Here is a 144,179-nt window from a genome sequence, read left to right as displayed (position 1 = left end):
GTGCACCTGGGCCACTTCCTAAATGTGGTGAGTTAAAACTCTACTAATTTGGAGACCTCTATCTCATATATTTCATATAGGTAGCAGCACAAAAACACAACTATATAGAAGTGCAAGAAGTGGCTTTAGACACACGTACCTTTAATAAATGCCTTTTTTTCTTTCGACAACTGCAGCAAACATCCCGCAAAACTTTGGTACAACTTTAGAAATGACTCCTTAAAGCTGGCCATAGACGCAAAGATCTGATCGTACGAATCGAGAATTTGTACGATTTTCGGACTGTGAGTGGAGAGCCCCGACATTTTTCGTGCGGCGGAGATCGGTCGTTTGGTCGATCGGACAGGTTAAAAGATTTCTGTCGGCTGCGGTTAATATCTCTGCATGTATTGCCGATCGTACGATTTTCAGAGGGAGACTGTCATTAGCTTTGGTCGGACATAACTTTTGTACGATTGCTGTCATGGGCAGAACATCGGCTGATCTGTTCTTTTACTACTTTATTTGATCGGAATGGTTAGTGGCAGGTCGGGAGATTTACAAGTCCGATATTTTATATAGAACCAGCACAGTAAAGGTTTGCCTGTATGCCAAGTCCATAATAAGTGTACCTGCATGTATGCTATGTATGATTTTAAGTTGCATAAGGAGCCGTGGGTACACTCAGATGCAAAGGGTCAAGGCAGGTTGCAGAAATCAAAGTCAATAATCAGGCAGGAGTAAAAAAACAGAAATTCAATCACAGTATAAACGCGTCAGCAGTATCCATAAACAGAAGCCAGCTTGGGCTCTGTCAAAATGGAGAATTGGCTTTTTAAAGAGGATTTGGCGCCAAAATCCGGCGCCAAAACATGACGCCATGACACTCTGCGTCAAAACGCAAGCGTCACAGTGCTCATCGTCAAGCGCTGACGAAATGACACCAGTGTCATTTGCCCCTAGCCGAGGAACCACGGAAGTGCGCGCCTGCGCACCAGAAGACGTAGAGAGACGCGCCGGGAGGTAAGAGACTGGGGTAGTCTCACGGCACATCTCATAATTGGAAATAGTGTTGGCAACTTGCCAATGACAAGCACACCAATAAAAATAACTTGTGTGCAGTGATGTTTAGAATTGTGTGAGATAAGATCTGGATGAAATCCATAATGTTTTTAATCTGCCAATATTGAAAATAATAACAGACCAGAACCATAATTTGAATATTCAAAATACAAATTGCTCTTATTTGGCCATATCCTAGATCCAATGCACCCTACATGGAAAAGGATGATAAAACATAGCAAAAGAGCTATCATTACAGATTTAATAATAATATTTTGAAATACACTATAATAATAGGCATCCCAATGTGAAGAAAAGGGCACACTCAATAGTATTGCGCAGTACGTCCTTTTTTTCTTGGCTCTCCAGCAGTAGCTATGGCCTTTCTTATAGCAGTTTCTATGACAGAACAGCAACATGTATACACATCAGTAGTATGTATGTTCTGATAGCATGCCGGTATAAACAAGGTTCATTATTGCCAGGCAGCTTTGCTAGAGAATACAAGAATGTCTCTCACTGACAGCTGAAGCTGAAAAGAAGCTAAATAATGGTATGCAAACAGCTATGTCTTTGGCACACAACTCTTTTAAGTTTGAAAAGAAATACAGTACTACTGCGTACTTGGCGTGAAATTGGCACTGCATTTTACATTTTAAAACATCAATAATTTTAGAACAATATGGTGCATTAACTATTGTTTACTCCAAAAACATTGAGCAATCTCTGCTGAGCTTTCTGTCACTGAAACAGTTTGATATGACTGAAATACAACAATCTGTCTGAAAAATATTCCATAATTGGTGAAGGCAAAAGGTAAGTAATGGGATTGGAAGGACAAGTGGATATACTGCAGTACAGGGGTAGATGGAAATCCTACTGAAATTGGTTGATGCTTTATGCCTGTACTCCTTATTCTGCAACCCCACGTGGGGGACAAAACAAAAAGTCCACAAGCAACATCATCATACAGCTGGTCATCTAAGACCCATGGCGCACTCCAGTACCAGCATTCTGTAATTCCTACCTGCAACCCGTTAAGGGGATGTTTACTAAACTGCAACTTGGACTTTTTGTCACCAAAAAAATCCAGAAAAAGAAGTTAAAAAAGTGTAACTTTTCGGAGATTTATTATGTGACAAAAATGTGACAATTCTGAATCCCAAAATACTCCAGCTAAAATCTATCAAAATCATGTAGAAGTCAATGGCAGATGTCTCTTTTACAACTAGAAGAGCTTTCTTTGCTCTGTGGTTTTGCAGTGTTTTTTTAATGCTGGCTTTTGTGAGACAATAAGAAAAAGTCAGTTATCACGCAAACAAGTCAAAAAAGTTGCTATTTCTGCAACTTTTCCATTTTGGATCTTTTGATAAATGACTGACATTCGGGTTTTAAAATTGAGAAAAACTCAAGTTTTACTAAAGTACCCCCTAAGTATCCAACAAAATACAGTACTTTACCTTAAAGGACTATACATTTATAAGGTCTCTAGAAATGGAGAAATCATTGTAGATGTCTGATCAATATGAACATAAACTCCGGTGCCATTACATGTTGATTGTTTCCTGCAATCTCCGTGATGCTGTGTGGATTGAAGCCAATGTAGTGCAACACCAGTGCCATTCCTTGAATTACATCTAATTAACCAGTAAGCCACATTTATACATTACCAAGTAATTGTAGAAACTGCCTAGATACAGTTGCCTCTCTAAACTGAATTCCCAGGCTCAGAGCAGTCACTATAAAGATTAAAGAAAAAATAAATAAATGAATAGTCAGAAATAAAGAAGTCACATGTTGTGCTTTATATTTTTAATATAGTATTTGGTGCAATACAATGTTAGTTCCTTGAGCTATTATCATGTACACAATTTATTTCATTAACATAAACAATTCTGATTGCAATTATTTTAACTATAAATTCAATTAACGATACATTACTTAAAGAACAATGCTCATTTAAATATTGTTAGTAAGCTAGAACACTTGTTTGAAGGAAACTATGATTAAGGGGCAGATTTATCAAGGGTCGAATTTCGAAGTTGAAAATACTTTGAATATCGAAGTCAAAGTTTTTTTTCATCGAATTTGGCCATTTGCGGTCAAAGTAAAATCGTTCGATCGAACGATGAAATCGAAGTTCGATTCGAAGGATTTCAGCAATCGGTCGAATGATTTTTCTTCGACTTCAAAAAACGTATAAAACTGTTCTAGATGGTCCGGATAGGCTAACATAGCACTTCGGCAGGTTTAATTTGGCAAAGTATTGAAGTCAAAGGGACAGTACTTCGATTATCGAATATTCGAACTATTTTACTTCGAATCGAATTCAAAGTCGTAGTATCCTATTCGATGGTTGAAGTATCCAAAAAATTACTTTGAATTTCGAATTTTTTTACTTTGAAAATTCCCTTGAATTCACTTCGACCCTTGATAAATGTCAGTTTTACTGTTATAAATTATATATTATAGTGAGAAATATGGTTTCATGTTTTTAACATCTACTTTTTCATGTTCTTGGAGAATTTTAAAGGGCATTAAAAACACTGAACCTATCAAAGCATCACCCTTTATAGATACAGAGTTCCAAGAAGGTGAGCATTATAACCAACACTATGCTGGGTTGTAAATATTCCTCCCAATTTAATAAAGTGCAAGTCACACATCAGTGATAAATATGTCAGTGACTGGACTTCCACTTGTATAAATAGAAACTGAAGAGTGAAACCACAAGGCTTGCAAATAAAATAAAAAAAGCAGCTAGGCATATCACGAATGTCTACTCAGACTATGCAAGTTTCTTCAATATGTTCCGATACTGGTGTTACGACTCACCCTGGTGGTCTAGGGGTTCGTGGGGGTCGGCGGGGACGCCCACCGCTCCTCTTCGTGTAACGCGCCGGTTCCCTAGGGCCACCCTTCATGTAGCTCCTCTCTTATTAAGACCTGGCGGCATCCAATTAGCCGAGGGCTCCTCCCGAGATGAAAGGCGGCTGATAAAGGCGGAAGCAAGAGCCGAGACCAGGGAGCCTAGCATTGGTTCTGGATTCTGGGTGCCAATCGTGACAACTAGTTTGTATTATTAAAAAATGAATAAATAAAAAAATTACACCTTAACTCTCTATTAAATTAAAACATTTTTTATACTGGTATAAGTTTCTGCTAGCGCGGTTTCTATAAAACAGCAGCCCCTACATGGCAAGGTTTCTATATACTATTATGGAAGACATTGAGGCCTCATTTACAATGGCCCACATAGTGTACAAAGTGCAAAAGAAAGACTGCAATCTGCCATTATTTTGCACTTTGCAGAACAACGTCAGGTCTCTGCGGTTCATTTCAGAGCTAGAGATTATATATATATATATATATATATATATTTGGGTACCTAAAAAAGTCCTAAATGGCAATCATTTGTAAGTCCAGACGTAATTATATTAAGAACCAGTTAGACCTTGTTTGTAACAGGACAGTGGTCAACAGTACTCTGACCAGTAATATGTAGAATTCACTAGGGCATAATTATGAAAAGTAGGTTTAATTTAATAAATGGTCTTAAAGTTGCTGCTACCCATAGCAACCAATCAGTAGGCAGCATTTACTGGCTATGGGTTACTATATGTGGGCAAATTTAAGACTTTTTATTATATTTCCACAATAGGTTCTAAATAGCAAGATGCTGTTTCCTGTTAACAATATTTTTACAATATTTTTCTTTATAGTTGTGTATATTTTTACAAAAAGGCAATTCCTAAAAAGAAACAAAATATTTACCAGAAAGCAAGAAGAAATTAAAACACTCTTTCCTATATTACTCACATTTTTTTATGACTTCCCTTTAACTCAGTCTCTCACTTCTCTTAGAATATATCAGTGGAACAAAGCCATGTCAAATGTACAAAACATCATGCACTACAACTTTTTTGAACATATATAGGAATGGCCTTTTTTGCAGTCTTTAGCATGCCATTTGCCTCTCTTTTGTGCCAAAACACAATTCTTCCCTTTGTGTGAAGATCGAGGAGGGCCTCTTTTTCAGTTGGTGAAGGTGACCATTTCGCCTTTGCTCCACTCCCACTTTCCATTATGTACTCTATCATTGAGGCTTTTAAAAAATGAAGGCATTTTAAATGCAAGAGAAATATGAGCAATTTAATAAATGGAAACATCCTTTTTGTAAGTAATAAAGCATGCAGTATACCAGATTTAACAATATATAAACACAGTAATTGGGAAAATGTTCCATAATTTGTTTTCTTATGGTGTATATAGAGTAATTGATTTATGTGATGGTTATTTCTATTTTGCAAAATGACTAACAGGGGATTTTGCACTGTTGCATTTATGCACTGGTGTTGGTAAATGACTCCTCCTAAATTTGTTATAGTTCAGCATTACTCCATTAATATACTCTGAAAGTCACAATAGGAATATTAAAACATCCCTATCCAAAAGGATTTTCTGCCACTGAAATTCCAAAGCCATTCCATTTGTTTATTGCTGAATACATCTACCAAAGTACTATAATGCCTATATCATTGAAAAATAAAACGATTAAACATATTGTTGTAGACTGTGCTGGGGAAAATATAAATGCCATCACCAGTGAGGCCTACAAAAGTAATATTTCAATAAGTCTTCGGAAAACATAGCAAACAGATACAGATCCATTTCTTTTAGAAAAGATATCTTATTTGTGTAAAACCTGTTAATTGCAATAGTCCTTCAAAAAAACATATAATATAATAGCTGCTGGGGACCTTCCATGTTACAAGCTGAAGTGCAAAAATGTATGCAAATTTTCATCTATCAAAATGGTATTCCCATAGGTACTTGCATCTACACATGCATATATGTACTGTACCTTCCACTTAAATGGCACACGCACAACATATTTTATTATTGCTCAAAAATGCGAATACAAATTTAAGGCAGGTCATAGTTCTCTTGGTGTGTAACGTCCTGCACCCAGATGCCCTAAGAGGCAAAAATCTGCCTGTTTTTATGCACTTTGCATGCTGGGCTACTGTCAGTAAATGAGCCTTAAGAAGCATTACAGAAAACATTCAAGTGGCTATCTACATGCAAGGCAGAATTTGCATGCAGATTACATAATTTAATAAATTATCTGCAAAAGGAACATAATTATGCATGAATCCCTTAATATTTATTTTATATATAAAATTTGCTTTTGTGTACCTTAAATTAAAGCATTCTGGTGACATGAAAGAAAAAAACATACTTACTGTTCTCTGCATGCTCTGGCTGCTGTTATCCAAGTGGCTTTTTGATCATTATATAGCAGTAGCCATCATGGTTAGTCTAGCCAAATGGGCACTTTGCTGCTTTAGTATCCTGTAGTTTTAAATATTGGCAACAAAACAGTTTAGAGACATCACTCTGAGCAGATAAACTGTATATACCATCAATCTGAACAATAATGTTGGTTCTGTGCTTCTCATGTTTCACCAGAGAACTTTACTGCAAATGCAGAATACTTAAACCCATTTGATTTCATCAAGTCCTGAACTTGACAAGGTCAGTTTCCCAGTCATGTGACTTGTGTTCTGATAAACTTCAGTCACTCTTTACTGCTGACTGCAAATTGGAGTGATATCACCCCCTCCCCCCAGCAGCCCATCAGCAGAACAATAAGAAGGTAACTAGATAACAGCTCCATGGTAGATATAAGCCAATATTACAACTACAAATAATACACTTGGGTTAGGACTGCAGTTTTACATGATAGAGTGAATTGTTTGCAGTGTAAACAATGTAATTTAGAAATACAAACTACACTATGAAAATCATGACAAAATCCATTTAATGTAAATAAAGAAATGTGGTAATTTAAGGCCCTGACAATTGTGTTTTTACTGTCCCCTTTATGGCACTAAACTGATATGCCAATTCTCCTGTAGGTCCTCTGTCTTATTTAATAAGAGCTTCTGGACACAGAAAACATCACAATCCCCATAAAATTAGGGATTAAAATAATACAATATTTCCTAGTTTAGTTGACTTAGTTGAAATTGACTGCATATTAAATTATGACTGTTTTCTGCAAGGCTTGACTGGGACCTAAGCTAACTGAATACAATTGCGGGCAGCTAGAGGAATGGGGTCTTATTTTGCATCTACAGCCAGTAAACCAAGAAATAAGCCATTTTGGTTTGTAACATGACTTAAATCTTACCCTCCAATGGAATTTAGGACAGAGCTATCATGTAAAAGCCATTTGCAAAGCAAATGAAGAAACTTGTTTTTCATTATTTCCAAATCAGTATATGTAGAGAAGAAGTGTAGTGGGGGTAGTGTAGTTCATGTAATGGGGGTAATATACTAAATATGGCAAAGTATTGTCTAAAATAAATAACCCATAACAAACAGATACCTTGTTGATTAGGTTACTAGAACTGCTGCAAATTTATCATCTATTCTTACATTACCTGAATTAAGCAATGTCCTTATAGAGTATATTCAATATAATTCCTTCCTATAAAGCTATGGGTTTATGTAAAGTGATGTGTTGATGCATCGTTTGATTTCTCCTTTAACTATAATTTTAGACAGAAAACATACAATCTTTCTGTAAAAAAGACAGTGGGAATATATGGTTGCTGTGTGTGCAGCCCTTGTTCCCTGTACATTTTCTAGAAAGAGGTCAAAAGAACCTTAGCAGAGATCCAAGGATTCCATGATATGCCGTCACACTGGAACAATCTCTGTACTGTGTCCTCAAAATGAAAATCATGACAGAATCCCTTCAATGTAAATAAAGAAATGTGATAATTTAAGGCCCTGACAATTATGTTATTTGTCCTTTTAGACTTGGTATGCATCGCTTAGGAAAAGATCTTGTGTTAACCTATGAATAAATGTTATTTGTGGACATATCAATAGCTGTAAAAATGGATCTTAAAATGTTATTACAATATACAGTTGCTTCATTATAATGACATAAACAAGATAATTATATTCTGCTTTTTTTGTGCCAGATGTTTCTAATGCTGAAACATCAAACTCAAATCTCGTTATATAATTACAGAACATTAGCATATGATAAAAGTGATGTAAAACTACTTATAGAAATAATAGTAATGATATAATTATTCTTTATTAATTCAAGGAAGTGAATAAACATTTTCTTGTCCTTCCTATGCCTCATTTACACAGCAAGATTCACATCCGATTTAAACAACATAAAAACTGTCTCTGGCTAATCACACCTTGTACTTGCATGTGACTTTAAAGGAACAGTAGCACCAAAAAATTAAAATGTACCTTACAATATAATGTCCTGTTGCCCTGCACTGGTAAAAGCTTTGTGTTTGCTTCAGAAACTTTACTATAGTTTATATAAACAGGCTGCTATGTAACCGCGGTGGCATCCATTCAAGCTGGAGAAAAGGCACAGGTCACATAGCAGATAATAGATAAGCCCCGTAGAATACAATGGTGTTTTATTTGTTATCTGCTATGTATCGTGTGCTCTTTTTCCAGTTTGAGTAGCTGTTCCTATGATAACACAGCAGAATGTTTATATAAACTATAGTGGTGTTTCTGAAGCAAACACATAACTTTTACCAGTGCAGGGCAACAGTACATTATATTTTAATTACTTTAAAACACTTTCATTTTTCGGTGTTACAGTACCTTTAACAATACTCAGTATAATCAGGTTTTTATAGGAAATAAATCCTACAATTTATTTGCTATTTGTATTAAATTGTAGAAATTACATACTGGTATGTATCCATTGCCAGACTCAGGCAGGTAGTGATGTCACACCAAGCTAATATTGCAGCTGCTATCCTAAACAAACAGAGAGAGATTCTAGAACTGTTTACTCAGGTATGGTAAAGCTTTCTACAGAATAAATATAGCGTTCTAGCTTGCACTATTGTGGTTAATCTGTTGGCAATAAACTGCCTCGGTAGCTTTCCTTTTCCTTTAAAACCTAGGTTAGTCTTGGATGCATAGGCTTATGTGGGTTTCTAATTTTCTAAGCATACTTATTTTATACCAGTTTTGCTTAATTCCACTAGATTTGTATGAAATTATCTTTCCATATTTAGCCAAAAGTAAAGTGATTTCTCTCCAAATTTAAATCATTCCCATGCCACAGATATTTCATCCTGCCACCCCAAGGGGGGTATTTACTAAAAGTTGACTTTTTCTCACTATAATTGAAACAATATTTAACCAAACTTCCAAACCCGAATCCCTTTAATCTACCAATAAATCTACAAATCGGTGTGGGAAAAGGTATCAAACAAATTCAACAATTCAAATCATGCAACTTTTAAGAATTTTCTCCTGGAAACTGGACTTTATCTCATTGTTGCCTCAATAACTGGAATTTATCAGATTATTGAGCGAAAACCAGCCCAAACGATCGAGAGCCATGAATGCACAAAACATGTTTCAATTGTTAAAAGCTGAGAAAGAAACACTGGGCATCTGGGTGCAGGGCTAACCCTAGCCGTTTTATTAATGCAGAAGTGTTTCAGGGTGAAGCCCCTTTATCAAGCATTCAGAAACCATTGTGCAAACAGTATATTAAAATGGTGACCAATCAAAAAAATTTGCATTCATAATTGGTTAACGAAACAACCCCCCCCCCCCCCAATGTAAAGTGCAGAGAATGGCATTGTCCTGGTGTTAAATCACTAACAGAAGTCCATGTAGAATCAGGTTATGTAATACCTGGAAGGAAACAACCAAGAAATTCACAATGTAGCAAACTAACCCTACTTAAAAAAGGACAGGGTGGCCTAACTTGAATTCTAACTGCACTTTCCCATGTAGGAATTGTGGGCATTGTAACTGCATCATCCCGATAATATGGTATCACACTCACAGCAGAGCTTAAAGCATATGATCAAAGGCTTTTTCACATGTGACAGTAGTGACGTGGTGTATTGCATTACATGCCTATGTGGTCTGGCATACGTAGGCCAAACTACCAGGCCTATAAAAATGAGGCTAAATGAGCACAAATGCACGATATGAAATAATATGCCGTCATCAGCAACATTGAACCCCTTGTCCAATAAAGAAAAAGGGGGGTAAAAATGGGTAAGACAAAAAGGTAAACTTTATTAGCCAAACATTTTGTAACACAAGGCTACCAGGTGGCACAACTTCGGTGGCAGATTTTGAAAACAAGTGACAGCCAAACAAGGCCAGGACAAAAAGCGTTTGCTTCTCCAGAGACAATGTTTCTGGTTTTGGTTACTTTATTCCAGGTGCCCCAAGGGCCTTAATGAGGAGTATAATTTATCTTGCTTTTTATAAATTATTTTTTCCGATGTGCTAACTATACCTCCCCTTCTTCTACAGATAAGAAAACTACATTTATTACAATCCAGGGACAGGTAATTTCCCCTTTTTTAAGTAGGGTTAGTTTGCTACTTTGTAACTTTTTAATCTGATACTTTTTTTGTATATATGTAACAGGTTTTGGCCTGTCTATTTTATATTCATTTCTTGATTATTTCCTTCCAGCTATTACTTAACCTGATGCTACACAGACTTTTGACTGATTTGACACCTGGACAATGCCATTTAAATTCTTCCACATTGGACTGTTTCTGCATAGGACTCTGCACTTTACATTGGGGGGTGGGTTGTTTCATTAAACCAATTATGAATGCTAATTTTCTTGATTGGTCACCCTTTATATACTGTCTGCACAATGGTTTCTGTATGCGTGATAAAGGGGCTTTGCCCTGAAACGTTGCACTTCCGCATTAATAAAATGGCTAGGGTTAGCCCTGCAACCAGATGCCATTTGTGCCAGTGTTTCCTTTTCACTGACTAAATTGGAGGTTGGCGAATCCTCTTACACCGAGTACTAGGCTACTCAGCAGAGGGTGTGATAATGTGTGCGTAAGCTTCATCTGTTCGAGTCCAGTTGTTAAAAGGACCATCTGCGATTGACTTCTGCATGATTTTGACACATTTTAGCTGAAGTATTTTTTCATTCTTGTTTTTAGCAGATTCAGAGTATAATAAATCTCAAAAAAAAAAATTCCTATGGAGTTTTTCCCCTTTCAAACTAGACCAGAGAAATTCGAGGCTTTAAAAATAGGCCCCCAAATGTCAGTAACACACAACATGCCACAGATCATAGAGAACCAATGGAAGAACCATAGCTCAAAATAAATAGCTGTCTTGAATAGCTGCAGTATAGGCAAACACCTGAGATTTTACACCTTGTTAACTTGGTCCCAGTGTATCTTTAAACAGCTAAAGTGCATGCTGTTCCAGTTTGCTGAACTGGAAATATGAATGGTCATTTTCACTGATTTATTTATTATATTATTAAGATATTTATTTATGATTTCTTTATGAACCCTGCTCTGATGTACAATAACTTTGCCCGGGGAGGCAGGATTTGTTTCCTGTTCTGTACAAAGATAAATAAGATTCCCTAAGAACATTGGTTTGTCACAGGAAACAGCAGATGTTGCATTAATTAGTCTAAGTGCTTTTTTATGGAATTAGCTACTCTCCTATCTGTGTATCTGTATAACGTACTCATTTAAACAGGAGCAGCTCTCATGTTAATGATAGTTATTTATTATTTATGTATACGATGAAGGTGAAAAAGAAACGTATTCTTACTTGATAAATAATGTCTGTTTCATTCCTAAATACTGATGATGGTTTAATCTGGAAATTGCAAGAAAAAAAAAAACACTGGTTGTCAGTAGTCAAGCTTGAGAGAAGATGCTCTGAACTCCATATCTTCAACCTCCAATAAAACTTTCAGACTATTATAGTTGAACAACGGTTGGAGTGGCCTTGCTGCATGAACCTGGACATGTTTTTAAATGATTAGATTATGTAATAAAAGCCACTAAGTTTGCAGTAAACAATAGCAACCAATCAGCAGGCAGAATTTAACAATCTCCTGTTTTAAAGCAAACATCTTATTGTTTGCTATGAGTTACTGCTCCTGGGCAAACATAGTGAGTGCCACCTCTTGGGAGAAACTGCATCAATCAAAACCTTCTTCCCTTCATACATAGGGGAAGAATCATGTCACCATGTAGTGACTATCTCTCAGGAACACTGACCTCCACCTTGATTTTGACCCCCTACTGTAACCAAGCTATACAGAAAAATAATTGTTTCTTCTTTATTTTATTGAGGTTATCGGCTCAATGACCCGCTACCAATATAACCCAATATGAAGGCAACCAGCAGAGGCTACGGGAGTTAAATGACAAGGTAAGGCTAATTCATAGGATGGCACCATGGCCTGGAAATATTTCTATAGAAGTGCGTCAGCATCATTATGCTTGGTTTTTCCATTGATAGTATTAGGCTTGCACAATAAACTAAAACAAGAAAATATATGTGTAGCACACATGCACATATCTAAGCCTACACATATGATAACTGGAAAGAACAGCAAGGAAGAGATGGGAAAAAAACCTCCCTTGACCTGTAGGACCGTTTAATGCTACAACCCATAAAATTAATATTTAGCGCATGTCATGGGGCAGCAACTTTAATAGGGTAATGTAAAACGTGTTTGAACAAGTCGAGTAACTCATGGCAGCCAAATGGATGTGTGTTTTCAAACACTTGACCAATAAATGCTATTGGTTGAGTTCTTGCTATGGAGTAATAGGCCACTATCAATCTTTAGATTGTTTATTGCATTAATATAATAATATCCTTAAACATACCCCCCAAATATTATAAATTGCAAAAGTGTTCAACAGAGGACTTTCAATACATATTCACAAAGCAAACATTATATACCCTTTCTTATACTACTTTTAAAACATTCAGGTATGCAGAATTCTTACTGTTTTTCTGTTCCCTGTGAGCCTTCTTCCTTGGATATTATACTTCCTCTTGTACATCTTCCCTGACCTTATCTGTAGTGGCTTTAAAACTACAAACAGCACAAGGTTTGTGCAAAGGTGTTACAGTACAGTTTAGTAAGCCTGTCCCAGTTGTTTTCATCTTGCTGACTTTGGAAGAACTACAGCCACCTAAAAGAAGAATAACATGATATTACTCATACGCGTGATTACGTGTGGAGACACAAAACGTGTAAGATGTTCTGTTACCTAATGTGAAATAAAGCTTTTCTTTTACTCTACACCGCGTCCGAGGAGTTCCTGGAGTGCGCATGATATTACTGTCATTTCTATTCATACTAATAACTTCAGGAACAAAAGTACAGAGCCTGTACTCCTTTTCTTCTTGACTTCAAAAAAAAAAAAAACCTTTTTTTTTGAGGCTGAAATGTGCTGGGAAATGTTTTTATTACAACTTTTCTTTTTGTATATCAGACTTTGTTCTGATATTTTTTTTTTAAATCTCTTACAGTTGCATCCTTCTTTGCTTTTGATTGGATGCCAGTGTTACCTCTTCCCAATTTTTATTTCAGCTGTATTCATCATATACTCTGTGTATCCATTTGATCTGTTTTACTTATTCATTTTACAAAGCTTACAAACTTGACTTATAGAAAATTCTTTAAAATAACTGTTAGGTAAAAACACTTCATATTAATAATGTTCAGTTACTTACAGGACTGCAAATCCTTTAATATAAGCCAATTTAGTGATAAATGCAATTTAAACTAGCTGTATGGCAATTTTGAATAACACCAATACACGCCAGTGGTGGCATTTACTTATTGAAAGAGTTTTATTTCCGATAAGGATGCTCCAGACTGTAAGATGGAGATCAAAAAGCATACCTCCTCTGGGGTCCACAATTTTCACTACAGCTCTTGTCTTAGTGCCAACAAACAGCATTCACCGGAGAACTCAGAACTACTTCAAAGACCTCGTCATCTTCTTCTAATCCATCCTGGATAATTACTATATTCCAAATCTTGGTTGACACTCCTACAACAAGTAAACATTTCAATTACTCCTTTAATTACCATTTCAAACAACCTGGTGATAGAGAAATATATTAATTAGCATGTCTGATGTTAGACTGGAAGAGCTGATGGATGCTATTGTGCCCTCAAAATTCTGATTGCCCTCCTGCTGTTCTCTCAAATCACGGAACACGTCTACAAAAGATCACTGGACAATTTTGTTTAATCCTACCCTAATGTAAAGAAAAACCATAGGGTTACATGTGAATGGAAATGTATATGCCGTTGCCAAATATATACTGGGGAATAAGAGCTATATTTAGGGAGTCCCAAGGAGTGGAGGGATTGTTTATGGACCTGCAGGTAGAAAGGAGGAGGACACTCATTCATGCATATTAAATTAATCCCCTGACTGCGCAAACCATGCAGAACTCCTATATCCATAATGCTAATAGTCCTTCTGAAGTAACCAAGTCTGCAGTTATGGTAGAACAACTTGGCAACAACAATACTTGTTTCAGCAACTCCCAATACCCAGCCTAGAACTGCCAGGGGGTACCTGATATTTTAGTACAACAACTGAAAAGTCATAGGTTTGGAAACCTTTCATTATATGAATAATACTCCCTCAAAGTTTGTTTATTTTCAGGGCCCTACCAGCACTAGTAAATCCAGTTAAAATGTGTATCCCTTCAAAGAACCCAGAGAATCTTCTTTATACTATTAGCAGAAACAGCACTAGGCACAAAAAGCTCTTGGGCCTAGTCTCAGTGTATTTTTGTACATAGCATCAATCCACCAGATGCATTTCCATGACTAAGGCTAAGTGCAGATTGTGCTAAGGCACATGGAAGTTCTTACTTTTCAGCAGATCCCTGAGCATCCTGCATCCACTTGCACTTGTGAATGGCACAAATTTAAGGAGGTGTATCAGTCCAAAGCCCTGCCCTGTGGTGTCCATATAAAGTTGGCTACGTGTATGCCATCTACAATTTTGCTGTAAATTGCTGCAGGCTCAATCATACTTGAATTCTTGAAAAAAATGCATAGTGGCCAATGTTCTTACACCTCCAAAACGTGTGGATTTAGCGTCTAAAACAATCTTTTGTTGTATCAAAATTTATATGCTCTTAATTCTATAACATCCTAATAGGTGCAGTTTATACCAAGGGACAGAAGTGTGAAATTTTAGCTCAGCACAGAAATCTAACTCACTTTCTCTTCATTATTATGGATTCAAGTGTATTTATCAAGTTAGAGTTCACAATTTGATAAATACACTTTGAAAATCCAACTGGACTTAATAGAAAGTGGGTGAGTTTTCCTGTGGTGAGCTCAAATCTCACATTTTAATAAATCTGCTCAGAGATCCAATTCTAGAGTCTTGGCAGAAAACAAAATATATTGAATCCATTTCATAACATGGTGAGTCCTTGAAGCCTGACATACTATTATTATTCCTGGTTGTATGCCTGTACCATAAAACAACATCCTCTGCTTCTTCAGTCTGGTGATCCAGAATGATCCACCACTGATCATTCAGTGCTCATGTGATGCTTTTCGTCAGTGCTCATGTGATGCTTTACTGATAGAGCATCTGTCGGGGGCAAGTCTATGCTACTTTTAAAGGGCACATTGCTAGACAGCAAGAAATAAAAAAAGATATGCTGAAAGATAGCATGTATGTAAGGTATTCATTTTAATTCAAGAGCAACATAGACTTTTAGTGATAATATTCTTTTAAGCCAATCTTAAGCATAACCTTAAAACACTATCGTAAATGTTCATGGCTATTATATGACTTAATATATCTAACAGAATATGCTCATTTTTTTTTAATGATGGCAGAGATTAAAATACTCTAGCTCCCCAGCCGTTATATTGGCACATAGTAAAGTCAAGCTAATGTAAGACTGGCACTCTCTCAACCAATGTTTGACAAAGCACTTCCTATATGATTAAACATTTGGCACAAGGTTGCTGTTCATATCATCCTTGCTGCGGGTTGTTATCTGGTGTTTCTTAAAGATACGTATGTGTTCTTTCCAGTATGCGTAGTAACAGAATGCTTTGTACATGTCTTTTACATCACACAGAGCACTGGCACTGCAATTATGTTACTAAGCCTGCAATCTTCCTAAGTAGAGCTATGGCATATACAGTTTTCGTGTTATGAATGTCTGTTGTTACATTGTAGAAAATTGTCAGGGTAATAACAAGGTTTTCATCTCCCCCCGAGCATATTATTTGAGAGTTAAGTGTCTTAAAGTACAGGTGTGAGACGTAATGGCATTTCTGCTGAATACAAAGTGAATCATTTTTGTCAAAGTCAAACTGGCTCCAGCCAAAGTGCCATTCTTACAGCAAATTTAAGTTATAAATCATTTATAAATTTCCAGCATATTCTGCGTCGAAGCATATAGAAGTGTGAATACGTTAAACACATGTATGTTTCTCTATAAAAAGGAGATTGATTAAAGGCAGAGAGATTGGGAGAGCGTGGAAGGGAATTCCAGAAGGTTTGTAGTTCCAGTGAAGCCATGAATGCGTTTATGTGAAGAGGTGATGAGTGAGGTATTGAGGAGGAGATTGTTAGAAGAACATGCTAAGCAGTTGGTGAGTACTTGGAGATAAGTTCAGAGATATGGCAGGGCTGTGAGTTGAATGTCAGGGTCAGTCATTTTAATTTTATCTGCAAAGGTAGTGGAAGCTAGTATAGTGCTATGTACAGTATGCTTAAAATTCAATGTATGCATATATGTGTGTATAATAACCTTTTATTTGTCTGTCTATTCATACATAAGTAACAGGAAACTTTTATGAGTGGTCTACATTTTATTCTTCATTGCATCGAAACATATTTAACTATAAAACCCTTCTTATTCTGAAAACAAAAGGACAAAAACACAGTAGCTCATTTTCTGTTTTCTGCACTCTATTGCCAAAGACTCCAGGGAAAAGAGTATTAACACAAGGGTGCAATCCTCTATGTTATTTGGCACACTTGCACAAATTACTACAGGTCCAAATCAAATCAAATGAATATTGGTATAGTGGGAGTCGAGGGGCTGCAAGTGCATGCTGGGCCCCTCCAAATCCAAAGAATATTGTGCTGCATTAGTTAGGCCCTATAGCATGTGGTAAAGACAGGGCTGGCCTGCAGAAATGCTCTCTGCATAAGCACTAAGGAGTGTGCTCTTTTGTTTCTGTCCAGGGTCTTCGTAATTGCCCTCTATGGTGTTAGGATATCAGCTGCTTGCAGCAGCCATAAAAACATGGCCACTGCCCCCCTTTTATTTATTCATAATAAATGAAATAGAAATGAGTGAGACATGGCCTGGGGAGTGGAATTCAGGACTTGAAAATGTGCAAAAGTCATAGTTACAAAACAGTGCCTTTCCTCCATGCGTTAAGTTGAGAAATTTGCCTCAGGCAGCACTTCTGATTTTTTTTTGGGGTGGGGGCAGTTTATGAGGGGGGCCAGATCACTGGGACTGCTGTATGGTAGCTTCACCTTCCCAACTGCTCTAAACTTTGCCTCCCACTCACTTGTTTGCTGCAGGTGGCGGTATGGCGAGAATCGAGGGCCTGCAAGTGCTCCCTGGACTCCTGCAATATTTTTTGCAAATGGGTGTGACTCGTTGAATGTACGGCACTGATTTTATTATTCATTTCTTTTAACTATACTGAATATGTTTGCAAACACGGAGCACCAGTGAGTTAAAAACAGAGGCGATAAAAAATCGGCTATTGCCAAACATATTATAGAATGTCATGGTGGAGTCTCAGATATTACTTTTCAGATTATTGATAGTCCAAGATTTAACATTAGAAGAGGTGATAAGGATAAGACCCTGTCTAGGTTAGGTTCAGACTTATTGGATTTTTGAGTTGAGGACCATAAATACTTATGGAGGACTCAATCGAGATTGGGAATTAACTTGCTTTTTTTGATTTCATTCCTCCTCCCATGTTTTGACTGCCTATGGATTTCGGACAACGTTTGGCTTGTTGATGAATTTATAAATTAATTTTTGTTGGTCATTTATTCATGTTTGATTTACATTTAATTAATTATATACAATATATAAATATATTAATGTTGGTATTTTTTAGTTAATGGAATCTCATTCTGTTAAATTAAGTCAGTTTTGGTTGTAATTATAATTATAAGATATACTGTCCGTCTAATATGTAATATGCAATATCTATTTAATTGTTTATTGGTTAATATGCATGTCAGTGGCACACTTCCTTTGTTTCTGCATTAGATCGTGTGGTTTTACCCACGATAGGGTTAATGTTTTTAGAAGGGGTGTGGTATTGTGCTTTTAAATACTCACATGAGCTGATACAATTTACTTCTTGAGGAAGTGGGTTATGCACGAAATGCGTCAAAGCTGTTGAGCTCACTACGCTCTGTTCTTATATTTTAAATGCATTTCTAATAAATGGATGTTATAAACTCGCTGGTGCTCCGTGTTTGCAAAGATTTTGTTGGAGGTTACACGCATCGGGAGCGTTCTTCACGTGCAGCACAGTGGACATACATCAACGGGTCTGTGAGTGCTCCCCTTTTTTCCTTTGTTTGACTGCCTATACTGAATATGTAAATGGATTAATAATTGGGCATATGTAAATGAACAATGAATGATTAAAAAAATTAATGAATGAATAGTAATTGATTGATTTTTTTTCTGTGGTGAGCTTTAATCTCACATTGTGATAATGTTCTAGAGAAATTAAAATGTATTTCCCTAGTTGTGCAGACAGCAACTATGATGGCACATATTCCTTTATATATCCCATATTTCAATCAATAACACAGACACAAGTGAGATGGTGACTAGAGCAGCCATGAGTAATTACTGAAAAGACAGCCATATTGACATCATTAGCACCTTAACACCAGCAGAGACCTTTGATTGGGAATATTGCTACTTGTGTATTCCGAAAAATCAACAAAATACAAACAGCTCAGTCTGGCCATAGGTCTGTGCTATTAATGGCAGCCTTCCGAGGATATTATGGGGCGTATATTATGCCAGTTCCTTGGAGGGCAAAAAAACATTACAGATTACACACATTTAATTTTACCTCCCCTCCCAGCGAAAAATAGAAAATTGCAAAACATAATATTTGAATCAAGTTTTTATCCATTAACTAAGTCAAATTTTTTTTGTGTAGTGTTACTTTTAAATTCTTTTGCATGTTAATTAGCACATCAACTGTTGACTCACTCATAAAGATGATATCGTTTTTCGTGAAGAAAAAAAAAATTGCAAGGTGTCTCCTATGTAGAATGGTTTGTCTATATTATAGCCATAATGATTATTTTTCCTCCTAAAGTGAGCACAAAGTCATTCTTTTGGCAGCTGTATGCAAGGGCTCACTACTTGCAAGGTCTGGGAAATAGAAAAACATGCCAAATTCTGTCTGCAAATAGCTGTGTTTTACTACTAATTAATTAAGTATAATGTAAGTAAGATAACGCTTTGTTACAGTACATTAATCACCTGCTGTTTAACAAACAACGGTTCCAACATGATTTTTCAGGCTTAAACATAAATATATTATATTCTGTAGAAAGAATTACAGCATTATTTTCCAATACAGATTTTACCTGTGAAGGTTTTTTTTAACAAAATGTCTCCTTTTGTAGGCGCTGAAATCCTGCAGGCAATACATAGGAATGTTAGCTGCTCTGTGTTGCCTTTTTCGACTGTACATTAACATACCCCCCCAGTGTATTGGGCTTTCTTTTTGTCCTTTAAAAGACAAATAATGATAAGAGATTTTGTACTCTTTTTTTTGATTTGACCAAAGTGTTTTTATTTTTCAGTGCACAATGCCAGCATGTATAATGTGGTACATACAGTATTTAAGTATTTAGTCTTGTTATATATGTTGTCTAATGACAGTGGCACACAAGGTTGCTGGATTATTATAGCTTTTTTTACGGAAATCAAAAAAGCAAGGTGCTCACTTGAGCTCAAGCTGTGCACAAGTAAAAAGCAAAAGCAAGAGTAAATAAAAAAGAAAAAGTATGGAGCAGGCCCGGACTTGCAATCTGTGGGTTCTGGCAAATGCCAGAAGGGCTGCTGTAAGTTCCCATAGACAGTCACTATTTACTGGGCTGGTGGGAGGCTGCTTGGGCCTCTGTGTACTTGGAATGCCAGGGCCTATTTTGATTCCCAGTCCGGACCTGGTATGGAGTCCGAATACAGTGAGCACACAAAAGACTGGCTTGCAGTTAAAGTCTTTCAGGCATTGAAACCCTTAGCACAAACTAACTAACACTAATGGAGGAAAAATGATATTACATCAGGAAAGTCTATTTTATATCCTTACACGTCCAGCAATAACAAAAAAATTCTAAACGTAATACTTGCAGTTAGGGTTGCCACCTTTTCCGGAAAAAAATACCGGCCTTCCTATATATTTATTTTTTTCCCTATTAATAACATTGGGATCAACCATAATTTTTTCCGGCCAGGTGACAACCCTACTTGCAGTGTATGCCCATTGTATGAAAAACATAAGATCTATTTGCCTAGGTTATCCATAGCTTTAACGTTATAATTTTGTATTGTTAAATGAATCATTCTTTATTTTCTCCATTTAGGCTGAGTTTCACTGTTGTTCATGGCACACAGGGCATTTACTCCACTAGCAATTAAAAACCAGCAATCCTTATCCACTGTGCTGCCTGTGCTCTCAGCTAGCAGCAAATTATTATTGAATTATTAAAGAGGAATCTTTAACATTGAAATCTCAGTGTTTTCAAATAACTAACACCATTAATGAAACATGTTTGCACGTGTTGAAACCAACCTGCACCATGAGTTCAATTTAAGTCGCCTTACACCAACATCTGACGAATAGTCTGCATGGTTATATTTATAGGGATTTACCTGGATCAAACTAGATACGTCTGAAAGGAGTCATGGAAATGTCTTTCCCAACACAGCACTTATTTCATTCACCTACAAGAAAAGGGAAATAAAACAATAAAAACAATAAAACAATAGCAATGATAATGGGTCAGCTAAACACAAGTGACGTCAGTTAAGGGCTGTATAGTGATGTATGAGGAATATCCAGGTTACTAAAGTAAATACGAAAGCAACAATTGCAGTTGTTAACAAAGTGCATCTTATTTTCTGTACTTAAGTTTTTTATTCTCTGTTTCACCCAGATTGTAAAGTAGGATAATAGGAATCCTTAAAAAAACAGATATTGCGCTGAGGGCCATTGTTCATTTACTGACAACACAAGTTTCTAATCATGCCCAAATATACAAAGCTCATCTAAGCAGTGATAGGCATCCCAAATGTACTAAGGATTATAAATACAGCCAATGCTCTACAGTCAGCTGAGTAAATAAGGCTTGTTTATCTACCTAACCACCAAGTACATATACACTCTATACAATAATACACTAGGCAAAGAGATATTGCAATTTCGTCCAGCCATATACTGGCTGTTTAGCTGATCTCTGAAGGATGTTTTCTGAAGATAAATTGGCACCAGTTGCTTTGTCCTAGAACTGCTCGACTTTTTGCATGATTTGATCAAGCTACCCAAATAATAAATAATTTAAGCATAACCCAGTCCATCTCCGGATTTCTAGTTGACAGTCTCCCTGCTTCCATGTCACTGTGTAAAGCTCATTTTTCTGATTCAAATCTCCACCGAAATCTCCGGTAACCTATTATCCAGAAAGCTCCAAATTACGGAAAGGCTGTCTCCCATAGACTCAATTGAATCCAAATTTTCAAAAATAATTTCATTTTTCTCTGTAATAATAAAAGAGTACATTGTACTTGATCCAAACGAAGATATAATTAATCCTTATTGGAAGAAAAAACAGCCTATTGGGTTTATTTAATGTTTAAATGATTTTCTAGTAGACTTAAGGTATGAAGATCCAAATTACGGAAAGATCCCTTATCCGGAAAACCCCAGGTCCCGAGCATCCTGGATAATGGATCCCATGCCTGTATTTGCAAAGTGGGGATGCCATTAGTACCTGCAATGAGCATTTTTTTTAATAACAGCATTAGCACATGATATTCTTGCTGCTAGACAGTTGCAGCTATTGACATGTTCAGGGGAGCAGTAATTCCAGGGTTCCTATGTGTCAAAGCGGGAGCTTATGCTTTACTCATCAAAGTAGGTGCGTTGTCATTTCCCACAAGTACATGGAAATGCAAGGAGTATATTGTACCATTTTTGAAAGGTGTCTATACACTAACAACTTTGTACTCATTCTAGTGTGCTGCATTTATGATGGTGGTTGTAAATAAGCCATTTAATCTGTACTTGAAGTCCTGCTCCTGTAGTTCTGACTAGGTGGGGCTGCTTTGTCTTTCACATAGAGTAATTATCTGCATATAAACAAATGCTGTATTGGTTAGAGAAAGTCATTAAATACTGAATGAAAATAGATTTTTTTCAGTGTGTCTGTAAATATGTTTCATTTAGGAAAAGCAGTTTTACTTATAATATCTACAGCAGTACAACACAATTTTTTGCAGTGAGTTAAATGTACTACTCCTTCAGTTTAAAAAAAAATATATTTCATATTTTAATATTACAAAAGATAAATGCGTGACTTCCTCAGTAAAAAGCTGACACGGCACAAAGTTAAACTTCTACTTGTTTCATATACGATTCAGTTCACGGGGGTGCTACCTTGAGTGAAACAAATGCAGACTCCAGGGGGTAACCTCTTCTTGTCATCTTCAAAGGCTCAACTGCCTCGGTTTCACACACCTCATACATGCCTGGGAGCAATTCAACGCGACTCCATTTCAGCTCTAAGCTGCAGAAAATAAAATAAAAAACAGACTAAATCATTTCAAGGCACATTCAATTACATCTTGGTTAATGCACTGATCTTGGTATAGTTTCAAAAGATATACACACCCCGGGCAGCCACTGTGTCCCCAGGCATGAGTAACTATAGCACAAACTGGAATTACAGGAAGACCATCTCCTATAGACTCCATTTTTAAAACGTATGCTCTTTTTCTCTGTAATCAAAACAGTACCTTCTACTTGATTCAAACTAAGATCAAATGAACCCTTATCAGTGACAAAACAAGCCTTTTGGGTTTAATTAACATTTAATTATTATTTTCCTAGACATAAGATATGGAGATCCAAATTATAGAGAGATGCCTTATCCGAACATTCTGCTTAACAGGTCTCATACCTGTACTGCTGAGCCTTTGGTTTGCAGTTCTGCAGGTTGGTGGGTTTGCTCTGCAGTGTTGGAATACTGTGAGCTGTGCAAAGGGATAAAGGTAATGGGAGCAAGCCCTTCTAATTACTGGCAGCTGGCTACTTTCCCTGAATAGATTACTGCATAACATATAACTATTGAAAATATTTGCTTGCGTTGTATGTATTGTGTACAGGTATGGGACCTTTTATCCAGAATGCTCAGAACCCTGGGTTTTCTGCATAACAGCTCTTTCTGTAATTTGGTTCACCATGCCTTAAGTCTACTAAAATATGATTTAAACATTAAATAAACCCAATAGGTTTGTTTTGCCTCCAATAAGGATTAATTATAGCTTAGTACAGTTTTATTATTACAGAAAAAAAGAAAATAATTTTAAAAATGTTAATTATTTAGATAAAATGGAGCCTGTGGAAGACAGGCTTCCAGTAATCCTGAACTCTCTGGATAATGGGTTTCTGGATTAGAGATCCATACCTGTAATAATTATTAAAGAATAGTATGTCGAATTTTGCAAGGCTATCAAAATCACCAATTTTTTAAAGGGAAAAGTAACACCAAAAAAATAAAAGTGTTTTATAGCAATGAAAATATAATGTAGTGTTTTGCTGCACTGGTAAAACTGATGTGTTTGCTTCAGAAAGACTACTATAGTATATATAAAGAAGATGGGGGAAGCCATTCAAGCTGTAAATAGGCGAAAAGTACAGAATACCCACATAACAGATAAGCTCTGTAGTATACAATGGAATTCTTCAGAACGTATCTGTTATCTACTCTGTATCATGTGCTTGAATGGCTGCCCCCATGGTTACACATCAGCTTGTTTATATAAACTATAGTAGTGTTTCTGAAGCACACACACCAGTTTTACCAAGGCAACACTACATTATATTGTCATTCATTAAAAATGCTTTCATTTTTTTGGTGTTGCTATTCCTTTAAGTCATTCTCATAGGAGCAATGGCCCAGTATGTAATGTTGTCTGGTTAATTACTTTCAAATGCTGTCAGCTATGGAATTTCATCATAGATTTATAGTGGTTTTGATATTTAAGCAATTGGCAAATTAAAAAAGGCAGTATATCACTGGGTTTATTCTTGCAATGCCTAATCCAGCTGTTCCCCTGTTTTTAAATGCACAGATGTTGAAAGCTATGGCAAGAGAGACATCTTCTGGTGAAATGAAAGATTACACCTCTCTGGGAACTTGTTTTGAGTCAAGGATGTGCAAACTACAGCATTTCAGCTGTTTCTCAACTACACATTGAAGATCACACAACTGCAGATGATGGTATCTCTCCATAGAAGCTTAACCTAAAAATATTGTCCCTGCTATAGGCGCTTTCATTTACAGCCTATTTTAGTTGTCTGTTTCCAAATAATGCCACACCGTGCCCTTTTCTGGCGTTAGAAGGGGATTGTAACATTATAGTAAGTTAATATTATAGAAGGTTATATCCTGGCCCTTAGCAACCTGAGCCAGGAACACATTTGTGAGTTACTGGGGGTGGAGGTGAAACATTTATTTATATCATTAAATGGATATCACCCTTTCCTCCCCACCCCTAGTAAACAATTTCATTAGACATATTGCAAGAGAAACAATGAAAAATTAAATGATGGTTGTATTTTAATAAGATGATGTGAATGAAATGTATGTTCATTCCATAAAATGTGTTCCTTGTTGATTTGGAGTTGATTTACATTTGTGGTAAAGCTCTGTTTCCAACAGGATCTGCAACTTCAAACTCAATGGTGTCATGAAAAACATCCGCTGATGGATTTATTAGGTACAGCACTGATTTGCTGTTCAGATCCCTTTGCGTGAATCTTTCTCTTATAAACCTGCCTAATGAATAAAACAGAAAATAAGCAGCATTAGTTACAGAAGAGATTAATTAAAATGTATACACTAATAAAATAAAAAAATAAAGCTTAAAATAAATCTGTGTAAAATTTTGCAATTTATATTAGTTATTTTTTTCCTTTTCAGAGCTATTTAATTTTTTTATTAGCTGGTTATATAATGAATTTTGTAACAATAGTGCCACCTGTTGGTCAGTTCCTGTAACTGTTCAAAGAGATACACCTTCAGAAGGAAAACAGAGAAGTGTTCTCTATCATTCCAGAGGCCAGGGTGGTGGCATAACAGCAGGGAGGAAGGAGGTCAACCTATACAGGAGGCTTCTGTTTGGAGAGGCCCATGCATAAGGAAACAACCCCTAGGATTGAAGAAAAGTACTCAAGGGAGCACTCTCTGCACAATGTTCGTTCAGATTTTTTAGTAAATTAAGCCAAATCGTGGTTGAGAGTTTGGTCGATGTTTTATTTTTAATATAATGAGAAAAATTAGAGTTTTTATAATACCTCACCCGTATCTTTAATTTGATTTCCATTTAATGGCAATATATAATCTAAACTAAAAGCATTTTAGCCAAACCAAATAAACACTTTTGGCAGATAAAACAGAGGAGACCTACTGTATCTGTTGTAACATTCTCTAAATAGCCATAGTTGTGTTCCAAACCCAAGCCTATCTGTATACCAACTGTACACAATGAATACAAAGGGACCTAAAAAAAAAGGCAACAGAATTCCCTGCACATTGCAATGCATTGTTGTGAAAAAACAGCATACTTATTAAGTTTTTATACTGATTTTTGGCAACAGTGTACCTCTGCTTACAAATCCAGTGTATCTGTAAGCAGCTGCTTCAAAATGCTTTTTTACACGGTTTTTCCTAGACCAACTTCCACTGACACTATGGGGGTTATTTATCAAGGTCCGAATTTATCCTCGTATTGGCTGCTACAAACTCCGATCTAAGCCGCTCAGGTTTTTAACGCTTATTTATTATTACATTTTCCCGAAAATTACCTTTGCTGGAAAATCTCAGATTTTCACGATTTTTTCGTGAATTTTCCCCGAAATCAACATTTCAATCACTCCACTCAAGGAGTACAAAACTGCTATTACAAATCTTTTTAACCTACAGCATACTTAAGTTTTTATACTGATTTTATACTGATTTTTATACTGAAATCTCCGAATTTTTCTGTGTTTTCCCCCGAAAGCTCCGAAAACATTGTGAAATTGCCCAAAACCCCCGACACAACCAAAAATCAATGGGACTGTTCCCATTGACTTTTATGCAACCTCGACAGGTTTGAGATGCTGTGTTTTTTATTCCGGCTTTTTAGCCCTCTGGGTTTAATAAATTCTGAAAAATTTGTGATTTTTTTAAAAGCCTATTATAACACAAAAAATCATGGATTTTTCGGATTTCGGGGAATTTCGGGTTTTTACATCGATTTTTAATGCGAGATTTACACACAGCATAATAAATAGACCCCAAAAATTCTCACATAAGAAATTATTTTTTTTCTCTGCCCCCAATAATTGGGAACATGTTGTATAGTTTGTGAAATATTGAACAATGCTAAAGATTTTTTAAGGTTCTGGCAATAATGGGTTTCCACAAGTTGTTCCACTTCTACCTCCCTCCAGTGGTTGTGCCGAGAGAGAGAGAGAGAGAGAGAGATAATAGATAGATAGATAGATAGATAGATAGATAATAGATAGATAGATAGATAGATAGATAGATAATAGATAGATAGATAGATAGATAGATAGATAGATAGATAGATAGATAGATTAAACAGGATAGAGTATCATACTCATCAGGATTACGTACATGCAAAAACAATGTATTACAAAAATCAATTTCAATCAACATTTCAATCACTCTACTCAAGGAATACAAAACTGCTCTTACAAATCTTTTTAACCTGTTTTCATATAGTTTGTGAAATATTGAACAATGCTAAAGATTTTTTAAGGTTCTGGCAATAATGGGTTTCCACAAGTTGTTCCACTTCTACCTCCCTCCAGTGGTTGTGCCGAGAGAGAGAGAGAGAGAGAGAGATAATAGATAGATAGATAGATAGATAATAGATAGATAGATAGATAGATAGATAATAGATAGATAGATAGATAGATAGATAGATAGATAGATAGATTAAACAGGATAGAGTATCATACTCATCAGGATTACGTACATGCAAAAACAATGTATTACAAAAATCAATTTCAATCAACATTTCAATCACTCTACTCAAGGAATACAAAACTGCTCTTACAAATCTTTTTAACCTGTTTTCATATAGTTTTCATATAGTACACCTGAACTGAGCATATAATGGATTTTACTTTTTGCTTTGAGAAACAGAGAAACCAAAGAGATGGGCTAAAAGGAGCCAAAATTTACAATGCAAGACATGCAATGTAAAGCTTTATGAAAACTGAAGGTATTTACATGCCTCATGCTACACACCTAGCCCTGCCATTATACCATTAATGTTATTTTTTAATTCTCACATAAGGGGTAGATATATCAAAGAGTGAAGTTAGAGATCCCCACAGTCCGCAGAGCGAAATACCACCTCTCTCCATTCACTTATATGGGATTTTTAAAGGTGTATACATCAAATGGTGAACTTTCACTATCACCCTTTGATAAAAACGCCTTTAAAAATCCCATAGAAATGAATGGAGAGAAGCGGTATTTCACTCTGCAGACTGTAGAGATCTCTAACTTCACTCTTTGATATATCAGTTGCATTTTTGGCTAAATATATGAATAAAAATAAATATATATCAGGCAGACTACTACTAATTAGTGCAGTGAACCACATTTCCTGGGCCCCTATTTCATGACTCACACATTAGATGCATTAATGTATAAGAGATGAGGGACAAAGTGGTTGATTAACATTTGTGCAAAATTGCACCACAAGTCACCCAATGCAGTTTCCTGCCTAAAACTATTCCTCACATTGCAAAAGCAATGAAAATTCATTGGATTATTCAAACATATTTAAGAAAATCATTACTCTCATATATGAAGAAGCCTTGAAAAGTGGTTTAGGGAAGGCACATTAAAGTGTTAACTTCACCTACTCGGCAGTTGGACAGTATGAAATAAACAGTAACAGAATGATTGGAATTTTATCCTTAATTTCCTCCTTCATGCAATTTACTTGGTGCAATAAACATACCAACGAAACCTGCTTCCAGTCAACGAGCTGAGATAGAGAAAGGAGGACAACATTTCATCAGAATATATGATTAGAAATCAGGGAAGAGGAAACTTGGAAAGTGAAGATAGACAAAAAAAAGCCTGAGAAGGAAGCTAATCTGTTTAATTACTTGGACATAGCTGAGGCTGTTTTGTTCAGCCAAAGAACATCACCATGGCAGCAGAATCCACATATTATCACTGATTTAAAAATAACACAGAAAATGTTTTGGACAGCAGCGATTTTTAACCTATGGATTGGGACCAAACTTGGGTCCTCATGCAAGTAAAATGGTTAACAATATTATTACTAGATATTATATGAAATGATCATATATTTATGTATTCTTTAGCATAAGGAGACACAGGTGATCCCTGCGTGGATCCCTGTGTTCCAAAGGTGAGGGAAAACATTTTGCATGCAGTGATTCCAATGGATGTGGGAGTTTTTTTTGGCCAGGGTTGAGTACATTTCCCAAACGTATGCATACACTTGAATGTTATTATTAATGCCAATTACTTGTATGTCTACGCAGCAAGGCTCTTGGATCCAGATGGAACCAGGAACATTTCTGGGTTAGCTAACACATGAGGTAGCAGATTCTATGCTACTTCCCCATCCCACCTCTCCCTACACAAATGCACTTGTTATACTAAAAGAGACAGACATCTGGTCAAGGATAACAGAAAATTGACTCCTACAGTTACCTGGGATGGCTTTATGCTACCATACACAGATTTCATATCAGGGAAAAGAGTGCTATGTGGTAAGAGACATAGTGGGAAGGAGGTTCCTGCCCCATAGAGCTTACAGTCTAATTGGATGGAAGGCTAAAGTACAGGCACAAATTGGACATGAAAAAGTGCACAAGGTAAGGCATAGTCCAATAGGTACAGGACTAGGCTAATGTTCTATTCCCCAAAAGATAGAACCTTAGTATTTTCATGAAGAGATTGATACCAAGAGAGAGCTAGTTTTTCAAATAAGGCAGTTTAGTAAAATCTTATCAGTTGCAATCTAGGCCCCTGCTGCCATGAAGCAAGATGAGAAGCTTGCAGTGTTCAGCAGGTTACCAAGGTAGCCAAAATGTGCCCCAGAAACAACCCTGAGTGCAACATTCTGCATCTCATGCTGAAGTTCTACACGCTGATAGGTTTATGCTTCAGTTAGAAAAAAAGGCATTTTATGGAGCTGGACATTGAGTATGTTATGTCCCATTTTCTATCCAGTGTTCAGACTGTAAAGCAGAAACAATTTTCTTATCTACGTCAATGAAATTATTCCCATTATCAACTGAATCTTGCCACAATTTGAAGCCTTTGCTGCCAGCTTCCTCACAAAAAAGTACCAACAAAAAGAACCACCAGCAAACATACCTGAAAGCTTCTCATGTAACTAGCACAAATCTATACCAATACCAAACTGGTTGACAAGATTTAGTGGGCCCCAGCCAACTTTTCAGTGTTACCGCACAATCTTGTGATTTTTCATATAAACTGTAAGAAAACTTGTCCCCAAATGGCTAAGAAAAGCAGCTCCAGAGGGCAGCTATCAAAACTGGGATGCCACTCAACTTCCCTTGTTATAATAAACATGTGCTCACTGCAAGGCAGGGGGAAGTGACATCAGCTTCCTTGTGACATAAGACATGATAAGTAATCATGAGGGAATCTGTTAAATGCAATTATATCATATCTAGTCATGTGTTTGGTATGTGAAAGATCACTGCAGTCTCCCTGTGTGACATCACAGAGCATCATAGAGATTTGTGACGCATAAATGTTCATTACTTAAAGGAAATCTAAACCCCAAAAATAAGTTAGTGTAAATTTATTCAGAGTGGTCTTCTGATCACTTTTGATATGTACAATCTTTTTAAGTGGTTTCTGAGATATTGGCAGTTTTACACCACTAGGCAGGCTTCAGTTCAACAGCTTTCTGACAGCCCTAAGTGTCAGCAACTGTCTATGCTTTTCTTGGATTCAGTTAACCCTTGGGTTGCTGACTTTCAGTTGAGCTAACAGCCTGCTGCTAGCATCCTAAATGCAAATATCTCAGAAAACACTAAAAATTAATAAAGGAATGTAAATTTCTAAAGTACCTAGAAAATACATATGGTTTAATTAATTTCTTGGGTTTAGACCACCTTTACCTTCCAGTTGGGCTTCCCCATGGTTTAAATACAATGTGATTTTCTGTTGTAGCCTTTCTCGCACAGAATCCTATCTGCTTCACAAAGCTGGTGTCCTATAGCTTTTTTTTAAAGAAAGTAAATACCAGATGGTAGCCATGTATGCATCTGTTTTTTTTAACCACATGTTATGAATCATACCTTTTTTGAATTGTAAATTAGTTAAGATGTATGACATAACACACTTAGCCAAACATGTTATATATGTATTATTTGATATGATGCCAGCCTGTGTTTTAAATATATGTCAACCAGGTGCAACTCAACAATTTGGTCCAATCCAACAATAAAATACTACTTCATAAAGGGTTGCTGTCATCATATAATTAATCCTTTAATATTAATAATGTAATTTCATTTTTAACACATATACACAAGTGTTTCATTTACATTATTTATAAGTTTAATGCATCCATTTAACTGGCCTCAGTTAAACATACTTATCTTTTTAATCCTTGTTTTTACATTAACCACAGGCATTTCCAACAGCAGTGTAGTAAATGTAAAAGGGGTAGTTCACCTTTATCTTAACTTTTAGTATGATGTAGTGATATTCTGAGACATTTTGCAGCTGGTCTTCATTCTTTATTTTCTCTGTATTTCAATTATTTAGCTTTTATTTGGCTGCACTGTAGTTGGGAATTTTAACAGTAGTCTGGTTGAAAAAGTCCAATTTACCCTAGCAACCAGGCAGTGGTGTGAATAACAGACTTGAAGATAAAAGAATGGAAAAAGTAATAATACATTTGGAGTCTCACAGATCAAAAGTTTTGTTGGGTGATGGGGTTAGTGACCGTATTTCAAAATGGCAGATGAAGAAACCAAACAAATAAAAAACGAAGGCCAACTAAAAAGCTGTTAAAGATAGGTCAATCTACTGTATAACATACTAAAAATTAACTGAAAGGTGAACCAACATTTAGTCTTGTGTGTTGGTCCTGCTTTTATTTGAGAGAAACATGCTCTGAGTGAATGTATGCTTCCATACGAGCATAAAATACATACTACAGTATGTTCGGTTGAAAAAAGACACACGTCCATCAAGTTTGACCTTTTAACACACCTGACTGGTAGTTGATCCAGAGGAAGGCAAAAAAAAACCCATTTGAAGCCTCTTCAATTTGCCTCAGAGGGGGAAAAATTCCTTCCTGGCTCCAAAATGCACCCTAATGTTTTAACAGTAAAGTAAAACCTATTTTCCAAAAGCACGACTTTACACAGTGAGATATATATATATATATATATATATATATATATATATATATATATATATATATATATATATATATATATATATATATATATATATATATATATATATATATATATGCCCGGCTGTGCTAAGCTACCTTAAAGTTTGTATTGACTTTCAATGGTTGAAGATTAAATTTCACCAAACCCACTAGGGTGTAGATAGATAGATAGATAGATAGATAGATAGATAGATTATAGATAGATTATAGATAGATAGATAGATAGATAGATAGATAGATAGATAGATAGATAGATGATACTGCCATTTAATCAATAAAAAAGTATTTATTATATGAAGACCTAGGAGTGTGTATATATGGAGAAGTGGAGCTGAGTTGTTGTGTGAAGAAAAAAAATAGCTGTTTTGTACCCCTCAAATATTTCAAAACAACATATTTTTAAATAAAAGGTTAAAAAAAAGTCGAGGAACATTGAATCCTACCAATATAACAATCTCAGAGTACTTATTAAGGGTTGATTACATTAAGTCCCACAATGTTCCCTCCAATGCTAGGCTGCAAGGGAACAGGCACTTCTAGTCTGAATAATGTTCAGTTCATGTAAAAGTAGAAACATTTATAAAAATAAAAGCACTGCAATGCTGTTGATTAGTGATTTTAAGCATGGGAAGCATAAGGCTGCTCCTTGATTAAATTGACTGTTATCCCAACTGCCTATCTGGTCACAGCTCTCATTCTGCTGAATTGTGATTACTGTAATGTTCAGCCACACATACCAATCACTGCATTCTTCTTACATTAATACAAGGCTATAGCATCTCCTGGAATCACTGGGAGTCTATTGTTTTTCTGTGGGAACATGTGCTTGTGTCACATAGGAGTAAGTACTGCATCATCATTTTCCTAATTTAAACCATGGACTAAGCCTACCCACAGATCTCATTCATTCATTTGGACTATGACAGTTTAGCCTAGAAATACTACATTTATACTTGCCTGTATTGTGAATGGAACTGGGTCCATCTGAATCTTTCCATTAATGTTAAATCCTTGATTTGCTTTGTCTGTAACAGTAAACACAAACCTATCTATTTGAGCATCCTGCTCGCATGCTTGTAGGCAACGTTTAGGTTGTCAATATCTCTTTGGGTGAAGTGATCTTGCTGCAGTGGAAAGCTTCTGAAGTATAGTTTTCCATATTGAGGGAGAGAAAAGTAATGTTCTGAGATGGTGTGTCAGGGTATAGTGCCTGTAGGGTGGCTGGAGAAATAAACTCCATGGACCATTTCACTTGTCTTAGACCAACATCCCTGAATAGTGTTGGAAGAGTTTGATCTACAGTTTCCAGTGTGATGTTCATGATCCCATGCTTTGTTTTCAGCCCATTGCTGAAAAGGAATCTGGCAAAAAGACAAAGGAGCCTTCAGCATTGGTTCTTGTTTCCCCATCTACACAAAAGAAATGACAACACACCTTTACTCAAAGACTTCTCCTTGGGTGTGTCCTAGCAAGCTGCTGCCTCTGCTATACATAATGATCGGTAATATCCTAGGACTAGTATAAGGTTTGGAAAGTTGTCAAAATTTTGCCCCCACCACTATAAAAAGATGTTGAGATATACAGTCATATGAAAATTTTGGGAACCCCTCTCAGCCTGCATAATAATTTACTCCACTTTCAACAAAAAAGATAACAGTGGTATGTCTTAATTTTCCAGAAACATCTGAGTACTGGGGTTTTTTCTGAACAAAGATTTTTAGTGAAGCAGTATTCAGTTGTATGAAATAAAATGTGAAAAACTGGCTGTGCAAAAAAATTGAATGCATGCAACTGCTCAATACTGATCACTGGCAACACCAAATTGATTGGATTAACTCGTTAAGCCTTGAACTTCATAGGCCGGTGTGTCCAATCATGAGAAAATTAATTTAAGGTGACCAATTGCAAGTTGTGCCTCTGTTTGACTCTCCTCTGAAGAGTGACAGCATGGGATCCTCAAAGCAACTCTCAAAAGATCTGAAAACAAAGATTTTTCAGTATCATCGTTTAGGGGAATCTATCTCAGAGGAATGTAAGGAATGTAATCAGGAAATGGAAAGTGACAGGCACAGTTGCTGTAAAATCCAGGTCTGGCAGGCAAAAAAAAAAATTTATTTTTTGTTCTATTTCTCTAAAACTTTAAGATTTACAGTATTAAGTGTAAAAAACCATGAAAAATCTGAATAGAAAGATTCACCAAATAAAAGTTGTTGAGGTCCTATAAAAGTCAATGGGAGCTGCACTGATCCTATTGGACTTTTTTAAAAGGACTTTTAGAGGTTTTCAGATTTTTTTCACTAGATATTATCTGAAAAACTGTAACAATTTTTTAGAGGTTTTAGAAGTATTAATATTTGTTTTGGATGGTTCAGTGCTTTTTGTGTTTGTGCTTTTTAAATTTGGATCTTTTAATAAATTTCATTGATGGTTTTAAAGAAAATTAGTCCATTTGTAATCCTCTAAAACCACTAAAATAAGAATTTGCTAAATCTGCCCCTAAAAGAATAAAATGTTGTACAGTCTAAACTCTGTGTTGACAAATTGGTCTAGGCGTTATCCTTGAAAATCCCACTTTTATTTTGTAAAGCCTTGTTTGTATCTTTGTTTGAGATTAACACAGTTTTAAAACAATAATTTATGAGAAATAAACAGATAACAGATAAACATAATATATTTATGTGGTGCCACACAGGGCCTGAATGGTGCCCAGGGAAACTGTACTATTTGAGGCTTAAAATGATTGGAAATATATGGAATCATCATGACAGTTTTTGGCTCTGTTGCATAGAGCTATAGACGGTTCTACACTTGAATTACCAAGTCCTTTCCCAGAGAAGTAGACAATATGCATTGATACTCCAGCTGTAAGCAACCAACATGACAACAGTTTCTAAACAAACACCACAATGGGAAAATGAGATGCTCTGAAACGGTTAAAATGTTGAGAGAAAGTCCTTGGTGCTCAGCAGGAGCCTCATCTTCAATTGAACATTACAGATCCTCTGTGTTGCCTGCAGCTCCATGGTGATGGAACTGGCTACAGAGGCTGCCATCTGTCATGGAATTTGAAAAGATAAAAAGAGAAAAAATTGCAGGAGCAGTAAATAGTGCCAATTCAATGGAGAATCAAGCCAGCGTGTCAAAATGGAGGACATTTGCGTCTGTACTTGGCACTCTCCTGTCGGCACCTGATGTCAGGGGTTGCTAATCACTTGGTGTCATCTGTCCAAATAAGAAGTGTCACATTCTTCTTCTAAGCCAGAGGCATCAGACAATACACAATCATATTTCTGACTCATACAAAATGCAGTAGTGGAACATAAAAACGGATCATTCAGACACACATGATTAAATGATTAAATTTAAATGATCCCGCCTTTGTCTTACAGTTTCTAAATTATATTTTAATTTTAAAAGGGCCTGCAAAAAAAGAGGAATTTTATAATCCTAAATTGGACCAGTGACAATCCCCTCTGAGATAACTCTGCAACACCAGGTGCACTGGTGTTACTAGCAGCTGTAAGGACTACTGGAGTCACTCATTAGTACTCGGGATTTAAGTGTCCAATTTCTGCTTATTAATTATTTAAAGGACTATCGACACTAGACCTCTATGCTCAATATTGCTCTCCTGTTAAATTTTATTGCTGCCATAAATATGCCATTACTTTATTTGTTGGCAAATAGAAGAGATGACATTCAGTATCATAATTCATTACATTACAACAATCATAAATAGTGTTGTAAGTGAAGGCTGAATACTGCTGTAACTGAAGGCAATACTCTTAATAATTGTCACTTTATGATGATATTCAATCTTACAGTCTTAGGGGCAAATTCACCAAGGGTCGAATATCGAGGGTTAATTAAAATCCTTCGACTTTGAATATCGAACGATTCAAAGGATTTTAATCCAACGATCGAAGGATTACCCTTCGACCAAAAAAACTTTTTCCTTCCCCATAGGCTAACATTGGGTTCGGTAGGTTTTAGATGGCGAACTAGGGGGTCGAAGTTTTTTCTTAAAGAGACAGTACTTCGACTATCGAATGGTCGAATAGTCGAACGATTTTTAGTTCGAATCCTTCGATTCGAAGTCGTAGTCGAAGGTCGAAGTAGCCCATTCGATGGTCGAAGTAGCCCAAAAAACACTTTGAAATTCGAGGTTTTTTTACTTTGAATCCTTCACTCGAGCTTGGTGAATTGGCCCCAAAATAAATACATTCTGGTCACATATTCACTTTTAGGGACAGATTTATCAAGGATCAAAAAGTAAATTCAAATTCACACGTTCAAATTTTAATCCCCCCATTCCAATGTAAATTCGAATGTGAGTTTTATCACACCTTGACCATGAAAACAGTCCTAGTTAGAATATTCGCCACCTAAAACCTGCCAAGTTAATTTACAAGTCAATGCAGAGGTCCCTTGAGCCATTTGAAGATGTTACAGCCTTCCTGACATTCAAGGTTTTTTTGGGAGAAAAACTCGATTCATATGAATTAGATCGTATATTAGACCTTCAAATGTTTTTAAATAACATTCTTAGAATAGGGAATGTTTTTTTTTTTTTTTAAAAATTCACATGAATTCGAAATTCGACCTTTGATAAATGGACCTCTTAGTGTAATGACCTACAGCCTGTTACCAAACAATATGTTTTTAGCCTGTGTGTGGATGTGATCAGGGGTAGATGGAGTTCCAGAACGGCAGCAGATGTGTAACAGTAAATATTACTTTTAGAGGCCCCAGCTACCATTGCAATTGGTCATGTTTCACTGGCTTATCTATTTGTATGAAAGTGTTAGCTGTTAGGGGGCTGCTTTGTGTAGGGATAGACACAGGTAATGATCCCACAAGCTGTGCACCCAATCAGAGGTTTTTATATAAGGTAGATTTTTATTCCAGCTGCTTGCGTTTATAAACAAAGGTCCGGGTCAAATGGTATTCATTGCAGTGTACTTAACAAGCATAGCTCTGTGATTGCCGAACCTCTTTACTTAATTTTTCAGGATTTATTGAGGTTTGGCATGGTACAGAGAGACTGGCGAATTGCTAATGTAGTGCTGGCTATTCAAAAAGGGATCCCGTTCTCATCCTCAAAACTATAAGCCAGTTAGTCTGACGTCAGTGGTAGGAAAGCTTTTCGAAGGGTTAATAAAGGATAAGATATTGGACTTAATAGCAAATAATACTATGAGTCTGTGCCAGCATGGGTTTATGTGTAATAGATCTTGCCAGACTAACTTAATTTCTTTGGAGAAATGAAACAACCGCTAGCAGAGAGAGGAATGTGACTTCCGGTTCCTGATGCAACCCTCTATGCCAGTCCGGTACGGCAAAACAGCAGTCATAGCAAGCACTTCACGTGGGAGGTGGGTGGCATCCGGAAGGATATCAAAAACGGTGGGGCCAGATAGTTGGATAAAAATTGATAAACTTTAATTGAATCATTAAAACAGTATGTACAAGCGGGCAGGGAGAGTGTAGCTTGATGCGTTTCGTGACCAATACGTCACTTCATCAGAAGCTCAAGCACCTCCCCTCAGAACAACAGCTTTATAGACAACACCAATAAAAGAATAAATGTACCAATTAAAAAGTCACGATAATACGTATTAGCTCAATCTAACATGATATAAATGAAAATAAATGTTGTTTCAGGGGGTAAAAAGGGCATTTAGGTCATTCAAACAATTTAATTCATTTATTCTAATTTAAATCAGTGCAATAGGAGTAAGCACATCAAATAGTAAACAAATAGCAACATTGCGAAATACATAATAAATGGAATTCTCCTAATGAGAAACAAAGTATATATATATACGTGAATGTTGCAATCCTCTAAGAGTTGCAAGTATCTTATCAACTGCTTGTAACAAAATTGTAACGAAATTAGAAGTCAGATCAGATAAGCAGAGATTAGTAGTAGAACAGATGAGCAGATGTAGGCCAGCACAAGGGATGTGTAAATACATACACGGTTAGGTCCTCATAAATATGAAACTAAGCGGGAATAAGTCAGCGGGTACTCTATGTTAGAGAACCCAATATGTAATATATTGTATTGAGGAGCAAAAATTGGCAAAAGTAATAATTAGAAACAAATAAATACATGACTAGTTAGTAGCAATCAAAGCAAACAAATCAGTACACGGTCACAGGTGTAAGGACCACATATCCTATAGAGGACAACCAAACAAATGAAACAAAAAGAAATAATTCAGTCTACAAAACAATTGAGTTCCCACTCTCTATTTAATCCTTTTGGTACAACCGTGCACAACTTGTAGATCCAGAAAGCTTCCTTCCTAAGGAGGGAAGTCTCAGTATCCCCCTTACGGGCCCCAGGAACTACCCTATCTATAACTTGAAAAGATAGGCATAATTTGCCATTATGATGGTAGACTGTTAAGATTGGGGTTGTTTTCTCTGGAAAAAAAAGGCTCTTGCGAGGGGACATGATTACACTTTACAAGTACATTAGAGGACATTATAGACAAATGGCAGGGGACATTTTTACCCATAAAGTGGATCACCGTACCAGAGGCCACCCCTTTAGACTAGAAGAAAAGAACTTTCATTTGAAGCAACGTAGAGGGTTCTTCACAGTCAGGACAGTGAGGTTGTGGAATGCACTGCCGGGTGATGTTGTGATGGCTGATTCAGTTAATGCCTTTAAGAATGGCTTGGATGATTTTTTGGACAGACATAATATCAAAGGCTATTGTGATACTAAACTCTATTGTTAGTAAAGATATGGGTATATAGAATTTATGTGAAAGTATGGAGGGGTGTGTGTATGGATGCTGGGTTTTCATTTGGAGGGGTTGAACTTGATGGACTTTGTCTTTTTTCAACCCGATTAAACTATATAATTATAAAGGTGTCTGCACACCATATGTCCTTCTCTGATGCACTGACTTATACCTATGCGAATGGACAATCAGTTAAGCAACTCAATTTAAGGCTTCTATTGATTGAAATGGTTGCTTTCATTTGCTATTTCCTGGTTTAAGTCATGTTTGTGTGGAATAGCTATAAGTGGGGGCTGAAACATTGCAGAAGACTTTCACTTATGGGGACAAATGACTGTGTAAATGAGTGCTGAGTAAATGTGCTACAGTGCCCACTATCCCCTGAGGACCTTTTGCTGTGGAAGCTGTAGTGAAACAATAGCTTGGTTAGATGGTCCTGTCTTAGATACTAAATGAACAGTACATAAATTAATATTCTGCATTTGAACATTTCTTGTTCTAAGGTCATTGTGACCAAGGATTAATAACTACTCTGCCAAACACTAAGAGCCACATTTATCAAGGGTCGAATTTCGAATTCATGTGAGTTTTTAAAAACTCCCCTAAACTCCCATAAATTTGAAATTTGACCAATCGAAATTTATTAATAAAATTGAATATTTAAAACTCGGATGAATTGATTGATCGATTTTTAAAAAAAACTTGAATCAAATTTGAATAACTCCCTAGTCAAATTTGACAGTTTTGACCGTAAAAAAATTGAAAATATGAATTTTGAATTTGAATTTTCAAATCAACCCTTGATAAATCTGCCCCTAAGAAGCCTATTTACTAAAACTCAAATTTTTCTTTACCAAACTTCCAAACCCGAATTCCCTTAATTTACCAAAAATTATTCTTAAAAAAATCGGTGTAAGAAAAAGTCAAGAATAAATCAAGCGTCATCCAAGTGTCTCAAGTGAATGAATTTTTTCTTATCTTAATTTATTGTAATTTATCGGATTATAGAACAAAAGCCAGCGCAAACAGCCCAAAACTATTGAGACTCCTGAAGGTAAAAAACATTATTAAAGGGACCATCTGCCATTGACTTCTACATGATTTCAACACGGTTTAACTGTGGTATTTTCGCATTCTAATTTTTAGCAGCTTCAGAGCATAATAAATATCGAAAAATCTGTGTGTTTTTTTCCTCTAAAAATCCATATTTTTCGCCTATAAAAACTCAACCAGGAAAATTTGATGTTTAACAAATAGGCCCCTAAATCTGTTGGCTGGGGGTGCACATATTGGTACAGTCTTTGCCATTTCCTATTAGTTGGACCAAAGCAACCCACCCACATGCAATTCCACGAACAAAGAATTTTCCAAATAAAACAATTTAGAAACTGACAGTTAATGGGCCAAACCTAATATACATATGTCATAAAGACGTAGGATAAATAATGAAATTCTGCACTAGCGCTAGCGGGTGTGAGATACCAGCAAGCCATTCAGGGAGATTAGTCGCCTCAAAGACGCAGCGATTTGTCGCCAGGCGACCAATCTCCCTGAAATCTTCCCGTGTGGCCTAGCCCTTAGGGTGGGCTCACGTCTAGGGCATCAGAGGATCTCTTTTGTCTTTATTTTGCTTCCATTTGTAATGGTGGCCACTTCAAGCATTTGCACCAAAATCTCTAATAAAGACATCTATATGACCTATATGTACCCGCCCTATTCAAATTGACCTAAGTGTAAGAGTACTAAAGAAATTTCGCTAGACAGAATCGAACCATATCAAAAGTTCTCTATGACGAATTAATGCTAGCAAACTTTGTCAGCGTTCGGCTGCTGAGACTCAACTTTGCATTTAAGTGAATTGGCGTAGTGATAGCAAATTTGCGCCTGAAGAAGTGGCGCAAAGTGTGGCGATTCATTCACTGGCAAAAATTCGGCCCTTTAGTGAATTGAATCCCATAAAAGTGATTGGAAAGCTCTGGAATTACCCTGTACTGAATAATGACAAGCTATATTTCGACTTTTGATAAATATGCACTGCAATAAGTAGATTGCAATTTGGTTTGCTTTAAAAAAAAATAGAGAGTTACTACTTATTAATAAGGTAAAAGTTGCATTTTAAATAAAGAAAAGGCACAGTTCGCTCCTATAATACAAAACAAGATTGGCCTCAGATAGCATCTCCCTGGCTGGCTAACAGAAGCTGACATGTATATAAGTCTGGGTGTGCTTTTTCCCATTTTATTGCAAAACAAAAGCAAATTCTGTGTCCAAGTGTTGTGTAGAGAACCATAAAGAAATGTTGTTTCATAGCATATGGTAAAGTGTTTTTGTCCCCAAGGTGTGATATATGTTTTACCTTTTAAAAAAAATAGACAATGAGCTGAACAGCAAAGAACAGATTCTATATCCACAGCACAGAAGAACGACTGTGGCAGGGCCACTTAATAGGAATGCATATTTGTCACAGAGGAGCAACTTGTGTTTCAGCTGAGGCTTCACTGTAACAGGCATAATGTTATGTTGATTACCAGTCTGGAGCTTACTTGGTTAGCTCAGGCTTTTCATCATTAACTGCAATTACATTCACAAAAATGGTTCTCCTGACTTCTTGCTTTCCATCACACAGCTGGATAGTGAAGCTGTCAGCAAGATTTTCGGAGTCATCGTGCATCTATATCACCTTCATTCCTACAACAGAGTAGCAACGTGTGAATTGTCATTTGAAAATCTAACCCCCACCCCAAAATACATCAGTGCATTATATTTTCAATTTAGGGAATCACCTACCCCCACCATCAGAATCTGGCCCTGGGTTATTCAACATTAATTGGTTATCCTCTGCAAAGTTAAGCTTTAACTATATAAATGTTTTGGAGTTTTTTCTATTTGGTCATTTTTTTTTTAAAACTCTACATCAGAAAATATACTATATAACTCATGCATTCCATTATATTCCTGTCACAAAAGTTGCCTAATTAAAGTTAGGAACTGCAAAATGTGCTAGAATCAAAATAACTGGAAGCAATAATTGTATGTATATATTTTAGCTTAACGAAGTCTGACAAATGCCATGCTGCAAAAGGAGTGTCACTAGGAAAAAAAAGTCTGCTAATTGTCTTTTAGTGCAGCTCCTTTTAAAGGGAACCCCCCCCCCCCTTTTTGACATGACATCATTAAGCTGAGCTTATGTAAAAAAAAAGGTGCACGAGTATCAACTTCCAAAAATAATGTATAAAAGTATTTTTTAAATTCTCCTGCTATTTAATATTCAAAAGTTGGAAGGTATGCATTTCCATGGCAAAGGGAAAATACTCCCCCTCCCCCTTTTTGACATGAGCTCAATCAGTTGGACTTATATAGAAAAGATGCATAAATACAAAATGGCAAATTTTTTGCAAAACGCATGGGCGTTTTTTACACGTGACAATTTTTTACATGCACAGCAATTTTTCTCACTCCAAATGCATTAAAGTCAATGGGGGTTTTTTCTTATGGCGACTTTTTTTGTCCTAAAGCATTAAAGTTAATGGGCGTTTTTTCTTATGGCGACTTTTTTTGTCCTAATGCATTAAAGTTAATGGGCGTTTTTTCTTATGGCGACTTTTTTTGTCCTAATGCATTAAAGTCAATGGGCGTTTTTCTTATGGGTGTTTTTTCTGGTCTAATTTTTCCGCAGCACATTTTTGCCACAGTTTGGAGAAAAAACTTGCAAGTGGCGAAAATTCAGAATTTCTCCGCGAATCCATGGTTGCCGAATAAATTCACTCATCACTAATTATCACAGCTAACTGTTTGGACAGCTCAAAAAAACAAGCTGCACCTTAGTCCATTTGTTGTGCATGTAGTTTAATGTGCAGCACTGACTGTAGCAGGCAATGAATAAATTGATTTTTTCCAAGTGATAAGCATGTATCATTAGGGCAAAGCTCCTGAATTGTTCTATAGCATGTGCCTCTGGTGACCTCTGCAGGTGTGAAAGCTGGAGGGCAGAAACCAAAGGGGCCCTTGTGCTATTTTTGTTAGCGTATCCAGTCCTGGCCTATAAACACATTGGCAGTGTTTGTCTATACAACACTCTTGTGAGATAAATGAGCAGTGTACTGTGTATATATATATATATATATATATATATATATATATATATATATATATATATATATATATATATATATATATATATCCTGGAGCATTGTAGAAGTGCACCAAATTATATTTGAAATACTGTAGTTGCTTACTGTTATGTTTCTGGCTAAGAATTCCGGAACCTCGCCATTTGTCGGATTGATTTCTTCTCAACAGAACGCAGTTTGCCATCAGTGTCATAGAGTGTAAACTGATCAGTGGTTGGTTCAATCCTTTGATGGCGATACTGAACATAATTGATGTTTAGAGATCGAATATCCTTGAGTAGAAATGCAGCTAGGTAAAAGAATATCAGAAATATACTTATTCATAGAGAAATTAATTTATTTCTAAAGACTTTAGGCATTGACATACGAGATTCTTTGAAAAGGGTATTTACTTCATTGTATCTATATCAACATTACTGGCATATTGTGCTAACAAAATATACAACCTATTGTTTGTGGAAGTACAACAACCTGCACATACATAGATTAAAGGCCTTTGCTGCATATAAATGAGAAAAGATGACCAAGTGTGTGCGACCCCCCCAGGCAAGTCACCTTATCTCACTCTAGTTTAGGTCCTAAACAAATAGACTGCAAGCTATTCTGCCTTTCTGTTTCCATACCATCTGCTCTGTATATCTCACACTCTTCTTATCAGAACTCCCATAAAATAAAAAATGTAGCCTCCAACACTTCAGTTTTGACAGATATTTGCATAATGCAAATGTGTTTTAGAAGGTGGGAGCATTTCTGGAAAGATAACAAAAATTCATTGTAGAAGCAAAGTCTTATAAATGATTGCCATATGTCAAGGCAATCACAGATGCATAGCATCTATTCTAAAAACAAAAAGATACGAACCAGGCAAATTCCTCTAAATGAAATCCATGCTCGAAGGATGATCTACTCTCATTTGCTGTGTTTACGCCTCTTATCAGCTTTGCAAGCTTTACCCCTTTGCCTGCTGAAGCCCGTGCTATGAATATTTACTTACCAATACTTATACCCATGTTACTTTTCTCAAATCCAGGAGAAGGGAGGACATTTTCAATGTAACCATAATGAGGAGGAGAAACCAATATGAATTCCAGTTTGTTACTTTCTGTGTCAGGGTCCATGGCACTTAAATGATCTGCTCTGAGTGCAGCTGATTTGCCCTCATCTACTACAAACATTTCACCTGCAATTCAACAGAAATGCACAAAAATGTTTATGTTTTAGTTAAAAGCATTTTAGATTTTGTCTTTATTTCTACAGTAATATGAACAAGTTTGTTAACCCCTCTTAATTATTTGGAGCTTTGTTTATCATTGGCTGAGCTTTTATAGTAGCAACTTCCTTTTAATATATAACATGCCTTATGGAAACAGTATTATTTCAGCAGTGACATAATGTTTATTGGATTAACAGAAAATATGTAATATGCATCATAACAAAATTAGACAGGTGCATAAATGTGCCACCCCAACAGAGATATTACATCAATACTTAGCTGAGCCTCCTTTTGCAAATGTAACAGCCTCTAGACGCCTCCTACACATCATATATTGATGAGTGTCTGGATTCTGGATGGTGGTATTTTTGACCATTCGTCCATACAAAATCTCTCCAGTTCAGTTAAATTTGATGGCTGCTGAGCATGGACAGTCTGCTTCAAATTATCCCAAAGATTTTCGAAGATATTCAAGTTGGGGGGACTGTGACGGCCATTCCATAATATTGTACTTCTCCCTCTGCATAAATGTCTTTGTAGATTTTAAGTGTGTTTAGGGTCATTGTCTTGTTGGAATATCCAACCCCTGTGTAACTTCAACTTTGTAACTGATGCTTGAACATTATCCTGAAGAATTTGTTGATATTGGGTTAAATTCATCCGACCCTCGACTTTAACAAGGGCCCCAGTCCCTGAACTAGCCGCACAGCCCCACAGCATGATGGAACCTCCACCAAATTTGACAGTAGGTAGCAGGTGTTTTACTTGGAATGTGGTGTTCTTCTTCAGCCATGCAAAGCGATTTTTGTTATGACCAAATAACTACATTTTTGTCTCATCAGTCCTAAGCACTTTGTTCCAAAATGACTGTGACTTGTCTAAATGAGCTTTTGCATACAACAAGCGACTGTTTGTGGTGTGAGTGCAGAAAGGGCTTCTTTCTCATCCCCCTGCCATACAGATGTTCTTTGTGCAAATTGAGCTGAATTGTTAAACGATGTACAGATACATCATCTGCAGCAAGATGTTCTTGTTTGTCTTTGGAGGTGATTTTAATGCTGTCTGCAATCATTCTCACAATCCTCCGCATATGCCGCTCCTGTATTTTTCTTTGCCTGCCTGACCTGGGTTTTACAGCAACTGTGCCTTTACATTTCCTGATTAGGGATGGGCGAATTTTTTCACCTTGTTTAACCTCAAAAATGTCGCTCGTAGATTTGTATGGCGTCGTGTGTCAAAAAAAAAAGATACGAGTCAAAAAAATGTCGCCGTGTGACAAAATTTTTTGACGCCCATAGACTGGGCTTCGGCAACATTTCGCCGGCACTGAATTTTTGGCAGAATGAAACGGGTCAAATTCGCCCATCCCTATTCCTGATTACATTCCTTACAGTTGAAACTGACAGTTTAAACCTCTGATAGCTTTTTGTAGCCTTCCCCTAAACCATGATACTGAACAATCTTTGTTTTCAGATCTTTTGAGAGTTGTTTTGAGGATTCTATGCTGCCACTCTTCAGAGGAGAGTCAAACAGAAACACAACTTGCAATTGGCCACCTTAAATACCTTTTCTCATGATTGGACACACCTGCCTATGAAGTTCAAGGCTTAACAAACTAATCCAACCAATTTGGTGTTGCCAGTAATCAGTATTGAGCAGTTACATGCATTCAAATTAGCAAAATTACAAGGGTACCCAAATTTTTGTACAGCCAGTTTTTCACATTTGATTTAATTTCATACAATTTCAACTGAATACTGCTTCACTAAAAATCTTTGTTCAGAAAACACCCTAGTACTCAGATGTTCCTGGGAAATGAAAGATATACCACTGTTATCTTTTTTGTTGAAAGTGGAGTAAATTATAATGAGGACTGAGAGGGGCTCCCAAACCTTTTCATATGCCTGTATATAGAAAATATCTTATAAAGAAATAGCAGTTAGGATTACAATGCATGCCATAATCTTGCCAATGATAACTGATGGAGTTTGGTTGTCCACAGGAAGAATTGTGATATTGAGATCATATACAGCAAAAGAATCATGGTCTGGCAATAACGGCAGACGAGGCCTATTGTTGCAGCAGCTTGTTTGCTGTTTATCTGCTTCAACATCCGAAACCACCAGTGTCATGATATCAACACAGATCTGCAGGCCAATATCACCACCTAGAACTTTTTAAATGGTCAAGTTGTTACAAGATATATATGTTCCTAGGAGTATAGTCCCACAGATGCTGAATTCAGTTGTTTCCTTATTAATGTAGTGATAACAGATTTTTGGCATAGAGATGAGGAAGGGGGAACCCAGTATTAACAGCTTTTTGTTAATCAAAGGATGGGTGGATGTTAAATGACAGATCTTTGGCAGATGACCTGTGTTATAGAAATAAAAAAACACTCCATTTACCTGCCTAATGGTTCCCATATACAAATAGTATGTGGCACTGTGGTAATTATCAGGTTATTTAATAAAAAGCACAAAGTATGATACTTGTCTAGTAATTTATAGCAATCAATATGTAGCATTTACTGATCATCTATTTGAAAACAAATCTCTGATTGGTCACTCTGGGTTACTACATCTTGGAAAACTTTCGCACTTTTTTGTATATTGCCATTTGTGTGCAGCAATTTCTCATGTCTTTTACAGCACCAGGTGTGTGTGAGTCAAAGAAGCTATAGACTTAGTCAGCCTTTTTGTCTTGCAGCCAGAATTAAAGGATGACCAAGAACTCTCATAAAGATTAAATACAAGTCAGTGCTATTCCATTATTTAATTGTATGTCGATAATGTACCAATCCTTCAAGAACATCTCTCTGGGTTAATCGATCAATGATAGTTCCAGACTTCAGCAAAATACCATAACGAGGTTGACGAGCTATCATAAATATCGGCTTCATGTCATCACTATCTACATCAGTAGCTGAGATATATTCAGCCGATATGACTACTTCTGCCCCCTCTTTGCAAATAAGGGTGGAAATTAGGTTCTCTTTGATAACCGGAGGTTCATCATTAATAGGAGAAACCTGCAAAAAATGAAAAAGAATACTATTTTTATAAACAAAATACAGGTATGGGATCTCTTACCCGGAAAATCATTATCCAGAAAGGTCCAAATTACGGGAAGGCCATCTCCCATAGACTCCATATTAATCAAATAATTCCTATTTTTAGAAATGATTTTCATTTTCTTTATAATAATCGTACAGAACCTTGTATTTGATCTTAAATATGATTTAATAAATCCTTATTGGAGGCAAAACAATTCTATATAGTTTATGTATTTTTTAAATGATTTTAGCAGACATTTAGGGGCAGATTTACTAAGGGTTGAAATAGGGTAAATTTGAATGTTTGAAATTTTTTCAGAAAAATTCAAATTTAAAACTACCATTTGAATTCGAATGTGAGATTTATAACTCCTCGACCCTGGAAACAGTTCTAATTCTACTATTCTCCACCTAAAACTTGCGAAGTTCATGTGCCAGTCAATGGCAGAGGTCTCTTGAAATATTTGAAGATGTTAAAAGTAGTAATGAGCCGATTTTTTGCCAAGTTTCACTTAGAAAATTACGCCCCATAGACTCCAAAGGGATACAAATAAATTTGACACACAGAAGTCACCTTTGTTTTTTGGAGGAAAACTCGATTCAAATTCAAATCAAATTTTCTGGTCAGGACTATTCGATCGAATTTTAGAAGTTCGAATTTTTTCATACCATTCGAATTGTGAATAAAATCGAATTTATTAGAGTTTTTGAAAATACACATTGGTTTAAAATAACTAGGAATGCACCGAATCCAGGATTCGGTTCGGGATTTGGCCAGGATTCAGGCTTTTTCAGCAGGATTCGGATTTGGCAGAATCCTTCTTCCTGGCCGAACCAAATCCGAATCCTAATTTGCATATGCAAACATCCTAATTTATCCTCTCATCCCTGGCACCTATAACTCTAAAAATGTTGCCCTCATACCTCCCCAAAAACATTTACAGCAACAAACCTCTCCATCTAAAGAAGCATATTTTCTTCTGAAGATCTAATAAAATACTTCATGCCACAAAAATAACATATCCGGTGGCAGGAGCATTGTATTTTAAATTATGAGTGTGTACTTACCAAACCAGTTATTAAAGAAATTGGATTAAGTCAAACTGACCTGTACTTTTAAAATTGATTCCATCTGTTGCAATAACTGATAATTTCATCTTGCAGGGTCTCTGAGCCATCAAATAGAATCTATTGAAACGATTTTAGCTGCAGTTACCACCAGTTTTATTGCTCAAAATTTTAGTATTACAGGCGTAGGAAAAGAAAAATGTAAAACACTTTTAGCATATTGATTTTTACTATTCCCTAGTGTTCTGTATATTTGACTGCATTCCTCACACACACACCTACAGTATTACCACATTTATGCATGTATAATTCTCGCACAGATTTAGGGGCAGATTTACTGAGGTTCGAGTGAATTTTCGAAGTATAAAAAGTGTGAATTTCAAAGTAATTTTTGGATACTTCGACCATCGAATAGGATACTACAACTTCAAATTTACTTCGACTTCGATTCAAAGTAAAAATCGTTCGAATATTCGACCATTCCATAGTCGAAGTACTGTCTCTTTAAAAAAACTTCGACTTCAATACTTCGCCAACTTAAACCTGCCGAAGTGCTATATTACTTAGTAGAAAAAACAGCATCCACAATGTAACCAAAATGTATGAGCTAGGCTGTTCTGCAAGGTTGTATATAAAGTAACAATATTAAATAGAAACATTAGGGTTGGAGCCGTGCACCCAGCTGGTTTTCCAAGTACATCATGCCCCGCCCCTCTGCAAGTTTTCCAAGTACATCATGCCCCGCCCCTCTCAGGGGGTGCACTGCTCCAACCCTAATGTTTCTATTTAATAGAAGTGCTATATTAGCCTATGGGGACCTGCCAGAGAATATTCCTAAGTTGTTGGGTATCGAAGGAAAATCGTATGATAAAATCGTTCGAATCGTATGATTCAAAGTACGATCGGAGTACGATCGTACGATGATTGGAATACGATCGTACGATGTATGAAATCCTCCGACTTCGAATTCGAATGTCAAGGATTCTATTCGATGGTCGAATTTCGAAGTATTTTCCACTTCAAAATTCGACCCTTGATAAATCTGCCCCTTAATGTCAAATTTAAATTGCCTCTTTAGGTCTTCATGCACCCTAGTGCAAAACAAAGATATGATTGATGGGCACATCATACATGCACAAGTATATATTTAATCATTTGTGGGCCTTGTATTTCCTATGAATGTATTGTTGTCTGGCCTTGTAAAGAAGAACGTGAATTTTAGGTGAAATGTCAAAATAATTAATAAATAATAAACAAGTACAACAATCCTAACCTAACAGGTTGGGTCACCTTTGAACTATACCCTGCAGTGGAGCCTTCTGAAAAATGACTTTAATATGTTCTTGTCTGGTGTCCTTGTCTGTGAATGTTACTTGCCGTAATTTGACTGAAACCTGCCATCTTTGACTTTTAAGTCGTAGGAAAACACCTAAACATTTTTAAAGTTAGCAATGTACATATCATCTTAATTATTAAGTTCAATATGCTGAACAGTACTAAAATCCAACAGTTAAACAGTATTTGCAATGTATTTATTGTTTAAACTAGAGCAAATGAGATTAAATAATTTGATAAAAAGCAAACCAGTAAATATTCAGGGTTCTATTCACTTGGTCATGTGACACTAACCACAATGTTTAAATACTGTAAACGATAAACAGAGAATATTGGCATATGGTATAATGTAGAATCCAGTGAACCTGTTTTCTCTATATTTACCTTAATCCTTATGAGCAGGATCTTTGCTTACGCATGTTCTAAAATAGAATCCTCTTCAGGCTCTTGCGCCGGTCTGTCTTAGGGCGCACGCAGCCTCAAGATGTCATCACGTAGTGGCGCGGAATTTAAAGGTATTTAAAGGTGATTTTTTTTAAACAATATATTGTATATATATCCACCTAATGGAAAAATGATTTAGGGAAATAAATTAATAAAAAAAAAAAAATACTTCCATCTATAGGTAGGTGGATTTCTGTCTTAGTGCAAGTGCATAGGGTAACAAATATATTTCTTTATTTGTGCCTTGATATAAGACAGATTTGTAAAGTGTTGGACTAGTCATGATGCAGGATAGTGATGGGCGAATTTGGGCTGTTGGACTATTTGGACGCCGGCGACATTTTTTTTCGATGTTGGCAAATTTTCGCCCGTTTCGCGAATTTATTCGCCGGCGGCGAATCACGCAAATTCACAGCGAATTCGCGCCTGGCGAATAAATTCGCCCATTACTAATGCAGGACTATTTTACTGCAAATTGAGTTTTCATTAGACTCACTTGTACAAAATCCTGCATACTAAAATGTTACTTATGCCTGAATTACCATTAAAACTTGGCATTACATGTAGAGTGACATCCAAAAAGGCAGAGTGGCCCCTGTGTAAATAAGTTCTCTATCAGGTGACTCTGGGACTATGTAATGCAGCTGTTTCTTTGTTTTATAAACAACCTTATTCTCCTTTACGATTAAATGTCGTACTGTTCCAGGTGCCTCTATGGGTAGCTGGTCATCCGCAAGGCTTTAATGTATGATTACTGCCTAAAATCACAAAATGCATCCAATATATATTGATGCATAATTAGCAAACAATTTCATAAAAACTGAAATACAATAGCCATAGGAAATGCAATACTGTGCAAATATAATTTAAATGATAAGGACTGAGAAAAAAAATCCAAAGAAGTTGATGTCCTGGGGTTTGCCAGTTCTTCTAAAATAAGACTTTTTTTATTATAAGAATCCCAGATTTAAAGGAACAGTAACATCAAAAAATTAAAATGGTTTAAAAGAATGGCAGCATAACATACTGTTGCACTGCACTACTATAGTTTATATAAACAAGCTGCTGTGTGGCCATGGAGGCAGCCATTCAAGCACAGGATACACAGTAGATAACAGATATGTTTTGAAGAATTCCACTGTATACTACAGAGCTTATCTGTTATCTGCTATGTAACCTGTACCTTTTTTCCTTTTTCAGCTGTGAATGGCTGCCCACATGGCTACACAGCAGATTATTTATAAAAATTATTGTAGAGTTTCTGAAGCAAACACACCAGTTATACCAGTGCAGCACAGTACATTACTGTATATTTTCATTACTTAATAAGATTTACATTTTTTGGTGTTACTGTTTCTTTAAGGGGGTTTGGATTTTCATGGCCATAAAATCTAAAATCTCTTTCCTACCTTAACTCAAAAAACATCTTCAACCCCACTTTTTACAATGTGCATGTACTTTAGGTATCTACTGCAGAAAAGATTGGGCTTGCTTAAATCTTTTGAGGCATTTTCATGTCCCTAAAAACTACTTGGTAGAATAATACAGTCAAAAATGCAGAAGCTGAATAACTGTGTTTATTAAAGTCAAAGATTCGATATAAACAATCATGGCAAATAACCCCACAAAGAAGCAGTCACACAAAACAATATTTCTCATTAATTCAGTATTGAATATACTTAGTCCAGGGAAAATATTTTGCATATACTAATGTTTAAATGGTCACGCACTGGTCAGTTGTTGGCCGATTTGGGCAATATCAATCAAACTTCTGTGATACCGATCCATGTGTGACCCTTAAACAAGCCTACATTACAATCAGAAGCTGCTGAGAACCAGAAGGATTTTGGCTCTATATGAAGTTAAATGTGTTCACCCAATAAAAGCATCCCCTTGTACAGTATATAGGGTTCAACAACCTATTTTCATCTTCTACTGTTGCAGGGTTAAATTTAAAAAGCCAAAGCTGTCATTTTCCAAAAGAAATATTTTCTAATAAATTAAATCTGGCACAAGAAAGAACCTATTCAGCCTCAAAATCCTGGACACCTAACTTATCAGTACCAAACAGCTAGCTATTCAATCAGTGCCGGTACTGATTTTGCAGCTGCTTCTTGAGCCTGGAATACTTATGCCTAGAGGCAATTACAGGCCTGCAGGCTCTGTTTCCAAACCTCTGATAGCCAAATGGCACATGAAGACGGTGATGGAAAACAATGGCGCCATGCCATAGGCAGCATTGAACAGTCTGATAAGTCCTGCAGCAAAAGATTTAAAATTATAATGATAAGGTAAGAGATCTCCTAAAGAGTTTTCTTCTCGCTAACATTTCTGGTGAGGGAAGATGTGAATTCGTAAAATATTTTATAAAGTCCTGACTCCCATGGATCTAGGAGTTAATGCTTCTCACAAATGCCTTTCCCTTGTACAGTAAAACAACATGGCACATAAACTACATGGTAACATAGAAACATAGTCAATTAGGTCGAAAAAAGACACACATCCATCAAGTTGAACTTTAAGGGGCAGATTTATCAAGGGTCGAAGTGAATTTGAGGGAATTTTCAAAGTAAAAAAATTCGAAATTCTAAGTAATTTTTTGGATACTTCGACCATTGGATAATCGAAGTAAAAAAAACTTCAACTTCAATACTTCGCCAAATTAAACCTGCCAAATTGCTATGTTAGCCTATGGGGACCATCTACAAACTTTTTCCAAGTCTTTACACATTGAATTGAAATCCTTCAATCGATCGCTGAAATCGTTCGATCAAACGATTTTACTTCGACTGCAAAACGGTCAAATTCAGTAAAAAAATAACTTCGACTTCGATATTCGAAGTTGAAGTATAGCCATTCAATGGTCGAATTTCGAAGTATATTTCGCTTAAAAATTCAACCTTTGATAAATCTGCCCCTAAGTCTATATATAACCTGCCTTACTGCCAGTTGATCCAGAGGAAGGCAAAAAAAACATCTGAAGCCTCTGTAATTTGCCTCAGAGGGAAAAACATTCCTTCCTGACTCAAAGATGGCAATCGGACTAGTCCCTGGATCTACTTGTACTATGAGCTATCTTCCATAGCGATTTATTTTCTCCCTTGCTAATGTATCAGCCTGTACAACTGATTTAGGGAACTAAATAAATACCCCACTTCTTTGGGGACAACTACTTTTATTTTGGCCTAGCAAACTAAAAAAGGTTTTCAGGCATTGACATTTATGAAGACATATTTTACCCCCTGTTAACACACATTTCATTTTATACCACATTTCCTTTGTTATTTTTCACAAAATCAGTAAATCTCCCTATTTCACTGTGTCAATCTTTACTCAATCCTAACTATTCTTTGTGAACTCACACAGCTTTGCCATCCAGTTATGTTAGTCTTTCAGTTGAAGCAAGTCAGACATATTTGTTCTAAGACCGAGTCGAATAAACTCATTTCTCCTAATGTCTTAATTTTTCAGTTCAATGGCGTGTTTCAGCCCTCTGGAAAATCAATTTATTCTGAATTTATAAGGGTAAATTATTTGGTATGTTCGTCAGTCTGACATCTCTGTGAATTTACAAGCGTGCTATGTAGGGTTTAAACAGAATTAACCAATGTAAACTGTAAACACTTAAGTAATGCTCAATGGCACTTTATATTTTGTCTAATGTTAAAAGTTGTAATCAGTGCCATTCTCTGTCTAGCACTTTAGGTGAGTGTGAAAAACATGGCATTTAAGATGAAGGACATTTACATTTTTTAACATGAAGAACTCTTGATAATGGGTTTCCTGATAATATTTCCCTTAACTACAGAAAGAAAATGTATAGTATTGACACAAGGTTTTATCGGTGATAATATTTTTTTAAGATTCGTTTTTTAAGGGGCACATTTACTTAGCTCGAGTGAAAGATTAGAATGAAAAATACTTCGAATTTCGATGTTTTTTTTGGCTACTTCGACCATCGAATTGGCTACTTCGACTACGACTTCGACTTCGAATCGAACGATTCGAACTAAAAATCATTCGACTATTCGACCATTCGATAGTCAAAGTACTGTCTCTTTAAAAAAAAACTTTGACTAGCTACTTCGCCAGCTAAAACCTACCGAGCACCAATGTTAGCCTATGGGGACCTTCCACATAGGCACATTTTCATTTACCAGTATGGACTATTTTTTGTTTACTGCCTTCCCAAAGGTTATGAACTGTTATGTTAGTGCTTAAGTTGCTGTGTTAAATAAATGCACACGTAAAGATCAGCTGGAAACCCGTGTACTGGTCTCTATCTGTGTGAAAGGAGCTGCTGCTGCTACTACCTTAGGAGCGTTCCCCACAATGTATATATACAGTCATTTGAAAAAGTTTGGGATCCCCTCTTAATTCTTTGGAGTTTTGTTTATCATTGGCTGAGCTTTCAAAGTAGCTACTTGTTTAATATATAACATGCCTTATGGAAAGTGTAGTATTGCCGCAGTGACATAAAGTTTATTGGATTAACAGAAAATATGCAATATGCATCAAAACAAAATTAGACAGATGCATAAATGTGGGCACCCCAACAGAGATATTACATCAATACTTAGTAGAGCCTCCTTTTGCAAATGTAACAACCTCTAGACACCTCCTATAGCCTTATATGAGTGTCTGGATTCTGGATGGTGGTATTTTTGACCGTTTTTCCATATAAAATCTCTCCAGTTCAGTTTTTGATGGCTGCAGAGCATGGACAGCCTGCTTCAAATCATCCTATAGATTTTCCATGATATTCAAGTCGAGGGACAGTCACGGTCATTCCAGAATATTGTACTTCTGCATAAATGTCTTTGTAGATTTGTAGTGTGTTTAAGGTCATTGTATTGTTGGAATATCCAAACCTGCGTAACTTCAACTTTGTGACTGATGCTTGAACATTATCCTGAAGAATTTGTTGATATTGGCTTGAATTCATTCTACCCTCGACTTTAACAAGGGCCCCAGTCCCTGAACTAGCCACAAAGCCCCACAGCATGATGGAACCTCCACCAAATTTGACAGTAGGTAACAGGTGTTTTTCTTTTCAAGTTAAAATTCCTGTACCTGTCTGAAATGTTAATAAAGGTTAAATTCAGATATAAATCTGTCTGATGTTTCTACCATGCTGTCTAGGTTGTAAACCCATTTATAACAAAATATTCCACCTCAGTTTGCAATGTTATGAAAAGTTGTAACAAAATATATAATAGCTTTAATACTGAAAAAGTATTTTGAACAGTGACATGTCAGTATCATGTTAACATATACTAAAGCTGCTTGAGATGATATGCTTGTTTTATAAATTAAATAAATTAATTAAATCTGAACTTCTAAAATACTCCTTTTGCCCTCTACATAAAAAAAAAACACATAACATTTTCGGAACCTCTCCAATGAAATTGTGGCTGATCCACAACCTGCGCAAAATTGCTCTGTTTCTCTGGACCCCTTCCATGGTCAGTCCATCCAATAGTTACACAACTGCCATTACTTTTTCCAAAAATAAATATTTTTTTCATAGTAAAATATATCTAAGCAACTCTTCAGTCTATGAACTTTAAATGATTTTAAAGTTATCTGTAAATGGAACTGCAACCAAAAGGAGTTTGTTTTGCTAGAGTTTGCTAGACTACAGCATCAGTATATCAGAAATAAGCTCCCTAAAATTCTTGAAATGAAATAATAACTTGTTCCGTGCTTCTCATATAGATTCCCTCAGCCTACTAGCAGCAGTTTAAGGCTTCATCAATGTACACTGTCAGGCCAAACACAACTGTCTGTCTGTACTACTACACTTCAAATGAAACATATGTGATCACTTAGTGCTAGGCATGTTTTCTAATCTTAAAGTATCGGGATGAGCTTCTTATATGATATGCTAGCCCTGCATGTCATGGTCAGTCATAAGCTTCTATGGTACCCACTTCTGCATGGTTGCTGCATTGCCATTAAGTAGAATCACGTACTTAATCCATGAAAGAAGCTGTGAGGCTGATCTCCAGGTGGTTCTTTTTTTACAGGATCTCCAGTCACAAGCTGACCACGTGCAGGAAGGAAAGATTCAGAAGATGATAGTCTGATGGTACATTCAAGGTTTATTCTTCTTTCATAGTCAAAGCTTAGAATGTTCTTATTCAGAAAGACCATAAAACTCTGGAACGTCAAGCTTTTTAGGCCCCAGCTGTATGATGTTACAGTCAGGCTCTATTAACTTCACCCTCAGGAGGAAGGTTTCAGTAAAAATGTAACGGTCAGCACCCAACACCAGAACAAATGCCAAGCACGCTGGTCTCGGCTCTTGCTTCACCTGTAGTGTGACCGCCTTTGGCCTCAGGAGGAGCCCTCAGCTACTTGGATGCCACCAGGACTTAAACGAGAGGTTCAAGGCTAGAGGTTCTGGATAGGCAGAGGGGCACGACTGTAATAAAGTCTGCAAAATGTAAAGGTACAAGTCGTTAGGCAATAGAGTAGTCAGATCAGGCCGGGGCAAGCAGAGAATAATCGTAGTCAGGCAGGCAAGGGTCAAACCAGGAAGTCAATCAGAGGGTTAAGCAGAATTGAAGTCAGTAATCAGGCAAGGGGTCAGGATACAGAATGCAGAATCGTCAAAAGCCAGGCAGGGGTCAAAACAGGTAATCAGAATCAGGTTCAAACAGAATAGCAACAGCTAACAGCACCAAGAAACAAATCCTATAGCGGGCAATGATCTGCAAGCACAAATCCCTTTTGTAGCGTTTGAATTTTGTGCCATTGCGCGCCTCTTCGAACTGACGTCATCACACCAGCGCGTCTGCGTCTATAAAGAAGACGAGACGCGGGCGCGCGCACCCTAAGGAGCAACAACAGAGCAGGAAGAAGAGCGCCGTGGCGGGCGTCCCCGCCGCACCCCAAGACCACCAGGGTGAGTTGTAACAAAAAGTTTTAGTTTCTGTAAACCTGAAAGGGAAATCAGTAAAAAGAGGATTTAGAACAGAAAAAAATAGATAACTGTTGCACAAAATAGGATTTTTCCACATTTAGAAACCATTGAATATTAAATATATGTGAAATGCACATTTTATAATATTGTATCAACCTGTTCAGTACAAGAAGTAAACATTTGAACTTAACCTTAAAGTTGCAGCTCCTTTCTCTTACAGTCAACAGAACATACTATACCCCCGATAAATGTAGGTCTTTATAAAAGTATATTGCATAAAGCAGCCCATATGTAAAGCCCCGATTCATCTCAATTAACCATTTTCATCATAATATATGTTTTAAGTAGTATGTGCCATTGGGTAATCCTAAACAGAAAATCTCCATTTTAATTACTAAGGGCTACAACTGGGATCCTACAATTCACTGTGCACACAACAGACCAAGGACACACGTTAGGTCACATCAATTACTTTCACTGTCACTGGACTGCCCATATTCTTTGTGTAGCCAGTAAAAGGACATGGGTATCAGGTCCTTTATTCCGCATAAGCACATTTTTGGCATGATGCAAAGCTTGCCTTAATAACAGTGTCCACAAAATGGCGCCTACCTGCTTTCTGTGATTGTGAATTCCAAGACTAAAATAAACTAGTATTAAAGTATTTTTTAAAGAGACAGTACTTCGACTATCGAATGGTCGAATAGTCGAACGATTTTTAGTTCGAATCGAAGTCGAAGGTTGAAGTAGTCCATTCAATGGTTGAAGTAGCCAAAAAAACATTCGAAATTCAAAGTTTTTTTCCTCTATTCCTCTACTCTATTTTTCCTCTATTCCTTCACTCGAGCTAAGTAAATGGGCCCACAATGTTGCTGCTATAGGTTCTGCTCCTACAGTATATAGACTTCTGTTCACTAACCCGCAAATTCTGAGCATGGCTTCATCTTCATCCAAGAGAGGGCAGCCATTGTGAGTGAACTGAACTTCATTGGCTAGGAAATGGCAGTCAAACACCTATGAGAAACACAACATATTAAACACTTTTTTCAGTTCAGTTGTTTTTAGATTGGTCCCCAGAAATAAAGACTTTTTTCAATTACTTTCCATTATTTATTTTTTACTGGTTTTTCCAAAATCTAAGTTTAAAGTTGAATGTTCGTGTCTCTGGTGTTTGAGTCTGGCAGCTCAGTAATTCAGGCGCAGACTCTAAACTGTTAGAATTTTGCAACAATTAGTTGATACAAAGAAAAGAAATGTAGTGACAAAGAAAAGAAATGAATCAACTAAATGTATCAATTTAGAACAGTTTACAGGGTCGGCGACCCCCCTCCCCAGAGCTGCTTTAGAAGGTGAAAAAAGACCGTTTACACTTCAATATTAGAAAAACAGCGACATGTAGAAAAAAAGAAAGTAGTTGGAAAAAGTTATTTCCGGTGATCTATCAGAAAACAACTAGTTGTTTGAAGGTGAACAACCCCTTTAATCAACATTTTTAAATAATTATTTCTTTTTTAAAAATCATTAAGCATTCATTAAAAATCGTTTAGGGAATATATGTACCACAAGCATTATATAAGGGTATATTTGCCAATGCGCTATGTAAATAGCTCTTATTGCTAATCTCCCACCCAGGACCAGTGCTCCGTCTTCTAAAATCACAATGATCTTAGGTACTTTTGTGAGGAGTTCACCAGAGCCATCTTATTCCATGTTTAGAAGCTTATTGGCACATCTACAGTACACAGCATTTTAATAGATTACTGTGATAAACATACTCTTGACTGTGCACATGAGATGCTTGAAACTTTGGAACAAGATGTCAGCTGCCAGCACAAATGTACCCAGATCCAGTGTGCACAAGGGGCATGCATAAGGTATACTGGTGACCAACCATGTGCCACTCACATGTACACCCCTTACATGGCAAGCTTAAGTTCTACCTGACGGCAATGAATTCACTGTTTAATGCTCTTTGTGCTGTATACCAATAGAGCCTGACTGTGCTAGGAAATACAAAGGTGGGGTATGGTAAAAAAAAAAAAGCCATCCCTTCATATAGTAACATTGAAGAAATATAATGTGTATACATATCTATTTAATGGAAAACAAGAGATAACTTGCTGTAAGAACTAACGGGGAGTTTACATTTGTCTTGAAGATAGGATATAAATTCAGATTAATAAACCATGAGCACATGATTTTTTCTTGAGCTACCGGTGTTTTTAACTTTCCAACTTTCTGTGCAATATGTTCATTAACAATGACTTCCACTTTGCAGGCATCCTTCTCTTTCTGGATGGAAAACTGGAGGTCACTTTCTGACAAGATTTCACTCTGTCCTTTCGTAACTTTCATCCCATGGTTGACTTTGATAAAGGAAGTGCATAGGCCCCTACAAGCAACACCGACCGCAAAACTGGGTATAGAAAAGAGGAGGTTTTTTCCTTCTTGTGATTTTTAGCAGACCATCCAGAAGCAGGAATACATCAGTCACCAGTTCAGTAACACCCACAGCTGTCCCTCCTTGTATCTAATGAGCAGAACAAGCTCTTTCAGGAAGCTGCAGAGAATTAATAAAACTCGTTGAGCATTCATGACATCACAAAAATTTTATGCAATTCTTGAAGGCTTTGTAATCCTGAGAAATGAGGAGATGACAAAAATGTTAATTCAGTATAGAAGCATTGCCTTGATGGCACAGCCTAATGTGTAAATGAGGGGCCTTTCATCCTGCACACAATTAAAGAATTAATAGTAAGTTGACTTTTATACACAGCTTGTGGTGCACCCATACTGATTTGCACCTGTACAAAGAGGCATTGCCTCTATTTTCATTATAAGCAGAAGCACTGGAATTGGTACAAAGAGGTCTAAAGTCTTTTTACTCCAAACAATTGTCTCATTTGCCTCCTATCCTTTCTAAGTGTGTAGTTGGTACATCAAAATGGGTATTTGCCCCAAGTTTCCTTATTATTCTGCAATAAAAAATACTAGCAATAAAAAAGACAGTCAAATGCTGCTAAACTACAGTTGTTTATAGTTGGCCACTTAAGGTACTTTATCGGCTGAATTTAAACTGTAGAGACCTTATGAGATATTTACTAACTAGCACAGATAAGTGTGTTTGCCCATAGCAAATAATCAGGTTTTTACTATTATGATCCACCTAATTGTTGATTGCCACCAGGCCCGGACTGGCAATCAGTGGGTTCTGGCAAATGCCAGAGGCGCTGCTATAAGGTGCCATAGAAAGTCAGTATTTAGTGGGCTGGTGGGGGCTGTTTGGGCCTCTGTGTACTTGAAATACCAGGTGCAAAAAGTTCCTTTATCCAAAGATAACTGTCCCGAGGCTTTTTTCAGTGAAAAAAATATATTTTTATTTAAGTTATCGTTAAAACTCAGATACATACTGACCCCACCAGGCCCACCTTACGCGTTTCGCACCCTCCTTCATAGGTGTATCTTGAAATACCAGGGCCTATTTTAATTCTCAGTCCGGACCTGATTGCCACCTATTGGCAACTGCACCTGTGCAATTTAACGTCTATGTCCATAAAGTCTAAAATTCAGTAGTAATCGAGTTAAGAATAGTTCTCCTAATTGACTGATATCTAGCAATATATTTTTCAATTAAAGTGATTCTGAGACTTAAAAAACGACGCTTCATTGATGTGCATTAAAGGAGACATTTTGTGTGGAAAACAAGTATATACCAATGTATTATACTCTTTTAAATATAGAAGGAATGTGCTTAAAAAGTAGTGTTTCAGGATGATTTATTGAATATTTCTGCAAAAACCCTACTAATTCCACCCATAACTTTCACGCTTCTGTCAGTGACTGTAAGGACACACTCCCACCCCTCATTTTTGAATATAATAGGCTAACATTGAACCTCAGTAGGTTTAAACTGGCGAAGTATGTAGTCTAAGTTTTTTTTAAAGAGACAGTACTTCGACTATCGAATGGTCGAATAGTCGACCGATTTTTACTTTTCGAATCGAAGTCGAAGGTCGTGGTAGCCTATTCGATGGTTGAAGTACCCAAAAAAATACTTTGAAATTCAAAGTTTTTTTTCATTCGAATCCTTCACTCGAGCTTAGTAAATGTGCCCCCTAGAATTAGGGAGGATTTAAACCCTGCTTGGGGACCTCCTTCATCGTATAATTGGCTCCAACATGGGAAAGATTATGAACTGTTGGTCAAATCTATTTAATTTGAATGAATTGTATTGCACTGCACTTTATGAATGAATTTGATCCATTGCACTGCACTTTATAATACATAATTCAACTTATTAGAGATTGTTCCAATTAGTAGACAATCAGGGGTATCTCACTAGGGTGTATACACTTAATTTAATTAGGGATTAAAGAGAGTAATAATAATACATATATTGTGACTGCTTTAGGCTAATTGATTAAGCGGGGTACTTTTCTTTTTCTTCATTTTTCTTGAAATCATTAAGTACTGATTGAGGTCAGACCTCTGTCTTAATCATTAGGATAATATCTGTATAGCCAACAAGGAGATCTTAGGTGTGATTTTGTTTAGTATACCTGAATATGTGAAGAGTTACCATACAGTAAGAATCAATTCAAGACTCTGGTACAAATTGTAAATTGCCAAGCCTTCTTCCCATAAGTTTGCCATGTGTGTATACAGATCTCTTTTTAATGCCTGCCCACAATGAGACAGCTTTACACAGCTTTTTATTAAAATCAGTTACATAGGAAGCATTGAGCAACATTGTATATGTCAACATTTATTGTTTTAAATTGGTTTTCATGATGCAAAGTAGTGCACATATGCAAGTGTGCCACAATATTTCTGCATTGTTTTGGCTTTAGGCAGAGCCACTCACATTGGAAGGAAGGCTTTAAAGAACAAATTCATTAAAATATATTCTCTGGGCATTTGATTTATTCATTTCTAATAAAAAAAACATCAACCTCCATGGCTGGGGTAAATGAAGGACACACAAAACCAGACATAGCCATTTTTTTTGAAAGATTTTATTTTTGCTTTTAACAGACAGGTAGATAGAAACAACAAAGAAGAACCATCACATTTAAATGAAGGCAAGACTAGAAAATTTCAGTGCATTGACAATACAGATATGCAATAGAGCCTCGACAGTGCAGCACAGTGGGCGCTTAGTATAACCATTGCAAATTGAGGGGTCATTGATTTGTACTAAGGGCTATAGATCTCCCCAGCAGGACTAGATCGCCAGATCCGTTGAGAGACATAGCCATTTTAAATACAAAGAATGCAAATCATGATGTGTGCATATCCTATTGTGTATAAAATTAATAATATTAATATGCCTTTTTAGGAACTTTAAGGATGAATAAAATATGGCAAAATAAGAGAACATAGCATTAAACCCCAAAACAGGACTTAATAACTAAAAAACACATTTTCACACAGGACATGTACACTTGTATCGTCAAACAACTATAGTGGCACAGAAAAGATGAGCATTCCAAAAGATTTCTAAGTACTATAATAGTTACATAGAAGTCCAATGATCTCATTAATGAGGAGTAAGGAATATGTCTATAAAAGTGTGAAACTAGAGCTTCACAGTAAAATTCCTCCTCTGGGTCACTTATCTTCTGCTCTTCTATACAGCAATGCATATGTATTTGATAGTAACTCTGTTGGAATTTTAGCTCCTTACTCTGGTTCAGATAGATGCAAGGTAGGAATTATTTCAGCATACAGTTGAACATGATAAAGGCGTGTCTTTTTCCAAGTTACTATGGTGTGTTCCAGTTATTCTTATTATCCAGACTTTATTTGTATAAGCAAAGCCAAACCATGTTTATATCCAAAAACAATAAGAATGAGTTTCAACAAAATGATAAGTAACCATAAAACATAAAAATGACGCATCTGCTAAATGAAATGAAGCCTGAACATCCCCATTGCGCTCACTACACAGCCATAATAGCTTTAGACAGCTGGCGGCTGCATTTATCTAAAAATCAAACAGATCACACAGCTATAATTTCCAGCCCTCTACATGAGAATTCCAAGTGATTCCATGATAATAACAGTTACAATAGACAACAGACAAAACAAACGATTTCATGTTTTACAGCCTTCCACTGTCTGCTTTTAAGTGAGTTTTTGTTTGCCCATCATAATTAGGGTCAAAGTGTCGCATTACCTGAAAATGTAAATAATTTGCAGGTAGAATTTTCTTTTTTTTTACAATAACCACTCTAAAATGTAAAAATAATGAAGGTGGAACAAATACAATCTCAAGCCATAACTTGAAAGCAGAGTTCTCTACTTATTGAAATGCCAACATTTGGGTATGAGCTTCCATTTTGGTTCCCTTCTCAGCTAAGCTGTACAAAGAGAAGCCTGTGAAGATGAGTACTCACAATGTAAAGATCCCCAAAACAGCAGCAACCATCTCTGCATCATAAATACATTGTTTTATGTGAAATCTAATGAGAATCTTTTAGCTAATCTGGAAACTTAATGACAATGGATCAGTAGGCCAATCGCGTGTCCTGATTTCCAGCAAAATAACCAATTGGATTTAGTCAACTGCTTGGGTTTCAAATCTTGCAAGAATCTGCTTGTTTCACAGTCTTGCTAATAAGCTTTGTAAAGCCAACAAGCATTGTAAAGTCAATAAGCAGTGTCAGGGATATGGCCAGTTCTACTGTCACAAAGTTTAGACAGAGGGGTTGGGCTGTAGCCTGTTTGTCCCCTTTGCACATGACGTACAATATTTACTGCAATAACTTTTTTAAAGTGCACCCCCAACTCAACGTTTTGTTCTCCCTGCTGGAGGAGTGTGGAAAACAAAATGTCCCATCTGCCATAACCCAATGGAAATACATCAGCGTTTTCTAAAACAGTAAGATAGTAAGAACTTTGATGAAATAAAACAAGACTACAATATTTTGAAGATGCTCCATTCCAAATATATTGCCGGTGAACTATATTTCCATTTTGAATAGCAATGCCAGTTCTTATACATGCTCCAGATAAAACTTTGACATGGAATAACCTCAAGCATATCTCTGGCATTGCTTAATCCTTAAGATGAACTCTATTACCTAGAAAGTGCTATTTGCCATGTTTTCACCACAAAAATGGTAAGATATTGTTATATTAGTAATATTTTAAAAACCCTTTTGAATTGCACTATTGACTATACTGAATATGTGCCTCACTGAAAATTGATAGCATATATAGTGTCTCCATTAATCAGGGCCCTTTGCACATTTCTTATAAACATGCATCTGTATGGAATATTAGTATAAACAGAATATAAATGGCATCTCAAGCCCTCCCCATGCAAGAGCAAACCTAAACACTGAAACGAACCTTGATTTCTTGTGGTGTCCTGCTTATTTCTTTGGAATATCCACTGCCTATGCAACTGCCTATTATTCCAGATGCAAGCAACAAAAGCTACTGATCTGCATATCTGCCTTGTAGAATATTGTGTTTAAATTCCCCTTAAACTGGGCAGCTTTGCATAATTTTTGAAAAGTAAATATTTGATTTAAAGGAAAACCATACCCCCAAAATTAATAATTAAGCAACAGATAACAAATTAAGTGGTTAATCAAAGAATCTTACCAAACTGGTATATATATTTAATTCAATATTGAGCATTTTGTGATGGTCTCAGAGATCACCTGGCCAGAAATACTACAACTCTAACTGTAACAAGAAGAAGTGTGAAAGCAAAAGACACAACTCTGTCTGTTAATTGGCTCATGTGACCTAACATGTATATGGTTTGTTTGTGTGCACCGAAAATCATAGGATCCCAGGGGCGGGCCTTATTTTGTTCAAATGCAAATTTTCTATTTATGATTACCCAATGGCACATACTACTAAAAACGTACATTATTATGAAAATGGTTTATTTACATTAAGCAGGGTTTTACATATGAGCTGTCATAGGCAATATATATTTATTCAGACCTACATTGTTTGAGGGGTATAGTTTTCCTTTAAATATTTTCAAATAATTAATTTTAAACAATTATTTTTTTAAAAAATGACTGCCTCCTTATCTGGAAAACCCCAGGTCCAGAGCATTCTGGATAACAGGTCCCACACCTGTATATACTTACAGATCCCTTGGAAACATGAAATATTGGCCCAATCAGATAACAGTAATAATTCTGTATAGGGTTTCCCCTTTTGCAGAAGTTTTTAGATTTCAGTACACGTTCCACTGTGTATTTTAATATTTGGTCAGGGCCCTTCAGCTCATAACATAGTTATCCATTTTTGAAAATACAGCTGCAAGTATCATCCTGTTGTGGTTTTACAGATTTACAGTTACAAGTCATTGCCCACTGCACTATGCACCCCTAGCGGGAACTAGATCCATGGTTAGGGGGGGGAGTTACTTTTCCTGCTATACTCATTCATTGTAACTGCCTACATATGGAGTAATTGAAATAAATGCTGAAGATTAAAAAAATAATTTTCAGTGTAAGGGAGCTTTCATGTTCAATACGACATAAAACAAACAATCTAATCCAGGCTAGTACAAAATGTCTTGGGCTAGTCAGATTAATATATGCTATCAATGCAGTAACATTTTTTTCAGCAAGGAGTAAATGTGAATATGTACAAAGTCACATAATCCATTCCCTCAAACACTAATCTGAGTGCATGTTTTGGGGAAATATACTAAATTTGCAAATGTTTTGTTCCAAATCAGTGCCATGAGCTCCATATTCAGAACTCCCATCTAAAAAGAGCTGAGCCAACTTCATTACTAAATACAAAACATGTACAATGTAATAGGAAGGGATGGCAAAAGTACAAATACATTTGTGAAGACTCATGTTCTTTCTGATACTCACAGTTCAAAGTCACAGGTTGCTACTTTCTCCAGCTCCTCATTGTGCTCACTCTGGTAATAAACTGCTCTCCCTGAGTAGTCCATGGCTAATGCAGAGATTCTGCGCTTTCCTTTACCAGTGTCCAGGACACTTGGATTCCTCTTTTGCTGAACTTGTGCTGAAGTTGAAAAAAAGTCCAGAAGAGAGGTGCACGTCCGGACTAAGAGCTTTGTGAAACAGTTAGGAAGTGTTTATAGTAAATGCAGGCACTGTGGCAAGACCCCAGGATTCCCTTTCTGCTGAGAGCGCACACAGAGCACTTGTTAATGAGAGATCTGTGCCTTATCAGCTCCTGCTATGCACTCTGCCTGCTGCAAACTAAACTTTTCCTCCTCAAATGAAACAGCTGGAAACTCCACTCCCACATCCATTTGTTTGGGTTAAAGCTCCCCATAGACGCGACCATTCTTCTTGCCGAACGACCAATTTTAGGGAAGCCCGACCAATCCTTCGAAATTATCGTGTGGTCAGTGGGATTCGAACGATCGTACATCTTACGATTTCTCGGCCGACATCTGTCAGGAAATTGATCGGCCAGGTCAAAAAATCTTTGTCGGTCCCAGTGCAATCTATCTATGTTTGCAGGGCCAAGCAGGCAGCTCCCCTTTGTTTTCCTGGCAAATTGGTCTTTTTAGTTGATGGTCAATTCGTACGATTGTTCCAAGAAAATCGTGGTCTCACGATGAGGATCTGATCTTTTAAAAATCTCAACATCTATGGCCAGCTTAGATGTGCAAGAGCTTCCCAGGCTGCAGTAGGTCACTGTCACATGATCATATTTTAGAGGGTTAACACATCTTAACCCCAGCCAAGCCATCTGATAAGGACTGAGTGGGAAGAAGCAAATGTAGCTCCAAGGTTCATTAAAGGTTTAGGGCAGTTTGGAAACGTGACTTCACTTTGCTTTCTGATACCTTCTCATGTAATTGCATTTTTCTTTGCATATCATATTTACAAGTAACCTAATCCTGAAATAGGTAAGCAAAGGGTTAAAAAGAAATGTTCTTCTTAATGTGAATTGTTAAAGGGGACCCGTCACCCAAAAAAATTATTCAAAATCCAATTTCATCAGATTAGTCAACGAAAATTAACTTTAATTACACTATATAAATTATTTTAATCTTGTTTCCTCCAGTCTGGGAATTCATAATTATAACAAGCAGGCAGCAGCCATTTTGTGGACACTGTTATTAAGACAAGTCTTGTATCATCTCAGAATCTTGTTTGTGCACCAGAATGGGGGACCCGATGTCCATCTATCAATAATGTAGTTGGTTGTGGAACAAACCCAAGGCAGCAAGTTGACTGCAATACTCTTTATTGGGAGGTAGAGTTAGACAACATGTTTCGGGCGGAGCCCTTTGTCAAGTGTAAAGGAACATTTGAAAAAGCAAACATTTAAAACCTCATGTGACTCATCCAGTGCATCATGGGCAAACATTAACCATTTAGTTAACCATTACATATTACATTCAATTAAGGTGCATTATGCTAAAGTGCAACGTGAATAAATACATTTATCTCAAATACATTAATAAGATGCATCAAATAACCATTGCATCAATTATCATGACCTCAGTCCATATATAATACATAATAATATTACGTGTAATTAATCCATTAGAATTCCAATTCATATAGTGAGTACATATTAATAACCCAATAAATTCCATAAAGATACATTTAAAATCCAGGCAACTGCTTGATCCAGCCTAACCTGTAAAAAATAGGGAAAATGCCATTAAGGCCTATCCAATCACTTGCGTTTTATAACTATGTTGTGCCAGTTTAGCATTTATATTTATATTTATTTTTGCAACATTGTTCCTACTCAATTATATGCTCACGAATTTTCAGCTACAGAAACTTGTATCCATGTATTATCTATTTGAGCAAGTATATTGCAAAATTGTTGCAATCAGCATAACGGCAATAGCTGAAAAAGGGATTCTCCTAATAGAATGGACTCACCCATACATGATTCAGCAGGAGATCCATGACATTACGACTAGCTGACTAGTTAAAAATCCTGAGGACAAAGAAACAGAACAGTATTATTTCCAAAGATCTTTCAAAGAAAACATGCTAGGTTATATTGTTCATTTAATCCTTTTGGGTAGGTACTTTCTAAGCGATTTGTCCATCTAGCCTCTCTCTGTAATAATAAGGTATTATGATCACCGCCTCTGGTTGGTTTTGGTACTGTCTCTAGCACCTTCCATTTAAGCTGACATACAGTACATTGTGCGTTGCTAAGTCGAAATGCCTAGCAACAGGGGTATCAGTATAGGTATTTGGTTTAAAATTCCGTATATTACTTTTATGTTCTTTAACAGGTCTTATTGTTTTGCCTATATATAACTTCCCACATGGACATTTCAAAGCATATATTACATAACTTGTTTTACATGTGGCAAATGACCTCAATTTTATTTCCTGACCCGTAATTGGGTGACTTATATTGGGTCCTTTTATAATAGAACTACAGCAGTTGCAACTTATACAAGGGTATGTACCTACTCTAGGGGTACCTTTAAAAATTGTTGTACTACTTTTGTCTGGTCTAGAAATGGAACATAATGAATCTCTTATAGAACTACCTCTTTTATACGAAAAGCGAGGGAGATTAGAAAAAAGTTTTCCGAAGGTAGCATCGGTTTGAAGTTTTGGCCAGTATTGTCTAACAATCTTTTCTACCATTTTGCTACGTTTGTCATATTTACTTACGAAAGTCAATCTACTGTATCCTTGTCATCATTCTTTTGTTTAGGGTGCAGTAGGTCACTCCGATTTATCCTATTTACCTCTCCTGCTACAGCTTTGAGTTTCCCTTTCGGGTATCCTCTTTGTATGAATCTTTTTGTTAACTCATTACTTGCCTGTTCAAACCCAATTTCACTAGATGCAATTTTCTTTGCACTCATGTATTGTCCCTTAGGGATAGCTTCCAAAGTCCGAGGGTTATGGAAACTCTTCCTATGGAGAAGGTTATTCCTGTCCATTGTTTTGCGGTACAAATTAGTGACCAAGCTGTCATTCTCTAATTTAATTTGTACATCTAAAAAATTGATGGCACAATTAGAAGACTCACTTGTAAATTTAATCGTTCTATGAGCTTCATTTGCCATTTTTACCATGCCTTCAAACACTTCTAATGGTCCATCCCAAAGGATCAGTATGTCATCCACATACCTATAGTAGTGTTTGATGTATCGCAAAAATTTTCTTTCAAGAATAATTTCTTTTCTAAGTCATAGACAAATAAATTAGCAAGGGATGGAGCTACCGCTGAACCCATCGACGTCCCTTGTTTTTGCCAATAGAAAGAATCTTCGAATTTGAAATAATTCTTTTTTAGTACAATTTCGAGACAATCCAGTACAAAATATACATATGAATTAGACATGTTAGTTTCTAATAGTGCCTCTTCAACACACTTGATCCCTTCATCCTGGGGTATAGCAGTGAACAAACTCTGTATGTCAATACTACAAAGCAAAGTATTAGAATTCTCATTACGAATTTCCCCAAGTTTAATCAACAAATCATTAGTGTCTTTTAGGCAAGTCGGCAGGTTACGGACTAGACCTTGTAGCTGCTGATCAATAAATTTAGAAAGAGGTTCAAGCACAGATCCTATACCAGACACTATAGGTCGAATGTATTTATATAGCGCCAACATATTGCGTAGCACTGTAAAGTAAATGTGATTATACAACTACATCACATGAATTACATACATAGAATATATGGAGTAACAAACATCACAATCAATGCAGGTACAAAAAGGTGAGGAAGGCCCTATGCATAGGCATACAGTCTAAAGGGAAGGGAGTAATACACAAGGTGTGGGAGTGGGCAAGATCGAATTAAGTGGGTGAGAAATGTGGTATTGTATGTGGTGTTGCGTTTGGTAGTTAAGCAGAGTGAGGGTAGGCTTCTCAAAAGAAGTGCGTTTTCAGAGATTTCTTGAAAGCAGAAAGGTTGGGAGAAAGTCGGACAGACCGTGGGAGAGCGTTCCAGAGGAGGGGTGCAGCCCTTGCAAAGTCTTGAATGCGAGCATGTGAGGAGGTAATGAGAGAAGAGTTGAGTAGTAGGTCGGTAGAGGAGCGTAGTAAGCGAGTGGGTGAGTATATAGAGATGAGTTCAGAGATGTAGGGTGGGGCAGAGTTATGAAGTGCTTTGAAAGTCAGTGTCATTAATTTGAATTTGATTCTGAAAGGTAACGGAAGCCAGTGCAGGGATTGACAGAATGGCGAGGCAGAGAAGAAGCGGTTGCTGAGGTGTATGAGCCTCGCAGCAGTGTTCATTATGGACTGGAGAGGTGACAGTCTCTGGAGGGGGAGGCCAATTAAAAGAGAGTTACAGTAGTCTAGACGCGATATGATGAGAGAGTGAATAAGAATTTTGGCAGCGCCTTGGGTGATAAATGATCGTATTTTGGATATGTTCCTTAGGTGGAAGTGACAAGATTTAATAAGTGACTGGATATGAGGAGTGAATGACAGGGCAGAATCTAGGATAACCCCAAGGCACCGGGCCTGGGGAGAGGGGGTGAAAATTCGATCTTGCCCACTCCCACACCTTGTGTATTACTCCCTTCCCTTTAGACTGTATGCCTATGCATAGGGCCTTCCTCACCTTTTTGTACCTGCATTGATTGTGATGTTTGTTACTCCATATATTCTATGTATGTAATTCATGTGATGTAGTTGTATAATCACATTTACTTTACAGTGCTACGCAATATGTTGGCGCTATATAAATACATGTTAATAAAATAAATAAATAATAATCCTCCCTCGATCACGGCCACAGAAGAGAACTACAGTAGAAGGTACATGTTTGCAGCTTTGGTGGCCCAGGTGTCAGATGGGCCCCAGACACCTCAGTCCAACTATGAAGATGTTTCTTTCTAGCTTTTAAATTTTTTGCTCCTTCTCAGTGGCATTGGGGATGTCCATCTCATGCCAATGATGGGCTGAAAGATCTTTTCTTTATACATCTACTCCGCTTGATCTGCTGATTGAGCAAGGATGCCAAAGTATTTGAACATAATCAGTCCCCTTTAAGCTAAATATTGCCGGTTACTGTTACAGTACAGAAACCATGAACTTACCTGTATGAGGGTACACCTTGCTTGTCACACATTGTATATGGGCCACACACAAGCAGAATTTTTAGATATCTGACATTGTCCTACACTTCAAATATGTATAAATTTGTTCTGTTTGGCATAAGTATAATGTGCATAATACATTGATCTGACAGACTGACCCAAAGGATTGCTGTTAAATGGGCCCTGAATATAAGGTTTTTCTAGGAGCCCAGTCCAAAACTGATTATAACTAAAATATGAATAATCAATGGGTTGACCATGGCTTGTTTTGAGAGGAAATTAAAGCATTTTTACCCGTTTCTGTTTTTCCTATTACAAACACTTAGCAGTGGCATACTACTGAACGAGCCTTGGACAGTGCATGAAACAAGCCTTTGTACATTTTCATTGACGTTTTCCCTTTAACTAAAATACAGCTTTGTGTGTTTTGTAGTTAAATACCTCCTGCCATCCCTGTTGTGATTACAGTGGCCACAGCAGCATTATGCCATTATCTAAGCACAGTTTCTTTCATGATCTTACTTGTTTTATTGAGATTTCAGGTTGCTGTTGTTTTAATTGCTTCTGTTTTTTTTTCCTTCTTATAAGTGTGATGATAACACAGTCCAGGCTTGTTTGAATTCACTAACTATTGCATGCTGTGTAAAAAAAAAAATGTGTGGGTATAACATAAAGATATTGTGTAGAATGTAGCCGAATGGTTTAATACAAAGAAAACATTCATTATAAGGAATAAATGGAAATCTGCTTTTAACCTTTGTATGTATGATACAATGTTTTGGTTTTGCCTCTTCAGAGCATGTTATCATCTTGATTGCTATTGTAAACTGTATTGTACAGTATTTTTAATATCTGAGGGGAAAATGTACGGCATTTTGAAAACCACAATTATCACAGCTGAACCTACTGAAACACATCTATAGACGAAATATCCTCTGCACTCATCTATTATCAATATAAACAGGACATTACAACATTTTGGGGCATATTTATGTAAAAAACAGCAGGACAATACACCACATTTCGTCAGGCTTCTCCATGTAAAAAAGGCATAAGAAACGGCGTAAAAATGGCATAACATGTTTCTCTTAGACTTCTGCCAGAAGCAATGTAAAATAACGGCTGTAAATCTGGAGTTCGTATGGCGTAAACCTATACACACCTTGATAAATTTGCCATTTATTTTACACACTTTTTTTGGCAAATTTCATTTTGCACAGCATAATAAATAGGCCTCTTAGTGTATATAGCTACCAAAATAAGATAAATGTCTATATATATATATATATATATATATATATATATATATATATAAATATATATATCCACCATTAAGGTCCGCACTCGTCGTTAAGGACTGAACTCGGGTGCTGTGTGTAGATCGTGAAATCCAAAAGTCCAAAGGTTTACACGCACACCGATGTTGATATAAATGTTACTTTATTAGGAAATCATTAATTTATTGCATCAACGTTTCGGTTCGGAATCTAGAACCTTTCTCAAGATGCTTTTCCCTCTGTATATACTGTATATATACAGTATATATATATTTTTTTTCCATAATATAGACAAACCATTTAATTTGGGGAAGGGGAAGGCTCTTCCCGCAAAATGAAATTGTCTATATAATGAAATATTTCCAAGCCGTCCAACTGTGTCAACGTCCAACACTTTTATTTAATTCAATAATAATTCTACAGTTTCATTATGCAGTTTCTACAGTTTTACCTTAAACTTGCTTTCCAAGGTTAAAACTCCTGTTTGGTTGCTTTTTTTTATTGGCCACCACATGAATTAACTGACTGAAGCTGGTTATGATGGGAGTTACAACATGGAGCTGGACACAACTCCTGTATAAACAAAATATATTGCAGTATATGGACAATTAATCCCTGTGGAGGAGACCCCCCTCCTAATCATTTAAAATTTACCCTTTTACGTCTCCCACCCAGGCAGGGGTGATCCGGCCCATCATATCCCCTCGCAAGCATCTTGGGGACTGCCAACCCCAACCTTGACAGTCTAATTTATACTAACTGGAGCCAGAAACTGCACTGCATACTCAAGGTGAGGTCTTTCCAAAGATTATGGATTATATACAATATATATTTTATATTGGTACATTGTACCACTAAAAAAAGAATGAGCTATGTTCATTGTTTACTCTGGAATTGCACTTTAAGATACTGAAGAGTTTGACCTTATGACATGCCCATTACAATGGCTATAGATAGGGATTAGGGCAGAATTTCAAGTGTTGCTTTAGTTCCACTGTTGACGGAGGACAAAAAAGTGGTCAGTATTACAAGTTGTCTCCAAAACCGACTATAGCATCAGAACTCAGTATTTTATCTCATTATTCCCATTGTACAGTTGTTGCTTCAAAACAAGAGACCTTTTTAGCATTGAATAGGTGGCATGTTTTAGATTTCCTGCCAAGAGAAAACAAAATTCTTATTGACATCATGTTGACATCAGGTAATAATTACCTGCTGAGAGCGACTGAATGGGATTAGCTATCATTCATATCCCAGAAATAAACCTCTGAAAACACTGGATTCTTTGTACTTTTCTTGTCTCAGTTCCTTACTGGACTTAAGAAGAAAAAGTGCATCTAAACTGTATAAATAATGAATATAATTATTATTTTTTACACCGACATACCTGATTCCACAGATTAAAATTAAACCTTGATACTCTTGACAATCCCTTAGGTTAACAGTGTAATGCATCCTCTACGCACTCCCCCATAGGTTCACTGTGTTGTGCAAACCCCCTCCCTAATTTCCCTTCCATTGATAAGTAATGGATTCTGGGATTTGGAGTCCCTCTGCTTTCTACAGTGAAGTTCCAGAATCCATCACATCACAATGGAACACTGAGCGAGGAATTGCATTACACTTAAAGGTCATGTAAAGGCAAAAAAATAAAATCCCATTTTTATTTTCTTTAAAGAAAAAGACACCTATCTCCAATATACTTTAATTAAAAAATGTGTACCGTTTTTATAAGAAACCTGACTATATGCAGTGAAATTCTCCCTTCATTTACTGCTGTGGATAGGAATTGTCAGACGGTCCCTAACTGCTGAGCAGGGAAACAATCATACTTATGAACAGCAGGGGGAGCCCCGCCTTACTGACCAGCCCTGCAGAACTCAAGCAGCTTTGTTTATGACGATCCCTAAGCAGCCCAGTCCACACTGAGCATGTGCACAGTCTTAGTCTTGCAAAGATGGTGTCCCCCTGTAGCCAACTTTGAAAGCATAAATCATTTGTTTGATTAGGCTTGTGGTGCATTAAGTTCATGTTTATATTTAGTATACAAAATACAGCATTTCTAGCCTTTTTCTATTTTAGACTTTACATGCCCTTTAAGGGGATGGGAAACAGAGAAAAACTATTATGGTTTTGAATCAGGTATGTCTGTGTACAATAAATACTTAGTAAAATGCTAAATACTAAATACTTCAATGTTTTCAGCCTTTGTCAATTCCAGCTAAAAGTAATGTCAATCTCCCCCAGAAAAAAAGGTCACATTCCTAAATTACATCAAGACAATACACTTTCATGATTTAAATTATTTTCACCAATGCCCATGCCTTTATTTGTATATATGGAGGCACATATTTTCCTCTGGTATCTGTTTAACATCTACATTCTTGTCTCACAGCTCAGCTCCAGCTCATTTAACATTTTTGCACTAAAGAATTTCGAAAGATGTGTCTTTTACCAGCAGATTGTATTAGAGAGGAAATTACTTCTAAAAACTGTTGAGATTCTTCAGTCTAGAGGTGTGGACCACTTTGCTGAGAGTTGCTGAGGACCATGTGATTTGAAGCTGCAAGAATTCTACAGAGACATCCAACTGCTGAGCTATAACAGGCATTTCATACCTAGAAATATAACAGAAATTGGTGCAGCCTGAACACACCCAGTGCACAAAAGCTTTGTGCAGCTAGTAAGTTGCTAGTTACTTTGAAAGCAGCTAGTAAGTTGCAGGTAAAACTTAGTCCCTTTGTAAAATGTATAATAAAGCAATTGAATTCTTAATGAATCAGATGAAAATTAAGCGTAGGACTGGCCAGATATGGGATGACTTTGACGTAGTTGGCCAGCTTAAATATATTGCAATATATGGACAAACAATCCCTGTGTTGTTTAAAGGGTAAGGCATTTTTCAGTAGCAGTATGCACAAAATGTCTCTGTCTTAAATATATTGATAATGGCTTGAGTGCAGAGGACTCTTGTATTTGTCTATATGTATTTTGTGGTCACAACCTCATTGCACCCACGCCTAATGGTTTTAAAAAATAGTGGTGAGCACAACTTTCCCCTTTTGTGCGGACCTGTTCTTCTAAAATATTTCTTCATCTTATCACTTTATCCACGGTGTGTTTTAATTTACAGCAAATAAAAATGAGTGACTTTGGCAATGCCCCCAAGGCACAAGCAAATCATTGTTCAGCTCTGCAACAAAAAAACTTTTATAAAAAAAATTAAAAAAATAGGGTTTTTTTTTGTAGAATGCTTGCTAGAATTGACTTTCAGAAGATGTAATTGCAAACTGGAAAAAAATGTACCTTTCACAGAAATAGCTTGAGAAGCCCTGCTAGAACACATACAGAGTTAAATCATTACTGGTTGCTTAGGAAACTGGTCTTGTTATATTTGGCCCAGTAATTATATACGAGATTGCCAAAATGTTAATTTTACTTACACCTTATCAAATGACTATGTTGCTTTGTAAACAGCTAGAATGCATTCCTTAATATGAGAAGAAGGGGAGTCACTAGTTTTAGTAATAATGCATGAACCTGTTCTCTGTGTGACTTTTTTTATATTTAAGAACAATCCAAAACCATAAAGAAAACTTGAGAGACTGGTGAATTTTAATTGAGAGTGAATTAAAACAGGTTAGAAGCCTTCTTTTGAATGTTATATGTTTGTAGACCTAGTTCCCCATAGAATCTCCATCTCAAACTTAAGTTGGCTTTAATGGAAGGGGTCTGCTGTGCTGGGTAAAAGTATGGCGAAGAGGTTGGGGGCAGTGTTAAAACTAGGCAATGGGGCGTGGGTGAGCTAGAGTATTATGGGGAAGCAAGGGTAGACTGGGCAGTGGGTTTAGTAAAGGGTCATGGGGAGGAATGAGGGGGCAATTCAGTTTACCAGCTAAGGAGATGCCTCTGTTACATAATGTACATTTCAGATGGAAAGGTAGTAACCTACTCTGTATGCTGGCAAATGCAATTTCCAGATGAATTTGGAGAGCTGGAGTTAATTCATTTAATTGCCTTTTATGAGGATGTGAGCAGTAACCATAACTCTGCTAAATGCTAAAGTTAAGAAACATTGGCAGCAGCACAACTATCTATACAGCAGAACCTGCGGTCATGGGGGACCTAGACCATAAGGTTTGCTGCTTTGTAGTAACCCCTCTACAGCCCCTTTTCTACCTTTAGTATAGCAGCGCCTGGAGGGGGGACTGTCCACGCTAGGCCCGCTCAATAGATTTATTTGCGGGGGAGCCCCAATATACCCAAATTACACTTCTGAACATTGCCCTGGAACATAGTATTTGTACCTGGATAGAGAACTGGCTAAAAGATAGACTACAAAGAGTGGTGGTAAATGGAACATTTTCTAATTGGACCAGTGTTGTTAGTGGAGTACCGCAGGGCTCTGTACTAGGTCCCTTGCTTTTCAACTTGTTTATTAATGACCTGGAGGTGGGCATTGAAAGTACTGTTTCTATTTTTGCAGATGATACTAAATTGTGCAGAACTATAGGTTCCATGCAGGATGCTGCCACTTTGCAGAGTGATTTGTCTAAACTGGAAAACTGGGCAGCAAACTGGAAAATGAGGTTCAGTGATGATAAATTGTTGGTGTTACTGTTCGTTTACCTCAAGGGATGAAAACATATTTTTGCCACTGTACAGGTCCCTGGTAAGTCCTCACCTGGAGTGCAGAGTGCAGTTTGGGCTCCAGTCCTTAAATTAGAACTGAAACCTAAAAATTAATATGGCTAAAAATACCATATTTTTTATACTGAACTTATTGCACCAGCCTAAAGTTTTAGCTTCTCAATAGCAGCAATGATCCAGAATGTCAAACTTGTCACAGGGGGTCACCATCTTGGAAAGTAGGGATGCACCGAATCCAGGATTCGGTTCGGGATTCGGCCAAGATTCGGCCTTTTTCAGCAGGATTCGGATTCGGCCTAATCCTTGTGCCTGGCCGAACCGAATCCGAATCCTAATTTGCATATGCAAATTGTGGGGTGGGCGGGGTTTCATGCGACTTTGTGTTACAAAACAAGAAAGCAAACCAATTTTTTTCCACTTTTTCCTTTCCCGCCCCTAATTTGCATATGCAAAGTAGGGTTCGGATTCGGTTCGGTATTCGGCCGAATCTTCCAAGATGGATTCGGGGATTCGGCCGAATCCAAAATAGTGGATTCGGTGCATCCCTATTGGAAAGTGATGCAATACTCACATGCTCATTGGGCTCTGAGCAGCTGTTGAGAAGCTAAGGTAAGCAAATGATTAAGCAGAAAATGAGGTTGGCCTGTAATAAAGGCTGATGCTACAAAGCTGATTATTCAATTCTGACCCTAGTTGCACTGTTTTCTGTGCTGCCATGTAGTAATTATCTGTATTAAATTATAATCAGCCTTATATTGTGAGATTTATATTTTATGTGTAGTATATATTGCTTTGTAACTGACAACAGCACAGAGCATGTGCAGTAAATCAGCAGAAAAGAAGATGGGGAGCTACTGGGGCATCTTTGGAGACACAGATCTTTACTGCTAAAGGGCTGTGGTTTCCTTGGGCTGGATCAGAATCACAAAACATAATGTACAATATCTCTAGCTACATCTTTAGTTAAGCTTTAGTTCTCATTTAAGAAGGATATAAATGAGCTGGAGAGAGTGCAGAGACATACAGCTTAGAGGGATGAAAGACTTAAATTATGAGGGGAGACTGTTAAGGTTTTTGGTTGTTTTCTCTGGAAAAAAGGCGCTTGCGAGGGGACATGATTACACTTTACAAGTACATTAGAGGACATTATAGACAAATAGCAGGGGACCTTTATACCCATAAAGTGGATCACCGTACCAGAGGCCACTCCTTTAGACTAGAAGAAAAGAACTTTCATTTGAAGCAACGTAGGGGGTTCTTCACAGTCAGGACAGTGAGGTTGTGGAATGCACTGCCGGGTGATGTTGTGATGGCTGATTCAGTTAATGCCTTTAAGAATGGCTTGGATGATTTCTTAAACAAGCATAATATCCAAAGCTATTGTAATACTTTAATCTGCAATTAGTATAGTTATATACATGAGTGTATCGATAGGTCAGTATGTGTATATATGTGCTCTGGGTTTCATTTGGAGTGGTTAAAATTCATGGACTTGTGGTATTTTTTTCAATGCAACTTAACTATGTAACCATGTAAATATAACTATATATAATTTTGCTTGCAGATATTACATTGTAATCAAATATCAAATTAATAGATATACGGTCTTTTAAATCAAGGATACAGAAAGAGTTAGACTCATTCCCTACAACTACACCCTTTACAATACAGTGCTATGGTGCTGAAAAACCAGAAGGGCATATAAATGTGTTTTTTTTTTTCGTTATTTGCCAAGCACTTGCGCCCCTCTGCCTGTCATGCTTGGCACAGAGTGAAGGATGAAATTATAACACCATAATAGTCTGGTAAGCTTGATGTATCTGTTCCTAAGTTTCCTAAATTTTTGTGCAGCAATATGTTGAGCTATTGGTGGATACCCCTGCTGTTCCAGCGGAACTGCAGAAGAAAACAAATGCTGATTATTCTGAATATACAAAAATACCAAATACAAGATTCATTGCAAAATGTTGATATCATGCAACTGTGTACTAAACACTAATAGGCAGATTTATCAAGGGTCAAAGTGAAAATTCAAAGTAAAAAAATTCAAATTTTTGTACTTTGACTAGGGAATAGCCCCAATTCGATCTGAATTTGAAAAAAAATTGAAAATTCAAATATCGAAATTTATCATGTACGGTCTCTTTAAAAACTTTTGACTTTGACCATTCACCATCTAAAACCTGCCGAATTGCTGGTTTAGCATATGGGGACCTCCTAGAACCTATATGGAGTCAATTGGTGGACTTAGAAAAATCTAAGTTTTTTTTTAAAAAAAAATACTTTGAATCGAATTCGATCTTACTTCGATTGAATACATAGAGGCAGATTTACATAGGGTTGAATATCAAGGATTAATTAACCCTTGATATTCGACTGCCGAATTGAAATCCTTTGACTTCGAATATCGAAGTCGAAGGATTTAGCGCTATTCCTACGATCGAACGATTGGAAGGATTTTAATCCATCGATCAAAGGATTTTCCTTCGATCAGAAAATTGTTAGGAAGCCTATGGGGACCTTCCCCATAAGCTAACATTGGCCTCGGTAGGTTTTAGGTGGCGAACTAGGGGGTCGAAGTTTTTTTTAAAGAGACAGTACTTCGACTATTGAATGGTCGAATAGTCTAATGATTTTTACTTCGAATCGTTCGATTCGAAGTCGTAGTCGAAGGTTGAAGTAGCCTATTCGATGGTTGAAGTAGCCATATTAGACCATTTTAAGTATTTATTCTTCCAATTCTTCACTAAATGGGCCCCATAGTATTCACCCGCAAAAAAAACTTTGATTTTTTTAATAAATGTTGGTTGGTATTTTTTTTTTCGAATTTCGAAATTATGGGAGTTCAAAAAAAAACTCCCATTGCTTCAAAATTCGAACCTTGATAAATCTGCCAACTTACTTTTAAGGTGAAATGGCCACTTAAGGGACAAAATCGCTTTTGCAGTTTGGTTTGTCCTCTAACTGCTGCTCATATATTATCTGGCTGCTTTTACACTGTTTATGTCTTCATAATTTGAAAAGTGCTTTAAGTCCAAAACAATATGAAAGTTTGAACTCTGGGCTCTCTGGGTTTTTTTTACCACTAATTATTAGCTATAAATCAGTTGACTAACTAGGCTCCTGTACCAGTCTGCAGACATAAAAAAGGAAAGGGTAATTATGGAAGCGTTTCAAATGATAGCGGTGAAATACAATAAAAAGCATGGACGATTAAGGAAATAAGAATTCATTGGCCAGATCATTTGCACTATGATCATTTTAATCCGGCACCTTTCCCAGTACTTTCACTGCACTTAAGCTTATTCCAAAAGGAGGAATTTAGCTGCAAAATAAACATAAACCACATGTCCCTTTTTCAAACCGGTAATTTGTTTGGATGCCTTTTAAATAACAAATCTGGTACCAGGGTTACAACATATAGTTTAAATCAAAGGGGAACTGTCGGCAAAATATTTAGGCTGAACGTGGGAGGAGGTAAAAGCACAACATTCTACAGAAAACTCAAATGTCGACAGCCTCTTTATATATACCATATGGTATTTATAGCAAGGACATTCAAAGGAAGAGAGATACTTTAAAATGACTTAGAGACAGAAATTTGTGTAGGTAACATAATCCATTTTTACAGTGCTGTACTTTACACTTACATCCTGGTACAACGGGCACAGAACTTCTGTTCTGAATAGTTTTCTCTTAATAGGAATTCATTGGTGTGACACAACAGTTACTAAATAGCCCCACAGATAAATCATTTTAGTGTCTTCAAATATACAAGACAATGACCTGTTTTGAATGGATTGCACCACGGATTATCCCACTACTAGCACTTCAGCATATGCGGGTCCCAGGGGCACTCCGACATTAAGGCGAGTTGAGCAACTCGCCTCAGGTGGCAGCGGCAGATAGGTTTCAAGGGGTGGCAAAAAGCCGCTCCTAGTACCTTTTTAAGAGCCGAATTTCCAGTTTTGAAACCGGAAATTTGGCTTTACTGGAGCAAGAGAGCGCAATTCCGATCTCCGCACTAGTGTTCCTGCCTCCCCTCCCGATAGGTAAGCCGACGAGGTGGGGCAGCATTTGAGGAGCCGCCTCAGGACGGCTTCTTCATCAGAATTGGCGTTGGTGGGTCCTCTTCCTTCCCTTTGGCAATTTTTGGTAGGATAAGAGCTGAACTCCATGTCGTCTTTTGTCTGATCTTGTCGGAACGACATAGCACAGGAGATGTGGTCTGATGCAGGGCCGGGCCTCATGGGCGCCCTAGGCAAGCCGGGCCGGCGCGGCGCCGGCTCAGTGCAAGTGCGCAAATTGGCGCTCGCGTGCGGTCCCCTCTCTGCCTGACCGTTTCTGTCCTTTTCTTCTTTCTGCGCTACTGTGCATGTGTGCGAACTTGTGTTTGCGCATGTGCAGAAAGAAGAAAAGGGCAGAAACGATCTGGCAGAGAGGGGACCGCATGCGAGCACAAATTCGTGCATGCGCAGGCGTGCAAAAAGAAGAAAAGGCCAGAGAGAGCCGGGCAGAGATGGGAACGGACTAGGGGCAGACGACAGAGGAGGTACGTGCCTGGCGCTCCCCCAGTTTTGCGCCCTAGGCATGTGCCTACTCTGCCTGCCCCTTGGCCCGGCCCTGGTCTGATGTAGTCACAGGCGTCCAAAAATAATGGGAATGAATGAAAATTTGCAGGTAAAAACTACACACGATAAGACGGATGAATACGCAGCTTTCTGCATTCACATCTGACGTCAGTCGTGTCATGTCGGATGGAATGTAGTTTTTACCTGCGACTTTTCTTTCACTCATTATATTCGGACGCCTGTGACTACATCCAACTTGTCTCCTGCGCTATGTCGGACACGATCCAATGAAAGACGTCCGTGAAGTTCAGCCCTAAGTCTAATGTTACTTCAACAGTTTTTTTTACCAGTGATTTCCACTGGCAGAGAAACAGCTGATTCAGTCCCATAGTATAAGCATTGGCAAAAGTTGTAATTCACTTGTCTGAGCACATAAGTTGGATTTTTGCTTAAAAATCTGAAATCTGTCCCGTACATGGACTGACTTCAGAGCTACTAACTGATGCTCCCACAGACTGCATGGTTAAATACTAAGGGGCAGATTCACTAATGGGTAAAATTTTAGTCAGCGTCAGCTTTGCACTGATCGCACCACTTCACCATGCGCTATGAATATGCTAATTTACTAGAATGCAAAGTTTCGTCCCAGGAGTCAAACGCTGGAGACTTTTCGCTATGATTACTTCGGCTGTGCGAGCATTTCATAGCGAAGATGCGCTACCGTTCATTTGTGCCTACTGAAAATTCGCTAGTGATCAAGCGCTTAGGTCAGGAATTTTAAAGTTGTATGGACGTCTTTATTATAAATGATGGTGCAAATGCTTGAAGTTACCACTTTTTATTACAAATGTCCAGGGAACCTTAATAAAGACAAGAGAGTTAATATAATGCTCTACACATAACCCACTGTAAAATGAATGTTCCATATGTTATGAAATGTGTGGACAAAACCGGTTACCCAAAAAAAGTTTGTTAGACTTTTGCAGCCATTCACGCTTAAAAAAAGGAAAAGTCGCCAGCGTTTTTTTATAAAATGCATTTTCAGCACACAGGATATGATGTAAGTGACAGAAGATTGAGGAAGATCTAGCTGCAGAGTAACGATCATTCACCAAAACAAAAAGTTGCCTAGCGAATAAACAATAGGGAACAATTGTCCCTGCAGATGGCAACGTTAGCGAAAAGTAGCGTTAGCCACTTCGTCCTTTTGTGAATCTGCCCCTCGTTCCACTTGTTATTTTGAGAATAATATTCATAGCACTCTCTTATCAAGATAATAGAAAAAGTTCAGTTCATCCAAATTTTCTGGAAAGCAATTGTGCAAATTCATGAAAAATTCCTAAATATATGCTGGTTTAGCATACGGGGGACCTCCTAGTTTTTTTTTTGAAAATACTTTGAATCAAATTCGGTCTTACTTCGATTGAATACATAGTATTCACCCGCAAAAAAAAAAAAAACTTTGACTTTTTTAATAAATGTTGGTCTTTTTTTCTATTCGAATTTCGAAATTATGGGAGTTCAAAAAAACTTATAGTCAACTACAAGAGGTCCTCTGCACTCAACCCATTATCAATATATTTAAGACAGAGACATTTTGTGCATACTGCTACTAAAAAATGCCTTACCCTTTAAACAAAACAGGGATTGTTTGTCCATATATTGCAATATATTTAAGCTGGCCAACTACGTCAAAGTCATCCCATATCTGGCCAGTCCTACGCTTAATTTTCATCTGATTCATTAAGAATTCAATTGCTTCATTATACATTTTACAAAGGGACTAAGTTTTACCTGCAACTTACTAGCTGCTTTCAAAGTAAAACTCCCAAACGTGGCTGCCCTTTTATTAGACACCAGTGGGATCACCTGACTATAGCTGGGAAGGGTGGGAGCTACAACATAGAGCTGGTCACTGCTCTTGTAGAACTATAACAAACAAGGGAAAGTTGTGCTCACCACTATTTTTTAAAACCATTAGGCGGGGGTGCAATGAGGCTGTGACCACAAAATACATATAGTCAACTACAAGAGGTCCTCTGCACTCAACCCATTATCAATATATTTAAGACAGAGACATTTTGTGCATACTGCTACTAAAAAATGCCTTACCCTTTAAACAACACAGGGATTGTTTGTCCATATATTGCAATATATTTAAGCTGGCCAACTACGTCAAAGTCATCCCATATCTGGCCAGTCCTACGCTTAATTTTCATCTGATTCATTAAGTCAGGTGATCCCACTGGTGTCTAATAAAAGGGCAGCCAAGTTTGGGAGTTTTACTTTGAAAGCAGCTAGTAAGTTGCAGGTAAAACTTAGTCCCTTTGTAAAATGTATAATTAAGCAATTGAATTCTTAATGAATCAGATGAAAATTAAGCGTAGGACTGGCCAGATATGGGATGACTTTGACGTAGTTGGCCAGCTTAAATATATTGCAATATATGGACAAACAATCCCTGTGTTGTTTAAAGGGTAAGGCATTTTTTAGTAGCAGTATGCACAAAATGTCTCTGTCTTAAATATATTGATAATGGGTTGAGTGCAGAGGACCTCTTGTAGTTGACTATATGTATTTTGTGGTCACACCCTCATTGCACCCCCGCCTAATGGTTTTAAAAAATAGTGGTGAGCACAACTTTCCCTTGTTTGTTATAGTTCAAAAAAACTCCCATTGCTTCGAAATTCGACTTTTGATAAATCTGCCAACTTACTTTTTAGGTGAAATGGCCACTTAAGGGACAACGTCATATCCCCACACATTACTGTTTTGGTGTACAGTGACACAAAGGTGCCGGAGCCCAAAGGGGAACAAAAATTGGAAAAAAAATGTAAACCCTCAGAATTTTTTCCTTTGCCAATCTTTTTACAGTTCCTCCACTGGATCATCAAATCAAGATACAATTATAGATCAGCGCCACAGGCTATGGAAAAAAACAAATAACAGAACTTAGAGCAATACTGTTAATATTCAGTGCAGTCACCAAATTGTTACAACACTAAGGGGGTTATTTATCAAAGTCTGAATTTATCAAAATATTTTTTGCTACAAACTCAGATCAAATCCACTCAGGTTTTTTACGCTTATTTATTATTACATTTCCCCAAAAATTTGCTTTGCGGGAAATAATCCGGTTTCCATGATTTTTCAGGGGTTTTTTATCCGATTTTCACAATTTTTTTTGTACTTTTCACCCGAGAACTCAGATTTTAGCCCGAAAACTCTGAGGTATTGCACAAAACCCAGTGCACATCAAAAAATAATTGGGACTTCTCCCAGTGACTTATATTCAACCTCGACAGGTCTGAGATGCCGGATTTTCTGATTCGGACTTTTCCATCCTCGGGGTTTAATAAATTCCCAAAAATTTGTGATTTTTTAAAAGTCAGATTTCATTAAAAAAAAAATCGTGAATTTCTCAAGATTTTTGCATTCGGAATTTAGTAAATAACCCCCTAAGTCACAGGTGTGACATCACTTCCTGTCTCAGCAGTGAGTGGATGTACAGGTGGAACACACGGGAGAGGGCGACACCAGTACAGAACCCATCTATTTGTATTGCAACGGTTCACCTCCATGATCTGCACTAAAAGACTGGATTGTTTGATATGCGCTCAGAAGTGTGACTTATGAAAGTGCAATAAAAACCTTTAAAACAAATAAAGGCAAATTACAATATGGGCGCTGTCCCTGCTTTTTAATGTCTTTACAGAAAAAGGAATACCCTGGAGTTAATATTGATATGATGTTTTGAAATCAGGAATCTTGTAAATTGCCAATTCCACCAGAGAGTGGCAAAGCCACATGCTGAGTTTTACTTGGTGACTGCACTGAATATTGACAATATTGTACTAGGTTCTGTTATTTGTTTTTTTCCATAGCCTGTGACGTTGATCTATAATTTTATCTTTATTATCCAGAATGCTCGGGACCTGGGATTTTCCGGATAACTGATCTTTCCATAATTTGGATCTTCATAACTTAAATCCACTAGATTTAAATCATGTAAATGTTAAATAAACCCAATAGGCTGGTTGTGCTTCCAAAAATGATTAATGATATGTTAGTTGGGATCATGTACAAGAGACTGGTTTATTATTACAGAAGAAAAGGAAATCATTTTTAAAAATTTGGATTATTTGATTATAATGTAGTCTATGGGAGACAGCCTTTCTGTAATTCGGAGCTTTCTGTATATTGGGTTTCTGGATAATGGATCCCATACCAAAAGTACAGCTCACACAGGGGCAGCACAATTAAAGGCAGTGGCATTGGTTAAGTATAGGAAGCAGACCCCACTGCCGCAAAATCACGGATCACCCATAGTGCGAGAAAAATATGCAGGTCAACAGTGATTTCAGCTGAGGAGTTGGGCCTCCAAAGATACACGACTGGGTAATGCAATCATGGTGATAAATGCAGGCTCCTTTCAATGCTGGATTATTGGAGCTTGTTCATTCACAAGAAAAATGTGCAGACCTTTTAATATTAACAGATAGTGGGTTGTTCCCCACTGGCACAATCGTATACACCAATCTCTCCTGCAATACTACTTCCACTCTAAGTAGATCATGCCATTTAGATGCACTTCTTCTCCCACAGTTTCTGCTCATGAGATCCATGATACTTTTCCTCCCCAGGCCACTGTATATCATATTTATTCAAAGCCAAGATGGCCATGCATTCTACTGTGGCATCATTTCTACTATGGACTATAAACATTTCCCTGCATTAAAAAGGACTTTACTTAAATTCGCACTTAAACAAATGTATATTCTTAAATATCAAGTATAGTTTGGTAAGTACAGTATTACTCTTATAGTTTAGCTTCAACAATGTTTTAGAGGTTTTACAGCTTTTGTTTTTCTTTCATGAAATACCGGTCTATGCAAGTAAATGATACTACGTAGTGCATACCTCCCAACATTATAAAACTGGAAAGAGGGGGGGAAAGAATTTTGACCACGCCCATTTTATGGCCACACCCCGTAATTTCCATGTCCGTTTTTACAAAATTTGGCAGGTTATGAAAGTTTGAACACATTTCTGGGAGTTTTAGGGCAATTTGTTACAGTGTGGCTTTCCCCAGGAGGAATAGTTACATTTGTATCTTTGCTCATCTTAAATTGTTACAAATGTTTCTAAGTGCAGCTGCTCAGTGTTCTGGCCTTTCTGCCAAAAAGCGTTATTTTAATTAAGTTTCAGAAACTTTGTATCTTTTTTCTGGTGTCAGAGATGAAAGAGAGACATTTTCATAACAATCTGGGACTGTGGGCTGAGCTGTCAAAATCAGGAGGCTTGATAAAGGGCCTATGTGAGGTCCGGAATGTTGCCTTTGTCTACTTTGTTTGAGCCAATAAAATTGCACAACTAAAAAGTTGATTCACTTTGTCAGTGTGCAGCAGTAATTGGGACTATATGTGACTTCCTAACACGTGGCAGGTTGGGTAATACACTGTTTGGCACCTGATCCAAAAGGAATGAATACAGGGGTTGAACACTTCAACATTGAGTGGTCAAAATCAGAACGTGAAGCAGCAATTCTTATCACTTATATGTGCTTTAATATGGGCTGAAGTAGGAGAATGGAGGCTCTGTGGCATTAAAGGAACAGTAACACCAAAAAGTGTTTTAAAGTAATGTAAATATCATGTAGTGTTGCCCTGTACTGGTAAAACTGATCTGCTTCAGAAACACTACTATAGTTCATATAAACAAGCTGCTGTGGAGCAATGGCGGAAATTGAAAAACGGCTATATGGCACAGGTTAACTAATGGATAACAGATAACACTATTAGACAGACAGGGCTTATCTGCTATCTGCTGTGTAACCTGCGCCTTTTCTCCTTTGAATGGCTGCCCCCATGGCTACACAGCAGCTAATTTATATAAACAATAGTAGTGTTTCTGAAACAAACACAGCAGTTTTACCAGTGCAGGGCAACACTGCATTATATTTTCATTACTTTAAAACACTTACTTTTTGACGTTACTGTTCCTTTAGGTAAATCTGAGTTACATCCTTAAGGCTGGAACTACACAATGCGTTTTCTTGAGATCCAACACGATGAGAGGAAACGGATGCTGCAAGATGGATGCAACGAAAATAAGGTAAGTGATAGAAATGTCGGACCTTGTTGATGCGTGCATCCGACACAACTGTCACATGAAGACGCAACGTGCAGGGTTTGCATCTGACAGTTGTGTCGTGTTGGATGCATGTAGCTTGTAGGTTCGACATTTCTATTACCTTATTTTCGTTGCATCCGTTTCCTCTCATCCCGTCGGATCTGATGAAGAAACATCATGTAGCTCCAGCCTTAGGGCGCTATGTAATACAAAAATTGTAAAAAAAAAATGTAAAACTTAAAAAACAGTATTTTGCAAGACCAGGCGACGTGAGCACAAAATAAGAGCTTTTCATTAAGGTGTTTTATCATGTGCACTAGATGCCAACATAAACAAAAAAATCACGTCATTTTTTTAACCATAGGCAATAGAGCTGCTATGGGGCCAATATACTAACAATCAACTATGCACATAGGGTAATTATTCAGGCATAATGTTTATTTTATTTTACAATTATATTGTATACTGGGTCTCCTGCTCTTCAGGATCATCACTTATGGTATTTGCTTTCCATAATAAGCAGGCCCCCATTGTCTCCTCACTATATCCACTGATGACTGTGAATCAATTCTGGTGAAATGTTTTCTCTGGACCAACAGTTCATTTTGAAAGACAGAGATATAAGTTCTACTCTCTTCCTCCAGCCAAGCAGATTTGTTTGGTCTTTCAAAACCCTATCTTGTTTCCTCAAATAATAACATATAATCATCATTACACTCTACCCTATGTTTGTATGTTTTAGATGTGACATTTCTGCCATCTAGTGGATGCCATTGCACATGGAAGGCCTTTCTTATACGTTTGGTAGGTACATCACCATAGGTGCTTTGTCATTGATTGTAGTTGCCACATAAGGTATATTTCCAATGAAGCATAACATAGGTGTTGACAACAAGTGCAAGGATTGCTCTACCTTTGCCAAATACAGAATAAAGGTATGTTTTAACAATTGAGGTTTTCTTGTGATCCTGACAGATATTGGCAGTGGCGTAACTAACCCTGGATGTGCACCCGGGCCCCCTCCCCCACATAGTTACGTCACTGGTTTTTGGCCTTGGAACCACATGGAACAGCAGCTGACAGGTGTCTTATGAGTGATATTGCAGGTAGAGGGTTAATAATAATAGCAACAAAATTAGGTAGTGTCAAACTGGAGGGTTCGAGGCCTACCGTGGCTTCTGCCACAGGAGCCCCCACGTCCCCAGCCATAACCACCTCCAGGCTCCCCATCCCAGCAGCAACCCCCGTCCAAAGCTCATACTGTAATGCACTCTTGCTAAATGAAGTATAAAGAGCATATGGGTGCGATAACTCTATAGTGGTGAGTCATACCACAAATACATATCCAGCTGAGCCGCACACCTTCATTTGTAAAAGTAAAATGTTGCATTTATTTTTCAGTATAAAACAAACATCATAGACGACATTGCATTGTCTCTGAATATACTCATCTATCTGGAGGCTGTACAACGTTTCGGGGGCTGACTGCTCCCTTTTTCAAGTGTGTCTCCGATTAATTTACCGAACGGATTTCCATCCTTAAATCCTGTAAAGGACCGCAGGCAGCAAACCAACGTAGCCAGTCCTATATCCCTACATTGGTACACTGCCTGCAGTCCTCATATGGGCTTTCTCTCAGTAATTCAACAGTTGATTACTAAAAGCAAAAATGCATTGATCCCTACAAACACTGATATGTTAGGAATAAAAGTAACTAAATACATGGTAGAAAATGTTAAAATATTATGAACAATTGTTTCATTTAAGTTATGCCACTGGATGGCTAATATTGTCATACTGTACCTAACATGTTTTCAGTTATGGATTCAAAATAGAGCATAGATTCAACAAAATACATCAGAAATAATTACATTTTACCATTTCCTTACAACCACTTTTTTTTTTTTTAACGAATTGCCAATGTAAATATCACAAATATATTTTCTCAGCTTTGATCTTTTGTTAAAATCCTGCTTGTCTAATTTGAAAATAACAAAAACATTTTGAAACAAAATATATATTTTCTTTAATCTGACTTTATTGCATCAGGAAATGTTCGAAAAATTCGCTTTCAAGTCAGAACCAGCATAAATGTATCTTTTGTCATGAAATTATATATAATATATATATATATATATATATATATATGTATATATATATATATATATATATATATATATATATATATATATATAGTCTCTTTAGAGTATAGAAATATATGTAGATATACATTTCAATATGTATGTCTCTATAGTACAATTAAAAATGTATGTCTCTATAGTACAATTACCATTGGAAAATAACAGCTTTTGTGACACCAAAAGAAGTAACATGATTACATTAGAATTAATATACATTTGTTTTCTACTCTTTATCCAGATGTTTATTTTTGTCTTTCTGATCTTCAACGTTTATGATGGAGTTGTAAGAGTTGAAACTGGTGAGCCTTTAAAATGACTGAGCACTGCATGGATTCTGAAATGTAGCCTGGACTCCAGGGAATAGTCTTTGTAGTTGTTCCTGTAATGTAAGATGTACTGGTTAAATACAGATATCCCAGCCTAGCTTGGGATGAGGACCTTTTACTCGCCAGCTCTTATCTATGAGCTTATAAGATGAGGTAGTCTCTCTGCTAAAGACATTTTGGGGTGTAACTAAACATGGCCAGAATGGATTAGGACATAGCTCAATGTTGGGAAATATGGTACTATGAGAATTAAATGGTTAAATGTTAAAGTAAAATGTGTATATATATATATATATATATATATATATATATATATATATATATATATACATATATATATATATATATATATATATATATGTGTGTGTGTTTTTGCTAAGAAAACTTACTTTGCTGTTTCAATGTAATGTATGGCTTTATCTCTTTCTCCTTGCTCTTCATAAAGCAGTCCCAACTCATAATACGTGAATGGGAGCAAGTAGTGGTCGTACTTCACTCTCTTTTCACTGTCAACCAGAGAAGAAAATACTTTAGAACGTTTAAGAAAAATTCCCCATCCAGATAATGAAAAACAAGGAAATTTAAATAAGTCACAGATAAAGGGGCAGATTTATCAAGGGTCGAATTGAAAAGTTGAAGGAAAAAAAATTTGAATTGCGAGCTATTTTTGTGTACTTTGACTAGAGAATAGTTCATATTTGATACGGATTTGAAAACAATTCGAAAATCCGAATATCAAAATTTATCATGTACTGTCAACTTCAACCATTCGCCCATATAAAACCTGCCAAATTGCTGTTTTAGCCTATGGAGGACCTCCTAGAACCTATTTGGAGTCAATTGAAAAATTTTAAGTTTTTTTTGGAAAATACTTCAAATCGAATTGGATTGAACGATCAAATACAGCCTATTCACCCGCAAAAATGAACTTCATTTTTTTTTTAATAAATTTCAGTTGGTCTTTTTTTATTCGAATTTTAAAGTTATGGGAGTTTCAAAAAAACTCCCATTACTTCGAAATTCGACCCTTGATAAATCTGCCCCAAAGTGTACAAATCTGAGGAAATCTTCTGGTGAAATCTGCTAGAGGTAAAACTATAATGAGCTACAGTTTTTCAATAAAATCACATTTAAGGTAATTTTAAATAATTCAAGTGCAGCTCTTGTGATATTTGCCCAGGGTCTGTATGGTCCAGTGTCTGACCCTGTGCCAGCTCCCAAATGTGCTCTTGATCCTGTTTCTGCACCTTCTTAACCACATATGTCATATCTCTCCGACACATTCTGGGTGCCTGGAATGTTTCAGCAATCTCAGCAGCATAATTGAGGCTTACCTGTAAATGCCATCTACACTAATAGGTGATGATTCATATTTAGATAAATTCACTTGCCTCTGTATCACCTGATTAAAACAAAGTTCTGCCTGTAATAATCTACCGAGGTGTTTCAAGCAAACACCCTTCAGTAAGTGAACAAGACACAGGTCATCTGCAAGGTATTCTGATGGATCTGTAATAGAATGTGAAAAGTGGTTATTTATTATCCTTAAATGTATATTCACCTTACACATTTTACACAGTGCTTTACAGAGATTCACATCAGTCCCTGGCCCATCTGAGCTGATAACCTATGGTTAATGGGGAAAAAAATAATTTAGATAAAGAGGAAACTTTAATAAAAAAAAAGTTGAAGAAGGGTATTGTTAGCGGGGGCAACAATACCCTTGCATTCCCTAAACTAGTAAGACAGTAAAGAGCACATTTACTAAGGGTCAAAGTGAATTTTCGAATTCAAAAACTTAGAATTTCAAAGTCATTTTTGGGTACTTCGACCATCGAACAGGCCAAAATTTGATTTGAATTGAAAAAACGTCGACTTCAAAAATTGAAGTACTGTCTCTTTGAAAAAACTTCTGTTTAGCCTATGGGGGACCTCCTATAAACTTTGGCTAAGTTTTGAGTAGTCAAAGTATCTTTTTGTAAAATCTTTCGATTCGATCAAATGATTTTTACTACGATCAAAAACGGCCGTTTTTGATCGAAAAAATACTAGACTATCAAAGTATCGAATTCGATGGTCGAATGTCGAAGTTTTTTAACTTCGGAATTCGACCCTTAGTAAATGGCCCCTAACTGTACTCTGTTTCTTCAACGCAGCTCCCTCTTGACTTTAATTATGATAGATATAGATACACACAAGGTTTTGTTATTGCCTTTACGGAAAACTAAACACTAAAAATTAATATGGCTGGAAATGACATGTTTTATATATTGAATTTACTTTAGTAGCCTAAAGGTTTTGCACCTCTACAACAGTAATAATCCCATCCTTCAAAGTTGTTCCAGGAGTCTGTATTTTGCTAGAAGTGTCAGTAACACTGCACGTGCTCACTGGGCTCTGGGTACCTATTGAGAAGCTAAGCTTAGGGGCCGTGGCAAATCATCATACAGAAAAAGTTTCCTATCATATATGCTGGTCCTACTGGGCTAATTATAACATTCTGGTGCTAAATTCACTGGTTTCTAAACTCCCTTATTCTAATAATCTGATTGTTTTTATTAATAAGCCTTAAATTTGATATTTATATTTTATATATTCAGTATATTGTGCATCAGCCCCTAAGCTCCGTAACAGACATTAGCACATAGAATGTGCAGTAAATCAGTAGAAAAGAAGATGGGGAGCTACTGGGGCATCTTCAGAGGAACAGATCTTCCCTACTAAAGGACTGTGTTTGCCTTGGACTGGTACAGAAGCCCAAAATACAAATTGTACAACAGTTCTGCCCTTATTCTTTAGTTAACCTTTAGTTTCCTTTTAACAAAGAAATCTTAAAATGTGTACCAAAGAATTTGATTTTTGATTAATCATGGAGGAGAATATGTGCATAAGCAGAATAAGAATAAGCACCTGTTTTGGTACTGAAGATGTTTTCTACTGGCCTCTATCCTCATTGCTAACAATTGGATCATGTTGAAGACCCTACTCAGACATGCGCCAATAAGATTTTCCAAACTTCCTGGTCAATTTTTGATTGGATGTTAGTCAGGAAGGCTACTGTTATGGTGCTGTAAATTTGTCCCCAAATATGAGGAGTATCTTAAACCACAGTTCCAATTCACTTTCTACTTTTCCTACTGTAACAATATAGAGGTGGCTGTACTGTACATGTGTATGGCCCCTTTTTAGGATGTGTGGCTGATGCTCAGTAACAAACTGCCTGCACCCCATTCTCAGTTCATTATTATCCTTTATTTATATAGCACTAATCCTACTGAGATGATTGATTATTACAAATATAGGATAGGGGCAGACACAGGGAAGAAAAATACTCCTCTAGACATGTACCTGTAACTTCTTCACATTAAGTTTTTATTTTAACAATAATCTAACTATGAATTTCACAAAGAAGCACTTTCAGAAATAAAAGGGACATTGTAAAAGAACCATGTTAAAAGGAGAAAACAAAGTACCATAGCAAACTAAAATAAAAACCGATATGAAAGATTTATTGAACGTTAACAGTAAACTAGAATATGTGGTGAAGGTCACTTAAGGTCATCAGGGCAGCAAGAAAAAGGTAATAGAACTTACTTTTTTCACTCTGTAAAGAAGCTTCTGCTTTTTCGATGGTAACCAACACATTTTCAGTTAGGTCAGGCCTTTTACCCACTATTGTGAATCCATTCCATACATAGATCATTTCCTGCAAAATAAAAACAATTAAACATACTTTCCAAGAAATATTACCAGTTAACACAATGTCAGGCCATAACATTTTTATAAAAAAGGTGGTAACTTTAAATTACTCTTTACTGGTAAGTCAATATGAATCTGCATCGCTAAAGTATGAAAGCAACATGAAGTGGAGTGCAGTAGTAGCCAGAGAGTCATGAGGGTCATGAGGGCTACCGGTCAGGATGTGGAAGACCCGTTTGGGTCATATGAAAGCTGTGCCCAGGGGGTGTTAAGGCATCATATTGAGGGTCCACATATCCATGCAGTATAGCTTGTGGTGCAATTAAACCAAATCTACTGCACCACTGTATACCTTACAGTGCTAGGGGTCGCGTGGGAAATTTGTAACTAAGAACAGAGAATACAACTAAAAACTGTATTATATAGGGACCCAAAATATGTGATAGCAGCCCACAGCATTTCTGTTGACAGTCCATAGATATCTTACTAGACTTGCACATTTAGAAAGACAACAGACCCCAAATCATATGAGAATATATACACAATCATTAGCAGAGCATCTTACCAATGCAGGCAATGTCAGTTTCACTGGATTGTCAGAGGCATATCGGCGAGACTTCCGCACAGCAAATTTTTCCGTTGGAAAGGACTTTCCTGCAATCTTTTGTTTCAAACTCTCCACTTGCCTTAAAAATGCAACATCAGTAAGGAAACGCAACGCTTTCATTTACAAGAACAGGGCAGACTGTAGTAAATGGTGTGCAAATGACCCTCTGCACATGTTGCTATTTAGATCCTTTACAGCAATGTTGTATCTCAGGCTGCACAGTTTCCTCTGTGTGCACTTAATAAATGGCACCATAGTGCTATATGGCTCCAGTGGAAATACTGGGATTTCAATTACACATCCATATAATGTGGTAGTGACAAAGAGAGCTAAACATGTAGATGACTGCATTTTACCCCAACTGGAGAGTAGCATCCAGAGCCCAGGCCAAGATTTAGACAATCCTGCCCTGCCATAATTTAAAGCGTATCCCTTTGCTGTTGTGTGAATGGTAAAACATATGCACCTTCCCATTTGCAGTCTACCAAGTTTCCCATTAGGCTTACTTAAAATCAAGGTAGGATTTGGAGAGTTGTGTAATATAGTCAAGTAGATACATCATATACTCTGCACTTTTAACTTGCAGCACGTGAAATTTCTTACCTGAACAAAGCAGCAATATCCTCTCCTGTTGTTTTAACCACGTCTTCTGGAAGCATGCTAAGGAGTGATGCTTTTTGAAACACATATGTTGCCTAAAAAGAGCAATGTTTTAATTTAGACACCAGAATTAATTAGCCAGAGAGCCAGGGAACTGCAAACTGATTTCATATTGATGGAATACAGCTTTCAGCAGAAATTAGGGGACCATGCTAAGAACTGTAGTTCCAAAATATCTGCAGCACAGTTGCATACACCTGGCTGAAAACAAAAATCTCATGCTGTTTAATGGGCAGGTTGGTGACATTTATGTGTCCCCTCCCCCATAAATGCAGTGCTGCATTCATGGGTAAAGCCAATGGGTGCTCATGGTGTGGACAGGGTGCAAAGTATGGTGGCTTGTGCCTGGTGCACCTAGAATAATAAGACTGATAGGCTCATTTGGAAATCAAACTCTATGCTACAAAAGACATACCCAAAAGTATGACACTTATGACACAAATACAATATACCTATTATATGAATGGCTTTCTTCTGTTGTATTAGCCTTCTACTTAAAGGTTTGGTAGACTTCCTCACTCTAAAGGGAAGGTTCTCACCTTTGCTTCACACATATTACAGTCAATTCCCTTACCTCACTACTGAACTTATAGTTAGTATTATAGGTATATAACAGAACTGCAAAAAAAATGTTGTCTTACAAATAAGAGGCATAGAAGGTGATTTGAAATCTGTGAAAACAGTGATGTTTATGTGGATCAAAATGTTTACTTTGACCTCACAACTACAATCAGAAACACATGGCTATAAACTGTTTGTACCATTTTACACATACCTTAGACCATTTGCTTTCTTTGCAGAGCAGATCTGCATAGTGATATGCCTGAAGCCAATCTTGCTGGAAAGAATGGCACCACATTAGTTCCCAGTAACAAAGATGGTGGATCTGCTTCCACTCTTGTTGTGAAACAATGCATTTCTGGAAAGTCTCCTGTGCCTGCACATCAAAGAAAGTCAATATATAAAGGTGAAAAAACATAGTTCCAATAAATTCTTAAAGGAGAAGGAAACGCTCCGTACACTTGGGGGTGCCAAATGTTAGGCACCCCCAAGTGATTGTATATACTTACCTGAAACCCCGGGCCGGTGCTCCTATCAGCAGAAAACTGCACTGGCCCGGGATTATACCAGTGAGCACCAGGGAGCGATCCTCTTCCAGCGTCTTCTTTCTTCGAATTTTGCGGGGAAATTAGTTAAAGTTCAGCTTTTTAGTTTAAGTTCGGCTTTTCTTTTTACTGAGCATGTGCAGTTGCGCGAAGGAAAGAGGAAGACAGAAGAAGATCGCTCTGTGGTGCTCACTGGCATAACCCGACAGACTGAGTCGGCAGCTTATTGGCCTGTGTGTGGGGCTCTCCGACAGTCTTCCCCCGATCGATATCTGCCGGAAAATCGGCCAGATGCAAATCGGGCAGGGTTAAAAATCTTGTCAGATTGCAGCCGCATCTGTTTGTTGAAGTTGTCCCAGTGATACGACTGACTACCCTAGGGCCCACGATCGGATCAGCCCAATATCGCCCACCTCAATGTGGGCATATTGGGGCGAGATCCACCTTTCGGACCTCTACGTGTATGGCCTCCTTTACAAAAGGTAAGAACTATGTATGGGTTCTCAAGCTGTTCTGATATCACACATCTATGTGACTGAAAGTCAGAGATTAGATATTGCAGCATTAACTGTGCAGTTGCCAACATTGTGCTTTTAAGTTATTAGGTGTTTGTAGCAACTGCTGGAGGGCTACAGGTTGAATATTCCAAGACTGTATTGTTACAATGATCTTTTTTTTCTTTTTTCTCTAAAATGTATGCTGTAACCAATTGCTCACCTTTAATGCAAAGAAACAACATGGAATATTGAGACAGAAATGCAAAAATAACAAGAAAAAATTATTGATATACCTGTTCAAGACGCCCTTTAAGTATGTCTATCCTGGCAGCATAAAACAGGATTATAGAGCCCTGAAATAGAGAGAGAGAAAATTCACTTAAATGTTAGCAATAAAAATACATTCTAATATAATTTTTATAGTATGTTACTAACTGTAACTACACCAATGGCTAAAAGATACACTGTGGACATTACATTTTATTTCTCCAATTCTAGTTTCCCATGCAGACCTAAATATGCTGTAAAATTGGCCAAATCAAAAATATACGTGAACAAAAGATGATGAGAGATCAAAATAATCAAATTAATCTATGAAAGTTAAGAAGAACAGACCACATACATTGGGAAAATTATTGAGGTAGGGTTCAAGTAGTGCTTCCGCTTCTTCAAGATTGGCTTCCCCAGTACCTTAAATACATCAAAGTCAGCATTTTTACAAAGTGGTATTAATAGTATTGTATATCCACACACATTTTTTATAACAATCCAGATTTACAAACAAAATCACAAGCTTTGCACATGACAAAGTGTGAACAAGAAAACAAGTGTGGGAAAGATTTACCAAGTATTAGTGAAATATAGGTATGGTAGAATAAAAGGACGAGGACGCATAATATTGCTCGTATACTACTGCCAGATGCCCCTTCACGTAGCTGGGAAAGGCCAAGTTCCTAAAAGACACAAAAAGAATAGGAACGTTGTATTAAATGGCATTAGTTGGGTCATTAATTAAAGGGATACAAAAAAAATTTAATTTTGTTTTAAAACAATGGGTTACATCTAGGAAAGCAAAGCAGTATCAGAAAATACACAGCTCTAGCACAAATGTCACTTTTAAAAAGTAGTTTCTGTTATTCACAACACTGTGTATTTTGTGCATTATAAGGACTGCAGGCCAGACATCACAGGTCTGAAAACATCACTCTGTTTACTAATAATAATGCTTTTTATTTTCTCATTAACCCCTGGCTGAAAACCGCAGAATATAGCAGGATATCTCTGTGATTTGGGAAATGTTTAATTCATAGGACATTATTCTTTAGATAGCAACATATTTTTGATAAAACTGAAAATTGAACACAACCTTAGCAAATAGTATGTGTCGTTATATAGCAGAAATGATTGAGAAGTTACCCTGTTGCCTGAAAATCCAATGAATTCCAGAAGTCTGAGAACCCGTGAGGGCAAAAGGGAAAGCATCTATGATGGAAAAAATGGTTTAATTAAAAGAAACAACAGAACATAATGTAGGCAAGATTACCCCTTCTTAAAGGAGAAGGAAAGCTACGGAGGCATTTTATTGCCAATAGATTAGATGCAATAGTGCAAGCTAGAATGCTATATTTATTCTGTAGAATGTTTTACCATACCTGAGTAAAAAGCTTTAGAAGCTCTCTGTTTGTTTAGGATAGCAGCTGCAGTATTAGCTTGGTGTGATATCACTTCCTGCCTGAGTCTCTATCTGCTCACTTATAGCTCTTACAGCAGAGGGGGTGTGGAAGAGGAGCAAACTGAGCATGCTCACGCCCGAGGCAAGGAGGTTTAAGCTGAAGGCAGGAAGTCTAATACAGAAGCCCATGTGTACACAATAGAAGGAAATAAATGCTGTGTTTCTTTTGACAGAGGACTCGGAGCAGCATTGCTTTGAGGGTTTACTGGTATATTTAGGACCTTGATAAGGCTTACTAGTTTTAACCTTTCCATCTCCTTTAAAATGTATGTAAGTTCAATGATTTATAAATGTTTATAAACAAAATTGAAAATCAACATCTTGATTTTCTCACCATTTATTAGATCTCATAAGTGTTCCATGAGTACACATTTATGACTGCAGATGCCATTGTGGTTGCTCAAAAATAGACTCTGCTGCATGTATTAATGCCACTTGCGCATACACACACTACTACACACCAGTTAACATTAACCCATATTACTCAATGCACAGTCAAAATATTGGATTGATATGTTCAGGATGTTTCATAACAAAAGTATAATGTATATCTTACCAAGTTAAATGCACCAATTCCTAATCTGACACCCCCTTCAAATTGGTGGTGTGTGTCACTGCACATCTTGCCCTGAGTCGCTGCTGAACTGTATAGTTGATGGCACTCCCTTTTGGGGAAAAAAAGTTACAAAATGAAGACCACATTTGCATTTAAGCGCAGCCAAAACAAACAAAACAGATTTGTACCTACTTGTATATTTGGTAACTGGTCCTGATTTTGATCCCACCCTTGATAAAGTTAACCATATTTTCATCCTGGAGAAATCAGAACAATTTAGTGATTAGTGCTTAAAGCATGGTTTCATATTTTACTCCAAAATGAATCATTTATAAACACTGTAATATTGCTATTGACGAGCGGTAGGGTCATTATATTATTCTAACATTGTTTTTTATCTTACATGAACATAAAAAGTCCAAACTATACTATTATATTCTAAATTATAATATACCTAATAGACTAAATAGCTGAGACTAGACCAGCTGCTACAGTAATATAGATATTTTTGTTTTGCTCAGAAAACAATATTTGCCATTAAACTATTGTGGCCCTTTTGGTCTTACATTGTGCAACATGTCAGTCACTGAATTAACTTTAAGTCAAACTTCTCAACCATCTCTGGGGTTCTCTAGTCAGCAGTTTTGTCTATCCCAGGCAATATTAGTTTGTTTATACAGGTATGGGATCCATTATACAGAAAGCTCCAAATTACGGAATGACCATCTCCCATAATAATAATTCACATTTTTAAAAACGATTTCCTTTTCTCCGTAACAATAAAACAGTACCTTGAACTTGATCCAAACTAAGATAATAAATCATTACTAGATGCAAAGCAATACTATTGGGTTTATTTTATGTTTAAATTATGTTTTAGTAGACCTAAGGTGTTGAGATCCACATTACAAGGATCCCTTATCTGGAAAACACCAGGTCCCTTGCATTCAGAATATATACCTGTACTGAAAATCCTGCCAGTTAGTGAATGTGGGAATTTAGCAGCCCACTCAGAAGTGACAGGAGCAGTCAAAGACCACAAACAAAGCCATGTCTATGGTCATGCAGCACTTTGGTCTGTCGGCTAAATAGTATGGAAGGGAATGACCTGGAGTGGTAGCCTAAAGAAATATCCCAAATCTTGCTACAAGACAACAGCTCGCATCTAGGGGAGATACTGTAATGTGCAATACTTTAAAAAACTGTTTTTTGGTCTAATAAACAACAAATATCGAACAAATGTAATAGGTAGTATACTCTCCAAGTGAAATGCTATTAAAAACGAGAAATAAACCCTAAAAATGAATATGGGTAAAAATGCCACATTTTATATACTGAACGTATTGCACCTGCCTAAAGTTTCCGTTTCTCAATATCAGCAATGATCCAGGACTTCAAACTTGTCACAGGAGGTCACCATCTTGGAAAGTGTCTGCGACACTCACATGTTCAGTGGGCTCTGAGCAGCTGATGAGAAGCTAAGCTTAGGGGTTGTCTCAAATTATCAAGCAGAAAATGAGGTTTGTCTGTAATATAAGCTGATGCTACAGGGCTGATTATTTAATTCTGATGCCAATTGCACTGGTTTCTGTGCTGCCATGTAGTAATTATCTGTATTAAATTATAATCAGCCTTATACTGTGACATTTATATTCTATATGTACTGTATATTTTGAGTGGGTACCTAAGCTCAGTAAGTGACAGCAGTACAGAGTATGTGCAGTGAATCGGCAGAAAAGAAGATGGGGAGCTACTGGGGCATCTTTGGAGACACAGATCTTCCCTGCTAAAGGGCTGTGGTTGCCTTGGGCTGGTACAGATGCCCAAAACATATGTACAACATTTATAGCCTACTTCTTTAGTTAAGCTTTACTTCTCCTTTAAAGGGGATCTGTCACCCTAAGAAATTCCAAATGCTGCTTCTTTCTTATTGCATCTGTGCACAGTAGAATAAAAAGCTGTTCTTTAAGAAAAATCTGACGATTTCATTCTACTGGGCATGCGTCTGCCCTGGGACATTTGAAGAACGAAGAAGACAATCTCTCCGTGGTGCTTGCTGGCAGAACCCTGGGTCAGTGCAGTTTTCTGCTGATTTGAGCACCATCCCGGGGGTTGGTAAATACAACCACTTGGGGGTGCCTAACTTTTGGCACTACAAGTATAAATGACTTTCCTTCTGCTTTAAAGAGCAAGACAGTCTTAGGAAGCTAAAGTCTTGATGGATTGCACTTCAATGGTAGGGGATCCACTGTGCTAGGGGAAAGAATGGCTAAGAGGTTGGAGGAGTGTTTAAACAAGGCAATGTAACTATGTAATTATGTAACTAATTACATATTAAATGTACACGAATAAGGGAAACTTAAAAACAGGGTATGTAAAACTGAAGTTTCAATGTCATTTAAAGTTGTAATTTTAAGTTTCACGAGTTTATATTAATAATATTTTCGTACTTGAAAGTAGCCAGTAGGAAATTTTACTGAATCAGGGGCTTCCCTGCATTAAGCTGTCTGCACTAGAACAAATGAATCATCTCTTAGGGGCCAATTCACTAACTTCGAGTGAAGGATTCGAAGTTAAAAAACTTTGAATTTCGAAGTTTTTTTTGGGTTACTTCGACCATCGAATGGGCTACTTCGAGATTCGACTACGACTTCGAATCGAAGGATTCGAACTAAAAATCGTTCGACTATTCAACCATTCGATAGTCGAAGTACTGTCTCTTTAAAAAATACTTTAACCCCCTAGTTCGCCATCTAAAAGCTACCAAAGTCAATGTTAGCCTATGGGGAAGGTCCCCATAGGCTTGGCTAACTTTTTTTGATCGAAGGATATTCCTTTGATCGTTGGATTTAAAACCTTCGAATTGTTCGATTCGAAGGATTTAATCGTTCGATCGAAGGAATTATCCTTCGATCGTTCGATCAAACTATCTGCGCTAAATCCTTCGACTTCTATATACGAAGTCGAAGGATTTTAGTTCCTAGTCGAATATCGAGGGTTAATAAACTCTCGATATTCGACCCTTAGTGAATCGGCCCCCACAAGTTACCAAAAATGGTGTTTTGCTGCTTCTGGTAACCTGCTGTATACTTCTGCCTGAAGCATGGTTCTCATCTCACCTCATAGCAGAAGCAACCTTTGTTAAGGTCAGTGACTAATATTTTACTTTTACAACTGATTTTTAATAACAGAATATCTAATTTAGAAATATTGATTTATTTAGACAACCTGGCAGGCTCAGATGATAACGTATTACTACTATTTATACATTATTATTGGAAAAGTATCTATTACAACAAACCTTGCTCCAACATAATCAAAAAAATATTAATAATTTGATTTAGAAATAAACAATTCTTTTTTAGCGGCAGCTAGATTTGTACATCACATACAGTCAGGGGCTACAGTAGGTTATGAAATAGTTTCAACCATAATTGGCTGAATATATGCTCAATGATTAACTTACTAGATATAAAAAATGCTTAGTCACATGTTCAAAGCAAATGGATAGAGGTGGCGAAACATTGATTACCTGTACAAATGTCAACGCAGACTTCTGCAGGAGACACTCTGCATAACAGATCTCAGCATGCATTTCATCTGAGGGGAACATTGACAATAGTAGAGAACAGGGTTAGAAGATGTGAAAGACAATTGCTAATTTATAATGATCTACTAGTCTGTGTGTAAGGGTGGAGGTCATTTAGTAGTGTATTAGTAGTTTTTAATCTGCATTAGTACAACTTTACGCTAATAGGCACATACAGACAGCATTGTGAAATTCAGACCTCATCACCAAAACATTTGCTTGATCGTTGCCACAGGTCAGCTTGCCACAACTTCATGTACTCTCAGTAGGGTGCTTCACATTCACTACTATCTGTTAGAGGTGGACTGGGATGTTTTCCCTTCCACTGTTCTGTACAAAATACTCTTGTGCCATTACCTTGTGCCATTTACGTTAAATCATCTTAGACTCCTTACACTTTAGTGTAAAATTTTTAAACACCTTTGAAAATATTCCCTTTTTATCTTTAAACAATATCTCACAGGGCTGATTCTCGCCCTGCGGAAAAAACGCAGGCTGAAAATCAGCTATTCTGGCATCAGCCTTCTCCCTTGTCTGCATCCACAACCATTGCATCAGCCCAAATGCAGGCACACATGGCGGATTTCAATGGAAAAATACAATTCAGGTGTTTCAGAATCCCAGAATCTGTCGTTTGTCTGCACCTGGTTCATGGTGTAGGCAAATGTGCGAACACATGCTCTGGGGGAGGGTTTGGGTGCAGTGACAAGTGGGTAGGCCTAGACTAGGGGTAGGCAAAAGAGGTACATGCCCAGCGCCCATCCAATAGCTGAAAAGAATAACCCTCTCCCCAGCTGCTCTCTTACCAATGGCAGGGAAGAGGGACACAGACAGCCGAGAAAAGTGGGGAGTGAGTGGACATGGGGTGGGGAGTGGACAAGCAGGAGGTTGGGGATAGCAGTGTGCTGGGCCCCTCTAAAGATGTCTTTGCAGTGGGGGGGGGGCGTGCACTCTAGTTATGACACGGTTTCATTTAGGGCAGAGACACACGGTCAGATTTGAGGATATTAGTCGCTAATCTCCTGGAACTGCCTTCCCATAGGCTAGAATGCAAATTGCATTTCGGGTAGTCCCCCAAGAAGAAGAGGAGATTTGTAGCCAGGCGACTAATCTCCCTGAATCTGACCGTGTGTCTCTGCCCTTAGTAGACAGAAAATACCAAACAGACAATGTTGTGTAATCTGCAAATACCTTCAGTTAACTGGTCCCCTGTCTGCTTTGATACCAGATTGGAGAGTGACTCTACAACCGTATTTCTCTTCCTGAATCTGCAAAATAAATATTAATGGACTAATGTGAATGTTTGATATGCCATTATTCTATGAAAATAATAATAATGAAAATATCATGTAGTGTTGCCCTGCACTGGTAAAACTGACCTGTTTGCTTCAGAAACACTACTATAGTTCTTATAAACAAGCTGCTGTGGAGCAATGGCGGAAATTGAAAAATGAAAAAATATGGCACAGGTTAACTAATGGATAACAGATAACACCATTAGACAGACAGAGCTTATTTGCTATCTGCTGTGTAACCTGAGCCTTTTCTCCTTTGAATGGCTGCCCCCATTGTTACACAGCAGCTTATTTATATAAACAATAGTAGTGTTTCTTAAGCAAACACACCAGTTTTACCAGTGCAGGGCAACACTGCATTTTATTTTAAAACACTTATTTTTTGAAGTTACTGTTCCTTTAATGGGGAACTATCATGAAAATTAAAATTTTATATAAGCTTCATTATACTGAAATAAGAAACTTTCTAAATACAAACAATTGAATATTCTGCATTGTTTCTGAAAGATTATCTTCACTATCTCTCAGAATCTGTTTCTCTTGATTCTGTCTTCATGCAGCAGTTGGGTGTCAGATATTCATTGAATGTTAGATCCAATATATCTTATAGGGAGGCTCCTTTCCTAGCAGATGAATTAGAGCTCACTCAAATAACTGATTACAGTACAAACAAATCTAACAAAATAACTGCCTTTTGCACAAATCCTACAAATCTCTACAAATGTAGAGCGACATGATGTCTGGGGATTTTAATAAAGTGAGCTCTAACACATCTTCTAGGCAAAAGGACCCCCCCCCCACATAACATACAGTATATTGGATCCTCTATCAATGAATATTTGACACCCAACTCCTGCATCAAGACAGAATTAAAAGAAACAGATGCTGAGAGAGGAATAGTGAAGATAAACTTGATTATTTCAGAAATATGCAGAAGCTTATATTACATTTTCATTTTTGCGATAGTTCCCCTTTAATGTTAACTGTTGGTTGGTTGCTATAGGTTACTAACTAGTCAAGTAGCAAGCTTGAGCCCATTTTACATTAACCTATAGACTTATACATACTGAATATTTTATATATTTTATACCTTTGGCAGGTCTGTAATGCTTCTTTCATTATAGTAATTCCCATCTGGACATCCTGTGGCTCAAAGGTCATAGCCGACTGCATGACCAAGATAGTGCTGTAACCAAGAGCATGGTATACGCTCTCTTTTGCCCTACATAAAACAAAATACAAACTACTTACTACAGAGTATTATGAAGATTGAATTTTTTTTTCTTTACACAGAGTGATTATTGTAAAGACAAAAGGATATACAACCTAGAACTATATAATTATATAGGAATATATATTCCCAGGAGGCCTTAGACTTACACTTGAACAGATTGGTGGGTTCGAAATTGTTGTGGAATGAATATTCAAACAATAAATAAGAGTTAGGGCCATTAAGACCACTTTTTCAGTTGTGGTTACAGGCAAGGCGCTCACTGTCTCTTAGTCCCTCTTTTGTGTTTTCCCAGATATACTTTAGCACAATGAAGTTCATAAGTACATATAATATAATATATTTGTATATATAGGACAGCCCTTCTTATATACCAGGGCCAAGAAAAAAAAATTGTCCTACCAGGGTTAAATACTAAAAAGAAAAAATGGCTGGGAAAAGAATGTTCACATGTATTTTCTTTTATTAATATGATAATATCTATAGTAGAGAGGTACACTTATTCATACATGACATTAAAGAAATTGTTCAGTGTAAAAATAAAAACTGGCTAAATAGGCTGTGCAAAATAAAAAATGTTTCTAATATAGTTAGTTAGCCAAAAATGTAATATATAAAGGCTGGAGTGACTGGATGTCTAATATAATAGCCAGAACACTACTTCCTGCTTTTCAGCTCTCTTGGTTTACACTAACTGGTAACCAGGCAGTAACCAATCAGAGACTTGAGGGCGGCCACATGGGTCATATCTGTTGCTTTAGCTGAAAAGCAGGAAGTGGTGTTCTTGCTATTATGTTAGACATCCAATAACTCCATCCTTTATACATTACATTTTGCCTAACTAGCTATATTAGAAACATTTTTATTTTGCACATCCTATCAATCTACACAGTTTTTATTTTCACACTGAACTATTCCTTTAAGGGGCTGTATCAAATTATCAAATTTGAAGTTCAATAATATCTTCATTTATCAAAACTGTCCTGATAGGAACATTTCCTAGGCAAATTAGAAAAGATTGTTAGTTTGTGAGAATGTGTTCAACTACTTTAACAGTCAAATGTCATTGGCTTATATCATGTGATAGTGGTCACTATTACACTTTATATCTTTGCTTCCTTGATGTGTAAAAAGGATTCAGAGCAAAAATTTATTGAAAATGTATTGTTTAATCTGAGAGGTTCTATAAAGTTTAAAATACCCTTAATAAATCATTATTTATTGCTCTACATATATTTCATTATTTGTACCATGGACGTAGAATATCCAAAGCTTCAGAAAATTTATTGTTGAGAAATAGGTTGAGAGCCAAAGTGCACTCTTCCAGTGCACACCGCAGATCCATCTTGGATGCCCTAGATAAGAACAGAAAGCACACAGTTATATTTCTGTGTCTGGCTGGGGTTTAGGTAAAAAAACATCTGGTTATAAGATATTGTAAAAGGGTACTACAGTTCATGTTTTGATTTGCAAAGCCAAATGGTGAAAATTCAATTCGCACCTATGACTGGCTCTGACTCATAAAACAATGTTGCAAGCCAGTTTAAAAGACCTAAAGACAACCCAGGCTCCTGTTACATTGTTTTAAAAGCCAGATCTGAAAACAGAGAGGAACAGACAAATGCTGATTTGAATAGTGATTACATTTACAAATAACTTTAAAACCATTGAAAATAGGAAATGAATGTACAATTAAAAGTTGAATATAATAACCTTTCCTTAACTACTGAAAAAAGCAATTGTGGGTTTTAAGACCTGTTTAATACATTTTTGCAAACACCTGGGTCATATCTCTGCATTGTGGTGCTGATATAGAACTTGGTGCTATTGTTCTATACTTCTCTTACAGATAATATATCATTTGTAATATAATTTTTAAAAGCTGCCATTATACAGAAAGATAAGCTGTAAAATCATTTACCATGGGTTTTTTTTCCCTAAAAACCAGTGGCGTAACTATAGAGGAAGCAGACCGTGGGATCAGCTTCCTCTATATCGTTCAAATCCCTCTCTCAGCCGCTCTCCTTCTTTTAATTTATGCGGTTGTGAGCTTTTACTGTATTCGAATGATTCCAATAGGTCTCTTCAGACTACATAAGATTAACTAAATGTAACTGAAAGCTTAAATGTAACTTCATAATTATATAATGTTGAAATTAAGAGAAAGTACAGTTATTCTGCCCTGCAAAGCAGCCAGTAAGGGACATATACAGGGAAATGTAATAAAAGTAGCAAAGAGCAAAACCAATAAGAATAAAATTCCACATCTCGCGATGTAATATTGTTCCTCAAACTGTTATTACATTGCGAATTTTAATGACAAACTCTTAAGAAGTGCTTGAAGGTGTCATAATCTTTTGGAGCAAACATAATGACTTTTTCAGTAAGAAGTTTTATTACATTGACTGCGCATTGGCGCAAACTATATCCCCGATAAAGGCAAAGAGGTAAAATATGAAAAGAAAGATCTTCCCCCCCTAAACATGTTAAGATGAACATCAAACTAAGGTACCTCAAGTTTTCCTCATGACTATATATTCTATTTCAGAGAATTGATGCACCTAGGCTACTTTCAGTGCATGTTACTCAAATTATTTTTTGCTGAGGTTTCATCTCCATAAGAATACTATATATTTTTGTCCCAGTTTTATACACTAAGAAATCATTGAGCAGTTCATCATAATAAGATATCTAATATTCTCCAGGACTTCAGGATTCATTATTCCAGACTAGGGATGTAGCGAACTGTTCTGCGGCGAACTTGTTCGCGCGAACATCGGCTGTTCGCGTCCGCCGCAAGTTCGCGAACGTCGCGCGACGTTCGCCAATAGGCGTTCGCGTCAAAATCGTTCGACCATTCGATCGCTAAAATCGAACGATTTTCGTTCGATTCGAACGAAAATCGTTCGATCGAACGATTAAAAATCCTACGATTGTTCGAATCGAACAATTTTCGGATGTTCGAAGTTCGCGAACAGTTCGCGAACTGTTCGCATTTTTTGCCGGTGTTCGCGAACGGCGTTCGCGAACACATACTCGGCGGTTCGCTACATCCCTATTCCAGACAGGCCTAAATATATTTTTTACTGTTAAATTAATATCCATATTGATTTACATTTATTGAATTACCATTCTCCAGGAGGACAGACCACTATTACATTGATTCAGAATGAATAAACCTAATCTGTAAATTGGGATTACAAAGGACAGATTGTTATACGCTGATCAATCCATATTGATTTTTCAAAAAAAATCAACTCTTAGGGGCCGATTCACTAAGCTCGAGTGAAGGATTCGAATGAAAAATACTTCGAATTTCGAAGTATTTTTTGGGTACTTCGACCATCGAATGGGCTACTTCGACCTTCGACTACAACCTTCGACTTCGATTCGAACGAAAAATCGTTCGACTATTCGACCATTCGATAGTCGAAGTACTTTCCCTTTAAAAAAAACTTCGACCCCCTACTTCGGCAGATAAAACCTACCGAAGTCAATGTTAGCCTATGGGGAAGGTCCCCATAGGCTTGCTAAACTTTTTTTGATCGAAGGATTTTCCTTCGATCGTTGGATTAAAATCCTTCGAATCGTTCGATTCGAAGGATTTAATCGTTCGATCGAACGAAAAATCCTTCGATCGATCGAACGAACGTTTAGCGCTAAATCCTTCGACTTCGATATTCGAAGTCGAAGGATTTCAATTCGAGGGTCGAATTTCGAAGTATTTTTTACTTCGAAATTCGACCCTTAGTGAATCTGCCCCTTAATAGGTTTTATTTATAATGTGTCACATAAAATTAAGAGAGGAAATACAGAATGAAAGTGGAAACAGGTAAAGGGTTATTTTAGGTAACACTAAAGAGTCAATGAAGATTACGGGCAGGGCTATGGTGACTATGCCGCAGCTGTTGCTTCTTGTGCTTCCAGAGGATCTATAAATTTACTATTTTACTTTTGCAGTGAAAACAGAAATGGAAACAGTGGCGTAACTACCGGGGGTCAGGGCCCCCGGCAGCTCAATGGATTCCGGCCGAAAATAGCGTACAGAGGGGGGCCCTGCCACACCAGGGCCTGCCCCCCTCTAGTTACGTTACTGAATGGAAATATTGTATATGCAAATTGCATATTGATCCTTTCAAATGGCTTACCTAATGTGTATACTAATAGATTTTTTTGCAATACAAGGAAAGGACTAACAAAGACAGATGCTGGTATTAGTGCTTCTGCCTGTAGTGTTAAAGCAAATCAGTTGTGTGCTAATTTCCCCTTTACACGCATCGTATGTGTCCTTAGAAACAAGTCAAAAGATGCCTAATAAATTGGCCAGATTTAGTACATTTTCCTTTCATTGTCTTTTAATCTTTTTATTCTTGAGCCACTCCAATGTTTCTTAGGCCTTGAGCATGGGATCATTGTTTTACCAAAAATAGATAATTCTGCCCAATCAATGTTTTTTTGGCGCAGCCTGTAGAATATACCTTAACAAACTGTGATTAATGATATGAGAACATTAAAAGGCACATTGGATTTGCCCATCAGTTATAAAAGCAAGTTGTTAGAAAGCAGCTTATTCCAATACATGGTCACTGAACTATTTGGCCACTTCTAACAGCCCTATATTATACTGTATAATAATGGGCACAATTGTCCTGATAAATAGATATTGGAAGCATATCCTGTGTTGTGATGGTGTCATCCTGTTCTATTAATTTACATTTTGTCACTGCTCATATAATCTAACACTATCTGCCAAATGTGTTGTGTTAAATTATATTTACAGGTCTAAAAATTACAGTGAGTGGGGAACAAATTTATATATAAAAAAAATCCGCAGCCTTATTGAAAAGCACTATAATGCTTTAGATAAAGGTGAAAAGATTATATTATCATTGCCATCATCAGATGCTAAATGGTTGTTTAATGTTCAAGAAAATGTACATCTCCATAAATAAGAAAAATATACTCTCCTTCAGTGGTTCACAGCTGCTAGATAAAAGTTCTGTCCTAACAAAGATGATATTGCCATAATGCTGCTCTACATGCAGGAGTGCTGCTTAGCAGGTTAAATGAGTTTGCTGCAAACTAACTATAAAAATATTGTTCTCGTCAGTTCATCTACTGAAATTCTGAAATTGCTGCATCCTTTGTGGAATTCAAGATACACTGTGCTCAACACTCTGTGCCTTACCCCAGCATCAGTGATGTCAGGTGCAAAGTAGTTCTGTCCTAGGCAGGCAGTAAGTATAGGGGTACTTTCGACTTCTAGTACTCCCTAGCTTGCCTACCTATATAATGAGGACTCTAGTTTGGCTATATAAAATGATTTTTTTACCTAGTGATTACATAAATGTATTCTCTCTATTCATGTATCTTCTCCTGCTGGTTAACATGTAATTTTTCTATGCTTCCCTAACCTTGACCTGGAATCTTATTTTAAGTAACCAAAAAAACAAAGAGGCGACAAATGAGCAAAATTTGCCAATGTTCAGCCTAAAGGGTTAAAGGAAAACTTGGTATTGCTTGTCCACATTCTAGCAAAACATAATACTGACAGATGTACACGTATCACTGCACATTAATGTCCATGATCTTAACTGCAATACATTTTGCTGCCAGGCTAATTCGCCAGCAATTGGACACAAATGGGGTCATTTACTAAAAGCCACATTTTTCTCATTATCTCAATAAAAAAAGCCCATCCAAACTCCCATCCATGATTGATTGTACCTGAAAAAGAGACTTTTTGCTTTAAAAAGACCCACATTTTTTGGGTTTTATGCCCGAAACGCAAATTTTTAGTGATAATGCATGAGAACAGATTATGACATGTTCAAAATTGACATGGACATTTGCCATTGAGTTCTACAGGACCTGGATAGGTTGGGGATGGAGTATTTTCGGATTCTGACTTTTAGCAGCCTCAGGGGGTTTCTTTCTTTTTCATTCGGACTTTAATAAATAACCCCCAAAGTTTACGCAGTCTTAATAATGGGCAACATATGGTCCTCCAGTTCATTTCTTATTTCAGTAATGACATTAGACTGGTTAGTACTGTGGTCCTAATTTCGATTCCAGCCAAGAGCATGTATATTCCTTCTGTGTCTGCGTGGGTTTCCTTTAGGTATCCACTCGTATTTCAAAACCATATAGGCAGGTCAATTGTCTCCTGAGAAAATTGACCATTATGTACATGGAAATGCAATAGTGACCTCTGGGGCTGATGTGAATGATATAAAAACCATGATCAATACAAATAAAACTTAAAAATAATACTATTAAAAAAGACAGCTCCCATCCGTTATCTGAATAATAGGTGACCTCATGGAGCTTGGAGTATTACAACATGCCACACTTTATTTTAAAAACAAATAGTCACACCCAATATCATACAACTAGAGTCAAAGTCATAGTGAGAAGCAATTTTGGGTATCAGGAGCTGAAGTCACCAAAAATGTTCCAACTCCTAATAACTTTAACTACAAGTACTGATAATCAAATCAGATTTAAGAGCTTCTTTGAAGGAGAATATGGTAGAAGCAATTATGTTTTTAACTTATTGCTGTATTCCAGGTTCAATTTATATATATGTTATTTTAGGTTTTCCGATTGTTCTTGGTTTATGTAGTTTAACTTTTTATTTTGGTTTAGAATTACCTAAAGATGTGGTTTATTTGAGCTTTGGCAGTGATAAAATGCCATGTATGTTGTGTATTTAACTTCTTTCAATAAACATGGAAAATACATTAGGAACAGTAACAGCAAAAAATGGAAGTAATTAACATATAATATACTGTTAGCATACACTGGTAAAAGCTGTATGTTTGCTTCAGAAAAACTACTGTAATGCTATTTTGGCCTATTTGGAGTATAAAAGTTTAATGTCCAGCTATAGCAATAGCGCATAGATTACATTGGACTCTAACACAACAGGCTGGGCCTTTGCTATGTGGAAGATATTATGTAATGAGGTAGTTGTACTACAACTCACATAGGCTACTGTGCTTAAAAGTAAAATATGCCAGGAGGTTCTCCAAGTAACAATTAGTTACAAAAGCAGACCTATCAGCACAAGACAGTCCATCGATCGAAGGATTATACTTTGATCATAAAATTGTTAGCAAGCCTATGGGGACCTTCCCCATAGGCTAACATTGGCCTCGGTAGGTTTTAGGTGGCGAACTAGGGGGTCGAAGAAATTTTTAAAGAGCCAGTACTTCGACTATCGAATAGTCGAATAGTCGAACGATTTTTAGTTCGAATCGTTTGATTCGAAGGTCGTAGTCGAAGGTCGAAGTAGCCAATTCGATGGTCGAAGTAGCCAAGAAAAACATTCGAAATTCAACTATTTTTCCTTTATTCCTTCACTCGAACTTAGTGAATGGGCCCCTAAGTGATTTCTGTGAATTACACAGTCTTATACGGCTTGATGGGCTTTAGCTCAGCAGTGCTTAGGAGGCATTTCTGAGTTTTAAACCTGAAAATTTAAAATTCTATTAAATTTTAAACCAGGAAATTAAGTGACATAGTAAAGGTCTTAAGGAAAATAAATTGAGTTCACTGCAAAAGTTTATTATATTTTACCGACGCCTACTGCTTTGGCAGCTTATTTTTTTGTTTGTTTCTTGCTGTGTCCAAGTTCCATTCCATTCTTGCATTTGGTCGCCCTACTGTACTTACTGCATTCTACCACTTGAAGGCATTGCAACCAACAAAATAGAACATCTCCCTCATAATCTGCTGAAGGTAACAGCAATGAACAGTTGTACGAGAGTTAACACACATACTTATTCATAATATGAATGGAAAATACAGCATAAGCCAACGTTAAAATATCTTGAGCATACACACTAATAGGTTTCCTAAATCATAGCCATGATGAAGTCCATAAATACGCAGCTCTATGGCAGACAATTAAAAAGCAGCATAACTTTACATTATGGTCACTTGTGTACAATAATGTCAGTTAGTGGAAAAGTTATCAAAAATGTTAAAAATGTATCAAGTCCGTTTCAAATCACTGAAAGGTATAGCGTGCTGGTGCCAGCGGTCTGAAGCAGCTTTTCCAACACTTCACTATACCTACAGGGCACTGCATAATGAACTGACAAAAACTCAATGGCTTAGAAGACATGTATGCTGTGTGAAAGTACAAGAATGTTTACATTGTTTAGAGGCTTTCCTTCCCTTTTGGCTAGAAATGAAAAGTGCTATCCTCAGCACATTTGCAATTGTATCTTTTTTTTTTCATTAAGATGATTTATAGATATTGCTAATTTTGGCAGATGATTTATGCAGCTCCTCGAAGGGAAATAGAAAATGTATGGGGAAATGTAATGAAAGTTAGTAACTGTAAAAACATCTGCAAAGTGAAAATGTATGCCTTTGCACAAATTTAATATACAGTAGTTTTTGCAAACCAGAAAACAGTTTAGCAACCACTCTGACAGTGGAAGGAAAAGTGCAGTAGTTTGAAGTGTGTAATAAAGCTGAAAAAGTTATAATTGCTCCAAATAATAAAGCCACCTTCAAGCACATCTTTAAGGGGGTTATTTATTAAAATCTGAATGCCAAAAATTATTTTTATAAAATCCAAAAAACCTCAAATTTTTTGAGATTTATTATACCCTGAGGATGGAAAAAGTCTGACCAGCCGAGGTTGTATATAAGTCAATGGGAGAAGTCCCTATTCTATTTGGACGTTTCTATGGTCTGTGAATGGAATCAGCCCAAAAATACAACTATTTCAGACTTTTCGGGCAAAAATCTGAAACATTTGGGCTTTTTCTTGAAAAAAACTAAAAAAAAATCGAGTGATTCAAGGGGAAAAAAAATCTGATTTTGACTAGATGTTTTCGTGTTTGTCCGCGATCCGATTTTTTATAATAAATAAGGCCCAATTGTGGATACTAGTTTAGTCTGACTTTTTAGGTTAAAATACTTAGATAAATTCGGACTTTGATAAATAAGGCACTAAAAGTGTGCAATGCACAATTAGAAATATCTATAAAAGACTGAAGATGAAGAGAATATTACATTGCAAAATGCAAATTTTTGATCTTATTTTTGTGAATCTGTATTATCTTTGCCCATGTGTGGTCTCCTTCAGAATGCGCTGCTTAGCTGATGTAAAGTGGTATTTTTTCTACTTCAGCCTCAAAACACCAAACATGCACCTTTAATCTGAAAAAGTCTTACAAAAAATATATTTCAGATCAGCGTAGGACTGGGCTGGCGGGACACCTGGAAAAAACCCAGTGGGCCCTGCCGGCCCAGATCCGTTTCTTAATGTGGCAAGTAAAAAAGAACAAACCCGGCGCAGCATGCATGTGCACATACCTTGCACCGCGCGACTACTTAGAAATGCGGTGTGCCGGAGCGGCAGGGGGGGCCTGAGGGGGTCCCTGGGGCAGTAAACCCCCAATCCAACCCTGTTGCAGATTATGAATTATTTCTATCCGACACATCTTTGCAACACCACCCCTATTTTGCATTAAATCAGCCATATGCCAGCTTATTCCTATATAAAATAACAGGCTCTATCATGCTCAGACAGATCAGATGAATTATGCTCCACAGAGGGATTTTCAACCTGTTAGGAGGAGTTATTTCCTTTTCAGTTCAGCTGTTTTCAGATACATCAGAAATAAATACTATGTATAAATTGCTTTCAATCTTATTATATTTATTTTTGACCGCTTTAAAAAACTGAAGTTTAAATTTGAATGTTCCCGTCTCTGGTGTTGCATTCTGGCAACTCAGAATCCTGGTGCAGTATTTTATAAAAAAAATTGTGAATTTTTCATGATTTTTGCATTTGGGGTTTGTAAATAACCCCCTTAATGTGCATAGCAAAAAAAAAAAAAAAAGATGCCCAAAAAATTGCTTTTCATCATAAGAAGTGATGACGCCTGTGTTTTTGCGCAGCACGTCGGATCGCGCCGGAAACGTCCATGGAGTACTGCCCTAAAGGTGGCAATCCAGCCTTATTGTGAAAAAATTATGTCTTCTACATTTTCCTGTGATTAATTGAATTGCCACATATAATGTGTTTTACATGTAGTGATTGGCAAGGCATTGGTCACCTGCTATAGCGCAGATTTCTATGAGTAACAGATCTCATGTGCCTTTGCCCTAAAGCTGTGTTCTTCTTACAACATTTTCCTAATCAGCAGGCAGAATCTATTACAAACTTATTAGAATATATATATATATATATAGAGTGAATAAAGTACCCCATTTGTAAATTATATAGTGAATAAAGTACCCCCTTTTGTAAAATATAAGGATATTATAAGTTACCGAGGAGTTTCATGACCATATAAAAACACGAGGCCGAAGGCCGAGTGTTTTTATACAGGTCATGGAACTCCAAGGTAACTTCTAATATCCTCATATTTTGCAACTGGGGGTACTTTATTTATTATAATACACAAATTTCGGTGAGTCATGTGACAGAAATGACATCAGAACTCACCGTTTATAACTGATGACATCAGAACTCACCGTTTATAAGGATATAATTTACAAGATATTCATGGCTTTTGTGTATTATAAGGATATACCTTATAAGGGATACCGAGGAGTTTCGTGACCATATAAAAACATGAGCCCGAAGGCCCGAGTGTTTTTATACAGGTCATGGAATTCCGCAGTAAATTCTAATATCCTCATATTTTGCAACATGGGGTACTTTATTTATTATAATACACAAGTTTTAGTGAGTCATGTGGCAAAAATGAAATCACTACTCACGGTTTATAACTGATGACATTGTTTATAAGGATATCTAACATAAAAGCCAGAACCCAACTTCCTCCTTTGCAGCTCTCTAACCTCTTAGTCAGCCAGCAACTTGAAGTGGGGGCACATGGGATATAATTGCTCTGTTAGCTTGCAATTGATCTCTAGCATGCAGGTTGGCTTCAAAAGAAACCAATTACTGTAGTTTTGTCCCACGTGACCCTCTTCAGGGCCATGATTGGTTTCTGACTGGTAACCAATCAGAGAGCTAAAAACTATCAATGCATGTTTATATAGTGAATAAAGTACCACCCTCTTGTAAAATATATAGTGAATAAAGTACCCCCTCTTGTAAAATATAAGGATATTATAAGTTACCAAGGAATTTCATGACCATATACAAACATAAGGCCGAAGGTAACTTCTAATATCCTCATATTTTGCAACAGGGGGTACTTTATTTATTATATTACACACGCTTCAGTGAGTCATGTGACAGAAATGACATCAGAACTCAACGTTTATAACTGATGACATCAGAACTCACCGTTTATAAGGATATAATTTACAAGATATTCATGGCTTTTGTGTATTATAAGGATATTATAAGTAACCAAGGAGTTTCATGACCATATAAAAGTACGAAGGCCGAGTGTTTTTATAAAGGTCATGAAACTCCGAAGTAACTTATAATATCCTCATATTTTGCAGCAGAGGGTACTTTATTCACTATATAATACACAAGATTCAAATAGTCATGTGACAGAAATGACATCACTACTCACCGTTTGTAACCGATGACATCAGAACTCACAGTTTATAAGGATATCATTTACAAGATATTCATGGCGTTTGTGTATTCTAATAATATATACTTAATGTGTTAAATAAATAAATATAATTACATTTAAGAATCATTTGTTCTTGTGCAACTTTCAGTGGCTACAAACCCTTGAGTTAAACTCAGGCTAATACATTGCTCAGGTGTTTTCTGTAATCTTAGTTTGAGACATATACAAATAAAATCAAGGCTATCTGCAGAGATACAGATATAATAATTCTTTAACATTACTCACGCAGGGATTTTTTCATAGGCATCTTCAAAGCCTTCCTGTAGAGAAAAAAAGTAAAGTTTTACAATTCATTTTCACAGGCAATTTCATGACAAAATAATCAAAGACATGTGTGAATCATGCTAACTTAAAGGACTATGATTATGATATACTGTTAGGCTTCACTGTTATAAACTGCGTTTAGGAATGAGAGAGGTTTAGAGCAATTAGAGAAGTCAGAAAACAGCAGCAAGAAGACACCAAGGGGGTTATTTTTTACTTTTAAAAAACAAAATTTAACCAAACTCCCAAACCCAAATCCCCTTAATTTACAAATAAAACATCTAAAAAAAAAAAATCAGTACAACAGAATCGAGCGTCAATTCAAATTGTGTGACTTTTTTGAATTGTCGCTCCAAAATTTTTAATTTATCAGAGAATAATTGCAAACAGCCCAAAACTATCAAGAATCCTGAAGGTAAAAAAACATGTTCCAATTGTTAATGGGACCATCTGCCATTGACTTTGATATGATTTTGGTTTTAGCTGGAGTATTTTCGGATTCAAATTTTTAGCAGCTTCAGTGCATAATAATACCTACCTGCTAGTGGCTGCAACCTTATTTGTGCCCCTGTTATCAGAAATGATATATCTATTCAAACAGTTTACTGTTTGTAAGAATCACTGTCCTTCAGTTAAGGGTCTGTAAAGGCTGTATCAATGTGGAATCCAATGTGGAATCCTACAGTCATAGCTCACCCAAGAAAAAGACCCATAACTGGTGATGGGCGAATTTATTCGCCAGGTGCGAATCCGTGGCAAATTGTCGTGCTTCGCTGGCAGCGAATAAATTTGTGAATTTGGCGCGAAAATTCACCGGCGTCAATTTTTTTTTTTTTTACGCTAGCAACAATTAACGGACGTCCATTGACTTTAAAGGGCACCTTTAAAGGGCAACTTTGACGCCAGCACCCATCATCGTTTCATGACTTATTCATCCGTTTTGCAAATTTCGCTGGAAATTCGCGAAATTCATGGTGAAACAGGACAAATTCGCCTGTCACTACCCGTTGAGCTGCCAGGCCTGTAACAAGTCAGGCGTAAACAGCAAGAAATACCTCATCTGCGAAACAGTCTTACATATGCAAAACAGAAGGAATCGTAAGAAGAATATCCTTAGGCTAAAGCTCACCATTTTAACAGAAAGGGCAGATCCATGCTACAGACTAGTTTTACCATTATTTGGAGTAATCAGTGTAGTGCAGAGTTTTCACACATTATGCTCAGAGCCATGCAACGGATCCACAGGATTAGAAACTTTTTTGCTTTTAACCTGCTTTCACTTATCACAGGAGAGGGATGCATCAAATAGTTTGACTGGAACGAATACTGAATCCACCATAATATGTTTAGTGGAATGCTAAAATTAAGTAGATCCCTATGCTTTTTATAAATGTATACAACACTAAAGTTGTGAGCAGGGTAAGTCTGAGACAAAGTAGTATTAGTAGAAAATATGCTTCAATAAATGGAAATAATATTTAAAACTATTAATAAAACTATTTAAAAATGCTGTAGTTACTTTTTTGCTACAATAATGCGCTTTTCTATAGATTCTGACTTTAAAGTGGTAACTCACCTTCCAAACACTTTTTTCAGTTCAGTTGTTTTCAGATTGTTCCGCAGAAAAAAAGATTGTTTTCAATTACTTTCCATTATTTCTTTTTTACTGTTTTTCCAAAATCTAAGTTTAAAGTTGAATCAGTGGCGGGCCAAGCCAACCAGGTGCCCTAGGCGTCCCGGGTGGCCACTGCGCTCCCCTCCACGCTCTCCTCCGTGCTCCCCTCCGCGATCGCTCGTGCGGGCTTGCGCGCTCATGAAAACATTGTGCGCACACATGCACGCAACGCCGGAGGGGAGAGTGTTACAGCGCTGGAGGCAGAGCAAAGCAACCGAGGGGGTGGAGAGAGGCGGGGAAAGTGACTGGGGAGATGGGGTAAAGCGCTTGAGGGGAGGGAGGCGGGGAGGAGGGCTGGAGGAGTGGGAGGAGCAGCGAACATGTCAAAAAGTCAGGTACCTGCCCAGCGCCCCCCTTTCGTTGCGCCCTAAGCAGGTGCCTCTTCTGCCTACCCCTAGTTCCGGCCCTGAGTTGAATGTTCCTGTCTCTGGTATTTGAATCTGGCAGCTCAGCGATTCAAGTTTAGACTCTAAATCTGTTACAATTTTGCAACATTTAGTGGATACAATCAGTTGATACATTTCTCAGCAACATCTCTGCAGTATTAGAAACTATTATATCAATTCTAACACTTGTTTGAAACCCAGAAATTCTGCTCAAGATAAGAAATGTATCAACTAAATGTATCAATTTAGAATAGTTTACAAGGTCAGCGACCCCCCTCCCAGAGATGCTTTCGAAGGTGAAAAAAGACAGTTTACACTTCAATATAAGAAAAACAGTGACACATAGAAAATAGAAAGTAACTGGAAAAATATGTTATTTCTGGTGATCTATTGGAATACAACTAGTTGTTTGAAGGTGAACAACCCAATATGCAAAGAGGTTCTGACATGTCAGAACGAAGTGGTGCGTCAAATTTTGTACCATATTTTGCTTATGGTTCCTCTTCCACTCAAGACTTAAAATGTTATTAATTTTGGGTTATTTACTTACATGGCATATGGACTAAATGATGATTACTGCCAACATGAGAGGAAAAAATATACCAATAGATTATACACATGCACTATAAACTCTAATTAAGATTATTATATGCATTCTTCATTGAGTTATTTGCCTTTATGTTTTCAGGTAAGAGTTCACCCAGACCTTTTTGTACTGAGGAGTTCCAAATCTCAAAATGTTACTTCTCCTGTGTCACAAATATTAATAGCCACTAGAGGTATTGGATCTGTTATGCTGAAATCGTTATCCAGAAAGCTCAAAATTACAGAAAGGCTGACCCCCATTTTACCAAAATAATCCAATTTTTTATTTCTCTGTAATAAAAAACAGTACCTTGTACTTAACAAGATATAATTAATTCTTATTGTAAGCAAAACCAGCCTATTGGGTTTATTTATGGTTTACACAATTTTCTAATGAACTTAAGGTATGAAGATTCAAATTACAGAAAGATCTGTTATCCAGAAAACCCCAGGCCCCAAGCATTCTACATAACAAGTTTCATAACTGTATACTTATATAACTAGCTAGCAATCGGTATCAATGTTACTTACAGATGCATAATGGATGCCTGAAACAAAACCCAAAAGACCAATGTCTGTTTTGAGGTACTAACAGCCACCTATGTTAAATAATACAGATAACAACATTGACATATAAACCTAAAATCATATAAAGGCATTGGTCGTAAGGGTTATCTGTGATATAAAGTTGGGACAAACCACTCTGGTTAATGCTCATACTTTCATACTGTAGTACAACACATTTTGTAGTTTTTGAGTTTTTGTTAGTGTGTCCCTACCTCAAGGGAACAATGAAACCTACAAGTAGCTGCTACTTGTTAGTGGTGTTTAGGCTGGCCAGAAACCTACAAATTCCTGGCAACTTTTTTGGCCCAGGACTCACCCTACCATGCTGCCCTCTCAAGCAAACTTTCCGAGCTCAACCCTGACTGGCACCTTCAATTTACATACTTGTGCCACCTGCCTCCTCTGGTGATCAGAGATGGGAGTGTCAGGTGTGGGTATATAAATAATTGCATGCATTGGGATAAGACAGGTTAGGGTCAAAATTTTTAGCTTCACTACTAACTTTTATACATTTTCCTCTGTGGCATAAGCAAACATGTAAATATGTTTAAAACCATGCTGCACAATTTTCAACTTACACACAGGTAATTATTGATGGCGAATATTTCTGTACAATGAAATTTCAAATGTAAGCTTTCCTTTTCCTTTAAACATCCTGCATATTATATATCAATGTTACTTTATATTAATGGTAGTTCACCTCTACCCTTAATAAAAAAAGACAGAACAAGGCTAACAGCTAAGTCTCATATTTCAAGAATGTTGTCAAAAGTGTTTATCTGATATAAGTATAACTGCCTCAGGGTTCTTTAATGTATTGGAAACAAAGGTGTGAAAAATTCATGTTTTGTTACTTTATTAGATTTGCACCTGGATACTTTACCGCCAACCATGCACATTTTTTTTATAATCAGAAACCAGCGATGGGTTTACATGTGCATGTTTTCAGGACAAATTAGTTCACTTAGGAACTGCTGCTTCTGCCTTGTTCTGAAACTTTGGCTTATAATGGCTCAAGAATTGCACACAATAAATGAATAAGGCAGCATGCAATTTGTCACTGTAGATACATTCCTCAATCTGCCCCAGAGGTAGAGAGAACTTGAGCTCAGGTTTTACTGTGGATAGCAAGTGTGTGTTTGAATGCTGATAAACACTTTGTTGTAACCTTATTTCTGACTCTTTGTTGTTCTAGCCAAGTAGCTTTAGACTAGACACAAAAACATTGATTACAGCAGACAACTAGTAATGAAGTTCAAGTTTCAAGAACAACTTTCAGACACCACCAAATATTTACGAGTTAGAAGATATTTCTCAGAAATAATATACAAAACAGATTTGTTCATGGGTTTCATGTAGAGCCTCACTATTTATCTTTGAAGTCAATGTATGAAGTATGAAGTCAATTCCTAGACAAAATGAAATTGATCTTCTAACTGCAAAACGACCCTGGTGCTTATGTCACTTCAAATAAGGCTGCTGCTTCATACAACTCTTTGTAGTATTTATATAAATGAAACAGGCTACAACTTGTGGAATTACAAGTTATTGTAAGTTTCTAGCAGACCTATAGAGTGGTCATGACACCTTACACTGAAGCTTGTTTAAAAATTTTTTTGCTTTTAACCTGCTTTCACTTATCACAGGAGAGGGATGTATCAAATAGTTTGACTGGAACGAATACTGAATCCACCATAATATGTTTAGTGGAATGCTAACATTAAGGGGCACATTTACAAAGCTCGAGTGAAGGATTCGAATTAAAAAAACTTCGAATTTCGAAGTGTTTTTTGGGCTACTTCGACCATCGAATGGGCTACTTTGACCTTCGACTACGACTTAGACTACGAATCGAACGATTCGAACTAAAAATCGTTCGACTATTCGACCATTCGATAGTCGAAGTACTGTCTCTTTAAGAAAAACTTCGACCCCCTAGTTCGGCAGCTAAAAGCTACCGAACTCAATGTTAGCCTATGGGGAAGGTCCCCATAGGCTTGCCTGAGTTTTTTTGATCGAAGGATATTCCTTCGATCGTTGGATTAAAATCCTTCGAATCGTTCGATTAATCCTTCGATCGTTCGATCGTAGGATTAGCGCTAAATCGTTCGACTTCGATATTCGAAGTCGAATGATTTTAGTTCCTAGTCGAATATCGAGGGTTAATTAACCCTCGATATTCGACCCTTAGTAAATCTGCCCCTAAGTAGATCCCTATGTTTTTTATAAATGTATACAACACTAAAGTTGTGAGCAGGGTTAGTCTGAGACAAAGTAGTATTAGTAGAAAATATGCTTCAATAAATGGAAATAATATTTAAAACTATTAATAAAACTTTTTAAAAATGCTGTAGTTACTTTTTTGCTACAATAAAGCGCTTTTCTATAAATTCTGACTTTAAAGTGGTTGCTCACCTTCCAAACACTTTTTTCAGTTCAGTTGTTCTCAGATTGTTCCCCAGAAATAAAGACTTTTTTCAGTTACTTTCCATTATTTATTTTTTACTGTTTTTCCAAAATCGAAGTTTAAAGTTGAATGTTCCTGTCTCTGGTGTTTGAATCTGGCAGCTCAGCGATTCAAGTGTAGACTCTAAGGGTAAGGCCAGACGAGGAGATTCGGGGAGATTTTGTCGCCTGGCAAGTTATCGCCACGTCTTTTGCGCGACTATCTCCCCGAACTGCCTCAGCGTTTTTTCGCCATAGGCTACAGCGCAAAATCGCCTGCGCTAATGCACACGCGGCAATGCGTTTTCAATAGTCACCCGAAGTTGCCTCACTGAGGCTGCTTTGGGCGACTATTGAAAACGCATCGCCGCCATAATCTGTTACAATTTTGCAACATTTAGTGGATACAATTAGTTGATACATTTCTCAGCAACATCTCTGCAGTATTAGAAACTATTATATCAATTCTAACACCTGCCTGTATTGAAACCCAGAAATTCTGCTCAAGATAAGAAATGTATCACCTAATTGTATCAATTTAGAATAGTTTACAAGGTCGGCGACCCCCCTCCCAGAGATGCTTTAGAAGGTGAAAAAAGACAGTTTACACTTCAATATAAGAAAAACAGTGACACATAGAAAATAGAAAGTAATTGGAAAAAGATGTTGTTTCTGGTGATCTATCAGAATACAACTAGTTGTTTGAAGGTGAACAACCCAATATGCAAAGAGGTTCTGACATGTCAGAACGAAGTGGTGCGTAAAATCTTGTACCATATTTTGCTTATGGTTCCTCCTCCAATCAAGACTTAAACTGTTATTAATTTTGGGTTGTTTACATACAGTACATGGCATATGGACTAAATGATGATTACTGCTAACATGAGAGGAAAACATATACCAATAGATTATACACATGCAATATAAGTTCTAAATAAGATTATTATATGCATTCTTTATTGAGTTATTTGCCTTTATGTTTTCAGGTAAGAGTTCACCCAGACCTTTTTGTACTGAGGAGTTACAAAATTCAAAATGTTACTTCTCCTGTGTCACAAATATTAATAGCCACTAGAGGTATGGGATCTGTTATGCTGAAATCGTTATCCAGAAAGCTCAAAATTACAGAAAGGCTGACCCCCATTTTACCAAAATAATCAAATTTTTTATTTCTCAATAATAAAAAACAGTAATAATTAACTCTTATTGTAAGCAAAACCAGCCTATTGGGTTTATTTACAGTTTACACAATTTTCTAATGAACTTAAGGTATGAAGATTCAAATTACAGAAAGATCTGTTATCCAGAAAACCCCAGGCCCCAAGCATTCTGCATAACAAGTTTCATAACTGTATACTTATATAATTAGCTAGCAATCTGTATCAATATTACTTACAGATGCATAATGGATGCCTTAAACAAACCCCAAAAGACCAATGTCTGTTTTGAGATACTAACCGCCACCTACTGTATGTTAAATAATACAGATAACAACACTGACATATAAACCTAAAGTCATATAAAGGCAAAGGCATTACTTTTATACATTTTCCTCTGTGGCATAAGCAAACATGTAAATATGTTTAAAACCATGCTGCACAATTTTCAACTTACACACAGGTAATTATTGATGGCGAATATTTCTGTACAACGAAATTTCAAATGTAAGCTTTCCTTTTCCTTTAAACATCCTGCATATTATATATCAATGTTACTTTATATTAATGGTAGTTCACCTCTACCCTTAATAAAAAAAGACAGAACAGGGCTAACAGCTAAGTCTCATATTTCAAGAAAGTTGTCAAAAGTGTTTATCTGATATAAGCATAACTGCCTCAGGGTTCTTTAATGTATTGGAAACAAAGGTGTGAAAAATTCATGTTTTGTTACTTTATTAGATTTGCACCTGGATACTTTACCGCCAACCATGCACATTTTTTTTTATAATCAGAAACCAGCGATGGGTTTACATGTGCATGTTTTCAGGACAAATTAGTTCACTTAGGAACTGCTGCTTCTGCCTTGTTCTGAAACTTTGGCTAATAATGGCTCAAGAATTGCACACAATAAATTAATAAAGCAGCATGCAATTTGTCACTGTAGATACATTCCTCAAGCTGCCCCAGAGGTAGAGAGAACTTGAGCTCAGGTTTTACTGTGGATAGCAAGTGTGTGTTTGAATGCTGATAAACACTTTGTTGTAACCTTATTTCTGACTCTTTGTTGTTCTAGCCAAGTAGCTTTAGACTAGACAAAAACATTGATTACAGCAGGCAACTAGTAATGATGTTCAAGTGTCAAGAACAACTTTCAGACACCACCAAATATTTACGAGTTAGAAGATATTTCTCAGAAATAATATACAAAACAGATTTGTTCATGGGTTTCATGTAGAGCCTCACTATTTATCTTTGAAGTCAATGTATGAAGTATGAAGTCAATTCCTAGACAAAATGAAATTGATCTTCTAACTGCAAAACGACCCTGGTGCTTATGTCACTTCAAATAAGGCTGCTGCTTCATACAACTCTTTGTAGTATTTACATATAAATGAAACAGGCTACAACTTGTGGAATTACAAGTTATTGTAAGTTTCTAGCAGACCTATAGAGTGGTCATGACACCTTACACTGAAGCTTGTGTGCCAAGTATCTATTTCTCAGAAAGCCCCATCTCCCAAAGGAAAACAAAATCCTTTATTTAATGAAAGGAGTTTTGACTTGGAAAAATGTAAAGTGAGGCAGTGTATTAGAACTATGAACAAGGAAAATTGCTATACTGTACGTTCATCCTTTCTATTTGTGGAATACATTACTAACTTGATTTACTGTTTGACAGCTGATGGAAAATTTACAGCAAAGCAAAAGGTGCTGCTTGAATATTAAAATGATTGTATTGTTTGGACAAGCAAGCTGAACACGCAAACATCAAACATACTGCAACGAAAGCTTTCTTTTAGACCGATACAGATCTTTTTATTTTACATCACGCAAGAAGGGTTCCCAAACTTCATTATATGAAAGGTTAGCTAAAAATCTTGCAATAAATATATTAATCTCAGTTCTCTGATCTAGATTTGAACTGTATAAACGAATAGTGGACAAAATGTACAATAAATAAATAGGAAAGTGGGTGGAGAAAGAGTTCAGTTAGAGCACTGGTTCCCAAATATTGGGGCTTCCTTAGGAGGGACTGAGTAATGTTTGGGGGTCCAAGACAAGGGTCAGTTGGGTTTAAATTGTAAGAAAATTTGCTCTGCTAGATGCTACAAGAAGGTCAATTAGAGTGATATTTAGGCTGTACCCCTATTTCCTAATTATCTCTGTTCTCTGATCTAGATTTGATTTGAACTGTATAAACGAATAGTGGACAAAATGTACAATAAATAAATAGGAAAGTGGGTGGAGAAAGAGTTCAGTTAGAGCACTGGTTCCCAAATATTGGAGCTTCCTTAGGAGGGACTGAGTAATGTTTGGGGGTCCAAGACAAGGGTCAGTTGTGTTTAAATTGTAAGAAAATTTGCTCTGCTAGATGCTACAAGAAGGTCAATTAGAGTGATATTTAGGCTGTACCCCTATTTCCTAATTATCCTTGACCATAATACTTTCTTATATCTGGAACTCTGACCAAGTAGTGTTTATAAGTATATTTCACCCACCCTTTACTAGTACAAGCACTAGGAAATGATGGTATTAAGCCTTCTACAGCTCAATGAGGAAATAGGCACAGCACCTTTATTGACCAGTTACACCAACCTCAGAACCTGACCCAGCTGGAAGTGTTGAAACCTAACAACACAAAGTTCAGGAGCAGAAATGCTAGGTTGGCAACACATGGTTACAAAGAACCCATAGACAATAATCAACCTAGACACATTTTACTACAATGCGCTGATCACTCCTGCACCCGATTAGCTTTCACCTTAGCTAAAACATTCCACATTACACACCCGTGCAAACATTTTACTCTCTTTTGGGGGATTGTAATAAAAGTCAGCAAAGCAATTTGCACAAATAAAATTCAATTTCTCATTTTGCAATGTAGAACTCTTCCTTAAACTGTTATTGCATTGCGAATTTTAATTGCGCATTGCCCACTTTTAAAAAATGCTTGAAGGTGTCGTAATTTTTCGGAGCAAACATAAAAACTTTTTCAGTAAGATGTTTTATTACATTCACTGTGCTCAGGCGCAAAATATAGGTGTATGTGTGCTTCTTATAATTAAAGGTTCAATTCATCACTGATGAATTGGTGTACAATTTAAACACTAATTATCTGCCGAAAAATGCCTTACAACTTATAAAAGAGGCCACTAATTTTCCCATGTCCATTTCTGTGTGGAATAAAATAATGGGTAGTCATTCTGTTCCAGCTTTTTTCTGTTGTGTCCACATCAAACAAAACAAAAATTAGCACTTATTTTTCAACAATTGGTGCATTATATAAAGGGAAAATAAAGTACCAATACTTTTGGCCATAACTGTATGCACGATTCTATTAGATGACAAAGTGCTTAACAACATATAACACACAATAGTACATAGCTTTGAAAAAAAATAAATGCAAGCAGCAGGTAGAATGCATCACTGTGGGACGTGTCGCTTTCTCAAAGAAGGATACTGAACCTTGACTTTAAATGTATTTATTATTTTTATGATTTATTGAAATGAAAGCGTTTACAAACAAATAAAATAAAACTTCAGCAACTTAAATGACTGGTTATAGTACATGGTTGATGCAGGAGAATTTTAGCTTCTCTTACCAACTCCAACACTTCTATCAGTCCATAAAGCTTCTGTTTTGTGATGTCTTTCCTTGCTTTCAATGGGCATAGGGGCAGATTCACTAAAGGGCGAAAATTCGCCAGCGACCGCTTTGTATACATCGCTACACTTCGCCAGGGAAAATTCGCTCAGACAACACTAATTCACTAAAATGCGTAGTTGCGTCCAGGGCGCTGAGCGCTGAGAATATTTTCTAGAGCGTCACTTCGGCAATGCGAGCAAATCCTAGTGCAACTTCGTTAGAGGTCTCCGCTCAGGCTAATTTGCATACGGTGGGAAATTTAAAGTTGAATGGACGTATATGTTGCAGCAAATCTATTACATTACACAAGTCCAGGGAACCTTAATAAAGACAATAGAGTTGTTATATTGCCCTACACATGAGCCCACTGTATAGTTTATGTTCCATATGTTAGAAAATGTATGGGGGAACCCGGTGACCAAAAAATATTTTAAGGACTTTTGCAGGCGATCACTCTGAAATAAGGAAAACATGGCACAGTTTTTTGGACTTAGAAACTTTTTCCACTAAAAAATGTAATGTAAGTAACAGAAGAATGAGGAAGATCTATGTACTCCATTGCATTCTGCCTGGTCTGTGGTGGCGAAGGCAAGTCTGGCTAAAGAGGCAACGTTCAGTAAAATCCGCATCTTAGTGAATTTGCGGAGTAACATCCATTCGTCAGAGCGAAAATTCGCCTGTGCGAAGGAGCGCTAGCGTCTGTCTCTTTCACTAGCGAAGTTACACCTGCGCCCGTTAGTAAATCGGCAAAGTGAAAACGCTGGCGAATCGTTGCAGCATTTAAAGACATTCTTCTATTTAGCCCTGTGAAAAGCCTTTCCCAGTTAATATATTGCAGAAAGGACCTTATACTGCCAAAATTTGCAGTCCCTCAGTGTCAATAATGTTTACAATCACTTGTTTTGGCTTTTTAGTTACAAAATATTATTCTTGATCACACAATCTAGTGTTTATACAGTAAATGAGTCTTGGTGGCTACAAGAGAAGCGCCCTATCATAACTTTCATAATGTCCATCATAAAATGGGTTGCAGTGCTTCCAATAATATTCAACAGACAACTCTTGTCTTTAGCTGAAACATTTCCTAGAAAGTACAGTTTTATCTGCAGCTTGTACAATGTACACGATTTATCAAGCTACTGCTGTTACCTATATTCAGAGATGGGTGGATTTTACATTTATATAGTTTTATCTTCTGTAATTTGGGTTTACAGTGAAATAACACCACAACACTGAGATGGCTCAGATAGCACAAACCCATGACTTGTTAATGTTCAACCTGCTGTAAACGGGAAATGTTTAATACAACTGGTGAGCCTGCATTCACATCATGCTCTATTCAGGTGTGATACAACAATCTTAGGTTATTATAGGTCACTATAATCCAGAAATTACAAAGCTATTTTTGGTGCTGTATAGAATGCCAATGAGAAATATTTTACCATTTATACTATAAAGGCATGCAAAACACAAGACTGTAATGAATTCTCCTATAAACCAAGAATGACAAGCAAAGTCACCAGGAAATAAAAGAACACCAGGGCAAATACATTTACAGCTACATTTACAAATAACCATAAAACCAATGAAATGTTAATTAATAGATATTGGACAGTTGCTAGAATTACACTTGCACACTTTCATTAAGTTTCTTTTACCACTGGAATTACCCCTATCAGCAGGTGGCCATACACGAGCTGATAAAAGCTGCCGAGTCGGCAGCTCGAGAGTCGGGCAGATCTTGATAGGGCAGGGGTAAAAATCTTGTTGGATCGCGGACCGTATCTGTTCGTTGATGCGGTCCTGCGATCCGTCTGCCCGTATTGCTTTTATTATGGTCCGATAGTTGGCGATCGGATAAGCCCAATATCGCCAACCTTGAAGGTGAGAGATGTGTATGGCCACCTTGAGACACAGAATCTGATAACTTATCTGTGAAATAGCTGCTTTCTAGTTGCTTTCCACCTTATATTGCTCCAGGAGTATTGTCATTTACTTAGCAAAAGTCAAGCTTTTTCCCCTCATAGGAAATGGCACAATTGCAGGTATTTTGTCACCCAAAAGTTTTATAGCAGCACAATCATAAAACAATATGTACGAATTGCTTCTCATGTATTTCAAGAGTAATTGCCTGGAATTGCAGGGGTGTCTAGAAAAACTGTTGCTACAAAGCCCATTAAAGCTGGCTGTACACATAAAGACTGGCTTGTTTGGTGGGGTAAGATTTCTGCCAAAATGAGCCCCCACCCCTGTGCTGGTCCCCAGACTGTAATGTGTGTCTATGTTTGTCAATCAGACCAGGACCAACACAGTCTGATTCAATCTTTCACCAACAGGATTTTCCAATATGACCAACAGATATCAGGCTGGTTTTCAACCAGATACTCTCTATATATTAGCCCATGTATAATCAACTTACACTATTATACTCCTGTACCCAAATAGGAGAAAGTATTAACTAGTGGATGTGTTTTATTACAATATCTGCATTCATCAAGATGTTAAGATGACATATCTAGTAAAATCTAGTAAATCTAGTAAAATCAATATACACTTAATTAACACTAAAGAATACACAATCAGATTTTCTTGTGTTTTCTTTCATCACCTAAACAAGTAACCAATGTTCTATAATGTTCTTACATTCTTTCATAGACATAGAATACTATATATTTGATCATTTTAGTTGTAGAAGGTTACTACCTGCATTCCAAACCTGACAAAGGCATAGTTAAACTCCCCTAAAACTTTGAAGCACAGATGGTCACAATAAAAGGTGTAAGCTTCCTGCCAGCATGTTATACAGATTGTGTTACAATAAAATATCCGCCATGTGGCAACCCTATCTACAATCTATATTTTAACAGTCAGTTCTGTATCCTGCCTTGTAGAACCGAGAAGCAATTTAGTGAATGTGAATGATGTATTTTTGGAAGTTCAGCTGGTGTTAAATATGAAGAATGAATGAAAAAATTGTGTTGCATTTTCTATGAATTTCAGCTGGCACAACTTTTTTTTTTTTAACTGGGATGTAAGTAATAAATCGAAGGCCTCCTGCATGGCTACTATATATATATATATATATATATCTCTCTCTCTATCTCTATCTCTATCTATCTATCTAGATATATATATATATATATATATATATATATATATATATATATATATATATATATATATATATATACACACACACATATACATACATGCAGCTGGAAGTCTGGTTGCATATTACTTTGGTAATACTGTTAAAACTCATTGAGTTGGTCACTTATACAGCCACACTAGATGGCTGAAATCGAAAGGGAAGCAACTTTTAAGGTGTTGTGTAAATCTCCATTTTATTTGCATTAAGTTAGAACGTCTGATAGCACATGAAATTGTGAAGAGGAGGTTGCTTGGGCAGGGGCACTCAAACTTTACATCCATTGAGTGTGATTAGCTACTTTTCACTTGCATCAGAACTGCAGCACACCACAACCTTTGCAGCACCGGTGCCACTGGAAATTCTTGGTTACACAGCAACTCCAGGTCAAAGACTGACCATGCTTTATCCTCAAGTCTGTCCTGTCACAGACAAAGGAATTGCATATCATCTATGAGGTGTTTGCATAGTCAAAATCATGAGGAAGAGGGTTCCGCCTCTTTGTTGTTTTAAGTATAATAAATATACCAACTGAAACGTTCTACAATAAAGAGCAGTTCTGACTACTCATGCAATGAGGGCTTTCTCATAAGGGAAGCTGACAACCATTATTATCGTGTTCTCTCTGAGAATATCTGTGCAATAAATAGGCAGCAGCAGCTGTATCAGGGTTAAATATGTTTCCATGTAACAATTATCCATCCAAGCATGAATTATCCTCAAGGGGTTATGGTAATGTTCAACTGGAATATTTAGAAATACACAAGTGAGTAATAGCAGTGTGTATACATTGTGTAATCACAGGTAGAGACAGAGGGATGTTTCTAAGCAATAATGGATGTCTTGCAAAGACTCAAGGCAGCAAAAAGGTTCTGTCACCGACAGGCAGCCATCAATACATGCCATGGGTCAAAGGCTGCCTGTCAGTGACATTTTTGCTGCTACAACAGGAGCTGTAGTTCAGAGGCTGCTAGGAAGCTCTTGTTGTTTAATCCCGCCTTCCACTAGCCAATAAGATTGAGAGTTGTAGATGAATGTGCACATCCACAGGTTGGACAGCCTTTATGCTATGTGAGAATCAGTCGTGGCTGTGTGCGAGTGTCAGCCCTGACTGAGTATCACGAAGCATCAGCGCAAAAGCATTGCTTAGGAACCAGAAGAGTTCATTTCAAAATGAAGGAGCGCTGCTCGCATTCCAGGAGGTTATTTGAAGCAGGAGATATCAGGCTCGTAACCCTCTCCCGCTGTGTCCAGCTTCCCCTGATAGAGCTCACTTCAGCCTTACTATATTACCTACAGTAAGTACTCCTATATCCCTAAGCATGTGCACAAAGCAGCCCCTGCATCGCCACTCAGGACCGCCATCAGAAATCACAGGGCCCTATACGACACAATTTCCTGGGCCCCCTGGGCTGCACCCACAGCAAGCCCCACCTACAGGTCCTCCCTCCCAACTCCACAGGTCCGCCCCCCACCACACAGTAAAAAAACAAAAAAATATTGGTGGCTAGGGTTCCAACATGTGAATAAAAAATAAAAAAGATATTGGTGGTCAGGGCCCCATAAAAAAAACATTTGTGGCCAGGGCCCCCCCATTAAAAATTATTGGTGACTAGGACCCCACATGAGAAAAAAAATTGGTGGCCAGGGCCCCCCTCCCACACATTATAAGAAAATTGGTGGCCAGGGCCCCTTAAACATTCATGCCTTCCCGAAGCCAGCAGCTCTCAGAAAGATGTGGGGACCGGCTAATTAAGTAAGTGTGGCGTGGCCGGGGCCCCCTTATACAACCAGGGCTGCCATCAGGGGGGGACTGGGGGGACACTTGTCCTGGGCCCGGTGCTTTTTGGGTTTTGGGGGGGCCCGGAGGCTGTACTTACTCTGGCAGGGCCCCTGCTGCTGTTCGAGAGCCGCACAATCTGGTATGAAGGGCGGTGCTGTACTGCCTGCATGACGATTTCCCCGCCCTTCCTTGGCTTCCCCTCCAAGCTATCCAATCCCTGTCCGGTTCTATGAATGGTGTAGAAGCAGGGGAGGGGAAAGAAACATTCAGACACAACGGGTGCGGCTCCGTCCTCGCCACCTGATTGTGTCAGCCTGCAGCGCGTGTGGCTCCAGTACGGGAGCTGTGAGGGGTATGTGCGAAAGAGTGTGTGTAGGAGGGCCTCCCCAATGTCTCCCCCAGCCAGTGCTTGTGCCCGCAGTCGGGGCTGTCATGAGTCAGTATCTCGGGCTTTGTTTCACTGATGTCGCTATGGATGTATGATTTACATCGTTTTGTAGAGGTCAGGAAAGTCTTTCCAGCCTTACTGTGTATATTTAGACAGGGCTTTGCCTGGTGTTAAAAAGTGTATATTGTGAATGGGTTCACACACAGTGTGGAACAATAGGCACATTGAAGAGACATGTACAGTATTGAGAGACAGCAGCGACACTGCGACTAATCTGCCCTCAATAAAGCTGAAATCATTATTCTAAGCCCCTATCTGCAGAAAAAAATCATTCAGGAATTCAAACTTCTTGTTTTCCTTTTTTTTTTCTTTAAAATCTTTTCTACATTCCAATGGAGATCTGGACTCAGGGGCAGAGCACTCATTATCCATAGAAACAATCACATATTCCAATCACATTGGGAGACATATAGTATCATGGGTCAAAGCATAGTACGATACGTGCTCATCGGCCTCAGTTGTGATCAGATCAGGGATCGCTTGTAAAGTCTCACTGACAGCAACTTCTACTGATACAAACAGACTGCCTGCAGCTTCCCCTCCTGTTTTTATTGTACAGGTATAGCATCCCTCATCCGGAAACCCGATATCCAGAAAGCTCCGAATTACAGAATGTCTGTCTCCCATAGACTCCATTTTATACAAATAATCCAAATTTTTAAAAATGATTTCCTTTTTCTCTGTAATAATAAAACAGTAGCTTGTACTTGATCCCAACTAAGATATAATTAATCCTTATTGGAAGCAAAACCAGCCTATTGGGTTTATTTAATGTTTAAATGAATTTCTAGTAGACTTAAGGCATGAAGATCCAAATTATGGAAAGATCCGTTATCTGGAAAACCCCAAGTCCTGAGCATTCTGGATAACAGGTCTCATACCTATACTGCATGGCACTAGAATTCAGCTACAGATCAGGGGGGGGGGTTCAGCTAATGTCCAACTGTAACCCCTTCACTACTGGGAGATTTTGTCAAAGCTAATAATATAACAAAATAAAAATTATTTTTGTAGCTTGAAGCAATACTTTATAGGCTCCTGCCACCTATGTTTTGTTTTTAAAAAAATTCTCTCTGGCCCCAATTATTTTTTACACTTGTAAGGGGGGCCCTGGCGCCAATGTTTTTTTTTAACTTATAGGGGGGCCCTGGTCACCAATTATTTTTAACTTGTACGGGCCCTGACCACCAATTTTTTAAAAAAACTTTTATGAGGGGCCCTGGCACCAGTTTTTTTTAACTTATAAGGGGGCCCTGACCATCAATAGTTTTGATAACGTGTGGGGGGGTGTTAACGTTTTTAGCACTGATGTCTGTGTTTTTCCTTTAAGTGTGGTGTGAAATGGGCAGGATCCGGGATGGGCGGAGCCTAAGGTCCCCCAAAAATGTTGTTGTACGGCCGTGATTTCTAATGTCGGCCCTGTATACAACTCTACCCCCTGTCCCCCCCTGATGGCTGCCCTGTCGCCACTCACACGTTAATCGCGTTCCTTAGTTTAACCCCTCAGTTTAACCCCTCATAAGTAATTACAAGGCACTGGGAACTAAATCTCCCTCCTCTCGCATAAATTGCACCTTCTATCCGCTAAGAGAGCGCCATGCCCGCTATTCGGCTACTAGCGCCTCTTACTCCGCTCGCCAACCCACTGACAGCCCTGGGCATGCAGAAAAGCTTCTCAGTTACATTTGTAAATGTACCTCATTCGCGTCGGTTCCATCGCTTACAAACGCCATGCTTTTCCCCTTTCCTATTAAGGCGCAACGCAACCGTATACTTTTCTTCTGGCTGGACCTCACAACCAAAGCTCAGTCCTGGTTTTGCGGAGAAGATGCCCCAGTCACTGTACCACTCGGTACATCCACTTCTCTTCCCTCCTCACTCCATTATATATGAGGAGAGCGCTGTCTCCCGCACCCAGGGACACACCTTCTCATTAAATATTCAAATTAGGGCTGCTCCCTGCTGTGCTCGGGTTTTTAGCTGTCTGTCTCTCTCTGCTACGCTCAAGTTCAGTCTTATATAAGTTGTATTTATTTGTCCTGTGCGTAAAATGGAAAGGTGCACCTTGTGTTGGTCTACTATCCACAGAGACCCTCAAAGGGGACCAAAAAACAAAGATTTAGCACATGTGACTAGAGATCAAGGAATAGGATGAGTTGGTGAAGCAGAAAACATGAATTCACAAGCTGGAGAATATATTAGAGCTATAAATCTCAATCAGAATACCTCCCAACATTTTGGAAATAAAAAGAGGGACAAAAAAGTTGGCGTGCCACGCGCAGCAAATTTTTTTGTTGACCATGCCCATGTTTGTGGCCACACCCCTTAATTACCGTGTTCATTTTACACAATTTGCCAGGTTATGAAAGTTTGAACATATTTCTGTGGTTTTACAGTTTTGCTAATGAAGGTGAATGCCCTTTAAGTTGAGTCTAAAGGTGGCCATAAACTCAAAGATCCTATCGTACAAAACGAGGATTCGTACGATTTTCGGACCGTGTGTGGAGAGTCCCAACATTTTTCATCCGGCAAAGTTTGGACGATCCGACAGGTTTGATTTTGTCCCGACCAATCCCGCCAGAGCCCATTGCGCTCTCATCGTAATCTGATCGTTCGGCTATAGGGTTGAACGTTCAGATTACCCCCGATATAGAAATGCCCGTTAGTGGCATATTGGGGAAAGATCGGCTCGTTTTGCAATGTCGCCAAACGAGCGGATCTTTTCGTCTATGGCCACCTTAACATTTCCCAAGGGACCTGTTATATTATATTGTTACAATTACTTATTTGCTTATCTCAAAATTGTTACAAAAGTATCTTATCTTCAGCTGTGGCTGTGCTGGGCTCTCTGCCAAAAGCCAATTACGTTAGAAGCTTTGTTTCTTTTTCTGGCTGTTCAGTGCAGAGAAAAGCAGGACTTTCCAGTACAAACAAAGGGCTGCAGGTTGACCTGTCAAAAGAGGGACTGTCCCTCTAAAAACAGGACAGTTGGGAGGTATGTATCAGACGGCCTTTTCAAAAATTGCAAAGTGCAGGTGTGGAAAAGTTTGGGGCTAGGGTTTTCCGGATAACAGATTTTCCTTAATTTCAATCACCATAACTCAAAGTGCACCTGCTGGGCAAAATATTCCCAACCAAAGGTGCAGGATAATAGAGCCTGCACTCTGTTGGTGGTAACAGTAGTGCGAGTGTCCTATCGCTGGCAGGGGGCATTTAAAAAAAAAAACTACTGTTAACACAAACTGGAGTGAAGGCTCTATTAGCCCGCACCTTTGGTTGAGGATAATATGGTTGCCCAACAACATGAAATAAACCCAATAGGATTTTACTGGCATCAATACAGACTTAAGCTGGCCATACACTCAGGGTTGGACTGTGCCGGCTGGACACATTTGGAAAAAACTTGGTGAGCCCCAGACCTCATGGGTTCTGCCAACCCAAGCCCACACCACCTGAACTCTGTTAACCATTCCTCGCCTCCTCTGCCCCGATGACAGTTATCAGTCTGATTCTTTCTCCTTAATGGGACCAACAGCAAGATAATTTGGCCCCTAAACTTAGAAACAAGACATTTTTTATAAACATATGTTGCTACTGCTTATCGGTCCTGCAGGGCTCCCTATCGTTCCTGCCCCAGCAGTTGCTGTGTCTGTTTCCTCTGCAGTTATTGTTGCTTTTCCGTAAAATGATTTATGAGTTTGTATTATAGTAGATGTGGATAGGGCCACCATCGGGGGGGGGGGGTCAAGTGTCCCGGGCCCAGGCATGAAGGGGGACCCGCAGTGCTGCAGTTTTGAAAAGAGCCGGGCTCCCCTTGAGAGCGACGAAGCCGTGCGTGCGGCCATCCTGAACAGCTGAAATGTGGAAGTGCCAAAGGACCAAAGCCATGAAAACAGCCAAAGCCGAACCCCCGAAGCGGCGAAAAGACCCGAAGTCACGAAAACAGACGAAATTGAAGTCCTGAAGGGGGACCCTGCCACCAATGTTTTTTCTTTAAAAAAATTTTGGGGCCCCAATTTTTTTTAACTTGTAAGGGGGGCCCTGGTGCCAATGTTTTTTTTTTAAACTTATAAGGGGGCCCTGACAATCAATAGCTTTTTATAACTTGTGTGTGGGGGGGTTACTTTTTTAGCTCTGATTTCTGTGTGGTCTTTGGGCGGGATGGAGTGGGGCTTGGGTGGAGTGGGCGGGATCTGGGTTGGGGCTTGGGCGCTAGTGTGGGCAGGGCCCAGGGGGCTCTGAAAATTTTGTTGTACAGGGCTCCATGATTTCTAATGGCGGCCCTGGATGTGGATAAAACTACATCCAACAAGTTCAACCTAGCAAAATCTACCTACCTGCTGGTTGATGGTTTGAGTAGCACACATAAGGGGTGTGGCCAAAAGTTTTGGTACTGCACTCCTCTGTCAATGAGCAACCCTATATAAATAACTTGTACAGAGGTCTCAAAGTTTCTGATGGTGGGCATGGGTATTACTAACACTGTTTATCCCACAGGTCTGTCAACAATGGAGGGGCTGCGCCCTGTTGCCAGATTCATTTAGCGATACAAGACCCCAGGCAGTGCCAGTCTCACAGCAGAGCTGTTATGTATAGGGATCTCTGCAAAGCTGGGAATTGTATTCCTCACATCCCACCCTGTTGAGGAGTTTCTTTGTCTGCAACTTCACATGCCATATATTGTCAAATAAAGAAAAAGACTCTGGTGTAACTTTTATAGCCTGCTTCAGAACTACAACATTTGAGACAGCCAGAAATTGACATGCACATCTAAGGTAGACTATTCCTTAGAACCTTCATTCAAGGCTGTAACCTATGCGAGTACCAGTACTGGCCATAGTGCATCATTCATGAGGGAAAATCTTACTACCTTTTGCACAGGCCCTGCTTGATGCCATGGAACATGAACTCAGAGACTGTGTGCCTAGGAACTTTCCGACATATCCTGCAGTTGTTTATTACCTGTTTCAGGGATGTGTGGTGCCTTATAAACTGTGTTAAGGACGTTTTATAGTTATCCAGGAATCACCTCATTCTGAGGAAGGAAAGGATGTCTAGCCATCCTTTCCTCATTTTGTGTTTGTCTAAAGATTACGTTTGGGCCAGAAAACGCCATACCCTTACCATAAGTCCCTTTCTCCCCATCCACCTCCCCTCCCCTTTGTAGCTTTATTTTTGTATAGAATATTTTGTTTTTGAAATACGTTGCAAAAAGTCTTGTATTTTGTATATTTTATAAATAGTAAAGTATATATTTTTAATTAAAAAAAAACTCTCAGCCTTTTGGCTAAGATCAGTTGTAGTATCTGTTCTTATAATTTGTGGGTAAGACGCCCTCTTCTACTGGCCAGACAGATATACATTGATCCTGTAGCCAGAAGGCCTAAAGCACATAAGCCTGAGATACTAAGTTCCACAGGCCTTGCATATCTGGGGTGTCTAAATCCTCTAGTGGGGTGCCTGAATTATCTAGAGGTGTCTGACCCAAAGTTACCTGTAGGACACAGTGCAGATTTGTATCTTTACACTTCTTTGCTAAACTTATTTTTTAGCCAGGCAGGCAAATCTTTATCATTTTGGCCCATTGGCTGGCATTTGCACTGCATACCTTTTGGCTTAGGGGCAAACGGGGGCTCACTAGCAATGCAGAGAAGGAAAACCTTTTCATAAGGAGAACCTGTTTTGAGCACCCTTGCTTTTTTTGAATTTGGGCAGATTTATTTTGCACTTGGTTGATGAAACATACGTTTTTTTTTTATTTAAAAAAGAAAAAAGAAAAAGAGAATTCCTTTGTTTAATCCTCTGGCCCACTCATTCAACCACTGTTATAACACAGTCTGCTGCTCCATATAATTTTCACCTGAATTAATTTTAACCCCACAGATAAAAGGGTCCACAAACCCCCAGAAATTACTTCATATAAATACAGAGTTTGGCAGACATGGCCTATGTCACATATAGTATAGCCAGATCCAATTCCAGGAAAATACATTTTCTAATTCTTCTACTTCAATTCATTCCAGATTTTCCAATAGAATCCAGTTTTGTTTTCACATGATAAACCACGTGATACGATTTTCTCTTCATACTAAATCTGGCCCATATGAAAGCAATCCAATGCATACTGAATTATATTTCCAATAGTAAATATATAGTATTTAATGGCATTTTCACATGAACATACATAAACTACAAGATAAGCTTTTCTCCTGACATCGAATCTGACCCATAAGTAGGTAATTCTGCAAACAGTGCAGAATTAATTCTGATAATGATGTTTATTATGTTTTATCTTAGTAACAAAGTCTTGTGGGAGATAAGATATAAAGTGCAAGCTTCGAGGTAATTTTAAGAAATTTCATATAAACTGCTACCTTTAACAAAGCTTTACAGTTTGGAGAAGTAAAAATGATATGCAGAAAGTCCCATTTGTGGAAAGTGGAATACAGGAATAAAGCCACAGACATCACAAGGTTTAGCAATACCATCAGATAATGCATGTCAAAAAATACATCATGTTAAGAATTTTACGCCTGCCTAGTGCTTATTAAGAGGAATTAAGATCTCACAGTCATAATTCAGTTTTTAAAGGCTAAACCCAAACCATCTTTATAATTTAAATCAGAATCAATACCATTGCTTACTTGCGTATGTATTAAGTGCTCTGTATGAAGGGGCTAAATTGTCATATTACACAAACAAGTGCCCAAAACTGGTTCTTTTTAAATGGATGGCCTACCTAGACCCAATTTAATTAAGTGGCATTAATTTCCAACAAATGGGATTCCAAACAATAAGCCATGCATTTTTCAATGAACAAGGAATGCCATGCCTCCTATATACTGTATCTAGCACCACAATTGGATTGGTGCGCAATCATATCTTTTCTTTTTCAGATCAGAGAACAGATAAGGCAACATTGTATCTGCTAATGCAATACCAACTTGCTGTATAATGATAGTCACAAATATCTTAAAATAATAATTGGGGCAAAAGGATAACCCTTTACTCAAATAGTCAATTGACCCTGTTCAAATCTTGTTCTCAGTCTGAGCTCCAGCAGTTTCTTACTCTGTCTTTCCATTAGCTGATGTTTATCATTAACTCTCTCTCCTTCTGCTTCATCCCTGATTTTAAAGTGAAAATTGTGAGACATATGGGGGAATGTAATATAGGTTGGAAAAATCATTTGAAATTAATTTGCAATGTCAATAAATGCTTTAAATTTTGCTTTTGCAAACACTTTGCAAACCCTTTACCATACACGCCACAGTATAGTTTGGTAGTGTATGTAATAAAACTTCTTAATGAAAAAGTTGTTACGTTTGCTCCAAAATTTACACCACCTTCAAGCACATCTTAAAAGTTTTCTACATGCAATTAAGATTCGCAATGCAATAAGACTAATGAAAAATATTACATTGTGACATGCACATTTTTATTCTTATTTGTGTGCACATTTGTTCTCTTAGCGTATTTTATTACATTTCCCCCAAAATGACCATAGTGTTTTTTTATCACATAATTTCTGGGAGTTGGTGAAAGTGAATTGGATTTTTAAGATAATACATTTAATTTTAAACTGTTTCATATAGGCTATTTAATAAATTTTTTCTATGCATTTAATTTTGTTATGAATTCAGGATTATGAATTGGAAGTTATTCTTTGTATATGATCAGTCTAGGTATATGAATTCTAATGACTAATAATTAGTACAAGCAGAGGTGATACTCTATTTGCTACAGTTACTGTAAATTATATCATGGGGCAGATTTACATATGGTCGAATATTGAGGGTTCATTAACCCTCGATATTCGACTGCCGAATATAAATCCTTCGACTTCGAATATCGAAGTCAAAGGATTTACGCAAATAGTATAAATCGTTCGATTCGAAGGATTTTAATCCAACGATCGAACGATTTTTCTTCGACCAAAAAATTGCTAGGAAGCCTATAGGGACCTTGGTAGGTTTTAGGTGGCAAAGTAGGGGGTTGAAGTTTTTTTTAAAGAGACAGTACTTCGATTATCGAATGGTCGAATAGTCGAATGATTTTTAGTTTGAACCATTTGTTTCGAAGTCGTAGTCGAAGGTCGAAGTAGCCAATTCGATGGTCAAAGTAGCCAAAAAAAACATTCAAATTCGAAGTTTTTTTTTATTCTATTCCTTTACTCAAACTAAGTAAATGGGCCCCCATGTGTTAATGTGAGCAAAATTAGTGATTCTAGCTATTCTATATGGAATAGAGGCAGTATCAATTAATTGTTTTATTGCGCAAGGTGGCTAGAACATCTTGTGTCTAACCACTAACCACCCTTTGTAATCCTTTTTTACATTTTATTTCAGTATTTTTATTGCATTTATATATTTATTACATTGAATTTTCAGTTTTGCAAAGATGTGGATTGCTTGTTTGTACTTGTACAACAGAAAAATTAACGGACATTGCTCTTTTGACCACACTGATTTCTCTTAGTAAAAACATATAGCATTGATTGGATTTTTTAAATTTGATTTTAGAGATTTTATTGCATTCTGCTTTAAAATAATTAAGTGCAGTATTTAGATTTTTGTGCCACGGCGTGCCACATAGCTTGTATAGCGCATTGAATTCTTTGCATTTTATTATGTGGAGTGTCTGGCGATGAAAATTACAATGTTAAAAACACCTTTAGAAATTACCGTAAAACCACTTATTTAGCAAAGCTTTGCAATTTGTTTGTTAGAGTAGAACAATATTCATTTACTCCAAATATGTCTGCCAGTAAGTGCAAATAAAGCATAACAATTTTCTAGCAGTGAAAGTATAATAACTCTTTCTGAGTTGTTTTGTAGTTGCGTAAAAAGTAAATGTTTCGCTACTGATTATGCTTCCAATAATGTCTTTGGCAGTTATATATTACTAAACACAAGATTAAACTTTCCTGTGTAACGTTTAGTTTACTTTGTATTGTGCAATTTTTCTTGTTTCTTTAATATTGTTTGAGACCCCTTTTCAATTCATTAGGTCAATGCCCATGTGTACAACATGCAGTCTGATTCTACTTTACAATTAGCAGGTGATCTACTATGTATAATATTATGTATCTACTGAAGGAGGATAAGGCAATTTAATAATAAAAAAGGAAGAATATACAACATATATTACTGTTAGAGACTGTGTGCTGTTCATATGAAAGCAGATATACAAGGCAATACACATATATTATTATGGTAGTAAAGGGGTTAAGTGTAGTTCTTATTTTTGAATGTAGTTTATAGGGCAATAGTCCAGCTTATCTTAAATTATAAGAAATCTGTTGCCAGGCAACAAATTTCAAACAGTGAAAAGGTAACAAAACAATACATTTTAAGCTTTTGTGGAAAAATAGGAGGAGCCTACAAGGTGCATGTTTTATAGCAGGACATAACCCTTCTGTTAAAAAGGCTTGAAACCATGCAATTATCTGCAAGTATATCTAGTATAGGTCAATCTAAAAAAAAAAAAAAAAATGTCTTCATTGATTACTCAGCAAGTCCAGTTGTTTTTTAGATTGAACTATACTAGATATACCATGACCTGGATGAATGAAAATCTTTATCTACATTCAAGTAATTACTGATATATTTAGTGCATAATAAGCCTCCATTTAACATGCTGGCATGTGGCGAAAGAAACAAATGTGGGTGCCTATGTCATCCAGAAAATGCCACACAGAAAAGATCGGGGCCATGCTAATTAGCAAATAGCGTCAACATTGCTACATCTAGTGATGCTACATCTAGTGACTTAAAACACAGATGAGCAAAGGGAACAAATACACAAATGTAGTACATTTAATAAGCACAGCGTTCCCCACCCAACACACTCGCACATGAGCCGGAGCATTGAGGAGCTGCGTGTCATATTTTGCCACCCTAGGCCCGGGCATTGTGGACTCGCCACAAATCCGGCCTGCCCGTAGTATTCTGCTCCCACACCATCTAAACTGCACGCAAGAGAATACACACCATACCAAATGCAGCTTACATTGATGCCCATGCACTTCATATGCTTCATTTACAGTGTGATGCAAATTTCGTACCAGCAATAATGAATAGCTCACATATAGGAGCAGGTGCAAAACTGTAATGACGTGATGTCAGGGGAAGAAGCATTTCACTTCCTTATCTTCTGAGCAGGTAGAAATATGAGGTAGAGCTCTTTCTGTAATGCAATTTTATTAGCGGCAGTATATACACATTGACTCCTCAGTATACAGTGGCTTGTGGGGGGTAGAATTAAGTGTGCAGGCTGCTTGTTAGTCTCTGGCTGTATATTAGCTGTTTTTCAACAGTTAATCTCACTGCATTCAAGCAGGCAGCAGGGAAGGCGAACTGGGCCCAAAAGGCACCCTCTACATCATATCTCCCAACATTAGAAGCTCTACACACAGCAAAAAAAAAGACCACGCCCATTTTATGACCACATTACATAATTACCATGTCCATTTTACAAAATTTGGTAGGTTATGAAAGTTTGAACACATTTCTGACAGTTTTATGCCATGCTTCATGTGTTATAACAGTTTTCATATTTAAGCTGAAATTACCCATCAATCTGTGAGTTATAGTTCCCCAAGAGACCTGCTTATCTTAAATAGTTAAAGTTTCTTTGCTTATCTTAAATTGTTAAATATATCGAAATGCTGCTGCAGTGTTCTGTGCTCTCTGCCAAAAAGCCTCTATTTTAATTAAGTTTCAGAAACTTTGTATCTTCTTCTGGTATTAGTGCAGGAGAGCAAAGAGAAACTTGGGACATTTCAATAAGAAACCCTGGACTGTGGGCTGAGCTGTCTGTGGGCAGACAGTTGAGAGGTATGCCGTATTATGCTGTATTATACAGAAATGCAGACTGTGACACTGGGTGGCTGCTAATGCAACCCAATAAATATAAATATATATAATCCTCCAATGATGCAGCCGCACTCACGGGACTTATCCAAAAGTATAAATGTTTTAATTTAAGAACTAACGTTTCGGCTGCAACTCAGCACTTTGACAAAGGCTGAGTTGCAGCCGAAACATTAGTTCCTAAATAAAAACATTTATACTTTTGGATAAGTCCTGTGAGTGCGGCTGCTTAATTGGAGGATTGTATGCTGGATACCATGGTGTGCACCCAGGCAAGGTGAATCGACGTATCGTGAGTGCTGTGATTTTGGGGAATTATAAATATATATATATATATATATATATATATATATATATATATATATATATATATATATATATATATATATATATATATATATATATATATATATATAAGAGTCCTCTGCACTCAACCCATTATCAATATATTTAAGACAGCGACATTTTGTGCATACTGCTACTAAAAAATGCCTTACCCTTTAAACAAAACAGGGATTGTTTGTCCATATATTGCAATATATTTAAGCTGGCCAACTACGTCAAAGTCATCCCATATCTGGCCAGTCCTATGCTCAATTTTATCTGATTCATTAAGAATTCTATTGCTTCATTATACATTTTACAAAGGGACTAGGTATTACCTGCAACTTAACTTGCTGCTTTCAAAGTAAACCTCCATACTTGGCTGCCCTTTTATTAGACACCAGTGGGATCACCTGACTATAGCTGGGAAGGGTGGGAGCTACAACATGGAGCTGGTCACTGCTCCTGTATAAACTATAACAAACAAGGGAAAGTTGTGCTCACCACTATTTTTTAAAAACATTAGGCGGGGGTGCAATGAGGCTGTGACCACAAAATACATATAGTCAAATACAAGAGTCCTCTGC

At 37.3% G+C, this 144,179-nt stretch overlaps 1 protein-coding gene and 2 pseudogenes across 2 annotated transcripts; all 3 read right to left on the bottom strand.

Annotated features, from left to right (window-relative positions):
• Positions 1–4,130: 4,130 nt before the first annotated feature.
• Positions 4,131–27,501, bottom strand: LOC108704833 (annotated as a pseudogene).
• A 5,074-nt stretch (positions 27,502–32,575) lies between these two features.
• Positions 32,576–33,302, bottom strand: LOC121399422 (annotated as a pseudogene).
• A 55,326-nt stretch (positions 33,303–88,628) lies between these two features.
• ttc39b.S (tetratricopeptide repeat domain 39B S homeolog) lies at positions 88,629–134,281 on the bottom strand. Of its 2 annotated transcripts, none has more exons than XM_041580111.1 (19): positions 134,092–134,281; positions 116,513–116,547; positions 105,947–106,051; positions 104,556–104,687; positions 103,362–103,438; positions 102,114–102,181; positions 98,774–98,838; positions 98,582–98,690; positions 97,710–97,775; positions 97,138–97,246; positions 96,916–96,983; positions 96,587–96,646; positions 95,466–95,627; positions 94,634–94,725; positions 93,989–94,109; positions 93,319–93,430; positions 91,116–91,233; positions 90,114–90,230; positions 88,629–89,777 (listed from the first exon to the last, which is right to left on the bottom strand). In XM_041580111.1, exons 1-19 carry the CDS (start codon positions 134,125–134,127, stop codon positions 89,669–89,671), a joined length of 1,761 nt encoding a protein of 586 aa, XP_041436045.1. In that variant the 5' UTR covers positions 134,128–134,281; the 3' UTR covers positions 88,629–89,668. The 2 variants fall into 2 exon arrangements, with proteins under 2 accessions (XP_041436045.1, XP_041436044.1); XM_041580110.1 differs by lacking the exon at positions 134,092–134,281 and adding an exon at positions 132,044–132,676.
• Positions 134,282–144,179: the final 9,898 nt, after the last annotated feature.

The sequence above is a fragment of the Xenopus laevis genome, chromosome 1S, assembly GCF_017654675.1.
Source record: "Xenopus laevis strain J_2021 chromosome 1S, Xenopus_laevis_v10.1, whole genome shotgun sequence".
Classification (NCBI taxonomy): Eukaryota; Metazoa; Chordata; class Amphibia; order Anura; family Pipidae; genus Xenopus; species Xenopus laevis.
The sequence above is the reverse complement of the archived record's forward strand: the minus strand, read 5'-3'. Positions and strand labels throughout refer to the sequence as shown.

Bases quoted from the DNA above. Each gene is read 5' to 3' on its own strand.
- ttc39b.S (XM_041580110.1), bottom strand. From the start codon at position 132,115: ATGCAGGCAGTACAGCACCGCCCTTCATACCAGATTGTGCGGCTCTCG. The intron at 98,691-98,773 runs GTAGGTACAAAT...TTTCCCCAAAAG, and splicing joins ACCAGTTACCAAATATACAA to GGAGTGCCATCAACTATACA. The intron at 94,110-94,633 runs GTAAGAAATTTC...TGCATTTTTAAG, and splicing joins GATATTGCTGCTTTGTTCAG to GCAAGTGGAGAGTTTGAAAC.